This window comes from Cygnus olor, chromosome 13, assembly GCF_009769625.2.
Source record: "Cygnus olor isolate bCygOlo1 chromosome 13, bCygOlo1.pri.v2, whole genome shotgun sequence".
NCBI lineage: Eukaryota > Metazoa > Chordata > Aves > Anseriformes > Anatidae > Cygnus > Cygnus olor.
In genome coordinates this window covers 8,867,472-9,011,650 of record NC_049181.1, presented here as the reverse complement: position 1 = coordinate 9,011,650, position 144,179 = coordinate 8,867,472, and the positions used below count along the sequence as shown (strand labels likewise).

At 39.9% G+C, this 144,179-nt stretch overlaps 1 protein-coding gene across 11 annotated transcripts; it reads right to left on the bottom strand.

Annotated features, from left to right (window-relative positions):
* Positions 1-38,405: 38,405 nt before the first annotated feature.
* On the bottom strand, positions 38,406-116,561 carry KLHL13 (kelch like family member 13). 11 transcript variants are annotated; one of them, XM_040572138.1, is made up of 11 exons: positions 116,440-116,510; positions 106,099-106,163; positions 101,498-101,536; positions 97,589-97,647; positions 89,518-89,589; positions 59,496-59,637; positions 56,552-56,684; positions 56,123-56,319; positions 48,854-49,649; positions 41,596-41,709; positions 38,406-39,951 (listed from the first exon to the last, which is right to left on the bottom strand). In XM_040572138.1, the coding sequence occupies exons 4-11, from the start codon at positions 97,606-97,608 to the stop codon at positions 39,464-39,466; spliced, it is 1,962 nt and encodes a 653-aa protein (XP_040428072.1). In that variant the 5' UTR covers positions 97,609-97,647; positions 101,498-101,536; positions 106,099-106,163; positions 116,440-116,510; the 3' UTR covers positions 38,406-39,463. The 11 variants fall into 11 exon arrangements, with proteins under 11 accessions (XP_040428072.1, XP_040428071.1, XP_040428080.1 ...); XM_040572137.1 differs by lacking the exon at positions 101,498-101,536 and having other exon boundaries at positions 116,440-116,549; XM_040572146.1 differs by lacking the exon at positions 89,518-89,589 and having other exon boundaries at positions 116,440-116,509.
* Between the last annotated feature and the right edge of the window lie 27,618 nt (positions 116,562-144,179).

Sequence of the window (144,179 nt, the reverse complement as noted above, 5' to 3'; positions counted from 1 at the left end):
GGAGGGGGAGTGAGAGAGTGGTTGCGATGGAGTTTAGCTGCCCATCAGGGTGAAACCACCACAATAATAAACAGCATTCTAATGACTGATAGCACAAGGAGATGAGAGCCAGCGTTCTCCTTGCCACACGCCAGCCTCTCCCAGTTAAGCAGCTGCAGCTGACCTTTCAGTGAACAACAGGCGACTGAACCCATCAACTTGTCCACGACAAATGATAGAGTGCATTAAATTAAGAGTTTTACAGCAGTGAAATGTCAATATGGCAATGGTTCCTGATGGCTTTCCATATGACTAAGCAACACGTTCATATCCAGAAAATGTCAGCATCTTGTGGCAAGAGCTGACAGACGTTCAAAGCATGTTTGGCTTAGGGACCTATGCAGCCACACATCACCATTGTCAGCATTGTTTGCTGCCATGCATGGTTCAGCCTAGAAAGACCCCAGTAAAGGACAGGGATAATACACAGAAATGCAATGTGGACTTACTGCAGTATTGAGCTAACTTCAAAGCATTTTAGAAAATGCTCAAGTGTACATACCAATACAAGGTTGTGCCATGGTGTATCAGCTGAGAACAGAGAAGACTAAACTGACAGTCTGTATTTTGATTTATAACATAAAAATGGCAGGGTTTTTATTCATTTGGTTTGATAAACAGCTCTTCTACTTGACTTTTTAATTAAATTGTGAAGACTATTTATTATATGACCATAAATTGTTTGTGTAACTAGTTTTGTTATTGGGGGATCTGAGAGCAAAGGCCAAATAAAATAAAAACTAATAAAAATGTATGTTTTTCTCCAAAAAATCAATAGTAATTTAAGCATGCTACAATTCTATTTGAGAAAGATTGATTATCTCACACGAAGAATTTTTAAACATTTGGCTGGTTCCTTCCATTTTCCTAGAATTGCTTTCTTTTAGAAAACTGACAGAAAAATGTTAAGACATGTTGACTTTTAAATACCGGGCTTTGAAAATCACCTGTGTTTGTGCATATCAGGTAAGTGACGGGGAATATATATTTTAATAAAACTGCCCGTAATCTTGATAAAAAAGTGAAACACAGCCTGACATAATGCTTATTCACATGCAGCAACAAAAGTAATCTGCAATAACTATTTCCCCACATATGAATTCAATGCCACATAATAACAATCAACACACAATAGAAGAAAAACTATAGGTACAATTACAGATCTGATTTTTTTACCACTTGTACAAAAAGTCTGTTAACATACAGTGATGTTGGACGAGCTTTATGCCAGTTGGATGACAGAAAACTGCAAGGAAAACTACATCTGAAGGAAACTAATTATGGAAAATCCTGCAGAACATAACACTAAATACAGAACTGAGTACAACAATTTCCACACTTTCCTCTTCTACATTACAGATGTACAGATTTGTTTAGGTAGATTTCTATACCTACACTTGCATTATATTTTATCTTTCTCCTCCTTACAAACATAATAGTACCAATTAAGCTTAAAAAGCTGTGCAAGCTGGATCGGTGAGGCTTAAAAATGCTTTAGCTGATTAGTCTTGGAAAGATGCCTTGCATTTAACATATTTTCCTGGTCTATGTCCATAGAGCTGAAGGTGACTTCTACTTCACAGGATTTCCAGCGGATCTCCAGCTAAGTGGGCTGCCTCCATCTCTAGGAACTCCTCAAGAAGATCACATTCAGACAGAGCATAGCTTCCTCTCCTCCTAGTATCCATTTTACCTTCCTTGCATATGCTAAGTCATTTTGGGGCATGAACAAAGCCCCACCGAGGGATTTTCCATCACATGATTTGCAGAATTTGCCCTTTACCACCTGCTACAGATATTTAAAAGGACATGTGTCAAGCCAGGACTCTTGAAGGAAAGTAGGTGTAGAAACCCAGGACTCCCAGCAGGCCCTCTGGAAAAGCAGCAAGGAAGGCTCACGTGCCTGTTGCGAAAGTCCTGTGAAACATTTCATTTTCGGTGAATTAGCACTTTCAAAGGAAGAAGTGCTGCATCAGAATATTGCCCTTTAGCTCCAACATGAAGGTACACAACAATAGTTTGATTTGCAACAAATCCTTCAATAGGAAGTGCTGAGCTAGCAGGGCTGCTTGCCTGGAAGGTTGTATAAAAAATTTGTACAAACACCATCAAAGATGAAATGAAGCGTTAACTTCTGGATTATAACTAATCCCTCTGGAAATAATCACTTATTCAATCAACAAAATAAGACCAGTTACATTAACCTTGAAAGATCTACTAATAGCTACTCTCCAAGCTTCACATACACAAATGATGAGGTTTAGCACCAACAGTTCCTTGAATCTGTTTCCTCACTCTATTTTCGCCATGAAACAGTAAAAAATATCCTCAGGCCTTTTTACTCTTTTGCTTACATAAAATGTAATAATTCAGGAGCTAATTTTCTTCTCACATGACCATATTTATTTCAGACCCTACTTCAGCAAAGTTGCACTAATGCATGTAAACACAGAGGGAAAGCACACAGGGAGATGCTTTCTCCATACAGCACTACAGAATTATTTAAAACCTAATTCAAAGTGCCTGCGGGAGTTGGGTCCTGACCTAAGACCATCCCAAACTCAGGACATCTCCAGTCAGACAACTGGCACAAGTTTTGAACTCTCTAAAAACCCCCATGAGCAAGGGGATCCAAGCATTTTCAGCCTGTGTTGCTGGGCTGCAGAACAAATGGAAAGAAGTCTGGGAAAGGAATTGCTTTTTCTTCCCCCCACCCCCACCCCCATCATCTATAACTTAATTGCAACTTCCAGTGCAGTGTATTTTTTTCTCAATAATAATTCTGACAGAAGATGGCTTCCTATGTAAAGCATCACGCTGCACTGTCCTTTTCATGTTGTGCTGCTGCTTTTTTGTGGGTGATGCTGTGCCTTTCCATGCTGCACAAATTGCCTGTGAAAAGAAAGGCTTTGCAGTAATCACAAATTCAGCGTGGCCATTTCTGGAGTGTGGCTGTTTCTAGTGATGGAGCACCCCATGAGCATCAAGTGGCCGAGGCTCTTGGATACAAACCCATCTCCATGCAAGCAGCGTACACAGCTCAGGGAGCTGGCCAGTGGGAAAGGAAAGAATGTTCCCTCAGCCATTTCCAGTTTCTGAATCCTTGAGGTTTTTTTCCAAAGGGAAATTCAGAACAAATCAAACAGGACAGGACATTCAGATCCCCTGGCAGGTAAAAGCTACAGGAACATGAGAGCTTCTTACATGTCTAGGTCCATACCCTACCAGAGCTTCACGACTGCTCCACAGGAACACACTGACAGCTGAAATCACTGAGAAAGGATGGTTCATGAAGAGCCAGGAGCCATCTGGAAGGCAACCTAAAGCTGCTGTGTGCTAGGAGCAACCATCCCATTCACAAAACTGCAAAAACTCAGCTTCTTTCAGTATTCCCATAAAGCAGTGGCATTTAACTGCTGGCTATGCAGAGACACCAGAATGGTAGTTTCCTAAAGAGCTGGAGTTACCTGGGATATGGTCAGTGAAATTCAGGTCCATGGAAGAGTATCTGTGCTGTACTCCATTTCAAGCATGGTACCAAGGGACATCGCGATGCCCCAGGGTGGTTTCCACAACTGCCACAAGATTACATAAGGGAGCTGCCAGCAAAGATGTGGAAGAAAAGGAGGTGTCTCCTCTTGGCCAAAACTTGCTCAGTTGCAACTGTAAATACTGAAAAATATTGTGTCTGCTGTCTGGCAGTGCCCCTGGGGGTGTGCAGCAGCTGAGCAGAGAGCTGAACTTCAGCACTGAAGTCTTACAAAACCCAAAAGCTCAGTTTTTGGGTGCTCAATCCAGCTCTGACTGCGGAAGGTTTATTCCAATGAACTAAGGAGCAAACTTTACTGGTACTTATATTTATAAAAAATATAGCTAAATTTTTGCAATATTCATTCTGGGAGCTCTTGGAGGACAGCAACTTCAGAAGAAAGCAAACTTGAAAAGAGAAAAGAGTTTGAGTCAATAACAAAGTGTCTTTATCATTCATATACTTAACAACTGCACCTTTCTGTGCAGTTTTTAAAAGAAATCACCTTCATTAGCTAGCTGTGCATTTGTGAAACACCTTTAGCCTTCAATTCTCTGGAAAAAATAATTAAATTTAATAGAATCCACCCACGTTCTAAAGCTGAGATGGAAAGTACTTATATTTAATAGAAACTACAGCTTCTAAATGATTATAGTATTTAATTTGCATTCTCTTTGCTATTTTAACTGGAGCTTTATTAGAACTGCATTGCTGGTTGCTGTGTTTATCTTTTACCGCCATTGTCAAGATAAAAAAAAAAAAAAGAAACATGGAAAGCAGATGAAAAACAGAGAAAATATAAAAAGGCAGAGCACAAGCAGAGTAGGCTGAATATTTGTGTTTGGGGAAAAAACATCTCAGATCTCTAAAAAGCTCAAATCCCCATTTGCTCTCCTTGTGAGCTTCCAGGAAGAGAAAAGAAAATATAGGATGTTGCTGGCTCATTTCCATACCAATTAAACAGAGAGAGGCAGACTGTCAATGGGTGAATGTGCAGCACTCCAGAAAACCGTGCCCATTGACACTGGTGCAAGAACCTTCTCACAGCCTACCTTTTTCTCTCTGCTCTCTCCCTCTGAGGTCCAGACAGGCTTTGTGAGTTGGACCAGATGCTCGAGTTTTGCCAGTTCAAATCCCCAGCTGAAGATTACACATCTGCACTCAGATGTGAATTTCTGTTAATAAAATCATCACAAACATCAAGAAACAAGGTTGTAACACTGGGCCTAGTGTGCCCAGAACATTTGGCAGAGGTGAATGAGGATTGGGTGGGAGCAGAGGTATCCAAAGGGGTGGGTGAGCTGGGACCAGGTGGGTACCCAGAGCCCCACTGCCCTCCTGAGCCCACAGCCCTCCAGCTCCAGCCCCAACAGTCCCAGCCACGGAGGAGGGACGGGGTAAAGAGTCAGAAGGTAAATGGCAGAGGGGGGAAGGTGAACACAAAAGCCAATTTGGTGAATGATCATACAGGATGATAATGATGCTATACAGTCTGAGCTGCAGTCTCAGTATCCGTGCTGTCCTCTGCTACTGGCTCAGTAGCATTGCCCAAATAGTTTTCAGAGAAGTCATAATGCCCATGTAGCATGTTTCCACAGGGTCACAGTCTCTCCACACCACCCTGAGTTTCTGGTGGTGACTGACTTGTGGAGAAGGGTCCAGGCTGAAGGACTCCTTGAGTTACCCATGTCCAAGAGGCAGGTGAGCAGATCTGCCAGCTCCCCTGCATGCTGCTCCTCCCTGTCTGAGTGCAGGAGCACATCCACCTGCTTCTAGCAGCATAGAACCAGACCTGTGCAATACCTGCAGAGATACTATGTGATGAATGTGGACCAGCCCACTTGCCTAGAAATCTGCATATTTCTCTGAAAGGGCCATCATCAGTCAGCATTCCCCAAGCCCTCCGACAGCAGAAAGTATGGAAAGAATTAAAAAGGGGGAAGTCAGGAGGACTGTCCAAGTGCAGGAGCACCTGCTGCAGCACATGAAACACTGGTGAAGCACAATATATTTAAGCAACCAGAGCACTCCAATAGCATTCCCAGCTCATTTATGCAGAATGACTCATGTGCCTGCAGCCAAAAATGGTTCCTGTCCTGAATCATGGTACAGGAGTCTGGCTAAAAAAAAAAAAAAAGGAGACAAGAGGAAGCACTGTAGAGTTACTCTACTATTTGAATATGAAGGAGATATGCTACAAACAAACAAATGTCATATAGAAGCCTTATCTGTGCTGACTCTGCTAAATTAGTCATTATATTCTCCTTCAACTTTGACCGTAGGTGGGGATTTGCTCAGATTCATTTAGTCATCTTTGTCGCTTGCTGGATAGAGCAAGGAGCATTAGCTCACCTTTTTATAGATGTCACTGATTTTGTGGCCCTATGAAACTGTGCTAAGTAGTCAAGGCAAATGCAGCAAACATAATGTCTCCACTTGCTAAGAAACCAGATTCACACAAAAAAAGTAAGAAAACTATCATGATTTCTTACTGGTTCTCTTTTTAACAGGAAAAAATAAAATAAAATATAGAGAGAGTGACTACAGTGAACTATATTTCTTGTGAACAACAGGCTTATTGGGAGACTAATGTGTCCGTTGATAACATTTTAAGAATAGGGACATGTTGTCCTTTTGTTAACTGCTGCTTTTGAGACTGTCAACCTTTTGCTCACTGCATTCATGAGTGTAGACAGATCACTACCAGAAAGCAAAGTTTGATCCAGTGTAACACTCACCTAACCTGGAGCAGAGCCAAAGATGCCTGCAATTACAGGACAGCAACAAGTTTATATCCTGGGGTTCCTGCACTGCAATGCATACAAAATATTTCAGACAGCATGATTCAGATAACATTTCAGATAGCATAATTGATAACAATTGTTTTAATTAACCCTTGTCAAACAATACAGAACAAAGCACAGTAATACCAATACTCCAAGGTTAGTGCACATTTTTTAAGATTTACTTACATGTACTCAAGTGGATTGTCATCACGACTCTGTCTTGGCAGGAAACTCAAAGAGAAAAAGGTTACTGGATCATTTATGCAGAGACACATGAGCTTGCAACTATTAAACACAAACCTAGCAAAGACCTTACTAGATGGGAAAACAGAAGTTCAAAGAGGAATTAGCCTGTATTACCAACTGAAAATGATTTCTTCAGTGGTTTCTCTGTGCCCAAACTAGGTCGTCTTCAGCCTTTCTTGAAGCATATTCCATGCTATCTTGAGAGAAATATTCTAAAGAAAAAAGCCTATCAGTGCTTGCACTCTTTCTTGTGAAAGGCTGCTACCTCCTCCACCTCCCTTAGATCTACAACACAGAGTGGATCTGCTGAGGGGTTTTGCAGAGCAAAACCTTCTTAAGATAATGATGCCAGACCATGGAGCACAGCGGGCGCACCCCCAGATTTCACTTCATAGCAAGAGAAAGAAAAACTGCCTTCAGCATTTGAAATCTTCTTTTAAGCAGGTCAGATCACCTGATTAGAAGCAGTCTGGCTACTTGGAAGAAGATTTTGTAGGAGTTTATCATGGCAGAGAAATAAAATTTATATATCCCATTACAATTTAATTAATTGACTTGTAATTATCCAGCCTAATCTGTCAACAGTTGTGCCAGGATGAAACAGTTTATACATCAGCACACCAGGTTGTCACATGTGGCCTCACGGGTGCCCACACTGGTCCCAGTCAGCACCAGGGGCTGAGCTGGAACCCAAACCAGTCGGAACACAAATGCTGGGGAAAAGCAAGGGGGTTCAAATCCTCATTTAGGTTTCTTCCCAACATGCAAAATTTGAACATCACAAGCTGTTCCAAAGGGCTATGAATGGTCATGTCAGGTCCTCCAGCCCATCTCTGACCTCTGGCAATGAACCAAATTGCTCTGCAGGCCACCATCGCAGATGGACAAGGCAAGCCACAGGTCACCATATGTGAAGATGATGTCTGGAAATGGTGTTACAATGCAAAAAAAAAACCATGTCCTGTTGCACACTATTGCTTTAGAACCTCACCAAGTCCTCAGATTGTGGCTGAATCTACCAGGCTCCAGCTGCACTTTGCTCCTTTCTAGCAGTGCTCAATAGTTTGTGTTCACTTCAAGGTGAGCTCTTCCTTCAATTTTAATTCAACTGTGTCGGCATGTTTTTGTGCTCACATTCAAGTGAAGCTAATTTTACATGGCAATATGCCAGTTCAGGAAACCAATACGCAAATTCATAATTATTCATGCATAATTCAGGAATTATTTGCATACAGTAAACAGGCCATCATCCTGATGAAGTGTCAAATGATATAAAGTGCTAATGAAAGAAAGGAGAATAGACAAGAAGAGATCATGAGACCAAGAGAGAGAGAAAGTGGAAGTGTATATGTATCCTCTAATGAACTTTTGAAAGTCTCTCCAGGCTCTTGTGCCTGAAAAGAGACTCCCAAGACACCTTTAAGCCCCACTCCAGGAGCCATCCCCTCTCCCACATTTGTGTTCAGGACAGCACAAATAGTCCCAGGGAGCAAAGATACAATTTCAGTCTGGCCTAGGGGTTATCTGGGTATAAATCAGATCTTTCCAATCAAACCAGAAATTAGTTCTTCCAAGACCTAGTAATTCAAAAGACCCATCGTTGTCAGAGGTGAAGTGTTTCATTATTAAAGGGCTCTTTGGCTGTCTCAGGAGGGTGCCTACACTTTCCTGGAACCCTGTTATGTATTATGTATGGTGAAATTATTTTAATCATTTCACTGCAAGAGCAAACATTTCCCAGACTGATTCAAGTCTCTCTTTTGTTCTTATCCTGGGGTTTGTGAGACAGAGTCCCCAGCTCTGGCAACTGTGAAAATACTCTATATTGCTAAGAGTGCTCATTAACAACATGGTATTCACTGAGTTAGAAAGGGAGAAGTGGATTCACACTCTGAGATTCTGGCATTGGATTAATTCATATTGTTTTACAGTGAGTGCTATATTCAGCGGAGCGACCTGACTCTTACAGAAAACATGCTATTCACAAGGAAAAAAACAATCAAGTTTTCAGCCAACAGTAAATTCTTCCTTTTTTAAATTTGCAGATTTGATTATTACTATCTAAAGTTTTAAAGCTTTAATATTTCAGAAAATGTCTTTTAACTTCCAAGATTTAGAATAAACTTCTTATTTTTAATGTGATTTTATGTAGATATGTAGATAAATATTTCTACCAAACTGTAGACCCAAGTTATTTCAATATTAATCTTTATAAAAGCCTCAGAGTAAAATGTTGATTTTTTTTTTTGTGAGAAGAATGCTTTTCAAAGTCATTTAAAAATGTTTTATTTTGAAAATTTCTTCTTTTTAATCATAGTTATTAATGAACAATTTGTCAGAGCAAGGAACAGTGCAAAAACACATTAGAAAGCACAGTTTCTGTGCTGACTTACCATGTATGACCCTGTTGCTTTATGTATATTATACTTTGCATAAAATTAAATAGACGTGGTAATGGATTACACCTGGTACTAACTCCTACTAGACTGGATGAAGCCCAACCAGGCTATTTTAGGTGTGCAGGGCTCACAGGGCCTGTTGGGGTTTCTAGTGCTTTTTGTGTGCATGCATTATTGGTTGGTTTATCATTGATTAAGGTTCATAAAAGACCTGACTTTGATGGCTGCTTCTATTGAAGTGGAAATCAGTGATATCTACCCAGCCTTGCAATAGATTTATTATACCTCCACTGCACTGAAAACATACCTATTATTAACGGAGGGGCAGTTGACATTATCACTAAATACAGGTACCAAAACATTCATTATCTCTAAGCGTTTTGATTATATTACAGTTTGCTCATTTATACTCTCATATCAAGAGCAGCAAGGCTGCATTCAGAGGACAAAAGGAGAGACAGGCTTTCATTGTGTGCTTTTTTGTTTGTTTGCTCACTTCCTTTTTAAGAACATAGGGTTTGTGGAAAGGCAATATTATTTACAATCAGTGCTTCACTTTTGCTTGCTGTTGATTTGCTGTTTGTTTTTTTTTCTTTTCATTTTTCTTTTTTTTTTTTTTCCCCCATGAATTGACTGCCAGGGGGAGCTGAGATTGGGAGATAAATACATGGGCTGCAGTAACTCTTGAGAAGAGCTGGTGATCTGTGTATCCTTCTGTTTCATGCTGTTGTATGCATGATAAAAAGGATCTTTTATGGGGAAGATGGGTTAGGAGAAAGTGTTCTAAGCACAGTGCATGGCACAGAGAGAAAGAAGGAAACAAAGTCTGGAAAAGGCAGGAGCGCTTTGTGCCATAAGAAAATATTTCAGCTTGTCAGAATGAAAGACAGGCGTTTGCAAAGTGGATAATTTCCACAGAATTGCATGGGCTGTGGGTGGCTTCAAGGTTACAGCTTCTGCTCTGCCACAGATAGGTTTCAAGGCCAGAACATAATTTTATCCTGTGATATAACCGTCTGTATTATTAAGTTGCTGTGGCATGTCTGAACGCCTGTTGCCCAAAGCCATTAGCGCCTCTGTTTCCTTGTTTCTCTGACTGAAGCTGTGGACAGCATGAGAACAGGGCAATTTGGTATCACTCCGTGACTTTTCTCACCTTGGCCTTGTGAAGTGTGTGGGTGACACACAGTCACAAACATTGCTTTGAGCAGCAGCACAGCAATCAGCAGTGGCTTTTAAGACATGGTGAAGGTGATGAAGGAGAAAGAAGGAAAGCAGAAACTCCTGCAGCGGACATGAGCTAGGGAAGATGATGTTTTTTCGGTCATCCCAAAGGAAATTCAGCTTAAAATTTAACCACTTCAGGGCAGGAAGCAGAAGTTCAAGGAAGGGAGATAACATGGGCAATATTTTGTACTTGTGAATTCACAAAGGTTGACTTCACCTACTCTCTAATGAGTTTGGAATCACCCTTGGAGAGGCCTTGGGCTGAAATTTGATTTCAAGCAAATTCCCCAAAAATAAAGCAAAGAAAACACAAATTACATGCCAACAAGACAGACCTCGAGGAGGTTGACAAGGATGAATGCTTTTTGATGTCTTTTCCTGATAGATGATTGTAGGGTTGGGAGAGGACTGCATGGTTGTGACTTCTGGAAATTGCTCCGTCAGGGCGCACAGGATGCTCTCTCTCAGACCAGGGCAGGCAAACATCTGCACATCCATGGTTCCTGCCTTAGGGCAAGAACTAGGCAAAATGACCTCCTGCAGTCCTTGCCAGTCCTGCTAATAAAAGATGTCTTATTATCTATGAGCTCCCCCTAATTTCTCTGTTGGCATCTGCAATGGATTCAAAAGAGACACAAGGAACCCTTGTGAAAGAAATTTTGGGAATATTTTTTGGTGCTCAGGAGGCTTTGCCTCATCCTCTGGAGTGTCTCATGAGATACATCATGTTGTAGTTAACATGGTTTCTAACAGTGCATTAATAAATACTAACAATACCTTGAGAGATGCTGATCCTTCCAGCCCTCAGAATTTAAAAAAAAAAAAAAAAAAAAAAAAAAAAAAAAAAGCTTGATTGTGGGAGACTTGCTAGACACCAGTGGAGAATCAACAAGGTGTTTGTCTTCACACAGGTTATGAATAGACCAACTGAAAATAATCAATATTCACCTTTACTCACATCAAAATGTCTGCTATCAGCTAGGAGAGCTGTGTGGAGCAATCAGAAAAGAAAAAAGAAAAAGAAAGAAAGTACTCCTCCCTTTGTTACTTTACCCATAAATAACAGACATAGAAATGTGCCAAAATGCTCATAAATATGTTTTTTCAACACAAAACCAAACCTACTTATCACAAGAGCCGTGCAGGGTTGTGCAGTAAACGCTGACGGGTTGAGTACACAGTTGCTGCCTGGGGCCACTGCAGAAAATTTCAGTTTTTGCTGTCACCGCTGTGTTCCAAGGACAGCTCAAAACAAGGTTAAACAGCAAGGTAAATACTGGGAAGGGGGGTGGGGTTGCCTTCCTGGTGAAACACACGGCAGGATTTTCGTACCTTGCAAGCCCTTTCTCTCCTGTTTGCTAGCTTACCCATAGTAGTATTAAAGCAGCTTTCTAATGACAAGCTCAGAGTCAGCTTTTCCCTGCCTACATAAGATCACTGCCAATTCCACCCACCAAAAATATTGACCACTGCTTGGATGGGGTCATGCCTAGAGCAGCCAGGAAACAGAGAGCTGCACGTTGTAAAACACAAATTAAGTCTCCACTGACAGTGGTGAGTGCTAGCACAAAGACAACTTTTCCTCCCAGCATAAGGCTTTGTAAGAGGTCGCAAGACTGAAAAGAAAAACAACACGTAGTGAACATGACCTTTGGGCAAAGGAAGAGCCTAGGATTAAGCAGTTGCACCTGTTATAGCCTGAGGAGGTGCAGGAGGGTGCTGTGGCAGTGGCAATGCTGCTGAGGGCCACCTCTCACTTCTGCAGCATGGACAAGACAGATGAACTCATTTTTTTGCCCTAACTGAGCTGACACCAACCATCAGCCCTCTCAAGTTAGATACCCAGGGCCAGCACAAGCACTAAAACAGGTGGCAACCATAAACCATAAATTCCCTTCTGAAACTCTGCATTAAAGCAAAGATTACACCATCTTAACAACACAGCCCGTATTTATTTTGCCTTGTACCTTACCTTGTATTTAGCTTCATTAAAATCAGCTTATTCTACACCAGTGCAGAGCTGCGTATAAATTATGCTGCTGATGATTATAAATTCATGTTGTTATTTTCAAAGTAGGAAACCTTCTCAAGGTGGGAGAATCTCTCCTATAATCCTTTTACTTTAATCAACCAAGCTTGTAAACTTATTATAAAGTAAACAATCAGAAAACTGGTATCAAATTTGTCTGACAAGGTTATCTTGCCCTCCTTTAATATTTTACTGGTTATGAAGTAGGATTTAAAATAAATGCCTTCAAGGTACCTTCAACCCTGGCAGATGGCATAAGTAGCAAAGCAAGAGCTGTAACTGAAAAATCAATCGCAAACTCATAATTTACTGCCTCCCACATCAGTGTTGAAAAGAAAGAAAGGGGTGCCTGTCTATGGATGCTGAGTGTCCTTTTTCCAGGCTGATAAAGCTGATGAACTCCAAATCCTGCCTGAGAGGTCTCTGGCTAGGACGGCCACATCCCGCTGCAGTGGTTTTGGAAATCTCCAGACTGCTCAGTTGTTTCCAGGACTGAAGCCAGGGGAAGATACACCACTTTGCCTGCTAACAAATCCCCAGTCAATTTTCTTTAATGCCTGTGGAGCAGATTCATGGGAATTGGCAGGGGAAGGGCAATTAGGCTGGGACTGTGCCTTTCACATCCCCATGACAAGTGACCAGGCACAACCCTGAATTTCACCAACACCTGGTGAGAACATGCAGAAGACCTGTGCTCCAAGAAGAGCTCCATGTAGGTATGGGTTAGGGCAGCTCTACTTACATGTTTGCATGGTATTTTTCCTGATTCCCAGTTTCACAGAGGACTGGCAGCAGGGCTGACTCATGATCCATGCATTTAGAAGGAGCTGTATTCATAAACCATAAAGATCAGCCCTGCATTCTCCAGGCCTGCTTCCTGAAATATCAATATGGACAGCTAAGGAATGAGTAGTACATTGCCAAGGTTTTCAGCAAGGGCTGAGACTGACTGGCATGGCCTGAAAAAAATAATGCAAAAGTACCTGAAATATTGGCTGTACTTTGGCTGCAATGCATTCAAATGTTCGTGCATCTCTGCATTTGTAACCAAGTCCTATCTGCTGGCAGGCCTCCAGCACATCACACAGCAGGAGTGGTAGGGAAGCAATCCCAGAAAAGAGGTTTTGGCAAGTTAGAGAGTGTCATGTGGAAGGTAACTGGGCAAGTGGTGCAGGGGAACAGGCAGCATTCAGGTGCGAGTAATTCTGGAAACATCCACAGAGCAGGTAAATTCCAGGAAAGATCATTTTCCTTTATTGGCCCCTTCATTTTGCTTTTTATTGCACACTTCAGATGCAATAAAGGAAAAAAAAATTGGGGCAATAAAACAGCCACAAAGAAACAGCCAGGCATCTTCTGAAATACTGTGCAGGGCAGGACCCATTCAGTTTCAGGAAGGAACAGGATGCTGTTAATGAAGGAACAGAATTGATGAGCCAGTGCTGGACCAGCCCTAAGATATCCATCTGAATGAAAATCACACACTGTTTACCCTTTGTCACTTTCCCTGTTTCAGGACACTTGTCCACAGGTCCTCACAGTGGGGATCACAATGATGCCTGGGGAAGTGGAGCTGGATGACAGATCCTTTGAGTGCCTGCGGTACGACAGCCCCAGAGCAGTCCCATGTGATTCAGGTGCCAGATGTGATGAGAGGAGATGGTCAGGGACAGGGTCTGTGGCACCACGATGCAGCATCAGGAACCAAACCAAGAAAATGCCACCCTCATATCCCAGTCATGTCAGAGTAGCCCTAATTGTACTGCACCTCACCGGAGAAAATTTGGCCTCACATATTAAATACCCAGGAAAACCTTTTTACCTTTTTTTTTTTTTTTTTCTCTCTTTCTTTTCAGAAACTATTAAAGTATCAACAACTCAAATTGTGCAGGAATGCTACAGAGCCCAGCTAGGGAGTTAAGATCCTTGCTCCAAGCAGTACCTGGAGCAGAGCTGCAGGATGGGGGCACGCTGTGGCTTAGTGGGACAAAAAAATCTCAAAAAGGTTTCAGATGAGACTCTCAGTTTCAGAAAGAACTCCACTGTGCACTCAGTAACTACTTGCAGCAACCTCATTTATGTGAAAAACCTGATAATTTCTCTGCCCATGCACATGGGACTTTGCTGCATGTAAGGCATACCTGTGAACGGATACACCTTCTGCACAGATCATACACACTGCAGAGCTACAAAAAGCTTTTGATTTTGGAAAATTAAAGTTCGGCTCCACTGTGCTAATGAGCAGTCATTACTTGAAGATGCCAGCATCAAAGTCAAGTGAGAGAGTTTCTGCAGCAGAGTAAAAGCATGAAGAGGTATCGGAGAGAAGCACAATCACCTTTCGTGCAGAAGGATGGGGCTCTCACCCAAAGACTGCTGTGTTGTGTCCTGGAATGCATCTAAAATGAAAGAAGGTATCAGACAAGATAAAAACAAAGTGGCTGAGCTGGAGATGGAGCAGCCATGACCCAGCATTTCTGGTTTGGAGGCTGAACTCTGCCTTGAGCACAGAAGATGCTCACCAGCTCCAGGATGCTGGCTGCAGCCAGCTTGACCGAGCATGGGGATTTGATCAGGGTGACCCTGCTGTCTGGCAAGTTTGATCCTCTCCCTCCTTTTAGCTGTACTTTCCCCTCATCTAGTCCACGTAGGCTCCTGCTGCCAGATTTTTCCTTTCCAGCAGCACTTTTAACAGGCAAATATCTGTTGCCCAGACCTTTTCCATCCTATCATTTATGCCAGGGGCTAGGGAAATAATGAGAAAATCTACTCACAACAAGCCAAAATGGAGCTAAAATCCCTGTTGAGAAGCATGGGCTCTGTACCACATGCTCGGGTGGGATAGCCTCCGGCTCTTGCAGAGCAAAGCAGGCAAGGAAGGGAAGGCAGGAGCAGGAGAGCCCTGGGGGCAGCAGGAGGGGTGGCAGAGTATGGAAGGGGCTGCACAGGGGCTGGGTACCTGCACTGGCAATGGCCATGCAGAGGGCAGGTCACTCACTGGGGTTTTCTGGGAGAGCTCATCCACCTGGGTTATTCAATTCTACCTATTTTTGCTGTTAAAAGAGCTTAATAAATCCAATACAGGAGCAAGCAACATAATTAGTAAGCAAATTACACATCACAACGTGATGAAGAGTGAATAGGGGAGAGGTAACTCATTGAAATGATCTATCTGCAAGTCTCCTGTTGGAGCAGGCTACATAAACAATTTCTCAGAAACTTATTACATCTGCATGAGTCAGAACTGTTTTGAAAGCAGCAAAAAGGTAAAAGTTCAAAAAATTATAATTGGCAACAAACATTTGATCAACCCCAGAACTAGTATCTTAACACAGTGACATAAACAATGCTGACTTTCCTATGAATTGTGTAGAAAGACATTAAATAACATCTACTGCCATTTCTAATTTAGCCAGATAGTATAAAATAATGCCAGGAAAAAAGAAAAAGGAAAAAAAAAAAAAAAGACCATCCCAAAATACTGATTTCCAATAACCAAGTGTCAGTAACTAAGGACATGAAAGAATTTAATAACAATATTTAGTGCAGGCACACATTGTGCTACTGTTTGTCCAGCCAGCAACACCTAATTGAACTAAAATTATTCACTCTGCATATGCAATTAGAAGGCACAATCTCAGGGCCATGATATTGTCAGTCACTTAATGTCAAGCTTTTATATGAGACACAGTTGATGACACTCACTTGTGCATGACATGGAGGAAATGCCAAGTGCTGGAATTGCAGTTTTCATTTCCAGCAGATATTACTGTTTATAATAGCCCTGATCTTTTTGTCATAAATTTACAGATCCCACTGCTGTGCACAGATATCACACACTAAATCCATCAGAAAACATTACCCAGTATAGCTCTTGGCAACACCGATTCCACTACATCAACCAGCCAAAACAGGGCTCCAAATGAGGAGAACAACTTGGATCATATGTTTTACTAATTATGCACAAGAAGAAGATGTAAACAAGCTCCATTAAGATTATTATGCATGAGTTCGTGTTTCCACACAATTCACAAATTACCTATAACTGTGTTTCTAAGATAAATAATGTTGGAACAATAAAGCTGACATTTTATCCCAAAGACTATGACTTCATTGTGGCTTTCAGGAAAATTACCCTTAGATTTACAGTCTTATTAACCTGTGGCCCTGAAAAATGTCTGATGAGACTTGTTTATCATCCTAGTCTGGTGGCTGAAAACAGTCCTTATCCTTAATCCAGATGACTCAATGCAGAAGCACAATGGATCTGGACTGAATCCTTAACAAGGTGGTCTGAAAAAAACAGCCTCAACTTACACCCCTGTGGATGCCCCTTTTTGCCTAGGAGAAAAGCTGTGTCAGGAGGGAGAACAAATAGGATATATTTCTTTTTCTGATTGAAGTCAATCCTACACAAAAATATTTAGGTGTGCTCAAAAAGACAAACCTTTTAGAAAGCACTTGTCCAGCAGTGTCCCCGGATCACATCAAGCCTGTGATCATCCTGCAGAGTGATGAATATCGAGCTTCTGGAGTTGGGACAAAGACACAGGGCTCCTGCCAGTAGCATCTCTATGTCTTGGACAAAAAGCTCCAAATGCATTACGCCATGGCCTCTTCTTGGGTCTCAGATCGCTCTGAGCATCTTGCTTTGCAATATCACTCCCTTTTTAGAATCCTCCAGCTCCAGCATTTCTGGCCTCACTCCTAACTTTTGCTTCTTTGAGGCTTTCTGTTGAAAATGTTGGGAAGTGACTGCACTCATTTTATTTTAACAGTGCATAATCACATCAGGGCAGACTTGTGACTTTTTATTAAACATATTATCATTTTGATACTATTTTCTTCTGGTCTGTTAGGTAACAGCAACAACTAACCATTGTACTCTGCAAATTGCTCTGATTTGTTCCTACTGAGCACTGGCCCACTGTCTAACACTAGGAAGGACAAATCTGACTTGAAGAGATTACATATTTTCCTATAGTATTTCCTGCCAGTGCTAGAAGAGAGAACCAACTTCCCTGAAATGAGAATAACAACACAGGACTAGTATGTCATCTCAGGCACCACTGCAAACTGAGCTATGCTTGCTTTGTGGGAAGACAGCAGTGCTCACCAGGCTTCTTCCCTCAACTGTACTTGTACACGTGGAGCAAGCATTAACTAACATTTCTTAGATTTGTAAGTCCCTAAATGACCTTCTGGTATCTCTTTATAATAGTTTTGAAGCACTGCAAAGTTCACCAACCTTGTGTCATTTCTAAAATGATACTGAGAGCCTTTGCTTAAATTGGCAGTGGAGTAAAGAGTGGCTTGTCCCAGCTGCTCTCTTCACACCTGAAGGGCTTTAAAAAGATGACCTGAGGAGTTCTGAAGAAACCTCATCCATGTTCCTAAGATGGCCATCATAAGACACACAGCTGCTGTAATACTGAGTGCCCAGTGGACAGGAGGGTGGATGGACAAGTCCATCAGGCAAGTGTTCAGGTGTTTATCTTTCAAATTTAGGCTGCCTGGGGGCTCCTGCTCTACGTAAAACTGTGCCCAGACCCTGAACATAACATTTGCAAGTGGCATCCATGTTCTCCTTGATCATGACATAGCCTTTAACTACAGGTATTTTAGAATTATATTAATGTCTCTAATACCATGTAAGGTGGATTAGAGTTCTGTTCCATTTAGTCTTTCTCATCCATCATTTATTTAACTTTGCACATTGTCATTCAAAGAAAGTGTTTTAAAATCAAGGCTCCATTAAATCTATTCAATTATCTGTTGTTATGGGTAACTGTTATCACTGGCTGCAATAGCTTTTAATAACTGAAATAGAACTCTATGAAAATAAAAATACAATTGTTAACCTTGGAGTATCCCTAGGCCCTCATTTTAAAGCAGCTCAGGCATTAATTCTGCAGCTTATAAATAAATGATTATTAAAAAAAGACTAGGAAAAGTTGAAGAAACAGACAACTAAGCAATGTCTTCTATCATTGATTTTGCTTTTTTAAGCAGGTAGGTCTTTCTTCCATGCAGCACACAGAATGGCTTTGATGTTTTATGTAATGCTGTCACTCACTGAAAGGCAACTTGGAGTTCAGCGTAAAATTCAGACTGCAGTCTAACCTCACAGCTTCTGCATTCCTATTTATGAAATATTTTACACTTAAGAGTATTAATATTGCTTGAAAACTGTGTTCAGAAGAGGCACAATTGTGGTGACTCAGTCTTAATCACTTTGTAATTAGATGTGGTTTTAGTAACTTCAAAGTGAGGGGAAATATTCGTCTATTTCCTTATTATTCTTACTCTAAGTCACGCTTGTAAAAACTTCAAAGTGTTTTAAAAACAGTCTGATTTCATACATAATTAGCTGTGGAACTGATACTTCCAAACAGAAGCCTAAAACAATAGCAACCTACTTGCAACCATGTGGCAAGGAACAAAATGAGGCAGAGATGACAGCAAGAATTAGTTGATACCAGAAATCACCTCCCAGTTTCCTGACCGGGAAAGCTTGGGATCAGACAAACTGCATGGCCATGCTTCTTTAGGCTTCTCATTTGTGCCAGGAGGTTAGAGAAGAAATCTTATGGATTTAAGCATGGGAAAAGGTCACGAGATAAGTGGCTAGACACAGGAACATTTTAAACAGGGAGGTGCAGAAGAGAAACAAGCTCTAAAGGAAAATACACACAGCCCAGCTCCCTAGGGGCCAAGGGGACCTGGTACAGCATCATACAAAGTAGCTAATTACAAAACAAACTTGCAAGACTGACTGCAATTTCATGGTGCTTAGACACAATGGTTAGTTTTGCATGGGGAGACGTGTTAAAGTAGGACTCCTAGTTAGCTTTCTTTTTCCTAATCCTGGTCCATACTACCTCACCCAAATAGCCCAGACTGCTCTTCCATGGCTGGCAGTGGTTGCACAGCACAGCCAACACCACCTCAGCAGTTCTCTGGTGCAAGAATCAATGCAAACTTCTGTTAAAGCATATTTTTCTGCTGTTTCTCCATCACAATGCAGAGAAAAAAAAAAAAAAAGAAAAAAAAAGAAAAATAAAAACTTTGAGAGATGTACATACGAGATTAGATGAATTACAGGCAATATGAGCAAGGGATGCTTTCAGGTATTGACTAACCTTCTTGCTCAAAGTAATTATTGCAGGCTGCAGCAAAGAAGCTGCAGTCCCCTAAATACCTTCAATCATATCTCATTGGCCTCCAGCCAGATCAGCCTGCAAGAATCTTTTCAATCACACAATCCTATAAAACACAATTTGGTTTCACAATGGTGATGAATCTGTCCTCTGACTAACCTTAATATTTGCTTGGTCACCATGAGAACACCCGATTAGACAGCTTCAGATTTATCCATATGTTTTCAGTATTTGTTAATCACTCTATTGCTTTATTGATGTACCCATATTGGACAATTATCCTCATCCAGAGAACACTTTTTAATTGTCAATACCTGGGAGGCTGGACATTTGTGATAAATCTAATTAGGGGAACAGCATCTCTGTTGATCTATCTGAACATAATAAGCATCTGCAATACAACAGGTTAAAAACAAGTGGAAAATGGAATAAAATGTGTTTTCACCTGTAAGAAAACTACCTTGTTGGACCCAGGAAATACACTTGTCCTCATCTGTCCAGAGTGTAGCAGTCAGTGAAATCTCCCCGTGGGATTCAGTGCTCTGAGGTGAAGCTGTTGGGAATTAACAGCAGAAACCAGCTCTGTGGGGCTTGCTAGCTGGCTGTGCCGGCAGGGGAATTCTCAGAGCACAGACATTACCAGTGGGGACAATCCTGTTCATGATGTCTGTTAAGGTCCACCAGTCCAAGAAGCATTTCTGATGTTCAAGGAACATGTCAGACTCATGTTCAAGGCCGTAGTTGTCTTACAGAGCAAGACGTAAGATTAAACCTGTGTAGAACTGCACTGTACAATTAGGAGTTGCTTTTTTATTTTTTATTTTTAAGTGTCAAAATGGTCAGCCTGAGAGCCAGAGAAAAGGTGGTGATATCAGAGGGACTAATAGCACTAAAGAGCAGAGCATACTGCAAAGAGACATGGCTCACCTCTGCCCTGCATTAGGCTGGTAATTACTGTCCCATACCCCTGGGAAGGGAAGCAATAAAAAAAAACATTTCATCTCCTAAAGAATGGAGATCTGAAAAAACTGTAATCAACGATGCAATTTGCTTCTAATTCAGAAACTTTTGAGGTCTGCTGCTGTGAAATAGTTTATAATGAAGCAATTTCTACCACCATGCTGAAGAGGATAGACATTTGGGCCAGGAACAAATCAAAAGCCACTCCGCCAATATCATCCCTCTTGAAGAGCCATCAGTATTGCTTCTGAAGTGCCTTCAAAGCACGTGACTTAGCATTTATTATCCACACTGATGCCATGCTAACCTGCCCAGCGCAGTTGGTGTATCACTGGCTTATCTCTGCTGCCTGTGCTGTGCTAAGCCTGGGGGCCCAGATGGTATTTGAACTCCTCTGTGCAAGTAGATGTGCAGGACACGGAGCATGAGCTGCTCCCATTTGCCTCTGAGAAAAATTTCACGTCTAAATAATGAAGCAGTGGAGGAAAAAAGGCATTTTATAACTCCAGCTGCTGAAGCTTGTGTCTGCAAGGGCTCTACTCCACAGCAAGTACCAGCAAAGACTCAGCTGGTGCAGAGCCAGCTGCAATGGTTGTAGGATTTCCTCAGCTCAGCCAGGACTAGTGAGGTGCAGGGGAGCATGAGTGGCAGGAGGGCTGGGTGCCAGGACAGGCACCCCAGGGCTGAGTCTGCCAGCCCTGGGAACCAGCACCGGGAAGTCTTGGCCAGGGCAGCTTCCAGACCATGGCACTGCAGTGAGGCAAGCTGAGCACTCACCCTAACGAGATACCAATTACATCAACAAACTGCATTAATTTTAATGTTCTCCCATTTATGCCAGAGTCATTATGCCTTCACACTCCATTTACCTGATAGTGTCTGCTGAGACAAACAGTGGCTTATTAAGAGCTGAGACATCTCTGCACCCCAATAAGCTGTGGGTCAAGGACCAAATCTCAGGTGCAAGCTTGCTGGGGCAACTGGTACCGCCAGCTCCTTCAGGGGCAGGCAGAGCCACCCAGCCCCTCTCACTGATGCACACATCTGATAGAGGGGTCCTGCTCATCAGAAACTGCAGTTTACACAGGAAAAAAAAAAAAAAGTGACATTTTTCACTCTCTCACATTGAATTTTTAAACTGAAAACACCATGATCTTCAAAGAAGGCCAAAAGAAAAAAATATTAGAAGGCAGCACATAAACAGAAACTAATGGAAGTATTTCCAAAGGATTCTTAATCACAAAGAAGGTTTTATAAATATCTACGGAAAAAATTACTGTTATTTTGGACCAGCTGTAGAGTCAGCATTGAGCAACAGATTTTGCTGAGCATCCACTCTTCTAGAAACACTTCCCAGTATAGAAAGCAAAACTCCCTGATTTCTCAGTGCACTGAATTTGTTAACTTTGTCTGAGGAAATCTACCTGCCCAGCTAATTACTTCGAACTTCAGAGCAGTCCCAAGGGAGAGGCTTGGGGCAGCAGCAGGGACACAGGTCTGCCCCCATTGCACGGAGCAGCACTGAGCTAGGGATGTCTTGAAAGAAAACCCAGCAGAAAGCACAGGGAAGAGAACCCTGGGAGAGGCTGGAACAAACTGTATGGCTGCAGCTGTTGACTAACGAACAGCAATTTACTATCCAACTTAGCATCAATTAGTGTTAATGCACGAGGACCTGGCCACTCCTCAAGCCAGCAGCAGCAGCATCTCCCTTCAGAGCTTACAGCACCCAGGTTCATGCAAATGGGGCTTGCTTTCTGGTAATTACCAGCAAAAACAGCAACCTCTCCACACACAGATATAATAATAATAATTTTAAATGGTGGAACTAATGCGGTTTGACCACACATTTAGGTTTTTCCCTTCCCCTGGATAAAGCCCTTATATTATAATTTATTTATTAGCATAAGTCCTTATTGTAATCAGGATTAACCTCCTGCCTTGCACATCTGGGAACTGCACAGATACAGGGGATACATGTGCAGCACAGGGGACCCACGACCAAAAGGTCCCTATGGTTGTGTACGAGCAGGGGGGACTGGAAGAGTTACCAAAATGGCACCGCTGGTTGCTGGGAAGAAAACAGCACCAGCGATGTCTGTGGCTGGCATCAGAGAGGTGCTGGCAGCTGTGCCTTTGCCCAGGTTGATGCAGCATCCTCCGGCTGAAGACAAGTGATGTTCCCCCAGGCAGGGCATGATGCACATCCATCAGACAGTGCTGTCCCCCAGCATCTCCTCTGGACTTGTCACCACCCATGCATTCTCCCCCGTTTTCTGCCTGTACCACGATGACTAAGAAACACTGCACTGCTGAGATGCATCACTGTGTCATCCAAATGCAAGTGTGAGTACAGGGATAAATGTGACTTCCAAAACCACTGCAGGTTTTGGGTGTAAAAACAATTTTTGATGATAGAGTAAATCATTATACAGAGACAAATCTCCATACATACTGATAAAGTTTTTTCATGACAATCTGCAGTATAACACGGCAGCAATCAATCTTAGTAATTCCAGTTAAATCAATGGAAATACCCAGGAAATAATTTAGTCCTAAGTGTTTCTTTATTGACATTAAGGTGAATGACAGCATGACTCCTCACTTCTTTTGTTTGATTTTAACAAGTCTACTGTCTGGACATGAATAATAATCCACCACGTGGACTATTACCAGAGTATTGAAGCAATTTTTGTTCAATTCCTAATCTTCCCGAGACAGGGAAGGACCTGTCTTCCAAGGACCGCTTTCACTGACTCTGAAAGGTGTCAGGGCTCACCTCCTACTTCCCGAAGGCTGCATTGCCCCAGGCACGAGATACAGAGAACGAATATTGGTGGTCATCTACAGGCCTGACTGGACCAAAGCCGGCATCTGTTGGACTGATCTATCATTGCTCTGTAGAGTTGGGGCTGCATTAAATAAATATTATAGAAGATTTTTATTTTTATTTTTTTTTAAAGAAAGGTCCCTTCACAGACCTCTCCTGGCCATACAGGTGGGATCCTGCTTCCATTGACCAGAAGAAAAGGCTGTGAAATCAATGAGGTTGGATGGCATCTGAGTTTCACATGTACCAAAATTAACTCAGTAAGCTGTCAATGCCACAGCAGTTTTGCAAGGCAGGCTATTTGTAAAGTTATTAAAAAAATAAACAAATTTGAATTGGGAAAGTGAGTAGATATTATGAACTCCAACTGAAAACTTTAAAGACAGTTCACTAACTAAAGAACACAAGGAAAACAAAACAAACAAACAAAAAAGAATAAAGCTCAGAGGCTTTTAATACTATATTTATCAGATAATCTAAATATAATAGCTAAATCCATCCGACTAAAATATTGTCTTTAACAGGCTTAAGTTTCAACAATTCAGTCGCTATTTTTAGTGACTACATGCTAGTCAGCAGCTTGATTTTTTTTTAAAACAAAGAAAAATGTTAAATTATTATCTGTTTAAAGAAGCCCAAATCACAGTGGGTGAACATAGAAAAGGAAAGCAATAGCAGAGAAAGATGTAAAACCTAATTAAAGACCTTTGGCTGCTGCAGAATAGAAAACCAATTAAAGACCTCCTTTTGCCTAGAAAAGTCCCAGAAGAAATTCCTAAATCTTAATTTGCTTCTGTCCTTATCTCCTTTGTGACAGGTCTCTGAAGTCTCCCTGCCAAGGCAGGAAGGTAAGAGAGGAGTGAGTAGAGGCGCACGGGGCTGTCTTCCCCCTTTGCAGGCAGAGACGGCTGGACTGCGATCTTTAATTATGGAGCATGAGCGGATGCTCCTTTAGAGAAAGGCCTTTTAAAACCAGAGCTCTATTTAAAATTTGATAGGCAAGCCTCAATACCTTGCTGTTGAGTATAGCCTTTGTGGCTGAAGAAGGATGACATTCAGCCCAGGCCATGCCTGGAACCCACCTCCTTGTGCCAGCAGTTTCAGCTGTTCCTGGCTTGAGCCACGCTCGGTAAAACAACTGCAGCACAAGCAAGAAGTCAAACTGAAATTTTCAACTTTATTCAGAAAACAAAAACATTATAAAAATCAGCACAATTCTATCCTGCTGCGAGGGGATACTGCTTTAGCACTTTGCCAGACACCTGATAGCATTTTGTTTTATTACTGCAGAGAATTGTCAAGGAGAAAGTGTAAGGACATTCAGAAGGAGCCTTGTTACAGGTTTGTATTTAATTTAAGAATCTAGTCTAATTCCTTAGTAGTTTTTGTTGTTGTTGTTGTCAAATTAACACTTAATTCTTTGCTTGCTATTTGAATGAATTCATATCTGTGGCCAGCCAGAGAAGACAAAATTGGAAATTACAGTTCTGGGGGTGCTATGCTGCATGTAAGTAATGACTAATCTTTATCTCTTACATGGATTTTGACATTTATTAGTTTTATTTAATACCACTTTTTGTTCTGTATGAGAACCTCATTATGACATGAATTTTGACAGTCACAACCACAGCAAATGCACAGACCCAAAGGAACCAGAGAGCTCCGCTCCCAGTCGTATACTGGGACCGCAGCCTGTCCTCTGTGCCCCTGTGACTGAGCACAGCTGCCACCCTCCCAAGCACTGCTGACATGACTATCAGCAATCCCACATCATCAGCACCCTCTGAAATATGACCTGGGAGCTGGTGCTGTGCCAGACAGGGAGCATCCCGGGACACACGCAGTGCACACCAGTGAACATGATGCCTAATTGGAGCAATACAAAAGTCCCTTCTCTCCCTGAACAACTTCACCTTTCACTGAATACCCCCTTGCTCCTGTTGCTGTATTCCCTTTTCCTTCACATTTTTAGACCTCTAGTATGTCTTGTAATTTCCTTCCCAGTCAAAACAGACTCAGTCTTTCCAAGCTGTGCTGAGCCCTGTGGCCAGGTCAGCTCCCCTCGAGGTTGCTGGTGACCCTGCTCACCCACCCCCTCTCATATGCTCTGGGCTCCTCGCCTGGAGGAGGAGAATTAGTATTTTCTTAGCAAAATGCTATCAGGTGATGGATGAATGACAACAGCAGTTTCTGCAGGGAGATCCTATCAGTATTTCTTGACCTGGAGGATCGCTGGAATTTTCTTGTTGTAGCATGCATCGACGAGGCTTTGCAGAGAGCATCTTGGGCACTTCAGGTGCTTTCATTGTCTTTCCTGCTAAAGCTCCATGCTTTATTCAGGTAACCAGCCAGAGAGAACAGGCCTGCCTCTAGTCAGACACAAGGAACTAACACAGTGCTGCTACTTACCAGCAATTACATGAAGTAAACTTTGTCCTCCAAAAAACATTGAGTTTACCTGTTGGACCACATGAACTCTAGAGATCCTTTCCAACTTCAACCATTCTGTGATTCTGTGATATTTATAACTTGTGCTCTCAGTGACTTTGCTCCCTTTGCTTGTGCACATCATGACTGCAGCTGCAGGCTTGCTGCCTTGAGTGAGCCATGCTGGGGATGCACTCACACTGTTCTATTCTTGCTCCCAGCCCCAGGTGGACACTGGACTCTTGCTCCCCCCACGGACAGGGCACCCAGCCTGCCAGCCGCTGCCCAGAGGAAAAGGGAAAATTTCTGCATCAGAGGGGCATATTGGCTGTAACTCAGGTGAGATACAGGTGAAGACAAGCAGCAGGGCACAAGCACCCCAGAAACATGCATCCCATTTTGAGCAGCTCAATTCTCTGCAGAGAAACAGATACCAGACCAGGCTCTTCCGTAGCATACAAGGACAAGGGTTTTCCGCTCATGCAAATGCTCAGTCCCTGCCACTGTCAGGGAAGAGTGACAGGGACATACGTGGGATTCATTGTGTACATGGAGCACGCTGCACACACAAGGTCATTGACATGGAGCTGCTGTTGGAGCAGCAATGCTCCACATGCAAGCGTGTGCAGGCTGGGGCCCCCATGCACATAAGCTGGGCAGCTGCAGGCTGCAGATTGTTACTGGGTGGGTGCTGCTGTTACAGTGCTGGCCATCAGCAACTCCTGTACGCATTCACAGGTGTTACCCACACAGACGAGAGCTGGAAAACATCACAGTCTGGGGAACAGCTTTCATTGCAGCATCTCCCCCCAAGGACAGGGACTCAGAGGGCAAAGCTTTTTGCTCAGGGACCAGCTGTGACCCTGAGGTCTCACTCTTAGGCATGCCTCAGGGTTCTGGTGGTCATTTTGCTTCAGATGGGTGCGCTTGTCATTGCTTAGCATTTGTAAGCAGGCCTCAGGGATCATTTTCACGAACCAGGGTGATGAGTCATCTGATCAGCATGCTTTCCCACACAAGTGAGTCTTGCTACTTCACTTGTTACATGAAAATGACAGCTTTTATTTGGGGACAGCAGTTTTAATCCTGCTGGAGGAGAAAAGCCATCAGGAGTTCATTTAGTGCAGTCTGGGGGAAGCTCTGCAGATCAGCTCTCAAGAGGTCAGGCAACTGAGAGGCAACTCCAATTGGGAATTAACCCATTTTGCAGTTACTGCTAAACCTTGGGGTTTAATTATTTTAAAGGAAGCATTTTAATTCCCATCAGTACTCTTTCTGAAACCTCCTAGCCTCAGAGCAGGTCCATTTCCACAAAGGCAGCTTCACAGCTTTCTCGAAAGTAGGTCAGATGCAGAGCTCAAGGGGCCCCATGCCACCAGACCCATCCAGCCACTCCAAGACCATCAGCCTCAAGGGCTCTTTTACACATAGAAATAGGCTTCCACCCCCCCATACCCCCCGCTGGTACAGCTACAAGTAATTTTCTTTTATGCTAAGCCTTTATTCCTGCACAACAGACTGTCCTGAGAGAAGGATGGAGAGGGTCTTGTCTAGAGGTTTGTGTATTGTAAGGTCACAGCAGGCTTTTCCTTACATAAGTCACTAATAGCATGGCTAGACATACTAAAAGACATAAAAGTCTAGAGTGGACAATTACATATAATTTCAGTGATACTTATCCTACTTGGAAAGAGTACTGGTTTTACAATGTCTAATCTTTGCAAAATGTCTGTAAATTAATAGCAATATTTAATGTGACCATGTCTCCTGTTGGTGGTCTCGTTAGTTTGTCCTCTTGTTAAAAATACTCTTGGTTTGTCTCCAGGAATACAGTAATTCTCATTAGCAAATCATGGTTAGTCTTATCTAATGGAACAGCACAGACTAATATACGTGGAAAATACATAAAAGAAATTAAATGATGGTTTTATGCCTTTCTGAGTGGTAAAAATAGTCGAAGTGATATGTTATTTTCTTTTGAAAATACCTAAACCTAAAATCCCCAACCCACTACATGAAAAAGCTAGCAATAATCTCATGCATATATAAGTTATACCGTACACCTCATTGTGCTCAAAGCATATGTCACACCCACGGCTGCATCCTTTCATTACTTGTGGCACCTCTTAGAGGTCCTTGACACAAGCCATACTGACCTGGCAGGGGTACGTGCCAGCTGGAAACAACACAAAGTGCTCCAGTTATACACCAGGCTCATTTTGGCTTAAGCTGCAGTTTTCTAATGTTTCTCCATTACAAGAACTTGGCCTCTGATCTATGGGCAGTTACTGGTTGGATTTCCCCAAAGTGGGTCTTTCACATCATCCCTGCAGAAATACTGCAGTCTGTGGGAAGCAGCACAAGCACTGCAAAGTCCTTTCACATTAGTCCTAATTTGCAAAAGGATACATTTTACAGAAATTTTAAAGCATTAAGTGGAAATTCTTAAGACTATATCGAGTACCTCCTATGAAGTATGCTGGTCAGGGCACCCCACTGTTACATAATGGCTGGGGCTTGACTATTGCATAAATCAATACCTGCCTTTCCCCTGTACCTCAAGGTCTGTTCCCTCATATTTACCAGCAACAAAACCTATTTGTTTGTTCAGACGATGTATGGGCAAGCGAGAAAACAGCTAGTTACCATGTAAAATAACATCAGGAAGACAAAACCAATCACAGCCACAGGTTTATTTTTATTGTCATAACAGACTACCCATCAGTGAAGAGATGTAATAATGCTTCTTGAAATGCATGGCAATGCTTTGGGGGTAAAAACAAACAAAAACAAAAAACCACCACCAACAAAAACAAGACAACAACAGCAACAACAACAAAAAAAAACACAAAAACAAAAAAAAATGAAGGCCAGACTTTCAGATTTTATCTGGCACTAGGCCTATCTGGGGATCTGGTTAGACAGCAAAAACCACTTTGCATGCAAGAGCTTGTTTGCCTTCTCTGCTTCATTTAGTTTCTGTATTGAGGAAATGAAGTGACCACAGTAATTTTCACAGTTCCCAAAGGGCGGCTAGTTTGGAGATCACCCATTCAAATAGCATGGCTGAGCAAGGAGCAGCAAGCAACAACTGAAGCAGGCCAATGCCACCAGGTGGATCGGTGCTGAATCTGACCCCTCTAACAGACAGACATGGAGGCTGTGAGAGACAATGCTGAGCACACCAGCAGCAAGCCATACTGCAAATAGGATGCTCGCTTTGCTTCAGGAGAGCTGAGCTACAGGAGAGAGTTGAAGCTACAGGGTACCAAGGCAACCTTGCAACATGGCATGCAGTGAGTGCTTCCACAGGCTTCACCACTTTCTTTAAGCAGTAAAATTCTAGGAATCCATCAAACAGGCTAAAAGGTAAGCAATACTTTTACTGAAGTTGCTTTAAAATCATGGTAGTTTTCATAAAAAGTCTCATTTTACCAGTAATTTTATCACATTGTTTTGGTTTAGAAAAAGAAAATTTCCTTCACCGCTTAGCCACAAACAAAACTCACACCACCCTATGCCTGTAGTAATGCAAGGAATACACTCCAGATTATTTTTTTTTGAGCCTTATATTGCTTGAAATAGCTTTTCAAGACATGTAGATCTGATTTATTATCCCCACAAAAACATCTCAAATTGTACCATACCATTCACTAGGGATGGAAGGAAAATGACCCTTAAATGAACATACAACATTGCATCTGAGTATTAACACCTTTTTCAACTGAGGGAAAGGAGTTTCCTTGTTACATCCTTGATGTTTATCAAGTTACTCAGATATGAGCACCTGATTACTGCTGACATATTCTAACAAGTAACCAAAGTTACTTTTATTGAGCAAGTAAACTGTAAAGCTTCTTCGTGTGGTTAAAGAATACATTTGGCCTTACATTATATGTGATTGCATTACTAGAGCCCTCCTATTACGCAGACCTAGTAAATGAAGCACAAAGGTGTCAGGCAGTTTGAAAGGTCTGAACAGTACAAACAATGCTGGTGAAATGGCTCATGCACATGTACATTTTCTAAGAACAAGTTGTCACTGTAAACTACTGCACCTCTGCAGTGTCTTAATGATGGAAAGCAGAGACGGAAGATTGCTTGGAAGTGGTAAAGCATTTTCTACAGGCAATGAGGAGGACCAGGGCTGGCATTGCCATATATTTGCCCAGTGTGGTGAATATTTTTACAACCACATGTTGAAGTAAAAGCCATCATCTATGATGGAACAAGCACTAAAAGTAGAAGAAAAAGAACATTTAGTTGCTATTCAGTCACTCAATTTTTCTATTTAGCCATTCAAGGTGGTCTGATTTTTTGTCGTTCCCCGTCCCCCCCCTTTTTTTAAACAATTATCCTACTCTACCTTGACAGCTTGTTTACAGTTTGTTTCTACCCACAGACAGCTGACAGATGTGATGTGATTAGCAAGACAAGCCAGCCTGAATACAGAGCAGACAGCACAGCAGAAGACACGCAACAGGACTGCAAGCTACTTTGCACGCTTCAACATACTTACGAGTGTCAAAGTATTCTTCTGAAACTAGAGACGTACGTTAACTCCTACAACTCCATACAAGGTGAGGTTTCAAAATTGACTGCATTTAGGAGGAAACCCAGTTGCTCATGAATAGTAGAGAAGAAGTAGACAGCTTTTTGTAGCTTGACTCTTTCAGTCAGAAACACTTTCAGTTCAATTCCACTACTGCTAGCAGAGTTACTAAAATAATTACTGCAGTTCAGCTTGTGCACTGGTGACCTTTTCCTTGATGCCACACCTGCAATGCCATGGTAACAGGAACCTGTGCCATGGGTACCGCAGGCTGCCACAACTGCTCTGATCTGCAGAAGCGGAGGTGCCTGTGGTGAAACACTCCCCTCCAATATTCTGAGCTGTCGTACGTAAGGTCATCTGCGTATTTTTACAAGCGAAAGGGTAGCGACAAGGAATAGGAAAAACAAAGAAATCACCTACTAAACCCAAATGAGTATCTCAAGCGTTAGGAAATCCTGAAACACAGGGTCTCACTTACTATGGTCTTCACATTGCATGCTTTATTTTCTCAAAGCAAAACAAAAAATAAAGGGATGAACAACTCCTGGCTCAGAGTATAGCTAGCTGAGATGCCACCATGCTTTTTGAGTGGGATTTTTTGTTACTCATCTGGAAGGCATGGAAGTCCTCATACCCCTCGCACGGCAGTGCTGTTTCAACACAGCTGAAGCCTAGCTGGGTTGCAACTGCCTCCCATGCTCAAGAGTGATGTCTCAGAGACAGGAAGGGCATCTTGTACTGCGTTAGGCATTTAGTCTGTACTACACCAGACCTTCACTCAGTTACTCCTGCAATGAACCCAGTTACTTGGTTACTTGCACCAATTCAAGAACTGCTCTCATAAAACCACCTAATAAGGTTCTCCCATCCTTTCTGTGTGTGGTCAGTACAGCTACTTGACAGTGTAGGGCTGTTGAGAATAAACAGACAAAGAAAACAAGTTCTTCAAACCCTAACATGCATCAAGAGCACGGTAAATTTTTTTATACATAAGGGAACCACAAACTTTCCAGGTGGCTTAGAAAAGGTGCAAGAAAGGGAAAGGTCTTCCTTTAGCAAATAAGAGAGTTAAGGAAATGCAAATGCATTACATCCTCCTACTGTGACAGTCCTTGAACGCAGCTTGTGGACATCCAGGGCCAACAGTGCCCCTCCAAGACTCAGACCTGCTCTCACTAGATCTCAAACAGATAACAGTGCTTTTTAGTGTAAAGTTGAAGAGCCACCCTGTTGGGAGGTCACAGATCACTCACTGGAGGTGCATGATGCTCCTGCTCTCCATGCACTGGTTTTGCCCTCCGATTACAACATTTGTGGCTTCTTCCAACAATTTTTCTCCCCTCACTCTCAGTACACATTGTGCTAGTTAGTTTTAGTACTATAGAGATTTATCTTCACTATTAGCTTTCATTCTTGTATCACATCAAGCATTCCTCTACTTAATATTAACTCATTTCTGTGGCCAGGTATAAGATGAACAGAGGGTTTAATGGTTAGATATTGCAAAGCCAGTTCTATGTGGAGCATGAGGTGGAGAAGACTCAAGACCAGGGGCCCCTATAAGAGGTAAGTCCTGCAATTTTTTTTTTTTTTTTTTTAAAGTTGCTTGCCTATTGACAGACTGATTTTATATACTGTTCAAAATTGTAACTATTTCATTTCCTTTCAGCCAGTGCACTGTTAAAGAACCTGGAATTTGTCCCAGAGACCATATGACACACGTCATCTCTATCAAATTATTCACATTCCGGAAAGTCCATATTTATACAAGTATAAATATGGAATAGGAAAGTGAAACGTGATTCCTTAAGAACTGCATTTTCTGGAGTAACCCTAAGCTGCAGGATGCAGCTCTTTATCAAACACCATAGCTTCTTATGCCACATGGTGTTAACAGAAGACTAAAAAGTTCATCTTGATTTGGAATAGGCAGCAAAAATGAGGAGCTCTAGTTAGAGCTCCCAGCTTTAATGCCCCATCCAATGAAAATGTATGTTTACAAATAGGATAGGCTTTCTTTGCAGAATTTTTTTTTCTCCTCATCAGCAACACTAAGAACAGGACATATGCTTGGCGATACGAGGAGGTCACAGTCACATTCCTAATTGCTTAGCCTCTGCATGCCCCAGCATGCCTGGAATAATACAAAATGCATGTGAAATATTTAAAGACTGGGCAGAATTAACCCCCTCCAAAAGCAGTGACTGTAAAGTGCAAAAACAGAGTGGGTTTGTCTATAAATCCTCTAACAATGACCTCTACTTGCAATCACTGCACCTGAAGTTCACCCTACATTTTGGAGAGCCAAGATTCAAATAATTCCTATGAACTATCAAAGACTAATAAATAAAATTTTTCTTTATTCCTGTTGGATGAAGAGATTTCCAGGGCTTCCCCCCCTCTTCATAGGAGACACAGTATGAGCCCTGCTCATCCCTGCTCAGAAAGCGCCAGAGGCACAGCTGGCACTGTGGCATCCTATACTCCCAATCCCTCCAGTGACCTCCAGTTTTCCAGGGCTGAGGCTGGAGTCTCACCCAAGGAAGAGGCGGGTGCACAATGGTCGCTGGCATTATGCAGCTGTTCCCACTGAGGAGAGCAGATCTGTCCTCAAGGCAGGTGCACAGGGCTTGGATTTAAGCCTTGCTGCCTCAGTGCAGACAAGTGTGCATTGTTATTCCACCGCATATAACAAAAGCCACTGCTCTGGGAATAATGCAAAAATGTTTGATTTTTTTTTCACTTTCCCAGCACTGTGTCACTGCAGGCCAAATGGAAACCTTGTGGGTTATTAAACAAGATAAATTTGACAGGATTGTAAATCATAAAATTGTCTCAAATTGCAGAGCTGCTGACAGCATATACTATAATCCAGTTGGCATCTGATGTTTCCTTCATTTCTTCTTGCCACAGGATGAAATATCCCTTCCTTAAAACTCTCCACAGCAAAAACAAAAAGCAGCAATGCAAAAAAACAAAACCCTGAATGATGAACCAAGATCTGACCTTTCATCTTGCCTTTGAAAGGTTCAACTAAATGCAATGTTATAGTAGTAGCAGAAACCAGCTTTAAAAAAATGGTTACAAAAAATGTATATCCCCTTATTTTCTATATAACTTTAAAACGTTATTCAAAATTGACTATAAAGAAAACTGGCTCATGGGGACTAGAGCTTCATCCATGTGATCACTGCAGAAAAGTGAGGCATTTGTTATACTTGAGAACTTGAGACATCACAAATACAGTCAAGTGTTAATAGTGTAGCATATCAACAGAATCTATCTGTCTCTTACAGGGACAGACATAGGGATTTACTTGTCTTTAGCTACAACAACAATCTTTTCATCGCTAATATCCTGAACATGTCTAAAGGAGAGCAACTCTCCCTTTTCTTTCTAGAAAGATGGGCTTCCAAATTCAGATGTTGACTTTTCTTTCTTAACTGCAATTAAGAAGCTGCTTTGATTTTCCTTCCAAGTTCAGTTTTCCTGTCCCTAATGCAGGTTCTTGTTCCTTTGAAGCTGGGAGAGCATCACTCTCAGCAAGTCTTTGTGGGCAAAAAGGGAGCCTTACAGGCAGACTGAGTAAACCTCACAAGCTATTGCTCTACACACCTATTAGCAAGGCATATACATTATTTTTTTTTAAAAGAGCTACATAGGCATTATTTGAAGAATTATCTGAAAGACTAAAATGCTCAGAACTGAAAAAAGTTAGAAAGCACAGGCTATAATAATTTGCATTTGAATGTCTGATCCAGGGTAGATCTGTTCCCCACAGCAACAAAGTACTTTTTTTTCAGATGTATTCTGTTGCTAAGAAAAGGGAGGACCCATCTTTACCACATGTAATGATGCAGCATGGGAACCTGCACCCATTAGCAGGAGTTGCATGACTTTGTAATGATATGGAAAGCTGTAAAAAGCCAGTGGTGAAAATTGTAGTGGTTATGAGAAATCTGGAATGGTAGACTGACAGGCACTACGTAAGAAACATGGGAAGTGGAGTCAAGTGATCAGTGGTGTTTATTTTTGTGGATAAAATCCGTAAGGAAAGTTATTTCCACACTTCTAAGAAGTTACAAGCAATGAAATGAAAACAGAAAGCTTTTTATTATTATTATTTTTTTTTTAGAGATGTTTAACAAGGGAAGTAAAGACAAAGCTGTTAATATAACAAAGGCCAAGTATTTTGGAACAATAACTGGGAACACATTAACATGGACTGATTTTAAGTTTTTCCTTAACTCATTGATACTGTTCTGAGAGTTAGCATTTATGAGAGTTAGCATTTAAAATCTGAAATGTTCCTACAGTTTTTTGCTACCATGTTGTGCAGACAGCTGAGTGTAAATAGGCTTGCTCTCCACTGAGGTCTGGAAAGAATGACGAAGTTCTGAACCTCCTGCCTAAAATTTTCATATGGGCACAGAAGAGAGAAAGGGCAGAAGCAATGGCCAAGCAAGAAGTTCTTTGTTTTTACCTGAAATCAACCAACAGCCAGTATGGAAGATGGGATAGGTTCTTTTACACTTGCCCAGAAATAACAGATCCCAGCTAGTGTAGAATGTTGCAGTCAAGGGAGAACACCCACTGGCCACATAGCGATACAGCCCTGTCAAGAGTGCAAGCAGGTATGAACAAGTGAGGTCTGGTTCACCTAAGCCAACTTAAAATTATTTAAAATAATTCCAGACAGCCTGAGAGAGTTCATTGTCCAAAATAAACCTCTGAACCATGCCAACTCTAAAAAAAATGCTTTTTTCTGCCTACAATTAGTTTTACTCCTCAAACTAGCTTTGTGTGTTTCCAGTCCCAAACATTTTAATTTGAGATTTTTTCACATTACAAACGGAATACTTCAAAATGGATAAGAAACAGAGCCCTGAATAGAAAACTTTTTAACAATTATGTGGATAGTCTGATGGCATGTAGTTTGTAAGGAGTGGAACCTCTCACTCCTGCTCCAAGTTCACAGAACCGTTACTCATTTAACGAATAAAGTGAAAAACCCAAACAGCAGCAATAAATACTCCCAAAGATGAAGAAAAAACATTTAGGATCATAAATAATACACAAGAAGAAATCCCCATTCCATATCATCCCTTCTGGAATGTCAACCATGCATGGGTCCTGCTTAGCACTACTCCCAGGTTATCTGGGCTTTCATCTACAAACTGCTTGGTCACTAAGCAACTCTGGAAAACTCTTGCCTATCCTACCATTATTGGAATTCCTGACAAAAGCTTGCCATGTTGTTTTAATGGGTAAGATATGTTGTGGAACAAATCCCATTGTGTTTTACCCTGAACAGGTAAATAGCAAGCCCACCAGAGTTGGACAGCAAAAAGATAGAGCCTACAGGCTGAGAAAAGTTCAGAGTGTGAGACCGGAACCTATGAACCAACACCAGTCAGTGAAGTCATCCCAGTTCCCTCATTTGTTTTCAAAACCGTGATCACCTTTTCTCAGTTATCAAAGATCCTGCAACAGTAATGAGACCAAAGAACTTCATTATTAAGCAAAGCATACATAACTCTGCATTTCAAGACTTCTCTGCCCTTATCTACATGCAAAGGAATAATCATTCACATTTTGGCTTAACTAAAACGCGCGCACACAAAAATCTGAGAAGTTACATATACCATGCAAGTAACACCTACACAGAGCATGGAAATCATAAAGTGCTACGTAAGAAAGTCTTACTCTTTAGATCTCTGGATAATCTATTACTACACACAGACTAAAATGCCACATAAGGTGCAAGCAATTAAAAAATGGGAGAGGCATTACTCCTTCAACCAGTATGCACCTTTTCACTAGGTTAAACCTGTTTATATAACTGATTTCCAAGTACACATAAGCTAAATTATGATTACATTTATCAAAAAATATTACATGTCAGCAGACTATTTCTTGTGATGTGGTCCTCACACCAAGGGAGAAAAGCTTCAGCTTTATCAATTCTGGTTAGGAGCAAGAGATGCCAGCTACAAAACAAAAGAATTAAAAAAAACTAGCAGTCAGCAGTCAAACACCAATGCAAAGATGCAGTAATTATCAGCTGGAAGTTAAGTAGTAATAACAGAATAGAATGAACTTTGCAAAGAAACTGCTCTGTAAGCTTTCCTTGGGTTTTCCGTTTTCTCTTCCCATCACTTGTCTTATTTCAATACATTACACATGGGAAATGTCATCTTGAATGTCTTGAGTTGTTCAAAGTACTGTGTTTCTTTGCAAGAATATCAACCAGATCTTTTGATGAGCTCTGGATGGAAGAGAGCACTTCTGGCATTTGCTGCTAATTGGGAACCAAAAAAAAAGTCCAAATGAATTCCAAGATTGTAATGAGATTGTAATGTGGATCTGACATAATAAAGACAGGGTAGACAGCTCCAGTGGTTCTCCCAGCCAGCACATTGAGGTAGTCTTATTCACATTCACATCAAATAGCTACTAATTGCTTTTTATCCAGATGCTTTTCTAATTTAGGTACTATAACTACAAAATAGAATTATTCAAGATCTATGAGAAAAGAAGGGGCTGCTTATTATCTGGGCACTGCTGGCACTAGATGCTACAGTGGGCTTACTCTTCATAAAAACAGCTCTGCTGAATTTGGAGACAACATATGCTACAGCTATGTGCACACCTGCAGCTCTGGATTCAGAGACAAAGGGTTTGTTATGGTGTGGTTAAGAAAGATGCTTTCAATAGGCAAAGTCATTTCATACTGCATTACAGAAGAAAACAGTTTGCAGTCTCCGGCAAATCTTTGATGTTTGCTTTTCACACCTGGTGAGTATGTTAACTAATGTCATTATGAACACTTTAATCCAGAGGGAGATATAAAAATATTCAAAGATTAAAGATTTTATTGAAGCACTACATTTAATCTATGCTGTGTCCAACACTGATGACAAAATGATGTGCAAAAAAAATCCTCCGCTTTAAGTAGAGTAGATAATGCATCACTAAAAAATAAAAATAAATCTCTACATTGCGGCAATGTACCAGCTCCTGGGTTATTCTCAAGGCTCAGACAAAACTTTGACATCCCGACCTCTAGCCACGTCTTAATGGAGAGAAACCACCCAAAGCTTCTTCATAATGGAGAATACCAGTGAAGATACCCAATTCTAAAGAGTGCATCTCCTCATCCCCAGCATACAGACAGCACACTGTACATTACCCAAGAGGAGTTGCAACTACTTCAACTACTTTACTGTTTAATAAAATAGAGTAAGTTGGAATCTGGATTTCAGAGGATTTGAAGTCAAGCAGTCTCTAAAATCCTGTATCTGACTTGGAAAAAATTCAGTAGCATATAACGCATACTTATGTGACTTGCATACTTAAGTGACAGAGCAACATTTTCCTATCTAGCACTTTGCACAGCATCTGAAGTATTCTTAAGGTGACAAGTCTGTTCATCTTGACTGGCTATTCTCCAAGAACATCCATCCACTGGTGTAACACTTCCACCTGCAACGGTCTTGCACAGCTACACAGAATTAAGATTTTTTTTCTGAAGAGAAGGAATTGCTTTCAATTTTAACCAAAGTAATTATTAAACCTAGAGCTTATGCATATGTTTTGGTAGTGATCATAACTGGTAAACTAGATAAAGAATAAATATCAGTATTTCCAAAACTGACACCGTAATAATACTGCTGCTTGATTCATCAAGCAGGGACAAAATACAAACAGCATGCTCCCAATACATCTATTAAGCTTTATGTGGTTATTGGTAATAGGTAGCACAATAAAATAAGCTGATTTAAACAATTTTCCTCTATAACCATGTTTGTTAGGAAAAACACTTGTAACACGATGGGAAGTTTAGGACAATCATGATGGTATTAGCCTTATATAAGCACACAGAGCTACAGTTTGTCAGCAGTGCACTGTATTTTGGAGCAGATAAAAGATTTCCATAAAATTTGCACTGCTGCATACATAGGCAGTAGTTCTCCATGAAAAGAATTAAGACAAATTTTTGTGTTTTGTTTTTCTCTAGTCCTTAGCAATAAAATGGACAGATCAGGCCAAAATAGTTTCTTAAAAGTAGGTCAACAATACCCATTCACGATCGTTTCTGCATTGGTTTCCTAGCAAATTAATCTACCCACACAGATATACGTAATGCGTATCCTGGATACAGTGAGGCAGAGAAAGAAAACCAAATACATTAATGAGGTAGCTTAGACTGAATAACTGCAGTTAAAAGTTTTATTGAACAAAAGAAGGTAAAATGTGGTAGTCCAAGTTCACTGAGCAAAAGCAGCTCTCCTGCTGAAGCTGCACTTTGTGCTAAATAACCTTATTAACTGAGACTATACAGAGGACACATTATGCAAGTTATCTCAACAGCAAAGGAGAAAAAGATTAAATTTAAACTGATGGAAAATTTCGGTCAAATTCAGTGGCTTAAGTTAATGTTTCTAGCCCTTATCTAACTATATTCAGTACAGGTGCACAACAGAATATACAACTGCACTGAATTCCCATTTGATATAGTGTGTGCCCCCATGTAGGCGGAAGCCAATTCCTGAAAAGACGTGAATTAAAAATACCCAAATATTTTAAATCTTGTGTTTGAAGCATCACTCAACTGACTCAGGAAAAACACTCATCATGTTATAAAAAACCCTCAGCCTCTACAAGGTCCAATTCCTGTATAGTACTAATATTTTTAAATTAATTATTTCTCCCCTCTGCCTAAGAAACTTTGTACGCTCTGAACAAACCCACAACGTCAGGTTGGTAAACAGATATGTCAAAAATACTCTGTGAAAAGAGGGAGGTAGCTCAGGCCCCTTGGCAACCTTCTGTCATAGCTAACATTGATGTAGTCTACCTCCCTTTGTAATCTGCAGTTAAAAATGAAAGGAAAATGGATTTTAATTATGAAATTTAGTGAAAGAATGAGTTCAATACAAAGTCTTCAAATGCGACTCACTGGGCTTCCAAATTAAGTTGTAAGGTACCTCACACCCAATACACAACATTAATAACGTACCTAATTCATACATTTTACAGACAATATCTTCCCATTTGTTAAACATTTGGCTCATGTGAGTACATTTTTTTTGTTAACCACTTGACAAACATTCTAGGCCAGACAAACAGCACAAATAATGTCAAAGTCTTTTTTTTCCAGTAATTGTACCAAATGCTGTAGGCTAAGCCTAACAGAAACTACTGAAGAAAAATAATAGACTCCATGATGCAGTGCAAAGGTGTTACTACAACATCGTAAGTCAAGGGATGTTTCTAAGGTGCTGAAAGAGGAGATTCTCTAGATGGTGACCCTGTATTGTCCTCTGGTGGGAAAACAGTAAGAGTGCAGGCTCGAATGCCACCAAGTGATTCTGGAAGGTCAAATACTTTATGCCACTCATCTTTTTCTGGATCATATTTCTGAACTATTTCCACCATACACCGGTTATTCCAAGAATATCCTCCAACAACATAGATTTTATTTTCAAAGACAGCCACCCCAACATCACTTTGCCCACGTAACATGGCAGCAATTGGAGTCCATTGGTCTAGAGTTGGTGAATAATATTCACAGCTTAGAACATCATCATAATCACTTGTTCCTCTAAAGTGATTTCCACCAATAACATAAAGCTTGTCTCCTACAGTACACATGCAATGCAGACCTCTGACGGTTGTCATCGGAGCTTTCTGAGTCCATTTGTCTGTGTCAGGGTCAAAACACATAAGTTCCTTTTGAAAAGTATCATGTGTAATTCCACCTAAAGAAATAAGACACGTTAGAATAGTGCTTACACTAATAGCCAATAAGCAGCAAAAGCATACACTTTAGTGAATGAATTCTCTCTTCCTTAGAAATTCTTCAGCATCAGATACATACTCCATTTCAAATTACATTTTTAATGTACCTTGTTCCTTTAAATTTGAATAAAGAAAGGAGACATGTCTTATACAGTGCTTCATTATTTAAAATGCTACTGGCAGATTAAAAGAACAAAAAATTGTTACCCGTGCTTCATTTTGGCAAAACTTTTTTTTTTTAACATTTGTTTGGTTTGCTGGTTGTTTCATCATGAAAACAGGAATCCATTTCTTTCAATTTTTGATTCAGTGTTACTACATTTTAAGTGGTCCTTACCACAGAGCTTTCTGAAGAAAAACTTAATGATAAAAAAACTAGTGACAAAGAAACAACAAAGGACTGATCTTTACATTTTCATCCCCTAAGTGTCTTGACTCATGGGGATAACTGAGGGGAGAGGTAGAGGAAAAGAAAAATCTGTGGCAAGTATACAGCATCTATATGAACAGCCACAGTAGGGAGCATATCCATGTGCTTCCTGCAATAGAACAAGCAGAGCAGGGGAAGAAAAAGAGTACAAATAGCAAAACAGTGATTACAAGCTAGCTCGATGGATTTAGGCTTAGAAATACAAGCAAGCAGCTGTACTTTAAGGTAAATTTTGAAACAAATTCTTCCTTTTCTACTGGCACAAGGCCACCCCACTCCCCGACTCAAAATATCCTGAGAATCAGCCAGTTCCAGTGGATCTCCCCACCAGCTGTCTACAGCTGAACAGTCTTGCCCACCTCCTGCACAGAATTTCAGCTTAGATATTAGTGGACATTCCTTAAAACTGCAGTAGAACATACACAGGGTTATGTCTTCCTTTCACCTTCTCTACAATCCCAGAAAGGACAATACTTGTGGATGACAGCAGATGCTAACCTAAAAGTAAGTATTTAGAACAATGAGCCGAAATCATAGGTGCGGGGTCTGATCTTTTCCATCACTGGTAGAAAAATAAAGTTTGAATAGAGCTAGTAGAGATCACTGACAGACAATCTTTAGAAGATGAGCAGATACCAGTCTTTCAGAAAACCTACTTCCCCAGTTTAGGTAAAAAACAGAATGAATCTATAACCTAGGTGACACTTAAGACTAAGAATACTACAGTGAAAGGCTAATGAAAATACAGTCATTTGTAAACTGTGATTAACATTACAACTTATCCCTTTGTGTTATCTGCCTTAGCAAAGGTAGATGTCTTCTTCAAAGGATTAAAATATCCAATGTTTTCCAAAATGCATCAACAAGGATGTGTTTAATGGCTACTGCCACATTAGTGTATGTGCTGTTGCTACAAAAAAAAGTATTCTGACAGCTGAAGTGAATAACTGCTTTGCAATTAAAAGCTGTTATTTATTATATAATGCATAACCTAATATACATATTTTTTTTCAAACTCCTCAGTATATATGTCATTTGACTGGCTCCATATGAAGTTGTGTCACTACTCACATCACAGCAAACATACTGTGACCAGAGACTAATTCTATTGTCTCCCACAAAACAGAAAAAGTTAAATAAGTAATTGTTTGATAGAAATGACATAATTATTTACCTGAAATATACATTAAACCTCCATACACGGTTCCAGCATGACCATAGTGCGGTTCATTCATTTTTGCAACATAGCTCCATTCGTTCATTCTGGGATTATAGCATTCCACAGTGGCTGTTTAAAACAAATGAGAATATAGAAATGTTGAATCTAGCACAGGAATTTGGCTTTCAATATAGTAGTAGTGGCATTAATATTTTCATAAACAGAGGAAGTATCAATGGGAAACATTGTTTAGCTGAGAAAGTGTCAAAGGAATTACTGAATATTATGTATAGAGGCAATACAGAAAAAGCCTCAAGCTTTGTCCCAGAGGAACAAAAAGGAATAAAAATCTTGCTTTCTTGCCTTCCACTCATTTCACTCCCGTTCTCACTTGACACATAACCTGGCCAACTCATGAACCCTGCCAGAGGTACAGCCATGGGACACCAGAGAAAATGGTGATTAAAATGGATGCATTCAGCTTTTCTACCCCTTCTTTTTGTACAACTGCCTCTGATGTCTGCTGTAGAGACAGAGAATAAACTTTAAACCTGTCTCAAAGAACTCAATAGATCTGGCAGACGGAACTTTCTTCTCAGACCCATTTCTTCAGCAACGTTCCACTCACGCAGAAAATCAGGCTAGATGTTCTTAACATTTCCACACTGAAATGGTATTATGCCCTCAAAAGGGGGAAGCAACTGTTGACTAAAAATCTATTCTCTTAGCAATGTTTTGTTAAGTATGTGTACAGCAACATACAGCACAACATATGCAGACCACTAATTCAAAGTTTACAAAAGCCAGTCTTTAAAAAAATACAAGACGAAACACCTGAAACACTACTGAAGCTGTGACAGGGGAGGGTCAGGCTGTATATTTTCCTGGTCAGGAAAAGGTTCTTCACCAAGAGGGTGGTTGAATACTGAAATAGGCTCCCCAGGGCAGTGGTCATGGCACCAAGCCTGCTGGAGTTCAAGACGCATTTGGAAAATGCTCTGCTCTCAGACACAAGGTTTGTTTTTTTGGGTGATCCTATGTGGAGCCAGGAGTTGTATTCCATGATCTTTGTGGGTCCTCACAAACTCGGGATTCTTTCACGATTCTATGAATTCAGAAAGAAGAGGCACCTGTGTTGACACACAACTCTATTTGTGCAATATTCTTTTGTGAATTGGAACATTAGAATGATCAAAAGATTTATCAAATCAGAAATTGTGAAGGGTAAAAATAATCGTGAAGTTAAAAAAACAGAACCCAGGCATCCTTGCAGAAGACAGTTTCAAAGAAGGAATCCTCTCCTGGAAGTGGGATGGAAGAGATGCAGGGTTCCAGGAAAATGTCTACGCAACAAGCACAGAAAAATATTAAATAATGGATCTGAGCAAGCTACAGAGACTGACAGCGTGAATAGTATAATACGACCAGAGAGATAAGAGTTCCTGAAAAAATACAGCGACCTTATGATGCACAAAGCAATTACCAATAATTGTGTTATCTTAGACATATTAAATCTCATTTTAAATAATTCAGAATCAGATTCTAATGCATGTTATATAATGCTTAATTTCTGCAGAGGGATATTTATGGACTACGCATACAAAATGTAATCTGTCTTTGAAACTAGCATTTTACTTGCTCTAGAACAAGCTTTTATTCAATCAAGTGTAGAAAATTTGAGCCAGCTTTATGGAATGGTGACTTACAGCGTAGGATTTCACATCAACAGAGAGAAAAACAAACAGGATTTTGACATTTTAAGGCAGAAATGAGTTACAATGGGTTCAGCACAATGTAAGGTTTAAAAAAAGATACTGCACCAGAAAACTGCTAAACTGTTACAGCACACTGGATTTTTTTCACTTCTCCCTCCGCCCCCCCGCCCCAAACAGAAGCTGAAATATAAATTTATACGATGGGCAAAAAAAAAAAAATTGATTTAAAGCAACTGTAGTAAAAAATGTCTCTATACACTACTGCTGACATGACAAAATTGATTTAAAAGACCTGCCCAGAATGGGGAAGTTTCCATGTTTCCTTTAAGAGATCGCTCCTTCACTGAGCACTTTTCCTACAATCTAGCCCTTTTATTATTGCAATGTCCTAACTCAGTCATTTGAAATGAGTCTCAGGCTGCCTTTTGCATTACACATACAGATAAACAAAAGTCTGCATAAGGAAAGGTAAGAAAAGGCATTCAAGCTTTCTTCTGCAAAGAAAAGTTAAAACGTACAAAAATCAAGCCTGACTTTAAAATCCAAAATCTCTCCTCAAAAAGCTTGGAATTTTTCCCATTTGATGTCCTTGGAATTTTTATATCCGTCCAGGATATATACTGTCATAATGCCAGTGAATGCAGGAGGCAGAACCTTAACCAATTAAGACATGTATACACTGAGATATGATTCCACAAATTACACCTACATTTTGATCTGAGTTGTATTTCTGAGTTCTGGGATCCTGGCACCACATGCACTATTTGGGCAATCCTCAAATGTATCCATGTTCTTTCTTGTGTAAATGTATTCACCCATTCCAATATTATTTTCTAAAATTGAAAGGTCCTTTCTACTCTGCTCTATTTAGCAATCAAAAAACAAAGATGTGCAGAAATTTCAAGAACAGAGAAAAACAGATCTGACATGCAAGTAATTATAGCTGTCCCAGTTCTACCCTGACAGCAGACCCTTCCAACCTGCTGTTAGCTGCCATAGTGCACCAAAATCATCGTTCAGTTTCCTTTCGCAAAAACAAAAGCACCCTCTTTCCCATGCCACTTACATTCTGTGCTAAGGTGGGGAACTTTGATTTCAAATACAGTATAAAGACAGGAAGAGCAGAGTATGTACAACAATCACAAAGCCATCAGTAACCAGAAAATGGCAGTGTAACATGACATTCAACACTAGGCAACTGCTGATCTTGCTCTGCACTATGGACTCCATTTGAGAGAATCCTTAGCCAAAAGATCACTTTAGCAAGAGAAGACAATACATGCAGAATTCAGTATATACTACTTTACTGAGATCACTCTATCACCGTGTTGTAAAGACATCAGCTGTTTGAGAAAAGATGCTACTGTGTCCAAGATCCCTTACTTCTGCTGAGGCTTCCAAATTCTCTTGAACATCACCAGTACAGATAAAGAACTGCTTGACAGTATTTCAGACAAACCATCCAAACTCAGATCTTGTACTTAGTGTGCTCTAAAATAAAGCTGATCACTTCTGAGCTGAAAAAACCCTACCGTTCTTTTTGGGTTATGTACATAGTTGTTTCCCTGCTAGGTCATTCCATTTCTCTCCTTTAACAAGATCTCCCACTACACTGAAAGAAGAAAATATTTAAAATTCCAGTTATTACTTAAAGGTGCCCATCATTTTAACAGACATCAGAATGTTCTGTATATCATCCTTAGACTGAGTACAGTTCACAAAACACTCAAAAGAACTATTTTATTGAACCTAAGTATATATTTTATATAGGATGAGACCGATTAATTCATTTCTCAAAAGCATGAATTATTCAAATCAGTTTTTACCTATGTTTTAACAGGGGAACTTCTGTTTGTTACCAATAATAAAGGAAAGACAGGCAGGCCACATTTTAATAGAATTAAGCAATCTCAAAAGGACACAAAGCTTTGGCAGTCCCATGAGGTGCTCAGTCTGCACTCATTTTATAGTGCCATCTGTGATGCTATTTGAGGAGTATATACATATTTCCCATTTCTCTGTCAGTAGCTTCTAATGTGTCTTGAGGTTTATTACAGCAGCACTTAGCAACTGTGTGTGATGTCCAGAAACTTAGGATTTTCATTTTATTTTATTTTCTACAACACAACATGCTTCTAAAGAACTCAAATCTTACTTGGTTAAATTAAACAAAGCCCTGAGTAATTTTGCCCCTAGCACAGTGAGGAGTCACTTCAGCTTATATACAAGGGTCCTTTAGCTCACACTTTGACATTTACAGTACTACACAGGCAATAGAGAGCCTAACAGGGTAATAACATTTTTCTTCTTACCCAACATTTAGAATATGAACAAGAAGTGGGTTGTTTTTGTTTTGTGTTTTGTTTTCTTTTAAACATAGTCAAAGAATTGCTTGATTTGAGAGTTATACATCATCATCATGGGGGCCTTGGGCACTGATCTACTGGGTGACATCCCTGCCCATAGCAAGGGATTTGGAACCAGATGATCTTTAAAGTTTTCTAACTCGAGCTATTTTTATGATTCTATGACAGAGGCCACCTGGAAACTAAGTGCCTTTCCAGTTGTTGGACCAGAAGTCAAGAGAGCACACAGCTGTTCTTCCCTAAGCTACGAATCATCTTCTGCTTTTACTGCAGCTGTGAAGGCAGTACCAATGACAGCCCAACATACTCAAAAGGGCTTAGGGAAATCCCACATAGAAAATCTCAAGTAAAGAGTAAAGTGAAGTATAACAAGTAAAACAACAGCAGAGCCTGAAACATCAGTAAAGTACCTAACTGCGTAAGTTTCCTAATAATGAAAGGCACAGCTTCTGCCAGCATCAGGCACCATAACTAAGCTCCTTGAGAAAGGATAAAAATTTACTTTTTTAAGATGGGAAAACAGTATCCTGTGCTCTGCACAACTGGAAATTGTCTATGACACTGCTTCTTGAATATCTCTGTGAACCACATGTGTTTTTTCCTTTGTCTCCTTTTCCAATAAGTCTTTTATTTTTATGCAAACCTGGTTTCTCCAAGCTGGTCTTGGAGTGCTGTTCTCTTTGCCTTCTAGTAATACCTTTGGCAGGTGCCTGCTGTGACATTTAAAAAAAAAAAAGAACAAACCAGAATTACGCAAAATCATCCTAGAACTGGTGCATACTTGGAAGTCTGAATTATAATTCCAGAATTCGGTATATTTCAGATACATTTCCCATACTTCATTGCAGGCACCACATACTGTCAGTTTACTTGTCCTTACCAACGAACCAAATTTTTCTTGAAGTGTCATGCATTGTTAAACAGTAGCAGTTTATTACTGCTAAAGCACATACTGAGTTTAGAAAGCAATATTTATAAAGTTCTCAGAAGATTAAACATTTGAAAACTGTTTTGGGAATACTTGATAAAGAACCTCAAAAAAATAATTTTTATTCCAGTACTTCACCAGGAGGAAAAAAATAAAAATCATTTTAGTAACTTGAATCCTTTGACACTTTTCCATAAGAGCTGATCTTCTGTAAAGCTGAATTCAGGTTTTTGTAATTTTTCCCTCTCTTACAACAGACTGAAATTAGTTTGAACTCAAGGGCAAGTTCTTTAATACCTGTCCAACACACCTGACCTTCTCTGGTATGAAAAGCTTGGAGTTTTCCTCATCTGAAGAAAGTGGGAAGTTAAAGCTGGATTTCATCTTTCAGCTGTCAAGGTTTATGAAAGAAACATGAAAATGAAAAGTGACTTGCCTCACAATTAAAAAGAAAAGAAACAAGACCCAAATCAAAGCATGAGACAGCTACAACAGTTAACATTCATAGAGTGCTGCTCTTCCCACAGAGTGATCCAATGAGATTTTCCAGGCCTATGTGGAAATCGCTGCAGCATTTTAATGATATCTTTACAGAAGAATCTTAGGTGATAAATTTCGTATTTTAATTAAAGTTGCAGGAGAGTTGAGGTCAGCAGAATGATATTGCTTGATCTAAGAAAAACACTGCACTTAAAGCCTGCTTTATATGCAGGTTGCACTGGCTTGGTAACAACCAAGCAACTTTTTCACTGGCATTCTTATAACCCTATTCTACTTAATTGGTACAATTTTGGTACAATACAGAAGGTTAATCTGATCATCTGCTATTAATTCACATCAGTAGAAAACAGCTCAACAAAGGTCAGGTTTTCTGACACTCAAGATAACAAATACATATTAGTTTCACCTTTTAGAATTATTTTCAGGTATGCAAAGTGACATGCAAGAAAACCTATGAAAACCTCTGTATTTACATCAGAAAACGGCTAAAGAAATTTGCAAAACAGTTTCCAATGTTTTCTGAAACCAGAAACATTTTTTAAGGTCTAATTTCATCAAACAGATTTTAAACTGCGAACAACACTAGCCCACCTCTGTGTAGTACTAGCAGAATACAGCATATTTCTTAAGAAATTTTGCAATATGATCATGAAAGTGTTTATCTGAAAAGCTGAGATGCATTAATTAAAAAATTAAGCTGCTGCCGCACAAATTAGATTAAGTATTGTTTCAAGTAAACATTTCTCAGTTGCACTTAAGGATATCACTGTATTTGTAAAAAGCAAATCTTTGCAGCACGAGAAACCACCACAAAGAAATGACAAGACACAGCTGAGTATTGGGATGAAAGCAGCAAACAAAATAATGAAAAGTTACTTCTGTACTAGATATTTTAGCATGCTAAAATGCCACACACAATCACATTTCAATTTCAAAGCACTTAGACAAATTAACAGTTGATTTGGCTGCAAATACTATCAACTTTGGAAAACACATGGACCAACATGGACCATCCTCTAGAGAGTTTTCTCAAATTAAAAGATACCACATTTCTTTTCTTTGTTTTCAACCATCTTTATTTCCCTGATTATTGTGTGCGGTAGCAATGGAGGCAGAGGTGAATAAAACGAATAATCATTTGGCAAAGGGGGGGGGGGAAGGAGGTATCAAGTCATTTATATTAAGGGTACATTACCTCATAAGGCCATAGGCAAAATACAGTATTTTTAGTAGCTAAAAATCACAGAATGTCAGGACATCTAAATCTCATTAGCTCACCTTTTAAAAAAGGTAACTAAAATTTAAAAATGACTGTTCCAGAAAGTTTGCATCTTACAAAATGCAAACTTCCTGTAATAGTCTTTCATTTAAAAGGCTATCACTCCCGTAAGAGAGGAAAGAGTGGTTTTGGTTTCCCAGCTTAATTATATATATATTTGTTACAACATGGCTGTGTATATACACACACATATATATACACACAGTTACACATGTAGACACACTGATGACAAAGTTGAAGAGACTGGATATTTTTGCATTGGTACATAAGATATGTATTTTGATTTTTTTTTTTGTGGAAGCCCTTCTAAAATGAATTGCTAATGCTATCCAGACAAATTTCTCTAAGCATTTTCGGGATTTCCAGAAAGAAGCTGAATGGCAACAAATTCAATTTGTTTTCTCTCCACCCATTCAAAGGGCAGTACAGCATTTCAAGGCCTAAGAAGAAAGGCAAGAAGTCATACTTCAAGACAAATGCTTACCTAGCTCGCCCGCTGCATTTCGACCACCAACTGCATACAAATGTCCTTTGAGGGCACTTAGGTGGAAGAAGGTACGCTTCTCATTTAATGATGCGACTTGCATCCACTTGTTATAGCGAGGATCAAATCTGAAGACCGTATCAACTGCTGTCTTTCCTTTTGTGTCGTAATTGCTCTGGCCACCAACTACATAAAGAAAGTTTCCAATCACAGCAATGCCATGCTGGTACCTTGGTGCATCCATGGGAGCTAGCGATTTCCATTCATGGGCCTTTTCATCATACATCCGTAATTCTTTGCTCACAACCAGTTGCTGCCTCAGCACTCCCCCCAACGTTACCAAGTGAGTACTGTCTGATCGAATGGCAGTTCTCTCTGACTGCATAACCGGTTGCATGTATGGCATCATTTGGTAATTGCTGGCTTCCAAAAGCAAGTTTACACAGGTATTGTCAGTTCTCATGAAGTCCACTGTTTGAACATAATTAATAAGATCCTGGGGCGTCATCAAGGGAAATCTGATGTTCTTCATTAGCTTTGCAGCATACTCCATCCGAGGCTCCTCATACCGCAGCCAGCGACAAGCCGCCTTGAAGAGTTCAAGTTCAGTGCAGTGCTTAAGGCTATTACTTGAAAGCACAAAGGCAAGACGTTCAAAGGGGAGTTTCACAAATTCACCAGTACTTAATAATGCAGGGAAGTTCTTCAGGATGAAATTATTAACATATTTATCCACTTCTGTGAGATTGTATGTGTTGGCAATTCGCCCAACCTCAACACAGTTTTCCAATGAAACCTATTAAGTAAACGGAAAGAGGGATCAAAACACTTAATTTGGTTTCTAAATGATAATGTAGAATTTAATGAATACTATAGAAGCAGCAACATTTTCAACACTTGACATGCTCAAGGTGGTTTACATATGAGCAAATAAATATTCAATGTGATGTATATATTCATGACTGCAAGGGGAGAGCCAAGTTATTCCTTATTTTGAACAAAGAAATGAGACAAGTAACAAGCAGATGGCATATACTATGTCAGATACATTACACAATGATGATACATAGCAAATATAAAGCACTCTGACTTTGAAATATTCCACAAATGTCTTTGTAAGAAAGAAACATGGAAAATACAGTTAAAGGAAAGGTGATTAGCTCAAGGTTACATAGAATGATGAAAAAGTAGGGCTTTTCATTAGACATTTCCAACATTATTAAAACTTTTATTATCATAACCTCTTTTCCAAAGGAAGGTTGGACCTGGTTATCTTTGCAGGTCCCTTCCAACCTGTGCTGTTCTACGATTCTATAAGGCAGCCAACGCAAATGACACAGCTACCTCTCCAATGCTACATATTTTGGACAACTTATTCCTTAGAAATGAATAAAATTGCATTTGTGCATCTTTGGTAAACTAAGATAGTACTCTTACAGAATATGTTCAAAATTACATACATGGCATAGTCAAAAATAACAAAGCTAGCAATTTAAGATAACGAACATATTAGGATTTCCCTTAAAAATACACCGCACATGAGATTCTTTATCAGTATGGATCATACCAATTCAATACTTGAGTGACCATATGTTGGTAACCATACCTTCTACAGTGCTGCTGCATCTACCCTTATTACATCTTAGACTCCTTACATTTCTAGGGCCACTCAGCATCCAAGGCCAGGGGAGAAAGACAAATGGGAGGGACGGGACATAACTTAAGTGGGACTTCAGTGAACCCAGTCATTTCACTTCTGCAGGCTCTATGGTATGTATGCACAGCAAGTCAATTTTCAGACTCTTCACGTTGAGAATTGCAGCTTTTTTGCATTCAATATACTAGCCCAAGCTTTGTTTACACATGCTTTAAAGTCTCCTTACAGATCAAGCCAACAGCATGTCAGTCCTACCCAATGCTGACAATCTCCACAACTTTTTTTGTGATTCTCCTATTTTTAATGCCAAAAGAATTTAAGCTCCCACATCTTTGAATTATTTTCATGTGTGCATGTATATGTATATATATACACACACATGTAAGATTGAGAACTATGACCTGACCACAGCCTAAGAATACAGAAACATTCAAACAGTGTTCTGGCCATGACAAAGTACTGTATAACTTCACAGTCTGATCACATTGCCCTTCAATAATGGGCAATTCCAAAAGCTAGTGAGTATGGGAATAGCAGATTTTTTTATTCACTAGGAACTGATCTCATTTTTCCTAGAATTAAGATCTGCAGTCAACAAAATCCTTCATTCACAAGTCTTTAATCACCTTCCTAAAAATCAAAGGCTCCATATCTGATTCTTCATTTTTATGAACACTGATCACATAATCAAGTCCTGTCTATAAGAGTGGCAGATTGACAGGATCTTTATTATGAAATATCTATACCATACTTACACAGAAATTATTTTTATATTAGAAAACAGACCACATTATTTACACTAAAATATAATCATATCAGCTAGCAATGCTTGTAAAACATTCTCTGATGCTCAAGAAACATTTTGGTCCCTCTTCCAACTGTTTTTAAGAGACAGTATCAAACTCATTTCTGTGTATTTCCTTTTAGGCGTTGTAACTTATATTAAGTGAATACTAGAAGTAACAGTACTGTAAATTAAGGAAGTGAAACTGTAAATTCTTCTAAAATTTCTCTCAAGCTGAATAATAAAGATAAAGGAATGAAAAAATCACCCCATAGCAAACAGATGACATACTATAATGGAACTTGTAACTCTCGCTATAAAGTTATGCCATTTAAAAACTTACTTTTGAATACATCTACCGGTATCCAATTATAGAGATGCAGCATTTTCTCCATGTCAAGATAAGGAGAAATGTATTATTGCATATAGAAAAGGCATGCTTGAAATCAAAAGATCAAGCAAAAAAGGTACAGATTACATACCATTGGTACTTGGATTCAAGTTGCAACGAACTATTTACATATATTGTGGAACGCATGCCAATTATCAGGTGCCCAGCACAAAAGGCTATTCTGGGCTTCTCCCAGTGCTTGCATCCAGTTGATGTATTAGCATAATTAAGTTATATTGTAAAACTATCCAATTGAATATATTTCTGGAATGTCTGCACTTCAGGAATGTGTCAAATTTCTCATCGTTAGTGACAGATGAACATCACATCAGCAGTTTCTAGTGCCCTCCGACTTCTCATAGAATTTCCCTATAACGTTTTAATTAACCTAATGGGATTGCACTGTACTCAGATTATTTTATTATTATTACTATCATTACAATCACATGTACTACCCATCAGGCTCATGAAATCATGCCCCTTTCGACTTACTAACAAATAATTCTACCACTCACCTCAAAACAGGGTACCATACTAAATATTTTCTTAAAGTTTACTTCCCTCACCAAAAGTGCTATTATCAATATCACTGTGGTCTAAGACAATGCATCATGCTAAATTATGTTGCCAAAAAAAGTTGTCAAAAAATATACACTAGAGATTCTGAAATCCTGAGCCAAAAAAAACCCACCCTTCAACAGAATGAAATACTATAGTCCCTTCCACTTAAATATTCAAAATTAGACAGGGTTAAGTTACTATAATGGTATTTAAACTATTTTTGTTTAAACAAGTTAACAAATTATTCTCCAAAACGTTTGACTTATGTTATGGTACTTGTGAGAGGTGTGGAAACTGTTCTGTATGGAAGTCAGTCAATCAGGAGCTCATCAACAAACAGAAGGAACTGCTACTTCTGGAAATCCTACTGAAGTGAATGGGAGGAATGGAAATATCAGACAAATACATAACTTTGTACAACGAATCCAGTAACTAGTGAAGATATTCATGCAAAACAGCTAAAAGCCATATGGGACAAATGCCTAAGCAACAACCTAAGAAGTTAAAAATTTTAGATAAGTCTTATTTAACTTGAGCATTGACTACTGTGCAGAGCTGCTGCTCATTCACATTACTCATTGCAATTACTTATTACAAAGCAGAAGTAAAAATTCCAGAAAATAAAAAGCTTTTCAAAGTGCTGAACACAACTATATTACTACAGCCAGAAAAAAAAAATGCAAAAGTAATTCCCTTAGAAAGCAGTTGAATTAATTCTTTGAAATTTTGAAACAATCACTTCAAGCTCTGTTAAAAACTTAGTTGACTATAAAATACTACAAAACTGGATACAGAGCAAAACCATAGCGAGTACAAACACCCTGGAGAATAACTCGGGTGATCTTGCACAGAACATCAAAATCCCAAGCCCATTATCACAAAATATTCAGGCATCTAACTTTCTTTCGTTTCAATGACTGTCAGACTATGAAGCATTTAATGTGGCATTTCAAAGAGTTTAATCTTAAACAAACTTACACTCCCCTGAAATACCCATTTGTTTTGTGGGCTCCCATATACAGAAGTCCAGAAGTAAGTGTAGACATTTGACCAGCTCAGAAAACAGTGTTGATCAAACTCCTACTTTAGAAAATGTGGATTTCTATAGCAGCTGAGAGCACCAGCCCCAGAGTTAGACCCCACTCTCCTGCAAAACTGAAACCATCTTGCTCCCATTCTCAATTAACCAAGACAGACTTCCAAATACCGAGACCTCAATATCTGAGGATTCTCTAGTTTCTGCAAAAACGTAAAGGACAGAATTAGAGAAGAAATAAAATTTACTTATGCAGCTATATAGAAAGGAACAGATAAGAAATTTATTTTCAATCTTTTTGAAACTCCTGTGTTCAAATTCAAAGTAAATTAGTTCAAAAAAAATTTTAGGGTAGTTAACATTCTCGACTTCCTCGCGTAACAGTACAGACTTTGTTTTGTACTTTCTTTACAGTTATACAGTGAATCAGATTTCTGCATTTAATTTCTGTGCACCGTTTTTCTCCCTTATCTGATCAAATAGGTATTCCTGTACACAGGCTGATTTACACCAGTTTCAAGAAAGGCCAAATATTTTTGACATGTTTAATCTCTAAACACACACATTACAATGTACATAGACCACAGTTATCAGAAACAAATGTTTATGCAAACAAATCAGGAAACATGTGAGGAGCCCTACGGTACATCATCTCAAACTTTAACTCATTTAAGATAGTACTTGAGGCATAGATATAGAAAAATTTACACTGGTTTGAAAGAACTTAAGTCCCCTTAGACATCAGTATAAATAAAAGTATTTAAGAAAAGAGAATCAATAAAATGAATACAATCTTCCTGATTCCAAGACTTACTCCATTCAAAATACAAACAGGATGTTTATTTCCTGAACCAAACCCGTGACTGAGTCAACATCGTAACTGAAGGAACTTTCAAAAAAGAAAAAGCATCTCAAATGATCAAAAAAAATTCTTCTGAATAATGTAACTTAAGATGAAAGAAGCTCTTTCCCTAAGAAAGTAAACTCAACAAACAGTGGCCTTACCCAGAAAGGGGAAAGGGCCACGGAACAAGGCAAAACCAAGATAAATCAGACCAGGGAACAAGCCCTGAAAGTCAAAAATTCTTTTGGCACAGCTCCCAAAGGGTGGTTGCTCCAAATCAGTGATTCAGAAGAACACCAAGCCCTTACTTCAACTCGGTGTTTATTGAAGCATAAACCCTAGAGAGTCAGACTGCCTCACTTTGGAAAGGGCAGAAACTAAGAAAGGAAGCATCCTACATTGGCAATGCTTCTATCCTGTGTTTAAGATAGGATACAGAAAACTGGACCCATATTTTGAGTTTGTGCTGTTTTAACTATGGAAATAAAGTGAATATAATTGAGTGAGCACAATGCACACACTAGGTCCACTGACTGTAATGGCAGAATGAGTGCAGTCATGTTATGAGACCCCAAAAACTTTGATATCTGAGATTTAAGTTGTAAAACAAATGTGGAAATAAAACCTACAAAAATATACTAAGCTGATCAAATGCATATGTGAGCTATGGGTAGCATACAAGATTAAATAAATCATAAATCCACTGCTTTTAACAAGAGGTTAAATCTAGATAAACGAAGGGAATATTTTCACATCACATCTTTTCCTTGCATTTCCTTTCCTGCCCATGGAGACAGAACCCTAGAAAAAGCTTGCATGAGAAGCCAGGTTACCACTTCAGAAGCTGAATCTTTAACAGCTATCTTGCTTTTGCAGAAACAAAAATAAGTTTGTTTTTTAATATTTTAATACAGAGAAAACTGCAGAAGTGTTCTAACATTCAACTTGAATGGAGCTTCTCTAAAGCACAGACTCACAACAAAAGAGGACATGAGTACTCAAAGAGAAAGGGAAGGAAGAGCAAAAAAAAAAAAGGTTGTTACCATTGTTACCAAAGCATTTCCCACAGACTGGGCTCATGACCTGAGATTTTAATCTTTATAATAAAAATTAGCAGTGCAACACTAAACTGTAAATAGACTATTGCAACTACAACTGTATTGCAACTGAACTGTAAATAGACTGCATTGGAACTACAGTATATTAGTTTGCAGGGCGAACTTTTTATTTGTTCTAACTGTATAAAAGCATACATGCAACAAGCTCCATAAGTATTCTTCTTTTAAACAAAGATTAATAGTGAATGAGGAAAGAGATGCTACTCTGGAGGCTGTTCTCCGCATACAAAAGTGCTTCATTTAGTCACTGTGAAAAGACATTTTCCAGTAAGCATTCAAAGCCATTTTTTGTTCTAGCGAAATATGGAAATAACATTCTCGTAGCTACCAGTCTCTCATAACCAACGTTTCTGTATCATCTTTACAGTATACTATGTCCTCTAAAGCAATTACTAAAAGGGCTGACACCAAGTTCACTGGTTTATAATGATGATGATGTGAAGATCTCTGTGATAGTCACAATTATGAGCACTCTAAAAAAACATAGAGGTTGATTGTTAATACATTTTCTGGAAACAGCGGACAGCTCTACCATTTTTTTTCCACTTTAACTCAGCAAGTCTCTTTCTTATGACAGGATATAGAATGTGAGGGCATGAGCTAAGATATTGAGTAATGAATCAGATCTATAATCACTATGCCATTACTGCAACACACTTGAGGATTAGAAGAATTTTAATGTGGTATAACATTGATATCAAACTTACACTAAACATAATAGTCAGAAGAAAAAATTTCAAAATTAAAATTCTGTGAATCCAAAGTACAAACAATGGCAAGACAGACTTAATTTTGACTTATGTATAGTCATTGTTCTGATCACAAAAACATAAACAAGTCTTTATCATTGTAAATGTGAAACAAGAATTAAGTCTTACCCCAGAGATAAGAAACACTTTACAGAAGTCCAAAACAGGTAAAATCTGCAAAAAGCTAGCAGCTTCCAGAGTGTCCTGAAGATTGTCCATGTTAAGGGAAAGTTTTGCGGTATAAATGAAATCAATGATCTTCTTTAGGCCTATTTTGTTCACACCATGAAGCTTAATGCACATTAAGTCCTGTTCCTTCATTCCTCCTGAGAAAGACGCATAGGTAAGTTTATATGATCATTTTGATTGGATTGAAATAATTTCATAAATTTGTACAAAACTAAAATACAATTTTAAAGTTTAATTCAAATGTAACAGCAGATAGACTCTTACAGCTCACAATCCTGGACTTATTCTCCCACAACTCTGAACACGTGTTTGGGTGGCCAAATGACAATTTAGAGATAGCTACATGCATTACTTTAACAAAAACACCACCTGTGAACATAGCCTTGAAGTAATCACTTGCAGAAGCCATCATTGCTCTGTGAACAGGAAACACTTCATCACCATCTCCTGGAACAAGCGTCACATCACAAAGCAAACCTTCCACTCGCAGCTGGTCAAAACCCTGCAGGGAGAGCATAAAGCGAAGCATCCATTTGACTTGAGAGCAGTGTAGAAATCTGTTTCATATTCCTCGTCTACATACTTATTTACTGTTACTTACATATGTACTGTAGCTCCAAAAAAGTCAAAGGCATAAGTTGTCTCTTACAATCATAACTAATATATTCAATGATAATTATCCATTGGAAAACTTAAGCAGAACAATTATTTTCTATAAATGGCTGAAGAATACGAAGTATCCTGTGCTTTAAAAAGTAGCTTTACTCAACAAATAAATTTATTATCAGGAAGGGATTTGTTTTGAAAGCATGAACTCCAGCAATTGCTTAAAGATAGGCACTGCTGTTTTTTTTTTTGTCCTACCCATTCTGGACACAAATGCATTCTAGATACATTTCTGTTCCATGCTAGTCAATGATACACAAATTAAGAGGCCGCAAAATACTGGGGCTTGAAAGGAAAGTTGCCACCTGGTTCCATGGTTATGAAATGTATTACCCAAGCCTATGTGGCAATATTATGAAATAAGCTGATCTTTTCTGAATTACTCATAATGTCTAACCTTAATTATAAAAAAAAGGAAACAATCTGAAGCCACACCTCAAATAAGATTTTCCTCAAAATTTATTGACTGGGTACACTGGAAGATACGTGGAATACCTGCTTCCTTTGTGCACTACAGAACAGAAGCTCCAACAAAATTTCCTTCAACCAGGCATGTCATCTGACATTTTTTCAGTACTAACACAAATGTAAATATTGCCTTTATAGATTTAACATGTGGAGAAGTCATGGCATCAGCTCCCATAATTTAAAATTTAACATATATAGCCTTTAAGGTGTTTTAAAATTACAAAGGTATGTAAAAAAGAACATTAATATTTGTATGACAAAAAAGAACAGTGCAAATGAGGAAATGAGTTATTAGCTCCAATAGATACCAGAAGCTAAACACAGCATGTGATATTTATTGCCAACCTTTCATACCAGTGAAAGAGCATAACTCGTGACAGAATTCCACTCAACTGCCACAGATCTTAAGTAAATGGGCTGTAATTATTATATCAAACTTGCATGACAAAGAACGTCTACAAAACCTAAAGGGACATGGAGAACATTTACAATTTAACTTGTTCCAAAATTTACAGGCATAGGGGACCTATGCACAGATGTCCAAGCTTCAGAAACTAAACCAAAATAATCACTAGCTTCTCGGAATAAAACAAAACCAAAACAAACAAAAACTCGCAACTCATTACTGTCCCAAAAGTTAGGCAATCTGTTTAAATTGGCAGCAAATTGAAAATTAAAAGAGTGTTCTCCAAGGAATTATGCCATACAGAAAAGTCCGCACTCCTGAGAAAGACTGCACTGGAAAGTAGCAAGAATTATGCAAGCTGTAGGCTCAACTCTGTATGCTGTGTAAAAGTACCAGCAAAACTGAATAGATAAAGAGACTTTACATTTAAACTCCTAAAGCTTCAGAGTGGACAACATTTTTATTCGTTAGAAAGGTGTTCTACCATATGATGGTCTACCCAGTTCCTGGACAGATTGTGACTACACAGACACAAAAGTAGACTATGTCTAGGGAACCAGTTTTTTTTTTTTTTAAACTGCAGCTTAAGATAATCATACACACACAATCTTCCAAGCAGAATGTTCCTTCATATAGAAGTTAGCCTGGCTTCAATAACCTGCATGCGTTTCAGACAAGCAGAACCATTAATCAACAGAACGTCCAATGTTAGGAAAAAGGTTTCGTAGAATTTGGTTAATACCATTTTCTATATATGAATATATTCTTAGCTCGATTTCAGAGCAAAACCAATTGCATGAAGCTCGTTTTCTTCCCTTTTGTAAGATCAATAGCACCTTCACCACGTGTTTTTTTTTTTTTAACTTTTTTTTTTTTGTTAATATAGAACTTTTGAAGATTTAACTTGACTGAAGAAATAGATCAGTAAAACTGTTAGATTTATTGGCAGAAAGTATTATGGCCCTTGAGAGAAAAGGATATTCATTTGTGACTAACAAAAATTAATAAATTCACAGGCTATCTCCAATATATACTAACTGCAAGAACATGAATTGCATTGATTTAATAGCAGATAATATCTATCTTGTTTGTCTAGCTAAATGTCAGTCTGCAGTCTGCTTAACAAGCCTGTTTGTAGCATATACCTATAAAGACTAAGAAAATAGAGTAGAATGCAATTCAGCAGAGAAAAGAAGTTTCCCAGCAGTAACTTGTGTGCATGCTCCTTTTCTGCTATGCCAAAGTTGCAGGTGCCAGCCTTTCCAAGAGCATTCCCAGGACACTGTTAGACACAGCACAAGGCATCACACCAAACTTGGCAGGGCTTTGTCATCTTAAGGTCATGAAAAACGAAGAACTCTCCTCATTACATCTTTAAGGCTGCTTTCACACAGAAGATAGCACAAGTGTTTGTCTTACCATTATATGATTATATTCACAAAATGATTATATTCAAACGAGTTTTTGATACCACTGTTACCTGATAGTTTAAGCCATATTACCTCTTAGAAATCGACAGTGGGCAGGGATACTGTCCAAGGAAAAAGGCCTCCCCCTCTTACTCCCCACAAGCTGTTGCTAAAATATGAACCTTTAACTGGTAGGAAAAGAAGTTACAAGCTGTGCTTGCTCATGGGCATTGCCAGCACAGCACACTAACATTTTTGAGACTCAGGAATTACAAGTATGGTAAATTTTTTTGAGTACAGGTATTCTTTTCAGTATCCAAAATTCTCAGTACATATCAATATTGACACAAAAGTATTCAATTACCTGTAATACCACAGAACTGTGAGTATTGCTGGTGAAAAATCTTGTGGTCCCTGTCTTCGAAGACTGTAGATGGGCAGAGACGCCCATATCGCTGCTACCAAGAGATACTTTCATATGAGGATCCTCCTCTTCCACCAGAGATCTAAGAAGATGAGAACAAAGAAACCTTACGACCAAGCCCATTTCTATTAAGTGCTCTTGTATATTAAAACCACAGTCTTCTGGGATGAGAAGTGATAGCATAGAGGCTATAGGTCAAGAAAACTAGTAGGCAACAGAATCAACCCTTTTTGGTCCCGTTCAACTAATCTAAGAAGGTGAAGTGTTATACTGCCTAAATCATGTAAATTCAAAAACTTAACTTGCAGCTAATAAATCCTGGCCCCTCTCCCCCAGATTAAGATACTTGCACATTATCTCTATGTATGCTTCTAGTGTTTCAGGATACTTGGAGGGGTCTCCTCAAGTTCTCAAAATCAGCTGTTGCATTAGATCACCAAGGAAAGCTAAAAGATTGAAACACTAAATGCAATTTTAAAGTCCAGTGATTTCATTGTTATGGCTTGCATTATCTTGCTCACACAGGATATAATAGCAAATATAACTAGTTGAGTCTCAAACAGTAACTTTAAGATACTTTTAGAAATATAACTAGAATAATTCCTTTAGGACATGATATCCAGAGTTTTGCTACTGCCAGCAACCACTTCATAATTTTAAGATTTGTTAGTGTGAAGTCAGTGCATGTGTTTTTGCAATTACAAGCAATTACTGTCCAAATCCAGGTAGAACGGGCTAATTTTAGGTAGAACTGTTAAAGAATTACAGCACTATTATTATCCTACCACTTTAATCTTGAGATGTAAATTAGATTTACGTAAAGAGATATATGCATATGAGATTCTAACTACCCTAACCTGCAATTATTATAAAATGTAAATAAATTTCATCTCCAGAAATATTACTAGTTCCCATAATTTCTGTGATCTGATGTACTACCTATTAGCATGAATACTGGTATAATGCATATATACACAAAATTAATTTGCAAACATAAGCCACTAATCCATAGACAATGGTATTAGTTATTAATCTCAAAATATAACCATGGCAATTTGAAATAAATGCTGCAAATCTCAGATACAGAGTTTTCCAAATTTTAAACACGCAGGTAAAAACATTAGCCTCCAAGCCAGTTTCAGAAATTACTCTGAGCAACAAGAACGCATTTAAATTATTTTGTTTTATTTTTCACTATTTTAACTGAGATCACTGTAAGGATAACATAGGAATACGCAGTTGAAAAACTGTTTTTTTCTTCAAAAAGTGCTTGGTTTCTTTTTCAAAAATGATTTTTTCCCCCTCCTTCTTTCAGTACATTACCTATATAGAGCAGTTTCTGAAACTTATGAATTATTCTGATCGCACCGACGTGCTTTGTTCAAACCCATGGTTACATTAGGTCAGCTATGAAAACATTCAAAACAATTTCACCATTCAACAGTGCACATGGGTTTGAAACAGATTTTATGCACACAGACATAACAAATTGTAGGAACAAGGGTACATCTAAATAGCTTTGACTTCTAAGGTAGCAATCCAACACTCAGACATCTGAGAAAATTAACCGATGTGGATATACTGCAGCATGCAAGAATTTAGTTATTTTTGAAACTGAATTCTCTCATAAAACAAATTGTGGTTCTTTTTAAAATACAAGGTAGATTTCAACCATGAGTGCTTTCCAAATTCTTTGCTTACAGTAAATGCATACAACAATGCAACACAGCAGCAAAGCAGTTGCTAGCTGATGACCTACAATATTTTTGTTCACTTTGTTTTGTTTTTTTTAGTTTGAATACAATCACATCAAGGAAAGAGTCTAACAATTTCCAAGGACATCTTGTCTTTAAATTTTACATATCTTTCAAAGAGAAGAAATATAAGATAATGTTGGGAGACTTATGAGTGTGGGTGGAAAGGAACTGCAGATTCAACTAGCATGAATGACTGTATTTGCTCTTGAAAGACCTTTCAGAAGTGTCAGATTAGATAGCTATTACATGAAGGGGCTTTTTAAAGATTTCTTCTAAACTCAGAAGAAAACAGAAGATGTACACATCAGTTAAGATCATTAAGGAAAAAACACACGTAAAACCATTTGCTTGCCTGTTTGGAACAGGCTTTTTCTTCTGACACAGGCTTCTTCCAACAACTAGCATACTTGATAAGGTTTGCAAACAAGGCATAGACCTTGGCCATGATTCATTTATTCCAACAAGGCAGTAACAATGGAAGCATTTTGCTGGATAGGCCACTACAGAGCATCAACATTTCTGTTGATGTTACATGACTCCTTTCCAGCAGGTTCAACAACCTAGAAGTAACGCAGCACCGCTATCCGTGCATGTGCCTCACCCAGAACGTGACAACACTAGGCTGCTAACACAAGTTGCGGTGAAGTACTGCAAAAATGAGAAAAACAACCTGCCCCAAATACATTCCATTAGGGCATTCACTAACTTGCACCTGAAGTTCTAGAAGGAAGACACTAGTAAATCCTAGAAAGAGCATGTAGCACGCAGCTTCTACACACTGCCGAATAAAATGTGGCCTATTTGACAGTTCTCTAGTAGTGGATCTGGCACTAACATCTTGAAGTGTTTGCTAATTTTGAGCACAAGGTTTATTTTACATGTGTCTGTGAAGGTAAATTACATTCAATTTTCCCACCTTTGTCCTAAGAGGACCTCTGTAGCATGTGATGCCTTGTTACTAGTGCACATCCAATAGAGAGGATATGATATATTTTACAATAATTGCAATACTTAGAACTATGTATTCCACATGCCAAAGGTGTGGCTGTAAACAGTTATTTCCCCCACCTGATTTTCAGTACATAATGGGTCTAATATCTATATCATTCAATAAGCACAGCAGCTCACAACTCAATGCTATTCTGCATAAGAGATTTTCACAATTTCCCTTCTATAATTGCTATTCTATAGGTACAAGAATTTGCGCATGCTAATTAGAAATTAAAAAAACAAACTCCCACACTATAAAAATCAACCAGAATATAAACATTAGTTCTATTCTCAAATATTAATGTGGCTGCAATTGACTCCATGTGAATAAATATAAGTATAAAGACAATCAGAGTATATTATTCCCAGATTATATTATTCTTACATTGGTTTTTGCTCTTTACTAAATAATGACAAGGCCTACATCATGTTTGATGGCTTAATGCTTGCATCAGCTGACGAAGCGTCCAACTGAACAGAAAAACGTGTTGCCATAAAGATATACAGTTTTACTCAAATTAACTATCTACTCTAGCTGTATGCTGCTCAACATTCTTTTGATTTCGTCTGTTTTCTTCTGTGGAAGGTTACTAAAACTACAGAACAGATCCATGAATAATTTTTTTTTCCAACTTCCTCTCATTCCTATCCAAATAAAAACAAGGAGTTTTGTGTTGCGTTTTGTTGTTTTGTTTTTGCTGTTTTTTTGTTGTAGTTGTTGTTTGGTTGTTCCCTCTCTCCCTTCCTCCCCCCCCCCCCTTTTTAACATTTAAGCACACACCATTTTAACTACAGTTTCTCTAACAGTTTAGGAATGCCCAGCACTCCCCCATTATGCAGCAAGTGACATTTGGGATCTTGCTTTAGTAAAAGTTACAATTTAAATCAGCAATTAATCTGGCAACAGTGCACTGATCCCCTGAATCCCAGTCTTGTGACATTCACAGAGAGAAAGAGCGCTCCCAGAGTGACCAGAAATTATGTGTTTGTTATTGGCATTGTACCAGTTTTAACATTTATCTTGACATAAGAACAGAAATCCATCTTTGTAAGACCAAGTAAAAACGCAACAGCTCTTGCATACTATGTTGATACCAATGCACAAAGAAACAACAAAAACAAGTGCTATATCATAAGAGATTTATTTAAAGCTGCCTTGCAAAGAGATTTCAAACTATTCAGAACACAACTTCTGTTTTGTGGCCTGTAAAGTGCATCTTCAGAAATAACTCCACCATTCGTACCCAGAACACATGGATAACATGGTTTATGTCTATCTGAATTCCCAATAAAAGCCTGGTAAGTACATCTGCCACATTTGGATGCTGTAACCAAAGGCATTATTTATATTCATTAACATAGGTCTGCTATGCACTATAATTAATTAGATAATAATGAATGTAAATATATTGATTGGTACCTTATTGTAAGTACAGTATACCATGATAAAGCATACTACCAAATGATAAAGCTAATTCGCTGTCTGATTAATTCTATTGTTCTGATCAATAGAAGTCATTAAAGAAGAAGTGCAGCGCTAGTGTTTTTAATCAGGGTTTAAAAAAAAAGTTGGAGGAGACAGCTACAACTACAACATATATTGATAATTCACAAGTGGCTCTAAACGTGGATATTAACACCACTTTCAAAGTATACAATTGCTCTGGATGGGCTTTTCCATTTTAAGTAACAAGAACAAGGGAACATTGGAATTTAAAATAGAATGAATATTACCATTGCAGTAGAAAAGCAGAGGAGCTTCCTGACTTTCTGCAACCTCTCAAAAGTAGTCTGCAGTTCAGGGAAAGCCACAGGAGGTTAATTAGCTGCTATCACAGAATAAGCTGTCATTCAGAAGTTTCTTTCTAACCTCATGCTTATTCTTTGAAGTACAGAATATTTTTTTCCTAGCTAGTGTAACCAAGTGTGCTTTCTCATGACTCAAAGTTAATCCCCCAAGTAATTCCAAGTGATATTTTTGTAGCAACGAAATACGCGTAGTGTGCATTATATGGATATTGATTATATATCCTAATTTCATAGCTTCCTGTCAATATGAAGGAAGATACTATTTTATATGGTAAAAAGTAAAGCTAACAAGCTTTGTTTCTCTAGATAATTGCCCACTAGATTCTGTTTCATTTATTCTCTCTGTAGGTGTTATTTTTAATCTTGTTCATCTACTAAAACACATCTCAACACCCTCTTTGACAGTTTGTGCAATTAGCAATTATTTCAGAACTAGAAAGAAGACTAAACCAAATGCTGAGCTATGAAAAGAGTACAGCAACAGTTCAAGAGTCTTACCAAACATGAATCTGCACTGCCTTTTTTTATAGTGCAGAGGAAAAGCATACTGCAGTATCACGGCTAATCACTGTAACAGTGGGGGAAAAGTTCAAAATGGAAAAACCCAGTAGTGCTCTTTCATGTTTATCTCATTTGAAAGATACACATTCAGTGGTTTTTAAATACTAGTGAGACAGGTATATAATTCATAAAATCTTGTCACAGCACAGGACAAAACAGTGGGGCAACAACAAAAATAGTTAATTTCTATTAACAAAAATAAGTCTGCAAGGTGAAAATCATCTCAATGGATCTTTGAGTTTTTTTTTGTTTCAATGATAGCACCTGCACATTGAGAAGTGGCCTGAGGCTGGTGTATACATCGAAGAGGTTAGTATCTCTGAAGAATACTAAATATGCAATTCAAAAATAGAGACTAATCAAAATATTTACATGAGATCTGTTACAGCTCCCAATTCTCTATATAATCTCTCAAGATTATTTGCAGTGAACCACTTAAAACTGTGTGAACTGACCTCTAAAGAAACACAAGTACGTATACAGCAGAAGAGCCAACAACCTAGCGACCAGGACAGGACATGAGAGCCTGTAGCCAGACCCAGAATTTGAACTTCACTCACTCAACCCTTAACTGAAGGTTTGCTGACAGAGGCAGCTTTCTGCATCTCTAGCGTAATCACAATTTGTACCTTCCTTCAAAATATGCTTCAAGTACTGGAAATTTCCAGCGAATTCTGACAAATGTTTCTGAACAGGCTTGAGTTACAGCATGATTCAGAGGCAACAGGCAAATTGCTTTCTAAAGCACTTCACAAATATTAACCTGTTAAAACAGTTCAGAGTCATCCAAGTGACTTACAATAAGCAAAAATATGTGGAAACTATGACAAGTTTTACTTTTGACTAAAATATTCCCATAGAGTTGCCACTTGTTACAGTGCACAGAAACAGGAATAAAATAAAACTATTCTTGTGAAGTTTTCTTAAGAAGAAATTGAACTCATTCTGATGTGACAGAAACAAGGCAACTATGAACATTATTGGGATTTTTCACCAATCACCAATTTGCTTGAAACAGGCAAAGTACAGTGCAGTCTTTGAAAACAAAGTATGAAGATAAGCCTACAGCTACAGGTATCTTAGAGTGCATGTTCTCCAATTTAAAATTCACAATCTTTACTTAATTTAGCAAAAGTTTACCAGAGCAGTATTGGCTAGAGTGCTTTCTTAATATGGTGAAACTCAGTAGCTTGTTTTTGAAAGGATTATAACCTCATTTTCTCTGTCAAATTACCATCCAATGAACCATGACTGCAAGCATTGTGGTCACTGGTAAATGGCATCTTCAAAAATCACACTTGGCATGTGCCAGTACTCTGGTATTTATCAGAAAACAAAGAATTCCATTTCATATTAAGACATTCTTATCACAATACAGATCTTTACTATTCAATTATCTATCACAAATATGGTATATTACAGGGCTATCCTATCCTGCCTGCATCTGTGCATGTATTTTGCTAATGAACTTATGAGAATCTCAATGAAATACAATGAAACTTTCATTTATTATTAGACTTATAGTAATTATTTACTTTGTGTGCATAGTCTGCCAAAAAACAGTTTAACTATTGCCTATCTTACTATCTTTCCATCATGAACAGATGTTCCTAAGTAATGAATTTAGGAATACCCCAGCAAATTACTTGGCCACCTAGCAACTCAATAAGCATAACTGATCTGGCAGCATTAAAAAAAAAGTTCATCATGTTTCTATTAAGAAATTCAAATAATATAACATAGATGAACAAATTACACAATCATGGTATTTCACGTTTCTTCCGTTCTGTATCTTCTACCAACACAATTTCAGGAAATCCTTTATATCAGCAAATACATTACTTTTTTGCATTTGTCCCCTCCTAAAATAACATCATATTTTTACTATTTTTTTTTAACAGGAGTTTCTAACTTCATCCCTTTGTGGTATCAGTAACCAGTTTTATCATTTGTTAATGGTTTCTTATTACAAAAACAATCACAAAATCTTGTATTAGAAACACAAGTTTACATTTAGCAATACATGCACGACTTCAGCCAAAATAAAGACAAAAGGTATTTTTGGTTTGGTTATTCTTTTTCCTGACCAGTTGACAGACCAAAAAGCGTTCAAACCTCTGTTGCTGTTTTGGGGGCACATAAGGACTGGCATAGGGCAATTGGTGTCATATTCTGTACCTTTTGCTGCCGCTAAACATCTGAAACTAGGATGAACACAGGAACAGCATTGGAAGGCACTACCTAAATGACCTGTCATACATAAAAGCATTATGAGCAGGAATCATTTTATTATTATTTTCTCTTTAAATGACTGCAAGTCCCATGCTATCAGCTTCCAATGTCATTGTTTAAAAGCCGTATTTTTAATAGATAACTAGAGGCTGGTAATGCAACTAGAAACACTTTGGCCGTGCCAGGTTACTGCAATTTCTTAGAATTCCATTTTAATGCTGTTCATCTGAAAGGGGCCACCACAATCAGAAGTTTGCAAGCCTTTACCTCAAATGAATGAACACTGCATTGTCACTACTGTGGTTGCCATTTTCAAAAGTAGCTAAGTCAGCTAGTTCGGAGTACTACTCACCTGGGATGTTTATATTTGAATATCTCAGTTTTTACACTTGACCTTGTTTATAGATTACAAGGGCAGTAACAGCGGAAGATGGAAACATTTGTTTGGTAACATGACATTGAACTCTTCTAAATCTCCATTCAAGAAGAAAAGGTATTAAAATAAAGCTTACTGTTTAATTAAACAAAATGATGTTCCAGTTTGTCATTTGTCCACCTTTCCTTTAAACTAACGTTGTTCTTTTAGCATTGCAAAATGAGGACAGAAAGCCAGTCTTTATGTAGCAAAGCGAACAAGAAGTTGCACATGACTTTCACATTGCTCTAGCCACAGGCAGCAGCAGCAGAAAAGGGTATAAGGTTTTCCACAGGGCAGTAAGCAAAGTCAGGTGGGTTGCCAACTTGAACTTCTGTTTGGACACAGTTACAGCATGAGATACTCATTGCAGTGATCAGCCTCTGATCTTGACCCAGCTTCATATTAAGAGAAAATTGATTAAATCTGCCATGATCATTGCTCCTTGCTGCTGCAGCCCTCTTCTGCACATTAGCACTTCACAAAGAACAAAAGCTGTGGGGGTAACTGCCTGATAAAGTGAGCTGCAATTGCAAGGAAAGAACTGTAGGAAATGCATATGCAGAAGAAATCAAGCCTACAACAAGGAGAACAGTTAATCAGTCCTACAGAAAGAGAAAAACAAGTAAAGCATTACATTTTTAGAAAAAGGAAATTCTGACTGGGAGATGTGCACTACCTACTATTTATAGTACCAATTCAGCATTTTCACCACAGCTTTAAACTGTGTCTAAGGCAGAAATTAAGTACAGAAGCAAAGCAGTCTGCACAGCTTTGCAAGCACAATCACCATAGGTATCTAAGCCAATAGGGGAAATATAACACATGCAAACCGACTGGAATGGATCAGACAGAACCTCATTGTAGTCAGTCAGGCTCAAGGTAACCTATTTAAGCTATTCTAGAAACAAAGTTCTGGAGAGTAGTACATACAGTAAAGTCATTCCCAACCTTTTTTTCTTTCTTTCCTTTTTTTTTTTTTTTTTTTTTTAAGAAAAAAGGGTCAGTACCATTTGGACTTCAACACTTGATAATCACCTTGGCAAAAGAGTTTCTGCCCAAGCACACAAGCCCACGATGAAAACAGAAATAAATGAAATACTGGAAACACTCAGGTGATTAAAGCAAAAATTACTGTTCCCAAATGCCAATGAAACTAGGTGGAAAGGGGGACACAGAAGTAAGGATATTCCTAACATCACTTGAATGTTTTTATATTACTTGACATAAGCACACTTTGTGACCAAAGCCAGCAGAAAAGGACTGAGCAACATCAACGGTTTAGGTATGAGTTCCTAAGACACGTATACAGAAAATATTCTCCTTAAAATTCTTTCTTAAACAACTAAACTATCAGAGGTCTCAAGCTGTTTGCTGCATAATTACAGCCCACTAGTTAAATCAAATATGCTTTCCACAGAAACAAAGCAATATTTGGCTCAGTCATTGCTATAAAGCTTTTGTTCCTAACTGTATTTAGTCTCTCTGGGAGCCTTAGTATCACATCCACATTTATCTATTTGACAAAGGGTTTACATTCATTTAGCCATTTATAGCTTAAATTTGCAGACTCAGATTGTTTAATGATGCTAAATTAGAAATGGTTCTCTAATGACATTTTGCCAAAGTGGGTGTTAGTGTATTGATTCCTACCATTAAAAACAAAAAGAAAAGCATATACACATGCTTTATAGCTTTTCAGAAGAAGCAGAACTAATTTATTTCCTTGAAGTCTGAAACTGTAGAATACAAGTCACTCAGAGGCTCCACATTTTAGGCTTGACTGACTCTGCACATCCTGTCCTCTGACCTTCATGTTGGTCTTAGTCGTTCAAAAAGCAGGTCCTAATTTTAGTTAGGCAATTTAACACTTCCTGTGCACTACAAAACACGTAAAAACATTTTGCATGCACTAGGAGCTTACAGTTCTACCTAATGTCTTTAAGTTTAGTTTTCATGTATACACATAAATCATTAAATTAGCAGAACGGTTCCTCAGAACGAAAGCAAAATTAATGGGCTAAAATCCATATATGCTTATGGTGGTACCCATACTCTCAAGACTTGGAGTATGTATTTCGTTGCATCCCTGCAACAACTCCTCTCCCTACTTGATCTTTCTGTCTCAGAACAGTAACATCCCCCACCCAGCCCCTTACCTCAATGCATTACAAAGGATAATTTTGAGTGCTTAAATGCCAGCAAAAGAGTAAGCAAGGTTCTGACATACATTTTGCATATTAACCCTTGCTCTTTCTGATGTCTAGGTCTGTTCTATCATTCTTCTTGCTTTGTCACTTCTCACAGTTGTTTTAGTGTTCCTTTGCTACGTTCTCCAGGGGAGATTGTAGCAATTTTAATCATTTTAAATTGTAAATTATTTTTCCCCCACATTATTAAAGAGTTTAAATGTATGCACATCAGATAACACATGGGGTACTTGTCAATCCCAGGAAAAAAACATTTCTGCAGCTGACATTGCAATAGTCTTATTATTACTGTAAAAAATTGTCTAGTAGTGATTATGAATATGCATTTCCATTTTAGTGTTATACTACATATTATCACACTACAATTCCTACTACTACCAAGTAAAATAGTGACTATTGCTTTAAAACCCACCAAGTAGTCTCTAGGAAAATATGCAAATATCCCCACCTAAACTTCAACAGACACTACCATACACTGTAAAAGCCAGCAAATATAAAGTGATTGCACAACAAGGTTTTTCTACAACTAAATTATGGCAAAAAATGGCAAATTGGCAGATGTGACATTCTGGCAGAATAGGCTGAGCAATACACTCAAGATATTTCAATAAAAGTGCTTTAATATGTCACAGCATAGTCAATATTGCAACACTATGCTGTGTCAGGACAAGGTGATTCTGGGAACCTATAAGCCATAGAATCACCTATGAAGGTCTGTCTAGAAAAATCAGCAACACTGGGAAAGTTCATGACAAGTTTCTTTTGTTTTGCCAGTTTATTACCACAATGAAATTTCACATTTCAAACTTAGAATAACCTATTGAAATATCTATTGTTTAAAAAGGAAAAAAAATAAGACAAACAGGCATAAATGAGATGTTTATGTACAAAATGTCTTCAATTTACAAAACAAACCCTTTCCATTTCCTATCTGCCCTATTCAACTCCTGGCACGCATTGACAAATTGTTTAAAAAAATATTTGTGGTGACTATACATTGATTTTCAACATGTTGAAATTTTAAATATCAAGGAAGTGACAACTGTTTAGAACAGAAAACTTGCCAAAGACAGGTATTTTGGTGTGAATGGTCTGTCTAATGCTCAAGAGCCCAACAAATGGGTTTACTAAAAATGACCAATGAAGACAGTAGACACATGGGGTGGTCGCATAAAAGAAAACTGCCCAATACAGATGGTCTCTGATGAATTATGTATACACACCTTTCCCTGCTTATCATCGTATAGCATAAATTCGAAGAGCTCATTGCAGAGCAAATTAAAGACTTGAAAAAACACAGAAGCATTAACCTACATAAGCAGCTAAAACCAACACTGATTACTCCAGAGTATTAAGATTTTATTCTACTTTTCTGCACAGTAGCTGATTTCCATTACTGCACAGCATCTACGATCAGACATATTACAAAAACAGATCACTCAGGATAGATATACTGTGTTGCAAACCCTTTGATAGCTATGTATTTGGAACAATGCATTTGTTTATTTGTCCTACAATTAGTCACTTATGAAAATAGATTCAAAAGATAATTTCCACTTTAAAATATCAAAACATTATTAAATGTAAAAGGATAGAAGTCATTAAGTTTACAGACATGATACTACATTCGGATTTTTTTTTATTTTACTTATTTTTAAACACTTAACTGAACTTTTTTTTTACTGAAAACATGTTCACATGAAATAGGATTAGAGGTCCTCCTCATCATTGTTTCTACTAATTTTTTTTTTACCGTTTTGTACTACTGAAATATTACTACTGATTTATTTGTAGATGTATGCCACAATACTTTCATCTCCAGACTTTCCACAAACATTTCTTCCATTCATGTCAATGCAAGATATGCACAGCTTTGAAAAACAATAATAAATGACATTGCTACCATGAATAAGAAAATTCTTCATTAAATTCCTTATGTATAAGGTGATATTAGTTGATGGCATTGTGAACAATCAATAATTATTGTGTGTATTCTATTACACCTCGAAACTGCTATACATAACCAAATTGAGCTGTTGCTCGCCCTTTGAAGTAGAGCTTCAATTCTGAACTTCTACTTACGTCAATCTATGCGAATTGTTTGTTTTAATTTGTTTGTTTTTAAAATGGGGTTATCAATGAATACTTGCAATTCCAAGAAATCACAATTCCAATTTGGAATTATTCACTTCATCCTTTCCTCCAATTCACTTGCTGAAACTGCTCACCTGCACCCACTAACATGAAGTCACCTAAGTCTGTCCCCATGTAGTCAACACAACCGCACATATGAATATAATGGCAACAGTGGAGCATACACTTGCTGTACGAGCTTTTGCACTGATTTCAACAAAAGGAATTTATGTTCTAAACCCCATGAAAGAGAACGTAAAATGGCTTGATGAAAGCACACATCTGCACATCGTAACTTGTGCACTGTCAGACTGCATTATACCTATACATATTGGTCACATGCCAGTACTCTAATTCTAACATTATCTCTTTATCTATGAAATGTCATCGGATCTCTTGATTGACTTGAGGGAAAGCTCAAGCTATTTTGGACCAGCACCACCAGAAGTCAGAAGAAGTCTGCATTTCTCTGCAGAGGGACACTTCACGCTCCATATAACGTGAGGGCTTTCTGGAAGTGTCCCTGAAACTGCAGCTGTACCTGTAACTGTGGGAAACAATATCACCAGCCTAGAGGCAGTGATTCATTGCTTCTCCTTTCCATTGCCAAGAAAGCGGTACCAGACCCAGCGAAAACGACAGACTTCCCAGTAACAGCCATGTACTTGCCTACAAATCCATTAGCTCAACTTCATCGTGTCCTTTATTTTATATACTACCTGGATACAAGTTTCCTGCAGCAGAGGACTCTCTCAGGTAAGCTGTTTGTACTCATTCTGCACCTTTGGAACGACCGCAAACTTTTAAAGCGGAAACAGCAGTTAAACTGATTCAACTGCACAGCTCACAGGCCAATTAACCATTTTACAGTGGTACTTTGTACACAGATGCCTGCTTCATCCCAGCAGCCAACCATGCTCATAACCATGAGTCTCGGCATTCCAGTAAAGGGAAACTAAGGCAGAGTTCAGGTATCAGATCAAATAAAACACTAATAAAATCTGTGCGACCTTACATTCAGTTTAAGATAAGTTACTTATAAATCATAAGTAGGATGAATCTTTTAACATTACAGTGAACTTAAAGAAAAATTGGAATTTCATTGCAAGTCCAAAAAAACATACCTTTAAGATCTTCCTGCTCTATGTTACAAATTGGACTACAAACCTATGAAATTAAGACATCAAGTATTACAGGGATTAAGACTTCAGTTATACATTTGTATACTCTAGATCCAAATTATCAAGTATAAAAGTGCTCATTTATAAATTCAGTAGTTCTGTTTATTTTACATCAATAGGTGTTCCGTTTTACATGTCACTCCTGAGTCTTTTGCCAGCATGCGGAATATTACTTGTGGAAGGAAACTTATGAATGCAAATGTGAAAAACATATCAGGTAAAGCATTTAGCAAATTTAGCATAATCTCCGCAATGACGATTATGAATTCTATCATGTATTTTACTGCTCCACCTAAACCACAAGGCTGTTTTTACCAGTTGATATATACTCATTATCAAATAGATGCCATTTTGTAATGTTTCTCATTTTTTATTAAAAAGTGTGAGAATAATTTTAACATTAGATTTAAGAGTCCTGCTAACATCAGGACTGTGTGCCAGTGAATACGTGTCTCCATAAACATTGGGATACACTGAATCATTATAAGATGATGATTAAGGCTGCTAATCACATATTTCTCATGCTCCAGATAAGCTCAGCATCATATAGTTAAGCATGATCACTAAACCTGCTCACATACTTTCAACACATTGAGATAATCAGCGACATGATCCCTATCATAAAAGCTGGAGCATACGGAGCTAGATTAACAATTTAAAGGTGACAAACAAAAGAAATTTGCAGCAGTACACTAGGCTATTTCTGATTTTGCTTGCATTTAGCAAATACTGTAGTTTAAAAAAACAAAAACATATCAGACAACACTGAAGATATTATTTCCATAAAATATGTTCAAAAACCTCACCACTCTTGTAATATGACTAAATGCAAAGTAATAAAAAAACTCATAGCAAGTAACAATTTATTGGAAATAGCTTATTTTCTGATAGCCTTAAGCATATTTGATGATGCATCCAGTGAGAGAAAAAGCTTAAGCTCTTCCATGAAAATTAATCTTCAAACAGGAGCATACACTGCATGGGTTCTATACAATCAGGTTAGCTCCTTAAACCCTAGACTTTCTGAGAACAATAGTGACCAGGCATAGATCGTGCCTCTTGTATTGCTTTGGCTCCACTGTTTATCAATGCAATTCTCAGCATCAACCAAAAAAGACATTTAAAGAACCTGAAAATACCTATTTTAATAGCATGTTTTATTTAGCATGTTCAACAGCAGATGAAGCAAAACCCTACCTGCAAAAAAATAAACATTAAAAGTACTAATACTGTAGCTATTAGGCTGGAATACTATTGAAAAGTGACAGCAATAATTTTTCAGGTACAGAAGTCATCTACACAGTCACTTGTGCATTTAAAAACAACTCTCTCTCATTTTGAAAGAGCTGCTTCTTTAAAGGCAGAAGCAATTTAGTACCCTATGTTTAGTTTTATTTCACAGAAGGAAAAAAAGCCACCTGTATATGCTAACACAGAACTCCAGCAACAAAAGGTGAACAAAAGCTCCACCAATATTTGGCAAGACAAAGGCATACTGTTTTCATGTGTATTAAAATACTTATTTATGTAAATCTACGTTACATGGACAAACTGAGTAACTACATAAGTATTCAGAGAGGAATGATTTATATGCATCTTTTAAGCTTTTATTTTAACTCTTAAAAATCATAAAGACATTCAATTTATATTAATGCTAAGACTTTCAAGGATAAATCAAGACCAAAGCAAGATGAATTCTTTTATATAAGAACTAACACAAAACAAAAGTGCACTACAATAGAGCAGGTGATTCCACATTCAATTTCCAAGTGTAATAATCAAGAGGAGGAAATGTTAGCATACATACTACAAATAAAGCCTGCCTCAAACTTCCCAATTCAAGATCAGCTCTACAAATTAACATCAACATGAACTTTTCAAATGAACATTTACAATATTAGGAATATGGCTTAATCTGCACAATTTCTCTACATTTCAACAAAGAGGGAAAGACTCGACACAACATCCATCATGAAACATCCAGGATAAAATCTGAGGGTCTACATATAAAACAAGGTAAGATTCTGGGTGCCAATGTCATTTAATATATAACAGGGTATTTTGCCACAGGGTAGTCTCATGAAAGAAATCCCACCTTATTATCCTCATTTCTCTCACTTACATGTATGCTGGAGAAAGTGGCGATGACCTGGATGTTTTAAGCACAGGAACTGGGAATTTCCAGATAGCAGGAGAGCTCGTTTTCCATTTCAATGGCATGTTGTCACCACGGTACTACAATAACAGTAAACAGCGTTTCCATAACAGACTACCAACTAGGACTTCCATTCCACACACTACTGACACAGCAGTGGCTGCTGCTAAGAACAAGGAAATGATTCTGCCAATGCCCTTAAACCGATGCTTCCAATCTGTAAAACAGGGCTGCAAGGCATCTCCTTTTAAATCCTGCTGTCCCCTAAAGCAATATGATGATTCTATCGTTCTAACTCAACAATAGTGCCACCTCGTTAGGGAAGCGCTGACTGCAGTATATGTTTAAAAAAAAGACTGCACTGTGCACACCAGCACAATGCAGCTTTATTTAATAAAAGCAGCTAATTTTTAAAGAACTATTTCTGATGCTATTGTTCTACCTTAACAGGGACACTGCAGCACTGTACTATATTCTCTTCCTATTAGCCTCGTTTCTGACCAATGAAAGCAGAAAAATGGGTTTCATATAAAAATGAAACAACATACCTACTCAGAATACACTTGTCATCCTCTGAACATTCTTCTTTTGAGCTGCAACAATACAAATGGGATATAAATCTCAGCATAGCCTTAGGCCACGGCTAATAGAGATCAGTGACTAAATTCAGCAGCCTGTTTTCCTCCTGTGCAAGCTCTGACCAAACAATACAAGAATGCCATTATGGAAAAAGCCCATTGCAAAAATCAGTCCTTCTAATCCATAGCTAGGAAGACAAAATAAAGCGTAAATCGCTGCAGGTTTCTGCATGCTCTTCTAATAGCTTCTTGTTCAGGATGCTCTCATTTTCCTATTCTCATTTCCAAGGAGGATGAGCAAAATCTCATGCATTTTACAACATGCTATGGGAACACAAACATCACACTGTCTTCTGCAGTAGAGAAGCAGAGAGTAGCATGCTGTTAATAGCAGTCCTTGTAGGGACGCTATCAACAATCTAATCCCCCCACCCCCCCACCCCAGCAGCTCACAAATTGCCTGAAGAACTGACGAAGCAGACGGTCACGCAGGTGTCCATCAGGGACCACTCTGCAACTCTGCGTTCAGTTTGGTGACCTCCCAGGGCTAATGACAGAGGGGAGTTTTAGAAGGCAAGCGATTAAAAATGGAAAGGAGGATTTAATAGCACATTGTGCATAAACAGATCAGGTTCCTAGGAAAAATATAAAAGCTTCAACTATATTAACTCCCTTGTATAAAAAAATGACATTGTTGCCACTGTAGACAGAATCAACACCATTCAAGATATTTATTCTACAGATTTCAGAATAAGTCTTTGTATATCACAACAATTTTTCTGTTCGTCAGGACAGCTTAATCCTATCACAAAAAAGCCAACACCCCGTTACACTACTTGGCAATAAAGAATGGAACAAAGAGCAGGATCTCTATATTTATTTAAAAGCATTCTAAGAATATTTAGTAACACAGTGATAGATTTTTCATACGTAAACCCTACATTAAGTTTATTTTGGGGATGAAATCACTGCACAATAATTGCTGCTTCTGATCATTATTATTGAAAATGTTTCCCCAACATAGTTTTGTGCATTTAAAGCTGTTACCATAACCACTGGCAATGAACTAAAATAATCCAGGAAGATCATAACCCAGGACTAATTCAAAGCTAGGTCTCCCAGGTCTTTACAGAAGTTCTTAATTACACATTAACAGCATTAACACTAGCAAAAATTTCAATGAAACTGTTACTCAAAGAATGATGAACAGACATTTGCTGTATAGGACAAGTATTTATATGCTACAAACATTAAGTAACGCTAGCCCTGCAAAGAGCAAGTATGCATTTTTATCATTCAGGAATCTACTTTTGGTAGAATTTATGCATTTACATGCCAACAGCCACGCTTGTCTGCATGCATTATAAATAACATGTGCAGTCTCGTACACATTTGTAACACCAGACTACTAGATCATGCTTTCTCTGCATTGAGGGTCTAAAAATTAATTGGAAAGACATTAGATAGCAAGTCTTATAACCACACAAAAAAAAAATCTCAATTTTGAATTCATATAATTTTGCTTTTGCATTTACCACCACACAGAAACTGTCTTATAACTAATAATTATAACAATTAAAATATAATAATTATAATTAAATTATAAATAGTTATAACTGTCTTATAACTAAGGAAATGCTGTTACTCCCCTTCTTCGTATTGAGTGGACAGCCAGTGCCACCAGCTACTAAACATTTTTAGAAGTCTGCATCTGCCTGCTCTACTAAGCCCAACGATTTGTTTGCGTATTTTAATTATATATTAATAATGCTGCTGTTATAAGAAAATGCCAAGGACAATCAATACATCACCTTTTCAAAAGTAACTCTTCAAATACCATCTGTACCTGTCATTTACCAAGTAAAATGCCAACTAAAGCGATATAGTCATTCCCACACATTGACTTGTATTTAAATCAACCAATGGACATCCAGAAAGCAGCTACTTCTCCATTCTGACACCAACAAGATTATTTGGTATACAAGGCAATGTTAGTGCTCAAATACCTACTCTCTTTTGTGCACTTCTGCTCCTGTTAAGTTTTCCATTTAGTTTACAAGCAATCTAATTAAAACCTCTAGAAGAAAACCAGTAACAGTAAACTGAACATTTCTAAAAGTGTATGAACCCAAGCACTGCCCAACTTAATCATCTCCTACCATTCAGCACGCTACTTATCAGACAGTCAATGTAAAAAATACAGAATTAAAGTACCTATCAGTGCCAGGTACTCTAAAAATAGACAAATGCTTTTCACTTACAAACGAACCACAGGAGAAATGAGTCACCTATCTGCAAATAAGTAGAAAATATAAATAAACCACCTTCTTCCTCATGGCCACAAATCAGTTAGGCATTCCCAGGGAAAAGATTACCTGAATATACGCTTTACATGAACTCTTCCTAACATAAGGGAAGATCTTGGTATATTGTTCTCTTACTTTAAATCTTCAAAAATAACACCATAGTACATATTTTAAAAAGTGGAGAAAAAAATGATCCCCCGGAGTGCATCATGCCCACTGAATATACTATTTTTTCCATTCTCATATTATATTGCTTTGCCACCCATCCCTAGATCAAATGGCACTGAAAGCCAAAAACAGAATTACAGTTCTGTGCAGAATCCTACTTGCTGAGGAAACAATTATTCCTAGAAAAGGGAAATGAAAACACACCAAACTGGAGATCTGCTTTTCTCCAGTATTTACAAGTTTTAAATTTAAAGACTATGATAACTGCTCAGATTAAACAGCTTCTTGGGACCACTCCACTATTTAAGGGGTTTGATTTCTGTATTTTTTCTCTCAAGCAAGTTTACTTTTGAGTTATAAATAGCAGAAACTTCTAAACTTGCTTAGTGATATATTCTACTTATTATCAGTCTCTTAATTAACTTTGTATAAAAGTATACAGTATACAAAAAAATGAGAAAAAAAGTCTTTGCTTTTTAATCAATTATTTCCATGCTAGCATTTTTTAAACCTGCACTGAGTAGACTGACAGCAAAGGAAGTAACTGACAAGTTATCAAGTACTTCTGCAGAAAACTCCTCCATGAAGTAACTGAACAGGTGGCGTAAAAAGAACAAAGACCAAAGGCAAGATCCCAAGCTGCCAGTTCACAGACCTGAGTTGTTAAGAAGGCCAGAAACTATTGACTGAGGCTGTACAGCAATGCAGCTCTGAACCCACAAAAAGAACGTACATACACAGTGCTCAACAGAGCAAGACATTTCTTATCCTTTATCCTACACCCTCTGCCCTAAATCCTTCATTATTGAACAAGAAGCACGATTTGTCCCCAGATGAGAGGAACAGACTTGGAGCACCGTACCCGTAACAGTATGAACAAGCCATACACAGAAGCACTTGCAAGTATGCTGATCACGGGTTAAAAGCATCTTCTGCAAAGCTTTCCCAGACCTTCAAGGCAGGAATGTAGTTAAAAATGTTTCCCTGGTGATTCTCTTCCTTTTTCTTGCAATATCCCCCTCTTTCCTTTGTGCAACTTTAACACTAGGCTACTATCATATTGTTTCACACATACACCTTTGCTGCCTTTTACAAAAATGCACTGCCTTACAAAATACAATTTCTCCTCTTACAGCACAGCAATGGTTACATTTCTGGGGCACGTGCATTTCCAATAAAACTTCGAACCACCTCTAAATTTCCCATAAGACTTCCCTTTGTGTTTTTCAGAGAAGAAAATGTCACAGACAGAAAGATGCATCTGAACACAGCAGCAACATAAGAATACACTAGTCTGAAAATATTTACTCTTAAGCCTTGGAACACCACATGAATATGAGAACTAAGCAGGGTTAGTTAGCTTCTAGACATGCCACTGGATTTTCATCACTTTCAAGACTAACTTATTTTTCAGTCTTTAAACTGTAAAAAGAAGAGCCAAAAATCAGTCAAGTGATTTGCTGTTCTGCTCTAACAAGCTGCTTACATCCCTACTTTTATTCATCTACTAAGCATCTGAGGAACTGAAAGTACTAGGTGAAAATAGGGTTATGCTATATGGAAACTTTTTCAGTCTTGGAAACCCTTTCTAGTGGGACCTGAAAAATCTTCAACCCTTTCAGAACCCTGGAATCGTTTTAGCCTTACATAAAGTAAGGTGTTAAAAATTACAGTGACTGGATGATTTAGAGCTCCCATTTTCATTTAGAAATGTAGACAACAAAGGTCTAAATATTGAATTTCACCAGAAATACGTTTTCTAACTTTAGACTTTCTACTAATAGTGTTTAAGAAAAGATGCCAGACTTAATGGCAGGCAAAAATAGTTTCAAATGCTGGTGTTAAGTCTTCCAAACATCTTCAGACTTCTGATATTTTGTCCCAATACCTGATGTTCTAAAAGTTCATTGATTCAAAGTCATTTTCCATTTTAAAATGGGTTAACACCACTATTACATGATTTTAACACTAACAAAATTTGCTTCAGACTGAAAGCAGAAACTCAGTTCCACACCAGAAGGAATTTCTCTAGTCTTTTGCATATCTTACAACTAACAAGATGTTGAACTGACGCATACTACTACACACGGCCATTTTAACATATAAGAAAACACAGAACCCCCGAAATCTGATAAAATATTCGCAAAGCCTTAGAACTTAAATGCACTAACCACTTCAAAAGTCAAACCAAATTTCAGCATCTTAAATGTGGCTTTCAAGATACAAGCCTAGAAAATGAATAGGAGCAAATAAGGATGCCTAACTCTTCTCTTCGGGATCTCTAAAAAAAATTTAGAATGTAACACTTGAATCAACTTCCCTATTCAGCTCTTCCCCCTTCACATCTATGCTTGTCATGCCTTTACCTCTGCCTTTATTTCAACCTATTAAGCTGCAGCTGTTCCAATTACTCGAAGAGAACAATTAAAAGATGGAGTTGACAGTACTGCCCAGTATATGAGAGTCAGTTAATACTCTCACCATACATCATAGAAAATATTGGTAATAAAATTTATATGAAGGTAATCTCTACTTAAAAAGGTATCTGAGTGAAACCAGCACAATTGTGCCTGCAGTCTCCTCACAGCAATACTATGTCATTCTCTAAATATTAAAGTACAAAAAAAAAAAGGCAGCGTGCATCTGAAAATACTTGAAACTACAGCTTTTCTAGAATCCTCAGAGACCTATCCTAATTAAAAACTATTTCACTGTAATTTTTTTAAGACAGTAAGAAATAACCTCTAAAATAGTTGAAGATAGCCCGGAGAGCTACACATGTACTTCAACTCACTATCCACTATGTTGTATCAAAGACATTTGGATTTGTTTTTGTGTTTCTTGTTGGTGGTGGTTTTGTGTGTTTTTATCCTATAGGTAAGGGGAAAAAAACCTCAGATACAGATATAAATTACAGTATCATTCAGAAGCAAATGCACTGTAGAAATCAAGATGCACACAGCTTCATAAACGGAACAGTTATTTTGATAGTATTTGTAAGCATTTAATTTTATTTTCTAATATTTTATTCTTGAGCTGACTGCTCAAGAATAATCATAAATTATAAAGCACTGAATAAAAGGAGTGTGAAACTATGTTCGTAGCCAACCCCTCCTTCTGTCAAAATGCTACAAGCAATACAGCCTCCTGTCTGTTATAGCAATGTATGATGAGCTATTTCTAACACAGAATAAAAACCCAGATCTTAAACATTAAGTTAAGCAGTTACAATTCTATTTAGGGCATATATCACATGTTTAACAAAAAATACTTCAGTTTGCCATCTATCCACTCAGCGTTTTTTCCTACATGAGGAAAATACTGCAGTAACATTTTAGGACACATTTCAGAGAAAATTATATGCATAAATACACATATACATACTATGCGTGGATATATGTGTGTGTGTGTATATATATATATATATATATGGCATGTATATAACATTCTTTCAGTTTCAAGTATACTCTACGTATGCAGAGTCACAGAAATACATAAATACATTACTTTCATGGCCAGAAATGCACACTTAGGAATTTGTATTTTACTCCACTTAAGGACATCCTGCATTTTCTCGTGTATATTCTCAAAGAGTGTTTTGCTCTAAAACTGAGGCAAAATTCCTATCAGGAAGTCACTTCCAAGAGTCAAGATGCAATATTAACTTGATGTCAAGCTACAGCTAATACTGCAAAAAACAAACAATCTCAGCTTTGTTTCGGCAAACTACCTTTTACATAAAACGCATTAGGAAAAATAAGTTCTTAAAACACTTAGTAGAAGGTAAAACCAAACTGAGTTAATGAAGGTTTGTAACTTTTGATTTAAGCCCATGTACTCTGCTGACAACATACTGCTAAGAAGAGTTCTGAATTAACACCAATTTATGCAGAGAATTGTGCTCATCTTCCCCAGGTGATTATATTTAATCACCACAGAAATGTGAAGGCACAGTCACAGCCAGACTGACCCTACTGAAAATAATTAGTCCAAAGTAACGGATATTTTTATTAGGTCAATCTGTTAACTACAAAGCATTTATTTCTAAACAAATTCTGCACAGCTGTTATGGTTTGTTGACTGCAAAAATTATTTTTAAGTATACCTAAACACTTTTACACATTGGACTGTACAATGCAAATATATTAAACAGTTGTGTAGTTAAAAGGAAGATAGGATAGAGGACCTGTCAGTAATAACTTAAGTACGTCCTGCACCACAGACAGCAAGCTGAAAATAACATTAGTAATGTGTCTACTAAAAGTATTCTAAAAATATTCTTAAGTGTGTATGCTTCATTCTTTCTTTACATAGAAAACAGTCTTTTAGCATTCCCTAAACCTTACTCTCTTTAACCAGAGCAGTGTGTTTTTCTGGTCCTGCACACATATGCAAAGCAGTCCCTGGTCAAAAGGGCAGGCATGGGGAGGCAAGAATAAAGCGCATTGAGTCATTATAGAAACACATAATAAGAACAGAGATCAATTTACTTAAAAGACAAAAAGATTAACTTTTTCTGAGCACAGGAAATCTCACTGTGTTGTCACCACTGGTGGATCCAGTCTGCTAACCCAAAATCTCCCCAGCTTCCAACGTGGGCATCTGAATTCTTTATCTGAAGGCCAAAGTCCCTCAGTGAAGACTGAGGCAGCAAAAGAATGAAAAGGTTTAGAGAAAGAAGTTGATGCTTCAAGTCCAGGTCATTAGAAATCACTACGTGCAACCTGGGGGCCAACAAACAGTGGGAACATTTGTTCTAGGACAAGACTTAAAGCTACTATACCATATCACAGTTATTTCACTGCTACTTGCTAGTTTACTTTAAATATTATTTCTTTTGTGACTCCCTGAAGAGATTCAGTCAATTTAATTATATGCTTAAGACTAGGTGATGGCAAAAGTTTGATAGAAATTTTAATGAAATAGCAACTTGAATTTAAAAGTTCAGCTTCTCTTTGTACAAAGGTGCATGAAAGGCTTACAGAGCAGAGTTCAGTTTCAAATTTCACATTAACATTAGTATTTACCCATTCAGTATAAAAGAAAATTGTACTGTTCCTCTATGCTAGAAAAGGAACTTCAAGAATATTCCATCTAAATGCATTGAGGAACAAGTGGAACTAGTACAGAAGCTGGAACAGCTGAATATGCCCGATGAGTCAAAGCAGTATTGCACTAAAACCCCATGACTGAAAGTCTCTCCAACTCCCCTGCCCCCATTTGTTTTTTTTTTTTTTTTTTTTTTTGGGCCTATAAAAGGTAGGTGATCAGGAATCAACTCCTCCCATTTGTCAAAGGTAGGTGTAGTCCAAAGACTCCTTCCCAAAAGACAAGGTGGGGGTTCCTCCCTAGTTTATTTGTTCAGGAACCTCCCTTCCTCAGTAAGTTATGTCACTGATAATCTCTACACTATCTTTTTCTGAAAAGGGAAACAAAACTGAGAAACCTGGTTTCTACTTGTTTTGATGCTCTTCCATTTAGGATCAGCACAATATCAGTGGTTATAAAAACACATGAGACTTAAAACTCACATACAATTAGATTTTTCCTGGACAAAAGAATGATCACAAAAATCACTGTGTCATGGTAAATCTGCATGTCTGAAATACTGATATTATAAATTTATCAAATATCAAAATTCCTGCTTCATAATTATAGAAAAAGTACAAATTGCTATTTTCCTTAGCATCTATGAGAATATAAATGTAAAGAGATACTTTTCCTAGGCAAAGTTTCAAAAGATTCACGTTATTTCATTCAAGTTTGTTATGGTAGGCAAATGTACAAACTATGATTTCATTTCCAGAAGCATATTTAAAATGACAGCTTTAGGATATTCACTTTGCAGACTGGAACAACTTTGCAGTTATAACATCCCTATTTAGTGACAACATAACTATCTAGATAATTTAGGATCAAGATAGGGGCATACTGCATAAAAAAAGTGTACACAGCAAAACTTATCTAAGCACCAGCTGTTTTTACAAAGATTCATGGAATGCTAACCTTATTTGCATTTTTAAAGACTATGAAGTAATCAAACCAGTAGTTTAAAGTCTCCTGATTATAAACCTTTATTTCATAACATTTTCAGGAGTATTTTATATCACAGAAGACTTCCACAATGAACTTCAGATGTGCAAAAACATCTAATCCCTAATGAAAATTAAAGCTCAGTGCTTCCAGAAACTGCATGGAGGAGAGTCTAAGGATGCAGCCCAGATGACAGCTAGTAACAGCAACCCTGTGCACCTCTTCCCTTCTGCCTGCTGTTATCGAAGTTGTCAGGGGAAAAAAAGCTAACAATTCTGCAAAGAACACGAGACTTCTATGCCCAAGTCACATCTCTTATCTGTGCTGCTCTGGAGAATCACAGCATGCTCAGGAGAGATCATGTTAGAGAAAAATTCAATACACGAGCACAGTATATAGAGGTCCTTGAGGTGAAATGGCATTCCACAACCATGATGCACAAAAAGATGGTACAAAAGTCAGCTGTTGCTAAATGACAAATATTTGCATTTCAGCACCTTCTGCAGCTGCAGTCATTTGCATTCTCACAGCTGAAATTCTCTTTTGATGTACACATACATAACACCAAACAACTGCAATAACTTTGAGCTAAGAGTAGCCTTTCACTAAAATATAAACTTGAAGCAGTTGTAATTCAGGTGTTTGTCTGCCAGAGGGAGCTGAAGCAAAGAAAAAATACCTTGTATGTCCATACTTCAAAAGTTTTGTGTTAGGTTGGTACTACACCAGTTCATTTAACTATTCAGATGAACCGGGTTCTGCTGTAAAAATACCACCACTTGTGTCTGGCACAGAGCAGTCACTGCCTCATCCCACACAGGGCACCCGTGTACCTGCACCACCGAATCCTTGCCAATTATATCCAATACGCTCATTCTGTCAATAGGTCCCCCTAGATCTTTGAATGGAAACAATACCTTACTTTAAGATACATTTAACTATTTTTGATCTACACCACAGCTGCTCCAGAGATGGGCTTCTCTTACTAATAGTGAGGACATAACCTAAGATGCTATCTAATGCCTTCATTTAGTAATGCACAGTAACACTGTGCAAAGATGAAGTTTCAAGTTTGACGGAACAAAATATGTACTAAGCTGAAAACAGACTTCCATTCAAATATTTACTGGTCTTTTTTTAAACACACACTTTCCACTCACTGCTTCTAAAACCTAACATTAGAATACACATATAAATCTGCACACAGAGTTGATATTGCATAAAGCTCTAAGTTACTTTATTGCTAATTTATTCTTGCATAATACTAGTTAACCTGAAAAGCTGAAAACAGGCAGGAATCGATCTCTTCTTGCAAATCGGTGAAGATGTCTAAGCAATTTGTTCATAGGAAAACAGGATTCTGCAGAACAGCTTAGGAAAGAATTTCACTATACATAACGGACAACTCCTTTCCATCCTGTACTTCAGTTTAACTATTTTACCTACTTTAAATAACTTCAAAAACGTTAACTATAAAAGCCAGCATGAATCCCACCAGAGTTTTCACATTTTGAGAAAGAACAAAATGTGTATAGTTTTAAAGTTCCCCTAAACTTTAAGAGCTAAACTGATCCAACCTTCCTTAGCTCAAAATTTGACCAACAGCTTTAAAATAAGCTTAGTAGCATCCTGTGTATTTCTCACACTTAAAACAGCTTTAGGAAAATCAGTTATGCCACCTTCTGGCATTCTTAAGAACTGCTCTACAAAACAAATACTCATTTTTATAAATTCTCATCTCTTGAATAGGAAAAAAAAAGAATACCCAGAAAATTCACTTCAGGTAAGATGCAGAACGTGACTTTTTTAAAGCTTTGATTTATTCATACATCACCATTAGCTTGGACCAGCTTGTGCCCAGCCTCAAAATCCCTCACCTGTACCACCTTCCTTTCCAGTCATTCACCCACAATACCTTGTTTGAGGTATGAGCGATTCTCCTCTTTGTCCCCATCTCAACAGATACAGCAGAGGTACTGGAAAAGACAGAATGGAAAGGACGAGCAAACCTGTGAAGTGGCTTCTGTGCAAGATATAACTTGTAGACTGGACTTAACAGCCTGGAAGACAGGTGAGAAGATACAGTAACAGCCTGAAGTGTCAAAAAAGCATGACAAAGGTGAACACAGTAATTATTCACCAGCTCTGTAGCACAAAATAGGAAGCTCACATGAAACTGGCAGATGTCTGGCGAAAAAAATAGAGGAAATGCTTCTTCACACAACACATGCTTCAGCTACCAAGCTATCAGCTTTTCAGTAACCATTTCTTCTCACTCTGCAAAGATTCAAAGAGAAGCAACCGTGAAAAGTAATAGAAAAAAAAAACAGAGCTATAGAACATTTACTTCTGATCTGGAAGGTCCCTGAGCATAAATTATGTAATTATCATTTTGACCACACAAGGCAAAATATACACAGCATGATAAGTAGGAAACATTACTTTCATCACAAACACCACTGGAAGTCCGGCTGCAACAACAGTTAGTTTACCTGAAGGATCTTGCAAGAACCACAGAAATAATACACGTAACACCAAGACTGCAGAATAAATCCTCAAAAGAATCAACATGGATAACTGTGGCCAGGCATAATGTGACTGCAGCCACCTGAACAAAGTATTGCTGCATATATCCTGAAGTATTATCTACAAAATGCAGTGCTATGATCCCACATGAAGTGCTAAAATATTTTTCAAAAAGCAAGCACGGATAGCAGTCATACCTGAATTATTCCTCCCTGCCCATGTATTTACAGACATTTATAACTAATACTAACTAGATGCATTTTTGTAGTTTAGCAAAGCTTTTTCACTCACTTGGAATTCTAAATTTCAAACCTCACACTGAAAGCAGCGTTGGTGTCTAATAATTCAAAGGCAATTTCAAATGAACTCAGTACTTTTACGACTTAAAATCCCTGAAAGATGAAGCTTTTAAGGCCTTTGAATAGCATATACTGGAAGCATGAAAAGAACGCAAGATTAATTTTGGAGACACCTGGGAAATCTCTGCTGAGCCAGCCATGCACTACTACAAATCCAAAAGCAGAGGATACAGCAGTCCAATTAGGAAGGGAGGAAGACAGGGCAATAAGTCAGATATTTATTCAACAGGGTCAGTACTGAGCTTGAAGTAAAATGCATCTAGTAGCTCAAGATAAGATGAATATTTGCTACAAAAGTCTTTGTAAACAGCAAATTACAAACTGTCCATTAAATAATAAGCCTATATGGGGAAACCAAGAGTTACAGCAATTACTGGACCACACATGTTTTACACAAACACTATTAGTGAACAGTATCCTTTCTTCAGTGATTCACATCAAATTTCTGCAAATTTGTATTCTGGCTCATATCCTGAATCAAGCAACAATGTGCATAAACATACCTTCTTCTGTTTGATTCCTTAACTGAAGCAGAAACATAAGCAAACTACCAACATCTTGCTACAGAAAAATCATCTGCTGGGAAAAAAGATACACAATCCAAAGGGCACGTATTCCATTCGGAAAAAGTAAAATTAGGTACAATTATTGAGCCTTGCCTTTCAGTTGTCAAACATATAAGTTCTTTCTAACAGCAAATTCCAGTAATACTATTCAGTTCGTTCACCCTCCTTCTCCCTCCCTTTGTCCCCAGGTTCTGCACTGTAAATTGTCTTATAACCCAATACTTTAACCGTCCAGAGAACAAGGCCATTCCTGTTCTCAAACAGCACTCCTCGTTAATCCCAAACCACGTATAGCAAAGAGATGGCTAGACTAACTTCAGATAAAACCAGTATGCATCATGTAATTACTCCATGTTGGCCAGTATCTTTGCCACACCCCACTAAAGAGCAGCAATGAAAAGGACATCCACTTTTACAATGTCAGACCGGTGATGTCCTGGGAAAGCCTGTGAGCAAAATCCAAGTGAGCCTTCTATATATTTTACTACACAGGCCCAGCTTTAATTATCTAAAATCGGAAGTGAACATAATTGTATTGTCTGTCTCATCACCGGGGAAACTAAGCAAGAAAGGAGAAAACCTCACTGAGAAAGCTAGGAGGAACACAGACAACAGCCAACAATGCTGTGGAGAAAACAGCTTTACAGGCTCCTCTGCTTTTAGTTCTTATGTTCTGCTTTACTCCCACATTGCTTTGACTCACTCAAATCATGTCAATCTACATTTAAGCAACTGCAAACACAACTTCACTATCCGTGTCCAGATGGGGTACTGAGGAACTTGCTGACTTGATACATGACCTCTGCACTCTTTGAGACAACAAGAGTAGACTGAGAACATCTGAAGATTTAACATATCTATTTCATACAAAGTTTCCTTACAGATCCTTGGCTGATACACCTGCACCTACCTGGTTGCCAGGTATGACTCAGTCTGAGCAGGTAAAGTGGAACAGAGAAATGAAAGTAAATCTGGAATTTGGAAAAGGGCAGCCACATGCTGAAAACATTTGAAATGCAAAACAATGGAAAACTTTGGAAGACAGAAAGAGACTTGCAAGATGCTAGAAGTATCATGAAGTGTCACTTCAGTAGTGTCATGTAAGTCAGGTATAAAAATATGTACAATATTGTAATGAGGCAGAACTGTAGTGGCTACAGCTGAAAGTTTTCTGTGACAGATGTACTTCTGCACTTCAACAGTGCAACAGTTTCAGCTGTTAAAACTTGTTACCTGCTGAAATTATACTGATATCTGGACTTCAGATTTCAGTGTGTCTATTTATGGAACGGGTAGTCACCAAGCTATAGAAGAATACTGTCTGGAAAACTGAGTTGTTTCCCTCAACAGCCTTCGTTGATCCTGCAGTACGCATTTCCAATGTAGTTGCTCCTTTATTATGAACTGTATTTCAAAATGGAAGACATTAAAATAAGCTTGCTGGAATTTCTTCCAGGAGAAGATAAGCATCTCAAATCCTTACCTTAAATCTTTTTTCTTTCTAAATAAGAGTAAGCGTGAAAAGAACAAATTGCAAGTGTAATGAAAAAAGACAGAATGGCTGAAGTCAGTACATTTTAATACAGAAATCTCTTTTCAGTCATATCAGAAATGTTTTTAGCATACTCTGACATTTTTCACAAGTAAGTTATTCCCTACTTGTTCTAAAACTGGTCTTTAAAAATCTAAAAGCTGATGCAATGGCAGCTGGATCAACTAAGTCTGAAAAATCCATGGCAGTCGTGAATTAGAGAACTGTAGAAAGTAAGACCTTTTTCCCTATGTTGTTTAAAAATCATGTAGCCCATTATTAGACAAACAAATTAGTTTACAAATCACTAAGTCGTTTTGCTTCAAAAGTCACTTGATAACTAGCTCTTGCAGACTTCCTCAATTTTTCAGGTAGGGAAAAAGTTCTCAGGCTGCCATTCTGAAAAAAACAATGCTGATGTCTCTCCAGGAGCTTAGCCACTTGCCACATACCTGTCATGAAGCACTGCTGACACCTCGCCTCTGAGCACAGAATGATCCATGCCGCTGAGGTTAGTAACTGCCCTGTTGACCAAAGGAGATAAAATGCAACATGTAATCTTAGATGAGAGCAGACATCCTAAAGTGTGCCTATTACGGTAGAAGAAATGAAGTTTGCAGCCAATACTGCCCAAGTTCTGTGGAGTCCATCTATTGTTTTGATGAGAAAATGACCCTTTTTCTTTGAAGAAAAATAAATTACAAAAAACCACAAAGCAGACGAGACGTTCTGAAATTTATTGAGGCACAACAGCATCTGTGTGCAGTCCCCCACAATACTCTTTTGAAAGAATATTTTTGAAGAAATGTGTAAAGACCATCAAGACCAACAACAGAAGAAAAAACCTTAATAGCTTCAGATTCTTCAGTTAAACCCTAAAGGACAAAAGCTGTGACAACATAAGGTCCACAGACCTAGCGCATACAGATTATTTCCGTATGAATATACTGCTCAACTGTGATGCTTGCATTTCTACTACTTCCTTAACTACCATAAACTTTGGTTAGTCCTCTTCTGCTTGCAAAGACAGGATATAACCCAGGATGCTAATTTCTGATCGAAGTGTCTTCTATTCATTGGTACCTTATGAACACAAGGAGAACATTTAGCAGGTAATACAGCATTCAGTTTTAATGCAAGGACCAAAGCTTCACTGCACCAAAACTTTGCTGCTCCTTAACTTTTAAAGTATGAACAGAAATGTTATCAGACTTGGACCTAATTTTGAGTCTCAAGAATGGAATGCCCTGGGGGATCTAATCCCAGACTTCCTTAAAGATATTTAAGGGAGAAGGAGGAACTTGCCAAGGATGCACAGTGACAGCACAACAGGCAACGTCCACAAGATAAAAAAATTCTTCACGCTAAGAGCAAGTAAACTTTGGAATAGGTTTACTAGAGAAACTGCAAACTCCCTCACTGAAAATATTTAAGACTTGGCTCCATGGGGCCCTGGAGAACAATCTGAGTCCCTGCTTTCTGGAGAAAGTTGGACCAGATGATCTCCTGAGGTTCTATCCAAGGTAGACCTTTCAATAATCCTATAATCTCTAATTTGAAGCAGAGTAAATGAAATAACAGAATGGAATTGTTCACTTATTTGCTGATCTTTGTTCAACTGGGGCTGGGGGGTGGGGATCCTCAGTGTGACCTAATCACAGGCTTCCAATACCTAAAATATAGTCATAAAAAAGATGGAGGTACTCCTTTCACAAGCATGCAATTATTTTTCCTCCTTTTTTATTTCAATAAAATATTTCTTGAAAAGATGTTAAGGACTGAATAAATTACTTCCCAATGAAGATTAACATTGCCACTTTTGCCACCACAAAGCATTCCAGAAAATGAAAATATTCTGTATAAAAATCACTGAATTTTATTAGTAGTTCTCTTTGCCAAAAAAGCATCAAGAATGAAAATGAAATTCAAAGTTGAACTCGATCCTCAGACATTTTAATGTTATAAATCCATGAGTGAATATGACAATACTTATTAAAATAATCTTTCTTCTCTACTTATATATTACTTTGAGTCTTTGGATAGTCTACATTAATCCTTTTCATCATGCCTGAAGTACTAGGCAACGAACTGAAGGTGTAAGTAACATGAAGGGTCCTGTTTCTCTAAAGAACTTATGCATACTACCAAAAGCCTCAAATGCAGTTACTGCTGTAAATGACATCAGTTTACACTACCAAATCAGAGTAAACTGAACAAGCCATCTTCTACTAGTGCATGCTGTCTGTAAAAAGAATTGCTGTCAAATATATACTATTTTTTTCAGAAGTATTTGTACAATATTTTCAAGATTCTCCCTCATTACTTACACAGGTAAAATTCATCTTTCACAAAAATATTTCTAGTTCCAGGCAAACTCCAGTTTTCTTAAGCCTTTGAAACTCTACTGAAATGTCTTCCTGCCTTGTCCCTTCAGCCATGTTATTTATTACAGTGCATCCATCCAATACACTACCGCTCTCACCACGTTAAGCATGAAAAGCTGCTTTTTAATGCCCTTAAGGGCTCAGCCTTGCTGTATTTGCAACATTTGTTCCCCTTAATTAGATCAACCTTTGGCAAACTGTCCATCGAGCACCTCTGTTTTCTTTCATGTGACCCCTTATATACAAAGGTGCCTTAAAATGAAGTAGCGATAATTCCTCCAAAATAGCCACAACAGTAATGCATAATAGCAGTTGACATTGGTCAGAGTGATGATGTATTACAACTATTTGACTCACTTGATTTTCTACAGATCTCCACCTGCATGTGATCTTACTTTGTACTCGAGTTATAAGAGCTTCCCATGAAAGATGTTCTGATTTACATTCGTATAGTAATGCTGGTCGGATGAATATGCAAACAATTATTACCTAAAGATTGTTTCTGCAAATTTGATATTGAACTGTACTTTCCACAGCATTTTCAAAAACTTTAAAAAATTAAATAAAAGCACAGAATCATTAAATTCAAATGAATAAAAGATCTGTACTTGTCACAGAGTAAGTCATTCACCTGGCTAAATTTAAAAAATGAGAAATATGCTTCAAAAAAAGTTTGTAAGTTTCTTCAGTCTTTTTAAATATGACAGTAGGTAAGCTGATTGCCAAGCACTCTGCTAGCACAGTAACAGCACTGACAGAGGCCTTTCTGAGGCTGTTCTGATACAGCTACATATTCCCAGCTGCAACATCTGTTGACTCAGGGATGCTGATGAGCAAGCACTAAGCAGGGCACAAGATATACCTTCAAAAAACATTCCCCATGGATTTCCCTTTAATTGCAATGATGCTACAACAGTGTTTGTCACTACATTTTTTAAAAGATTAACGTATTCTTTCCAAAGCTATTAAATTTTGTCTCCTTGAGACAAAAGCAAAAGCTCATTATTAAAAAAAATTGTGTGAAACTGTCTAAGGCCTACGATATAATGAAGCTTCTGTTATTGAAAAAATAACCCATTTCACATCACACATGGTAGTTCATTAGAATTCAGACATTATCACATTCTGGATCAACTGAGACTTCCTGAAATACCATTTACAAACAGTAATTTCAGGTAAGCTGCATATACTAAGAAGGAAGTGAGACCGTTTAATAGGACAGGATCCACTACACTGAACTCCATATTACAAAGTCATATTTAAAATCAGTGTGAGTAATTCTTGTTTTTATGTAAACCATTCTACTGTAAAACCTGCTTGTATAACAGACAAGCATTATTAAAGCCATGTAAACATTTAGCTTGTAAAAAAAATGCACTCCAACATGCAGGATGCAAGCAAAATGGAAATATTACCAGCATGCATACTATAAAGCTTGAAAATATCTACCTGCATTCCCCTCATCTTAAAATGTGTCCCAAAATTGTCCAGAAGGATGTCTGCACACAAGCTATTTCACTGAATAGCTACAGCAACTTTTAATATGACATTGTAAAGACAGCAAAATAAGCCTCTAGAGCTGTTACATGGGAAAAGAACAACCTTTATACAGTCTTAACGCTATCAAACCTATAATCACAAAACCATTCAGCAACTTCAATCTCTGCATAACATTTGCAGGAGCACAATCATGCTTCTGTGCTCCTGAGCTAAAACGGGATTATTTCATTGCCTAAGCAGACCGGCATCTGTGCCCTAACGGATCTTGGCTCTAAAATCAATTCACGTCTGGCAGTTACAGGCTTCATAATTTGAAGTCCAAGAGCAACAAGTCTGACAACAGCAAAGTCATCATTAAATTTCAAGACAAACATGGAGTAGCATTTTACAGAAAGATCTATGCAACTAATATTTAAAAATAGACCAGTCCGCTTATACATTCCAGTGACTTGTAGGACAATAGCTGGACTTCCAAAAAAAAAGCTCAGAGCACACACTTTCACTCAAACTCCAGTTCACTAGAATCATAGAACCAGTTGTGTCAGCCACATGCCATCATCAGATATCCCCCTTCTCTTCATACATTTATTTCAGGTAAACTCTAGAAATAATCAGCTACTCTTTCCACACTCATGATTTTGAAGACAACACTTCCTCAGACTTATACCCCCGCATTTAAACTAACACCTCAGGCCTGTCTGCTACAGCAGTGCAGCTGATGGCCTCATCAAGAGAAAAGACCAAGAGCTCTTCCCCAATACTTCACATCCAGTAGCCACCACAGGAATGTCTCTCCAGACTGTAGTGGAAGTCTTTCAACATTCTCCATTTCAGGCTGTATTTCAGGTTTTGGAAAGGAAGCTGTGAAGAACCAGGCTGGTGACTGCCTAGTCCATATTCACCTAACAAGCCTCAAAGCAGGCAGAAGGGCTTCCTCATGCCCTCTTCCCTCCCATTCTTCAATGCCCTTATTTTACTGCCAAAATCAGCTTTTACCTGAAGATTTCCAAGGGTGAAAAAGCCACCTAGTAACACAGCATCACACCTTTCATGTAAATGGGGCAGGGGCCTGAAACTCACCTGTTTCAAGAAGTGGCTGCATGTGACACCAGATCAGGGCACTGTGCAAGGACAGTCTCAACACACTGCACTGAAACTGAAGTAGCAGAAAGCAGTATTTTTGCAAGTGAGGTGTATGTCAAAGCATTGCTTTAAATAAAGTATTATTTTGAATTGTAAGTCAGCTGAACAACTGTTTCATACCTGAATGTGCGTAATAAACCAAATTTTATCTCACATTTATAGCAACATGACTCAAAATATTATCAAGCTGGCCCCAAAATACTATATTGATTTGAAAGCATTCTTAAAATGTTTAAGCCCCTACAGAGTTACCATATTTTGTGTGTTCTGTAGAGGACTTGCATCTCACCTTTCTCCAGCACAAGTCATCTATGATCATGACTTCAGCACATTAAAGCTCATTCATCAACATCGACACTTAAAAAATCCATGTTGGTGAAGATTCCCCCGACAAAAGTTTAATTAGATGAGCATTGCATTTAAAAAAAAAAACACAGAGAAGTAACCCAGCAAATATTATACAAGTAGAAGAAAAACCTGTATTATGACCAGTAAGACCACAGAACTAACAACTCTCTCTCATTAGCGGTGAAAAAAAAAAATCATGGTAACAAACCATCTGCTGACTGTCAGTTATTTTGAGAGCATAAAGGTTTGCGTGGTTACTAATATCAGGGAAGGCCAATGGAACATACTAGTCCATTCACCAGGAAACTGAATAGCTTAGATACAGCATGTCCCTTCAGCACCCAGCTTGTCACATACACCCATAATCTACTGATTACCAAGGGCACAGCTCAAGTACCTATTACTATTGTACAAATTAGACTTACTCTGACATGGACAGATGTCAAATAGAACAAGGCACCCTCATTCAGCCTGTCAGGCTCAAGAAGTAAAATCAACATAGGAAAGGAGAAGACATCTCTGTATTTTGCTCAAAGACACTTTCTTTCTACAATTTCAGTGTTATCCAATATACTTGTGAATTAGTATTTTTGAAGTTTATGAATGTAGAAGTCAATACTGCTAAATGAAAAATCTTATCATACATTCTCGATTGTCAAAGACATTTTAACTCAAGTTGCAGTATGCGTTTTAAGCCCTTTAAAGCTTGCTGCTTGAGCATTCAAAGGTAAAACATTTTTCCACTGTTAACCAAAAGTCTTGCACACTGAAAACTGCAGAGTAATATTCACAACAACAATAAAAAGTAAGTAACAATTTGCATTATACATCCCACAAACCTTATAAAACTAAGTATCAATCACAGAAAGAGATACTGCTGCACAGAGGTTAAAGCCAAGGTTATGATCACGCAGAACTGGGAAAAGAACCCAGTTCCTGCACCTCCACCCTGCAACAAGGATTAAACTCTATTCAATTCACAAGTTATCCCATTACATCTTAACAAATTCACCCTTACAATAATCCCACAAGAATTAATGAAACTAGCCAGTTATTTATTACCTGTTATTGCAGCTACTAATGCTGACACAGAGGAGTCTTAATGTAGGCAAATCCAGAAACACTATTCACGGTGGGTGTCACTGGCTGTAAGCCTTATCCGCTGTCTTAAATATCAGAGCACAACCTGACCCAACCATATGCTGAAGACAGTGAAAAGCTGACTGCTATGCAGCTAAAAGGTCCTTAACTGCAACCATCTGTACAAATTAAATGCTAGCCCCACAAGATAACTGCTGTGTATTTTTCCACAGAGCCTTTTCTGAAAAATACCACACTGAAATAGTCAATATCTGTTACAAAAAAAAAATTTGCTATTTCATCAGTAACTATGGCATCGCTAAAAAAACATTCATTTAAGGTATGAAGACTGATATTTGGCACATTTACACCGCAGCTATATTTCTTGTTGGAAGCGTGAGCAATTAAGTTCCAATTTTACTAGCATGATAATAATTAAAATAACTCATAATGAATTACTATTCATTATTAAATTACTATTATTAAAAATATAATGAATTTCTCAACTGCAGATTTTCAAAGCTCTATACAGTGATACCCAGTTGGAGAGCAAATAAAATTGTACCTGTCTAAAACACTTCAGATAAACTTATTCAGGCCTGTACAGACCTGACAGCCACACAACTTCTACCTCCCTCATTTACCTTTAAACCTGCTAGAAAGCTGCATCAAGTGTTCAAAGAACTTATTTTTTAAAAGGGTAAAGACTTATAGTTAGGGAAAATCTCTTTTGTCCTAAGGAAGAACCCTAGAAAGTTGAAAGTTGAAAGAAGAGAGTATGTACCAAATGGAGTCTTTAGTTGCATCCCTTCGTTCTCACTACCTACTAGCAGGAGTATCTGTTGTCAGGTTTGAAGAATTTAAACATAGACAATCTTAAGAACAGTATCATCCACTGAATGATCATGCAAGCCTAATGAAGCAACAGACCGCTGAGCAATTGCTACATGATTTACCAGGTCAGAAGTTGGACTGCCAAAACATCATCGAGGCAGAACAGAGCAGTTCAAAGAGCTGCAGTAAGAAGCTCTGCCCGTGATATCTGACCAAGGGGCTCTGCTTGAGCCCTGACCAGAATGTGAAAACAATGAGTACATGCAACATGGCTGATGAATCAGGTAATCCACTACACTGACTACCTGCAAAAGGCATCACAGTAACAGTTTTATTAAAGTATTTATTACTGTTAGAAGTAATTTTATCAAATAATATTCCATATTATCACTACTCTCAGCCAACAGTGGCAATGTCTTTGTAGACTTTGGCCAAAAGAGCGGTCTAAAGGTCACAAGGTAAAACAAATCAGCGCTGTCTCTCCTTGATAAGCCAGGTGGATCAGCACAAGGATTTCTCCTGCTGCTTCATGAAGAATCCAGCATCTTGCCAGGACACTGTTAAGCAAGAAATACTCCAGCATCCTTCCTGAACTGGCAAGTGCAGAAGTGCTGGAAGAAGCCAAGGTAAAGATGACTAGAAGCCATGGTTATCCTGAAGCAGAATTTCCTCTTGACTGAAAACATGACAGAATACTACCCACTATTTGCATAAGATGAATCTCGCATCCCAGAATGAGAAAATAAAGCATCAATTCCCCCCACACACTTTTTTTTTTGGTAGTTACTAAACTGCAAATCACAAAACTGTATCTATGAAATTCCAAATTAGACAAAGACGATAGTATTAATAGCCCCTCTGTAAGCATTATAGAACTTGACTAAGTACCTAGTTAACCCTACTTGAAGGTTACCCACAGACCAAACATCACAGGTTCTTACTGATGTCTAGAATGTATTCGGTGGTCAACAGTAAAAGTCTTTAGTAGACTTTCTGTAGAAAAGTTGGGCATTGTGGTTAATCGTTTGAAACTATACATATTCTACTGCTCAGTCCTCCAGCACTTTATTTCAACATTCAGCTTTGTCTGTGCTTTCCATCAAGGGATCTGTATACACAGCTTTTCAGAACCAAAAGAAAAAAATTAAGCAAATTACAGTTATTCTATATTAGGGGGAAAAAAATATTCCCACATTATCATTTTGGACTTCTTAGGAAACACACAGTTACTCACAAAGAGTCTCTCCACATCATCTCTGATAAGCAGAAATATCTTCTCTGTTCTTCATGCACCTGTAGTCAAACAGAAAAGAATTGACGCAGAGTCACAGACAGACATCCATAAATAGCATTGTGTCACTCAGATCCCACAGATTTTCACAAAACAAATCTATATTTGTTCTAAACATTTAAAATACGACTTTTTCCCCTTTTTACTAACTTTCTACAGTAGAATTCCAGAGAGAAAGAAACATAAAGGAAAGAAAACTGCTTCTTGTTTGCATGTATAACACTGCTTTTCGCGTTAGAAACAAGGATGAATTATGAAAACTAATCAAGTGAACTGAGCGAGCACATGACCTAGATTTTTCAAATAATCTCTTGGTTTAACCCAGTTGTTCCTGAGCCTGCCTATCCTATGAACAATTTAATAAAATGGAAGCTGTGACTCATTAAGCCACCTTTTATTTTAAGAGGGAGAGAAACAGCTCAAATTATTTATGTGCAAGACAATCACATTAATTTGCACAGAGCAGGCCAAAATTTTAATGAGTTCCATTTTTAAGATCTAATATAGTTGATCAAAAACTGACAGTCTTGTTAGATTATTTTTTTAATGTCTCAAGGGTATAATATCTTACAGCTATTAATCTCAATGAAAGACTACAGCCTATCTTCCAGTTTGAAACCACACTTCTACTTGAAGATAGAGTGGCAAAGCTGTAATATTTAAATTTTCTGACATTGTTTAGCAGCAAGTACTGAAAAATATAACTATGCAACACCCCTGAGAAGAGCCACATTTTTGGTCTTCTGAATATTTTGCATTGTTAAGCATAAGTGAACATTAAGAAAAGTAGTAGCAGAGGAAATTACGGATTTCTTTAGACTTACTATTCCTTCATGGCCCCAAGCAGAAACTCCTGTGCCGGAATTAATATTTTTAACACAAATACCAATGAGTATTGTTAGATACAGTCATAAAATTGTAAACCTATATCAAGATTTGAAACAACAGATCAGTTTATGTATAATGAAAAACAGAAACTTCTGCAAATCATCCTCTCCCACGCAAGTGTTCTGTACCATTATAAATAACATTTTGACTTCAGTGAGAAAAAAATCACATGCAATGCTAATTTCGGATTTAGTCAAAAATTTGATTTTGTTAAAGCAGACTAGATATTTAGTGGAAGAAATCCACACATAGTATTTGTAGGCATAAACTACAAATTCAATGTGCGCTCTGCAACACTTTAAATGTACTATAACAGCATCAAAGTGAATTATTTAATGGTATCTAACTCACTGCTCCCTCCCACTGATGCTATAGCAGCTGGTAGAATAATGTGGTTCTTAACCTCTGCTGTTACTGCACTTTAGGACATGCACTTGTTTCAAATAAACCCCAGGCTTTCCTCCATTAAAGAAGGCTGCTGAGTAAACAGGATATGTTTTATCTATCCTTCATCATAAAACACATTCAAAAAGTACCATGTACATCTGAATTGCTTTCCTACAAGTGTACACAGAAATAGTTATTTGTAAAGTCCAGTAGGATTTGGAGAATGGTTAACGCAATTTGAAGGGATAATGCAGTCTTGTTCATTGTTTTATGATCCTGTGCACAAAGCATAGGTTTCTCTGATGAGACAAATACATAACATAACTGTGTGAAGTTATCAAAAGAATGGCGTTCCTTGTCTTCAGAAAGCTCTACAGTTAGGACCAAATTAACTCCAAAAAATAAAGGAAGTTGACCTCATCTTGGGCAGGTAAACACTACAGATGGTTTAGTCATCTCTCCAAATACCTCCTTGGCAAGGCCAAAACAATGTTGTTTGGACGTGGTCTTTAATCGGATTGCTTATCTGTATATCAACTACAATGATCACTCCAGGTTGATCGAGAATTAGGAAAATCTGACCTTTCAAATATTAATTACAAATATATACTTTTTCATTCTTCCAACTTACCTATTTCCCTAAGCAGGTTACTCTAAGTCAACTAAGTTGCAAGTTTGCTGAAGTTGTTTTTGGATAAATAAATGTGCTATTAGTGCACAGTAAATTTGCACTGTGCCCAACAAAACTAGATCTGAATTCCGAAAATATCAGTTTCACCTTCTTCCAGAGGAATTTTAACAGTACAGATTGGCCAAACTATTCACATAGTCAGTAGTACTTCTGTTAACTTTAAGCTTGTCACCTAGTTAAATAAAAAGCCATTGGTGTGACTTCAAAAATGAAATTCCTTATATATGTACATTTTCTCCCCACACCTAGAAATTTCTTTGGAGCAAGATTTTAAATAGCTTGTATGTTATCCACTCAAAGAATGCTGAGCCAGTTACATTGTAAGGTGAAAGCTGATTTTTTATTTTTGAATTTGCAGCCTTTTTTAAAACCACTGCTGAGAGGAAAAATAACTACATCCCTTCACCTGTGTCTGTCTTGCAATAGAAAATGTTACATGTATTGTCTTCCTGTACACAGGAAGAAACTAAAGATTTTAAAAGAGAATAGTACAGGATGGGTAAGTTAACGCACACGAGTTCTCAAACTGAGAACTGAAATTTTACTCCATTCAAGTAAAAACTCAGAAAGTGCAGAAAGAATATTTGCCACATCTCATTACCACAGAAATTCAAATAGTTCAGAATACGTTAATTTTTTTAAAAGATTTTATTTAGCTTTCAACTTCAATGACAGAGCTATCACCTTTCACATCCTCACCATTGATTCTCCATGCCCAACACATGAAAGAAATTCACACCTCTGCTTACAACCCTACAGCTACTCACTACGTCCACAGAAAGGAAAAATGGGATCACCAGTTCCCCTCTTCCCCCTCCCAACAGAAGCTGAGCACTGAATTTCTCCCTGCCATGCAAGTTCCTCAGTTCTCTATGGTTTGTGTTGTTTGCCATTGCTGCTGCTCATTTTGCTGCTGCTATATAATTTTTAAATAAGCGTTCCTTCCAGAGCCAAGCAAGAACCGTGAATTTTGCCATAATTCTTTCAGATACGCAAAAGCAAGTACATGTATTTATGAATAATGATTCATTTCCTACATAACCCACTACATTTCTTTTAATGACCTTCAGTATGAATTTAGGAATACAATTTAAAAGTAGTATGGTTAAGACTCATGTAAAATTGATTAGTATTTCGCAGACAAGTTAAACTACTTCTAATACCGACTGCATAATATAAAGACTCCATATGCTGGTAATATGCCAGTGCACAGAACTCATATGGCACCATGTGAAGTTTATTTTTTATGTATATATTTCATTATCTGTTAGAAGGCTTTAAAATTTTCAAGGTTCGTAAATGATAGGGCTTCTGTAGGTTACTTATCTAAAGGACTGATTACTGATATAACAGCAAATTAGTGACACAAAGAGTGCACAACAAAGGGCACAGTCTAAGAAGCCATTGAAGAAACAAACCCATGCATTCCTAGTGGAGAAACGCATGAGCATATGCGGCATGGAGTGTCAATACACTCGTCAGGTCAGAGGACAGACTTTAGCAAACTTATTTTTATAGAAGGTAAGGTGTTTGCAAATGATGCTCAGAAATTATAAATCAAGAAGATGCTGTGATTTAGCCTGAGCTAGAGTAATTGCAGGCCATACAAGCTTCCTCTAGCACAGTAGAGAATGAAAATTAAACCCATAACAAAACAGAACTGCTGAAAAACACAAGACAATTAAACAAACGTGGAGCAAGTGGCTAAACTCTAGCCTGGGAGCATTAATTAAGGATGCAGTTCCACATCACGCTTAGTCTGACCTAGCTAGTAGTCACCTAACTTGTGCCCAATTTAACAAGCCAACTAGCTGCACAATTCAACAGAAAACCACTGTCCATTATAAATAACTTTTCTATGAGATGAGCAAGATAATCCCACTCACCTGGTGCCAGTTGCACCTTCCCAGGCATGCACTCAGCAGCTGTATCAGAAGCAGATGAAGAAAGCAGTATTGTCACTTTTGGCAGCAGCTGATTCAATTTGACATTGAACTATACCCTTACACATAGAATGGTTTTAATCTCTGTATAAGAGATAATATGTAAGAGACTTTCATTCTAAATATAGAGAGATCTATGTCTATAAAGGCATTTTTATCTTAAGATAAGATGTAGAATAGTTTCATGCAGGAAGTTTTCAAAACTTTTTTTTTTTAAACAACAGGTAACAGAGTTCCATCACCTGGAAGTGGCATTAACATTATAAAACATCCCCTGATAATCAGTAATTAACAAGTAGAATCATCACTATTTTCCATCTACAAACTGGAATTATACTCGTAAATATTTTCAAAGAAAAAATTAAGTCCATACACAAAAGAAACCGCTATTCTTACCCTACAGAACATACAACATAAGTTACCAATTTATTGCAGTCAATCAAGGTACTGCATTTTGAAAAAAAACAGCGTCAGAAAGGAAGCAATTATTTGTCAACTGCTGAAATACAACACTAGGTAACAGAACAGGTATTATACTAACAGAAATTTACTAATTGCACTCAGTGAAAAAGTTTTACCCACCAAAAGTGATGCTTCAATTACATAACGTCCTTTGTCAGCATACTTTAAAAATGTTTTTAATAATTATTATTCAACATATTTCAACACTATATAACAAAAATCAAGCTTCAGCAAGCTTACACAAGCTTAGAAGTCTTCAGTGCTATTTATATATAAAAAACAAGCTTCATTAGTATAGCTGTTCACTCATGTAACAAGAAAAAATAGTTCTCTGAAGAATACAGAATCATTAATACACTGCTTATAAATTGCATTCAGGTAAAACATCTGCAGTTTAAAATAGCACCAAAGAGGCAGCAGGAAAGTACTATGGCATATTGGAAGCTATATCAGGAGCATATCAGGAGCTTCAGCAATTAGAGTAATCCAACACCAGGGAATCAACTCCTCTCCTGTTAGGATGAGCTGTAACAAGACAGCTCTGCATGCAGCAATCCCCAACCAGGACCAAAGGAAAAGGGGACAAGGAAGAGGCTGCAGATGACGCACAGCGGTGACAAGGAGTTGTGCCAGCACACGGAGGGGGCAAGGAGACAGCTGGCACCAGTGTCCAAAAACACAGGAAAGCACTGGTGAGACATGCCAGCTCCATGCCAGAGCTGACAGGTTAATAACTCCCCTGGGCCCCCAGGGACTTTGTCAATTCAGCAGCAGCGCTGCTCTCTCCTGCCCTTGGCCCAAACACCTGCACCGTCTCTTCACCCACAGCAGCAGCTCCGAGCGTCATTTGGCATTACACACAGTGCCTGGACGCTCAGGCAATGACACCTGCCTAAAACGCTGTTCTCCTCCTACTGCTATCACTACAGCCACAACTGGGAGCAGGTCCCTACTGCTGACAATGTCCACATCCATGTTTGTGGATGTCCAGACTACACAAAAAGCATCTTCCATGCCACCCCTCTGGTAGAGGCAGTGTGGGCTACTGCCCTCATGATTATAATCACTGTTAAAAACCTGCCTCTAGTTCTCTCTCAAAAGGCCTGAAAGCATGGTGTTAGTGACTCTTAGCCTACCAGGACTGTTTCTGTTTGTCAGGAGCTCCATTCTGGAGAGCGTATGCCACGGCCTTACAGTTACCAATTAAATCCTGTTCTGGAAGGGTAAATCAAAGGCTAGTTTCACAACAGACTAAAACCAAGTGATTATAACAGGAGTTGAAATCCTGGGAAGCTTCCTAGTAAAATAACGCACACTTCAGTGGTCTGAAATCTAGTCCTGAAAAAAATTATTTTCAAGTAGCCAGTATAAATTAGCTGACAGTAAAAACAAAAAAGCTCAGAACATTAAAACTTGCTTTCCCCTTTTCTGCTGTAAAACATTTCGGTACTCCTCTGTTACATTATACACAAGAGTATCAGAGCCACCTGCTTCACTGAGAAATTAAGTCCTTGGTATTTCATTAAGCTAGCACTCAAGTACCCACGTGATGAGCCACCTTGGAATCACTCTCCACTAAACTGAGCCTTCCCACCTGTTGTTACTTTACTCAGCCACATCCTTTACCTGCAGGCTTCATCTAAACCACATCCTTGAAAAAATTATCTACATATGCAAATAAAGGCCTGGGAAAAACACTTTTGGCCATGTTAGTCAGCATGATTTCAAGCAGCAATCACCATCAGGAAGCTTATTAATTCTGGAGTGCTGTTAATGGGTAAAGCTGGAAGCTAAGAACACCAGGCTGCAGATCAACTTAAAGACATTACTTTTCCTTTGCTTTTAACAGCTGTTTTGAGCATACCTCAGAAAGACAACACAGCCATTGAACTGATACAATTCAGGAAACACTAGGTCATAAGGCTATCTAGAACACAATAGAGCACACCCACCACACGCTGGCTTATCATAAGCCAAACAAATGACATGAGAATTGAATAAGATGCGCTTCACATAACAGCGATTTAGCTTAGCAGAGATATTTTTCTAACACTACAGAATTAACGTCAGAGACGAGATTTGGATTTCTAATGGTACTTGTCTTAGAAACAGACTTTAAGAATCTCCCAAACACAAGGACCTTGAGCACCAGTACAACAGTCGAGATTTTGACGCCAATAAACACCTCAAAAGAAGAGCGAGAGGACAAACCACACCATTTCTAGGTAATTGATTGCAGGGGGGTGGAGGGAAGAACAACACAACCAAGACTATTTGAGATATCCTAGGTAAGAGAATCATATCCATCCTTAAAATTCCTCTTAACTACATGCAGGGTTATTCTGATATTACATAAATTTGTTCACAACTCCACAGGTAACGATGAGGTTCTGATCACAGAAAACATCAGTGAACGTTCTTGTGCATATGTTTACCTTTCAGACAGTGAGGCTTGCTAAATAGAACAGTTAAAAATAAGTGAACGTTTTATCTCAGAGCAACATAACTTTAACTCAGTCTATCTGTGACTACAAAAACTAAAGCTTTTGAAAGCTTACTAGAATGTGGCGAACCTATCTTCTATTTTATAAATCTAAAAATGCATACATTTGTCCTTTTCAACTAAGCTGGACAAACTTATGAAAAAGCTGACAGCCATCAGTTTTAACAATACCTCCTTGTTTTGCACACACAACTTCGTACATACAAGGAACTGAACAGCTTCCTCTGTCATTATCAATTGTTCTGATAAATGACCTAATGCTACGTAATTTGATCCATTATTATAATGTAACAATTACAGCATTCTTATTGAGGGAGATTTCCAAGATTTAAGGTATTAACATTGCCTAACACTGCAAATATATTCACCAGCTTTTGAAAGCCTTATGTAAAAATTGCTCTCGTGAAAGGATTAAACATAACATGGTCAGAGAGTTCTACAAATGAAAACGAAGTATTCTGCATTTGAACATTTGTATGTTAAGCATTTAAACTGCTGTGAAGAGTTTAAGACATCAAGAGTTTTGACATCAAGAGCTGTTCATTTCCGATTGATTGTATCTATCCAATTCATGATATTCAACAATACAAAAGCCTTCTAATTTCTGTCCCAGTAAAGGTTGACAAATAGTGTCAACAGCACCAAGCTCAGTTGAAATTTACACTTCACAAGCATGCTACTCACCCACACAGTCCCTCATAAATCATCTATTTTGTGCCGGGGAAAACTCAGCAGAATAATTTTTCAATGCATCAATTTAAGGATGCCTATTACAACATCTGGAAAAGACTACATAAAGAATACAGATACATAAATATTTACCTACATATCCTTCAAACTGGAAAGTTTCAGACTACCAACACTAGAAAAATATCTGAATATTTTCATCAACACTCAAGATTATCTCTAAAGGTGCTTACTTTCTCGGATACATAAGCCATTTAATCAACATCTAACAAATGCTTCATATAAGGAAAACGCCACACAGAAGTCAGATATGAAAGGTCAGACCAAAGACCTGTTTAAACAAGCTTCCTGTCCAACATCAGACAATTCATGAGCAGCAAAAGTAACAACTAACATGACTGCATTCTAACAGCTTTCATCAGCCAGCGGTTTAGGGCCTTTATCACACAAACCGCATCCAGAACATAGTTTTTAAGCACTCCACGATTCACTATTTTCCTCCACTAATTTGTCTAGTCACATTTCAAGCTGCTGTGTGTCCAAGATATCACGTGACAACGGAGTCTCAAGATAATTATATACTAGATTAAAATGGAGTCTCACAACACAGTTACATATTACAGGAAAGCATCCTTCGGCTACCAACTCTAACTTCATGGCACTCCTACTGGCTGCAGCGACTTGCTAGCACTGTTTCCCAAAGCCCTCCCCTAACAAGCCATACCTCTGATTTACTGTACTACCTCTTCACTACATGAAAAGCTGGGAGCACACCCACCCTAACATAACTAGACAACGCATTGTGCAGTTTAATTGAACAGGAACAGTTTCACTGGGGTTTAGCCATTTAAATAATATTAGTTGCACAGACAAAGCATCTCAATTTTCTTACTGTTCATGGCAGGATCCCAGGGCTACGTTTCGCCATTCCCAAGTAGTCCAGGTCAATTTTGACATCTAGAACAAGGTTCAGGAAGAGAAAAAAGAATGTCACACACCTTTGCACACTATTATTCATTGTAGATGTTATTTTAAAGAACTGCAGGGTACATCATCTCCCACAGAGTTAACTATTGGTTTATGCAGCTCGTTGAGCTCTGTCTCCACTGTGAGTGGAAAATCGGATAACCCCATTTCTTGCCTGTCGGGAAAGTTCATAAAACTCACTACTGTCATGTCCTGCTCTTCTTCCATGTATACAGAGTATTTCATACACAATTCTGCAAGACCACAGCTGCAAATAAAAATCATTTTCAATAGTAGCATTGAAGAAAAAGGTGGCAGAGACAGTTTTTGCTTTTAAGTTAGTCAGTCTTTCTGTGTATCTCAGAAGAAGAACCACCATTTTACGTAAATCACTAAATGCACAGAAGCCCCAGAAGACCTAACAGAAGTAATACCTTGCAACACGTCACTAAACCAAGCATGCTTTTTATAAATTCAACTCATGGTTGCTATTACAGCAGGAAACTATCTGGCTGGGCTTGCAAAAAAAGTACAGGTTACAACAGAGCTGTAACAGTACAAAGTTACAGCGAAAGGTTTCACAGCCAGTTGAAAGTCATTTTTCTGTATGGAATGACCAACTGGAGAACACAGGCTGACAGGAGATGCTGCTTTTCTTTGTAACACCGAAGAGATAGTGGACTCAATTGAAAAGGAAAAACAGCCAGTCACCCCAAAATGCAAAGGACAGTTAGCAGTATTGTCATTTGCAATGGCAGCAATTTTGTTTTGTTCATTCTAATGCAGAGTGAAGAAACACTGGTAACAATGCTGCCTGCTTTTGCTTTCTCTGATTCTTCTCTTTGAAGATCAAAATAATTAGAGCATTACATCTGGCATCTTGTATTCTCATATTCAGCTAGAATCAATAACTTGACTCACACCTACAATGCAATGAAAGCATAAAAACATTTTTTCAATTACAAGCCCTTCTCAACCTGAAGCAAAGCTACTCATCTAGTTAAAACAATACTAACAAAAAAATGACATAGGAAACTACTCATTAAACTGTAGTAACAGAAAAGAAACAAAACAGTTAAGACTGAATGTCCTGTACCAAAACAAAGGAGTTACCTGAAGATTAGATAAACTATTGCAGTCTTATTTCATGACGCTTTCTTCGTTTTGGTATCCCTCCTTAAAATGCATTGGTTTGGTTTTTACAGATGCACATTTACGCATGGCAGCCATCAGAAAGACCCATGTTCCAGAACTGAAGGAATATTAATGTGATGAATTGTGTGTGTCATCCCTGACACAAAGCACTATACATGGTTTGTTTTGGTGAAGAAAAGCAGAAAGATAAGAAATTAGAAAGTAGTTTCTGCTGGCAAGAAGCCCCCTAAGAACTGGGCACAAGAACCAGGCTTCCCACCATCCTGTCTGAGCATTTCACATAAACCTGCATCTATGCAAAGCGGTGTCAGGCTACTCCAGCGACACATACAAGCATTACAGTGGAGGTCTTTATGAAGGGCCCTCAGTAAAGAAAAGCTAGAACAACGTCAGACTTGTTAGACACATCTGGGATGGCACTGAAACAATAAAGTCAATACAAAGACAGCGTTTTTCCTCCAGCCCACTCATTTTTTCCTCCTCCTATTTCTTTTTTCCACCATTATTTATTCTTGACTCCATGTTCAGGAGCATAGTGTTGCCATGCAACCTCTTCTTTTGCAGTCTCATTTTCTGGGCCAACTCCCTCCTACCATTAATTGTACTAATGAATAAACAATCTAAACTACTAAAGGCAGCTGATTATAACCATAGTATGGACTCTTCTGTGTGCACATAGGGAAGACAGGACATGGCTGCACAGCAACCCTGCACCATGTCCCACAGCACCCACAAGCCTGACAGCACAGTAAGAAGCATGCTAGCACTATAGACTGTTTAAGTTTTTACCCCACACCAGCAAATCATTATAGCCTAACCAGATGCTCTCTACAAGGACTCTGAAGGGGTTTGTAGGATTATTTGCTGTGGAAGAGCCACATTTATGCCTGTGGAGCATCCTTTTAGCTTGTGAACCTCTGCCCTGGATTTGGATCTCCTCCTAGATACACTTGTGCCCTAGAAGAGCTCATCACCCTCAGCTGCTGGTCACTGCTGTCTGCCAGAAGGCTACCAGCTGAGCTTCTCTTAAGTACTTTCTAACCTATTTACTTAGGATCAACAGATAAAAGACTGATTATTTGGGCTGTTCAAACCATCCCAGCTTATTCTGGCTGTCATTCTGCAGAAGAGCTCACAATTGTCTCAACTGCCAGAGGTAAGGTTAACAGCCCCCTAAATGAAATATGTAACTTTTCTAAACCTGGGAATGATGTCTAAACCCAGAGAAAATATCTCTACCCACATCCCAAAAGAAACTAGGTCTCTTGGCTCAGTTAACATCATCCAATGAATTAATTAAAAAAAAAAAAAGGCAAGTCTTGCTTATATATTTGCTCAGCCCCTTCCAGGGAAGCAATTTCACCTAGCTCCCAGAGAAACTAACTTGCAGAGCTCCACATGCAGGGACAGCCATGTGAGCTACATGTTAACACTACATGCAAGCCTCTGTCCTTGAAAGAAGATGAGATGCTGGTAAGACCCATCAAGTCGAGTTAAGCCTACAAGTTTTGAAGCACAAAAATGACACCACTATATTCTAAAGTTAGACTGCATGCTTAGCAAGATACTGCCTACGATGCTAACTGCTTTGTTATTCCCCTGTGTCCACCCCACCCACAAACCTCACAAAAATAACAGGTGAAAGAAAGACTACAGTAAGCATAGTAAGATTTAGGAACAGAAACTGCCTTTTTGTTCTGCATATGTGAAGCGCAGAATTCAAGGTCCTGAACCATCACTGTGGCTCTTAATCAGTAACATCATTTTTACAAGAAAAAAAAAAATTAGAGGATAGTAACACCCTAAGTTAGATGTACTCATTAAAAAAACACAGTTTTTCATTACTGATCAAAACCTTTATAGAAAAAGACAAGTATTAAAGCCTTAAATTTAGCATCAACCAAAAATAGCAAGCTTCCTAGAAGTCCATGCTATTAGACACACAGGTCAGCAAGAGCATTTTATTAATAAAAAAGCAAGGAATTATGACAAAAAAAACTTCAGGGCCACTGTCTTCTTGTAAAAAGGAGACACTAGGGAAGTTTTACCACAGTCAGTTTAAAGATTCACTGCAAACTCCTCCATGTATTCAGCCTTACATTAAGAAAAGTTAAGCCATTCCTGAAAAAAAAAATTAGCCTACTTGCAAAGATTTAAGCCAGAGTTTCTCATAGAAAGTGACATCACTAAGATCACTGGTTGAGTTGATGACACTTTTCCACCACCTCCAAGATATCAGCTATCACAATTATTTCATTACTGCTCTCCTTTAAATAATAAAACTCCCGGTTTGGACATGAAGGACAAAATTTTCAGACACAAGGGAAAATACGGTACCAAGAGCCACCTGAATTACGTAACACCCCATACTAACCCTTCTGTCATTGGAGGTGCCAGTGCTTTATACTGCCCATATCTAATTAAAAAGAGTCAGTGAACACTTCACTTTTACCTTTACTCCTCCATGACAAGTGTGAGTAGCCACAAGAGACTGGTCTGATTTGCATAGCCACTGAGAAAGCAAATGTAAGGCAACTTGAGCAGTCTAGTAAATCGAATTCAATATTGCGCAGTTGTCTAGATTTAGCCTTCAGTTCTTTTGTAGCTCAAGTATTTAATCCAAAATTCATTGTCTGAAGGCATAAACTTGCAAGTCTTAGTTTATACAAAATCTCTCTCATGGGGCACATGCCCTGATGGAAATACTTCAGTTCCATTTAGTGCCATATAAAACCAAGTTTTACAAAGTGACACAGAAGTCCAGCTTGAATTTCTAGATTTAACATCATTTTAGATTTTTACATGACTGGTTAATTACAAATTCAACAGCAAAGAGAGCAAAACTGGTTACATGCTGTTCTTGTTAAAAGCTTTCAATATAAACGGGTAATAGCATTGGTAGTAAGCAACAGCAGTACAACTACATATCCATTTTGTAACTTCTAGTTGCTACCACATAAAAAGTTATTAACAAGTAATGAGCTGAAAGATGACTGGGGTGGAAACATGGGGGAAATAAACTATTAATATGTCTTCTACAACTCTGGCACCCACGGTAGATAATCAACTTCTAAAAAAAAACACACGCAGAATATGTAGCATAGGATTCTAAGCGCGTAGGATTCTAGCGCCACTCGTGGCTTTCTTTAAATAACGGACGTGCTACTCACTTCCTCTGTTCTATTCAAAATCTGTGGGCAGCCATAAACTTGCCCAGAACCATGCCTGTTTCGTAATAGCGAAGCTATTTGAAAGCCAGGTGCTGAGAAGCCAGAGTTGACAAGGCATACGAGCAACGCATCTCCTCCTCGCGAGCAGGATGCAGGCCAGCGCTCTGATTCCTCCCAGACAACAGCTTTCCCTCTCCCTTCTTTCAGTGCAGAATTCACGCTTTCATGTAAACTCAAGCTTCCAGTAAAATATTTACACGGATCATACAGCTCCCACGCAAGTAGAAAGCTAGCTTCAGAAGAGCAGCTCGAGGAACACCTCTTCAAAGGCACCTGCAGATGCGACCAGTTGGAGGTGCGAGCGCTGCCGCAGTCCCGCCAAGCTGTCTGCTGCTGCATCCCTCCAGCCCCAGCACGCGCTGGGAGCAGTCCGGCCTCCCCTCCGCTCACCTCCAGCCACATCATTCCTGCTCTACTTGTGGGAGCAATAGCAAGGTGTAGCCACAGGGTGAGTTAAACCGATAAAAAACTTACTGAGTTAGCTTCCCATGAGATAAGCAGCATGAAAGTAATCACCCCACAAACACGCAAGCGTTAGCTCTGCGAGGAGGTGCAGCAGCAGTTGGCAGCAGAGGCCAGGGGCAGGAGGCAGGATCACACAAAATAGCGTCTGGTAAAGTACCTGCAGCACCAAACTGTCTCCGAAGTGTCTAGCGCCAGATTTTAGCCCTAAGAGCATGTATCTTCGGGTAATTTTTCAATCCTTAACAGATTCATGAATAAGTCTTAAAATTTTAAATTAACAACAGAAGTGAAAATTTGGCATTTGCGTCTTATAGAATTATGTAAATATATAGAATACATTACTACATACGACAAACAGAGCTTCAACTTTAGAGAGCTGGGTTTTGTGCCAATACAGTAAAAACCTGCTGGATATTTCAGATCATTTTAACATACTGCTGGATATTTCACATTAGTATTACCAGATAAGGTCACTTCTTCAAAAGAATCAACGTTTCCATGCTGCTAATGAAATGCACATGGAACACACTCAACTTGGAAACAGAACAGAGCACTTACACGAAGATCCTAGAGAACAATCACGAAAATTGAACTGGATCAAAACGCATGTGTTTATCCTTGCTTTCCTGAACCTACAGGATTCACTTCTAAGAATTAACCACTATAAACCTCAAAAATTCTGTTTTTTATTCCCGTGACATGAAACCTAACCTTCCTTGTAACAACAGTTTGCACTGTCCAGATGGAGGTGTAATCAAGCTTGTTTACAATGTACCATGGTTTTCATTTGTCATCTTGCTAAGTCCTGGTCTGCAATTTCAGAGTGATACAGACTGATAATATTGGCCTTTTCAGTTCATTTTCCTCACCAAGAACAAAGTACCAAAATTCTTCCCTTGCTTCAAGACAGATGGAAATTTACATTCACAAAGAGGCTAACAGATTATGATGCTGAGCAATGTAGTAACTTAAAACATTTCCTTTTAAACCCTCAGAGACAGGTACTCAAATCTTCCCACCCCTGGTTTTAACCATGAGAGCTGTGCAACACATTCCCATACACTTTGTGCTGACAACTGTTCCATGAGCAAGGTGGAGCATAGAAAGAAGGCCTCTATCCTAAAGCAGCTTATAACTTCCACCTTCAAGCAAATTAAGAGATGTCCAAGAGACAGGACAAACAGGCACATACAGCAGTAGGAGCCAAACAAAGGTGTCTGACACCTTTAGTGCTGCTGCTTTGACTGCTGACAGCCAGTTCCGCTTCTGGTCCCATCCACACCTGCATGAAAAGACATGGGCAGTTTTGTCTTGTCTATAGCCTTCCATGTGCATCATCATGTCTGGGCACCTCTCCGGAACAAGGCCCTTTGGAGAGGAATGGCAGAATACATAACCTGTAAATCAAGCAAGCATAGAGTACCTGATGAGACTGATACCCTTTAATATGGAAGTGGAAAAAGATATTAACTATCCACAAACTTTAAGCGACTACGAGATGGGGCAAAATCTGAGAATTTCTTCGACATCAAAACTTCTGCTTACTATCTATTTTCATTTCTACTTTCACCTGTACATAAGCATTCTCACACTATAAATATTTCCTATTAAAACAACCAAGCAAAAAAGCTTTAAAAATGGGCAATGAACTAATTGGCACTGCCAACAAATCTCACATTTTTCACATCTATAGAATACACCACCAAACAGCTGCATTAATCACAAAGAAAAACTTACAACAAAAGCCCCAAGAAATCATATGACCAGCGTCATTTGTATTTACAACAAAGCACTGTTTCCACAAAATGAAACAAAAAGAATTATTTCCTGCAGCAAGTTTAAAGCAAAAACATTGACTAACACCAAAAATCCATAGCTACTGCATTCTCCAAGAAAAATTAATACATCAGATTCACTTAAAAAATAGCTTCTCAAAATAGGCATCAAATTCTTTATAGTACACTGACCATGGGAAATTTTTCAAGTTTTCTTTGGATTAATCTTTGGAAACACATAAGCCAATTAAAGGAGTTGTATGCAAATTTTGTCCCAGTTTGCAAGCTCTTCTTGGGTTCACACAGATCCCTTCCTACCGCACAATCCAAAAGGTATCTTCAAGAATCCACTTCTGAAACATTCCTGTCACCAATATCAAGTCACACATTGCAAATCCCTGTATCACACATCTCAAGGCACCCAAGCTTAGTTCACTTGTCATTCCCTTCTGACACAGGATACAGGCAATCTTCATTATGCAGCATAGGTGTGCTTTCACCCTAAAACAGCTACTACTGCGTAGAACCCTTGTAGACAAAACATAAATATGCTTTATGTAAATAATTCAGATGAAAACAGCAAGTCTACAAAGTAGCTCTTATCCTGAGTATCTATTGAAAGGACGCCTTTTTCCTCCAGAGACTGTTATCTAACCTTTCTTTATTACCCCCTAGTTTTTCAAAGACACTTTGCTTAAAGATAGCAAATATAATATGAAAAATTTCTTACACACTAACTTTCTGAAGATTTCCATAAAGCGCTGATCTCCCAATTTTAAGAATTCTATTACATCACAAACAGCTGAAAGAAAACCACACAAATGTTTTCATGCAGTATTCTGACAGTGTGATACAGCTGTGAGAATTTTAAAAAAGCTCAGAGCAGATAACCTTGAAAGAAAAGCAGAACATATGTTGCCCCATCTATTTAAGCTCTTACCTACCTCCCACTCACACTGACACCCATAAACACTGTGCCAGATTTGTGATAAAGACATCTACCCATGCGAACCTAGCCTGGGGCCATCTAAGTCAACTTTCATAAGCTATTAAGAGTCATTAGAAAGTTTTCTACTATTGATACAGTGCAACAGCCAAACACTGAAACCTTTCTCTCTGAGGCAGCTAGCATTTAACAAACGGTTCCATTTGTTGAATCTTGCCACGCTACAGTTTCTCAGGAAGTTTTGCCAGCATATCAAATAAAAGAGTAAAGAAAAAGAACGTACTAAGCATCACAGCTACTTCAGCACTATAACAGCAACAAAAAAGAGCATTTTTGACAACTTTATGGTGTTCGTGGAGGTGATATAGTACTGCTAGTAGAAACTTCTAGCAGAACACACTGCGAATTCACGTGGAGTCTCTACCAACATGTTTCTTTGTAGTGTAAACTAGTTACCCCTTTCTAATAGCTGGACCACACTAAGAACATACAGCCCCTGAGGTAACACTGTTGGAACTTTTCACTTCTGAAAACAGAGGTTATGCCTTTATATCCAGGCATCCTGGGCTTGCTATCCACTGTCAAAGAAATATATACAAATGTATTATATTGACATACACTGAATGTGAGATAGTTTGGTATAGGTTTTTTGTTTCTTTTTAAAAGAATGCCAGCATTTTTATCAGCTTGATGCAAAACAGAAGAAGAAAAAAAAACATATTTAAGGTTACCACAGCTCAGAGGAAAAAAGCAAGGTTTTACTGTGTGCCCAATCACACCACGCACCTAGCCAGCTCACATGCCAGTACAAGAGCCCTTTCTGCAGCAGCTACATTTCACTTCCCCTCTGAGTCCCCTTAGAGCTTAAAGAAGGATTCATCATCAGCCTCTTACACACTGCCTTCTATAGCAGTATCAGCTGAACATACTCCCTCCCTGCTTCGCCCCACTCAGCCCTGTGTTAAGTAAGCCTCACAGGCTGTTTGAGATAAGCCCAGTGCTCATCATCTCTCCAAGGCCACGCTGTCCCATCATTTGTGGGTCCGCACTGCAAACTGAATCAGCGAGTCTCTTCACAATCCTTGTTTTCTAGCCAGTTCGCTGATCTAAGTTTGCTGATCTGCTTCATGCCTGGGAATCACCAAAAGCTGTGCCAGTGTGACCACAAGCAGCAAAATTCCTCAAGACACCATTACTGCTACAGACTAGGTACAGCTGAACCATGGCCTCAGATGACTTGGAGTTTACCAAACCTTTTGCAGAACTGCAGAAGAAACACAAAAATAATAAAAAAAACGTTGGCTTGGGCAAAGCCACTCTAATTCATTTTTGACACCTGGTGTTGAGCCAGTGTTCACAAGAAACAGTCTTGCTTCTTTGAAGCAGAGCAGCATGCTAATTTGTGCTGGCAGCTCACTGCAATTTTTTGAACTTCAGAAGTGAAGGAAAATGTTTAGAAGCACAATTTTGAAAATCACAGAATCAAAGAGATCAGAAGTGCATTCAGGACATCATTTAGTCCTAGTTACTATCCAAACTTTTCACTATCACCACTCTGCAGTGCATTAAGTGGGACTGCAGAACAGGCTTTACCGTGAAATCAGAGAAGTGGGGAGAGCGCCCTGAAGGTTCTTCATTAGCATTATCTCTGTGTGTAGCTCACTGGCGAAAGAATAAGGAAGACTCTTCCATGGCATCCTATTCAAATTCATGAGCCATATTTAAATGGGTGAGGGAGATATTTTTGATGAGCACTTCACAGCAAGTCCAAGTCAGCATCAGTTTCATTAACGCTCAGAACAGCCAAGCTCGAGAGACCTTTGCCATCCAAAGCTGACGTGCACCTTGCGTCTCCTGAATTACACAAAGAAGTCAAGAGTCCACGGGCTCTGAAGTTAATATCCCTCTTTTCTCATGAAGACAAAAAGTCCTGAACAGGACCTAATAAAAGCAGCGCTCGGCCTAAATTTTACGTGAGTAGGGCGAAGAGAAGACCAGCAACTTAATTACAACCTACAGTTAGTTACGTCCCCATCCCCAATGGCTGCACCCTGGAAACAACCCCTAAGACTCCTTCCTGCACCCAGAGCTCAGCCGCCCTATTTAGCGCCCACAACACCCCCCCACCCCCGACGAGCAGAAGAGCCGGGGAGGGGGGAGGAAGCCAACGACCACCGGGTCCGCAGAAGAGCGCCGGGAAAGGCGAGCCCAAGGCGCTTTGAGCCCTCGGAGGCGCACGGAGCGCCCGAGCCCCGTCCCGGAGCCGAGGACCGGCGGCGCTGAGGGCAGTGCCAGCGGGGGCAGCCCCGCTCTGCCCCCTCCGCGCCCCCCCCAACCCCAGGCCCCGGGCGCACCGAGCCCCCCCCCCCCCGACCCCTCGCAGGGGCTCCCGATCGCCGACGGGGCGCCCCCCATTCCCTCCTGAGCACACCGGCAGCCCCCCACCTAGGGCACACGAGCGACCCCCGCAAAAGGGTCGCCGCCGGCTTGCGCGCAGCAAGCCACCCCCCCCCCTCCCCCCGCCGCAAACCGGGCGCCCTCCCCGCAGCCCGCGGCTGCGAGCGGCGCTCCCCTCCCCGCGTCCTCGGGGCGCAGCGGGCAAAGCCCTCCCCGCCGCCGCCGCCGCCGCCGCCCCGGCCCCGCGGGACAAGCGGGGAGCGCCCCCCCCACCCCCCGCGCTCCCCCCCCCCCCTCACCTGCGAGCCGCGGCCGCCCACCCGGCCCCGGCCGCGGGCCCCGCACCGGAGCGCTCCCAAAGTCCCGAGCGCGGCCCGGGAGCGCGGCCCCGCTCCCCGCGCCCGCCCGCCGCCGCCTGGCCCCGCCTCCCGGCACCGCACGTCACCGCCCGCGCCAACATGGCGGGACACCGCGCAGGCGCCTGAGGCAGCGGCGCGAGGGGGGAAGGAGCGGCAGGCGGGGCGAGGGGAGGGAAGGAGGGGAGGGGAGGGGAGGGGAGGGGAAGGGCGATAAAGAGGGGGTGGTTTGGGAGGAGGCGTGGCTGTGGGTGCCGTAGGGTGCCATAGGGTGCCATAGGGTGCCATAGGGTGCCAGGAGCTGGCAGCGGGTGAAGCGGGCTCGGTGCTGGTCCCACACAGCTGTGTGTTGTCCTGGAGCAGGCCCGTGTAAAAGTTCCCCCGAATCAATTAAAAATCCTTCTTAATAAGAGTTATTGTGCCTACAAGTTACACTGCGAAGCTCAGCGAATACAAGCAGTGGGTGTACAAAAATAGCTTCCAGTTGGGATTAATTTGGGATCAGCTTTCCTAGCAAGTGAAAGGACAGTCCCAAGCTGCTCTCCGGACTGTAGCATTCAGTGCTGGAAAGCTCGGAATTGCTTCACCTGCTCTTGTAGCACTGCAGTATGGTGAAGTTTCCTCACATCACAATTCTCTCTTTCATGTGGCCCTCATTTGAGGACTGCCGTTCTGCTGCTGTTCTGCCTGTATTGTTTCCTGTAAACACAGCTTCAATTACTAAACCCCCAACACTCAGCAAATTTTTGACTCTAGGTAATCCTACGGTAATAACACCCTAGTTAAACCCAGTCAACCCTAATGAAGATACAGGAATTTCAGCAATGCAATTGAGGGCAGAACTTGATGCAAAATTAATTATGAAGCCGTAGCATGGCTTCTCATGGCAGCTCTGTAACTTCAGCTTGGTAAATATTTTTGTCTTGAAAGATGTCAGCTTTAACCTTAAAGAAAAGGTTATGCAAAAATTGAGAACATGCCATACCATGTGAGAGTTGCCCATCCCCAATGTTGCTTGCTTCTAAAGCTGTCTTTTATATAGAAATTTTCAAAACTGGTCTGTTAAAGGCAGTCCATCATCTCTGTCAGAGGGAAAGAGTTTCTAGTTAAGTAACTAATGGATTTTGCTATGGATAGTTTCAGGTTCACTTCTGTTCTCCTCACATCGTTAACATCAACTGAGGCAAACCAGCACAGAAAACCAACTTATCAGTATACTCAAGCTGACAAGAAATTCAGTGTCTCGCCTGCAGAAGAAAACATTTTTTGTGTATATATATTCTGACTTCTGTCCGCGAAAATGACCCCTTGATAAGCCAATACCTCTCTCTACTTCTCTTCACAAAACTTGGGAAGAGAAGCATCTCTGCTGAGAAAAGACACTGAGATTGTGACATGCAGGAGACCTCACAAATGTTCCCAAATAGAAGAAAAACTCTTGGGACTGCTTACTCACAGTGTTTTACAAATGGCTTGTAATTGTGAGTTCTTCATCTTTTTCCTTACTTATCTCTTATTATCTCTTATCTCTTACTTATTAGAAAGAAAGTGAAATCTACCTTTTAAATAGACTGTAGTTATAAAGCACATACCCTTTAAACACAAAGCTCTTGCAGCTCTTTGTACTCACAAGGCAAGGTAATGTCTCCAGTGCACATTTAACACAGGCTCTTGTCCAAGTTTCAAGCCGATCCCACATTCCTAGCCACACAGAAACTTTCTGACCCTCATTGCTTGCTGACATGGCAGAAGGTGAGATTTTTTTACAGCCCAGGTTCGATCTCATTTCATATTTGAATATACCTTTTTTTCTTTTTTCTTTTTTTTTTTTTTTGCTAAGGACTTGGTAAACAAATCAGGTGTTCCAGTATTCTTCTAGCTGTTCCACCCTGAACACCAGGCAAGTTTTCTGAGGCTTATGCAGGGCCTCACAGCACCAAGGCCCATGAAAATTCCTCTGGAAACCCCCAGGAGATCACAGCACAGCAAGGAAAGCAAAGGGCTGGAAATCTCGGTTCATCTAATCTATGTTTTGTCACTAAGGATTCACACTTTTTGTGAAATGCAGTCTTACTGAAATTACATGTAGTAGAGCTGCTCAAATGTTATTTTGTTGTTAATAAAATTATTCTAAAACATTTTTCTACAAAGTTTTGATATCTGTTATGTATTTCTTTGTGAGAAATTCAACTTAAATTTGCTGCAGAATCTCTCTGCCATCTCGAACTATAAACATGACACAAGACAAATATACAAAATTACTAATATAAAACTACTTGCAAGGTAAGTCCTTCATACATGATTTTACCACCACACTGTAATCACAAATGCTTCCTATTAAAGTCTACATATAGTGTAATTCCTCTCAAAACACCATTCTAAGTACTTATGCCCACAAATCGGACATTTGATAACTGCATTGAGCACAATTTATTGTCACACTATATATTTTCAACATCTAACAGCAGTACAAAGAATGAACAAAACTACCAGTTCAGACAACCACATTTATACTCACTTTACAGCCATTTTGCATTAATATTACAAATTAGACAAAGAGAACAATACCCATTAAGCAAGACTATTTCTCTTTCCAAAATTTTACTTGATTTATCTGAAAAGAAAAAATAATTCATAACCAGCACCTGAGCTATAAGCATCTCATTCTGAACATATGCCATAAATCGTAACAAAGTCTATTATAAAGCTGAATGCAGAACTTGGGTGGAAGAGGAACTAAGCTCTATTAAGCTTCAATTGCTTGTGACAAGGTATATTCATTATTTGCAGTTCTGCAGATATTTGCTGGTGAACTTAGCTTGAGCATGTGAGTAGTTCCAGTGGAAGTACCCACACACACGTACTTACAGCAGCCCTTCCCCAGCTGTTCTGACTTGCTTTGACTGCCAAAGAGAACTGTACAATCCAGGCCCCCTTCTACAAGTGGTCCAAGGGCAATGCTTTAGACAGAGGGGCATCCCTCTGCCACTAGATCTTGAAGTGAGCTCGTGCTCCATGAGCCCTGCTTTTGCTTCCCGTTCCCCTCTTGGCATTTTTGTGTGCTGCAGTTTGGAAAACGGTTACTTTCAGGATCAGGTCCGTTATGCCTTCTCTGCAGTGAAAATGTTCTGTTCCAATAGATCTGCATATTCATGCCACAGTAACAGCCTGAAAAAGATAAGAGATGAGGTGCATATATGTCAACCGCTAAACACAGGAAACATTTTCCGTTAAGAAATCATCCCTTTCAAGTATTGGTAAAGCTCTCAACTTTCCCCCTCACCCACAGCTATAACCATCTTGATTCCATCCATATGCACATCTTTCACCATATTTGCAAAATTCATGGACTGGTCTGGTCCCTACTAATGCACAGCAAATCCTGCATAGCCATTTTTTCCAAGTCATTTTATTAACCTGGAATAAAAAGTCACATTTATACCTGTTCAGGGGAGCTCTCACAGGCAGACACCACAGTGTCCTGCTCCATCTCCATTTCCAGCAGCAGTCACGAGGCAGCAGACATTTTTCAGGAAGCCCAGCATGAAAGTGCCTCTCCCATTTCCCAGGTATTTCCTGCAAGGAGAGGCTGTGCCCCAATCCAGAAGTGCAAACTGCAGACAAGCTTGGTGCCCAAAGTGGAAAAAGGGAAGTGCCAGCCTTCCAGGCTGGTGCTTTAGGGCAGAGAAAGAACTATAAGCTGGGTGGGTGGATGACTTGTATGCAATCTTGTAGACGCCCTCAAAATAAATTACAGTAAAAATATATTAAAGCTTGGTGTAAAAGGTATTTGAAATGTCTTTGAAATTTGTTTGAAATTTCATCTGTGACCACACAAAACTACCAGATGTATCACAGTTTTTCTCTGTCCTTAGAATAGGAAATATCTGCCTGCTCTGTGCTGTCCAATACTAGCATTTTAAATGACAGTTACAATACAGAAAAACTATTCATGTGCAAGCCTTGATTTTCAACTTTTTTCACCATTCACACTCATTACTGCATGTGCAACAAAGGTAAAACACCAACCTAACAACTGTTTTTTTTGATACCACGTTTAACATCCTCCCTCTGCTAGCCGTTGGTAAAATCTCCCACCACAGAAATGACAAGTATTGGGGCAGCAGAGAATCACACACTGTTTTGACAGTCTGCCCTTCTCTTCCAGGCAAAAATGCAACAGAGCAAGGAACAAATCAGCATAAATATCACTGCTATTCTCAGAGAAACATTTTCAATGTAAATGGAGCATTTCACTAGAGAGAAACAGTCAAAATATTAAAATATGTAGGAAGGGGGAATTATTTTGGCCACCAAGCATTAAAATTCATCGTGTGTGAAAAAAAGCAAAAAACATTCAATATAGAATTGATCAAAAACCTTAGGAGTTTGGAAAGATAAATGAAATGTGAAAAGAGTGAAAGGAAGGATGGGAAAATCAGAGGAGACTTCTGCAGGGAGTACAGTCAGTAAATAACATTCTGGCAGAAAGAAGGAGAGCCAGTGCAATCCAAGGTTTAAATGCCTCAGGAATTTTGAGTAGTTGCAAAATTCAACATAGCGCCTATTAAGACAGTATCTGACCTAAATGCACCACTTACATCCTTACATTGTCTGGTGCTAAAGTAACGTCCATAATTTGGGAACATGAAGGACCAAAGTAAAAATAACACTGACGTTTTAATACCATTTTTTAAAGTCAGAAATGATAAGACCGCTGATTGAGCTAGTCTTTACAAGAAATACAGTGGATCTTATTTTTATGTCATATAGGCTTTGTATAAATGAGTAAAGTCAGGATCAGAGAGCCCATTGTTTCTTTTGATCACCATTGCACAGTCTACAAGTTATCATGGTGAACAAACAAAATGTTTTACACTCTTAGTCTTGCAAATTCTTGTAAGATTGCAACATTTACATTTATAATAAGGACTTCCTCATCTTTAGTGTTTTGAAAGACTTCCTTGGACACATAAGCACTGACAAATAACAAGCCTTTATCAACTGCAGTCTTCCAGTCCCTGGCCATAGTCTTCCTTTACTTCTAAGGATTTCTTTCAAAGAAAATATATAACAGTGAAACTTGCTCATTTCCTCCAAAGTCATTTTACAGTTCCTCTTGTTCTTCCTCCAGCTAATCTCAATGAAGCATAATTTTAGATTTGGAGGAGCAGATATTTTTAAAATAGACTTCTTTATGCTATCAAAATATAAGCATCTGTCAGACGACCAGTGATTGGTCAGCCGAGGTAGGGAGCTTTGCAAAGCTGTAGGCAGTGCCCGAGGACTCAGTCAAGCTGTTTGTTTGGCAATTCAGGTGTTTTTCTACAATAACATTTATTTGTAAGTCATAAAGGCATTTTCTTGTAAATTCTTTCATTGCTGTCTTTGAGATATATTTTTATAAAGAGTAGAGGGGCTACTTGATTTCTGAGTTGTATTGTTTCTCTGCATATCTCTGTTTCTTAATTTCTGAGACAGTAAGGAGAGGGGTGGGAGTTTGAAGTTTGAGACATAGATCATAGATTTTCAGTAAGTTGAAAGTTTCAGTTATCTGAGTTTTTAAGCCAGACTTGTATCTTCATGCTCCTTTTTCCAGGGTTTTGTTTTCTGTCTCACTTTTACTGTCTTGTGAAAAAATAGCCAAATGTAACTCTTTTTCATTATTGAGCAACAACTGAAGCAATGCAAGTAAGGAAATGCTCCAAAAAAAGTCAAAGGAAAAGAGCAAAAAAACAATATTCAGGTTCAGCTATACACACTTCCAAAATGTACTAAGATACAGCTTTTTTCTTTAAGTATCTATACAGTAAAACATGCAAACATTAAGCTTTGAGGTGCTATCATGGGGTTGCTTTATCATTCATTAAATAATTACTTTCTTTTTTAGCATATATAAGTTCCAAGAGCCAACAACAATCCGGGGCTAATCAATGTCTTCTACAATTTGTCACTGTTCTTCTGGTTTGGGCAGTAACTACAAAACGATTTGCACAGAATCACTAGTCACTGAAGATAACTATTTCCATCACCATAGATTAGTTCCAGGCTGAACAGTTTATAATAGCACATTTATATGCCTTTTTTCCCCACTGGCAAATGGTACTAATTCCTTGTGTATGACTGCAGGTAGACTTTAAGAACAAGAGGAATTTTTACATTTTTTTCTCAAACTTCAGTAAAATCATCTTGCTTTTGACTCATAAAACTTACTTAAAAAGAGGAAACAGGGAGCTCGACACTCCTTGTCTTGCCAAGAGTAAGGAAGGATAAAGAAGCACACTTTCACCTCCCTTCCTGTTCCCACAGGTGGGGATGGATAAGAAACAAGCACCAGCAGAGGAAGCTCTGCTCCAGCCAACACAGTTCAACAGGATGCAGGAAAAATGGCCTGTGCCAGATATGGGGCTTATGTATAGAATTTCCCCTGGAGCACTAGGGAAAACAGTGACTTTGGATGAAGTAATAGAATAGTGCAATCCTTTCTCAAGGTGTGTGGCGTAACCCATACGCTAGCTTGGTGCCTGGACATTTCTTCCCATAGAAGAAAGCAGTACATCTTTGCTTCCTTCTACATGAGCACTAAGGGTAAAAAAAAAAAATGAAAATAACAACCCCTTTGTGTCTTATTAAATTATCATTTCTCACATGATATCAAAGCAAGATACAGACTTCTGTCATATGTGCTTTTTAGTATCATGCACAAATGATTAAAAGCAAGATTTTTCTTGTCTTCTGGAAACACTCACGCTGATTTCTGGAGTGCTGCTGATGTGCACAAGATCTGATCAAAGGTGGTTAAGACACAATATAGCTATGTTCTAGCATAAGACCTACTGTTACTTCTCCTAATGTCACAAAAGCAGTACAAGCAAACAACTGTATGTTCTTGTTCCCTAGAATGTAAGCTAAGTCTTTACACAGCAATTAATAACTCTTACACTCAAGCAATCCGTCTTTATGTTTTTGTTTCCACTTAAAGATCACAATCAATGTAAAATAAATTACTGATTGCTGTCAGGAAATACATTAACAAATCTGTCTCCAAGCAAAAACAGCTCAATGGTTCCAAGTGGAGCAAATTTAGTAACTGTCAGTGATTTGGAAGTTCTCATTAATCAGCTGAGCTGACCCACTAGTAAAGAAGCTTAGTACGCACTGAACTGCTCCTGAGCCAGGTCATGGAAACAATACAGGACTATCCAGTGTGTATTTCCAAAAGTGGTACTTCAAAAAGAAGTTTCAGGTTGCCACAGGGCAAAATGTAGTGCCTCCTCAGATGTTCCTAAAAACAATAGAGCACTTGTTAAACTTAACTACTCTCCTACCCCGAGGCAAAAAATAGTGACAGATTTAGACAGCTACCAGTACAAAGCTGGACTGCAGGAGCAGCAGTGAATTATTTATTTGCTAAGTTAGTTCTTCAGAGATAAACAAATCACAAAAAGTGCTTGCTCCACTGAGATATCACAGTGTGCACACAGGATCAGAAGAACCTCAAGAAATGGGCATATTATTGTTACAGAATGCGGAATCTGTATAGATATAAATCCTCAATTATGAGTTGTGACTGCACTAAAAGTCCATGCCCTTATCTTTCTGACTAGCAAAAAGGTATTGATTGTGGAGGGAAAACAAATAAACTATCCAATCTTTTACATTAGCAATAGCAGAACATTTCAGCTGCTTGCACACAGAACTGGTTAAGACCAAGATTTGCAAGACCAGAGAGGACTGAATGGAATTTTAGGGGCCCCCTCCCTTGAACCCAACTAAATGAAACGAGGTAAAAGTCACAAAAAAAAAAAATACAACATAACACACATCAGAAGAGAAATGAGCAACTCGTAAGCATCACAGCCCAGACACTGAAGAGCTCTATTGCTCCGCAAGATCTGCCTGGGGATTTCTGTTCTGACCAGAGATTTACTCCCTTTATGAGCTGTCTAATATGGGCTTCATTTCATGAGGCACTTTTTGCAATAAACAACAGCAATCACTCCATAATATCACAGTTTCACTACTTCTGTTCAATTTCCCATAAAGTGTATTACCATGTAGGGAAAAGAAGAGCAAAAGCTCCTGAATATATGAGCTTAGTACCCATTGCTAGGTCATCCTTCCAGGTAGAAGATAAGAAATAATGGAAGATCCCTGAAAAGCTGCTTGGCAGGTACATCTACTACCTATTGACTTGAATGTTTTCTGTTGTTTACACATATTTTCAGCTCCTCCGCTCCTCAGATGTAAAAGCTACATTTTGTGTATGAGATTAAAAGAGGGCGCAGCAAAGACTGCCAATGCTTCTAGAAATCTTGATCACCATGGGCGCTCTTCACTGTGCCTCTGGGCCTGTAAACCCCCTGCTTGCTTTGCTGCCAGGGAGGAAATATTCTCCTAATTTTAAAAATTTGATTCTCTGTTTTTTTGGCAGAAATTCTCAGCAGTAGACAATTCTCCCTTCAATGAGACAAAATGAATTAGCATGAAATGGGGGTTGTAAATTACAGGTCATCAGTATTGGCAGAGAAATTATAGGTGTTCGGCATCACAATGTATAGTAGAGGTAAACCCAGCCAATTGCTTTAGAAACTCATTATTTAACACTGGTCACAGCTGCAGAGCTGTGATGGCTGTGAATATAGCTCCTGAACGATGGCATGTGCATCTCAAAAAAGTCTGTTTATAGTGTACAGGGGCAAGCCCCATGAAATACAACATCAGAAGTAAAACAAATATACAGGATGACTGGGTCAGTGAAGCTCTGCTTCATTTGGTTCAACACATTGTTGAAAATCATTTCCATTAAACTACTGATCAGGCATTTTTAAAATATCCCTGAAAAGATCCTGGAGACAGTTGCAAGTGCCTGATGAGAGAGCACAGCTAGTGCTCATCTTCGTGCCATTAAAATCAGTCACAGAAGCAAGACTTGATTGTCTTTTCTCTAGCGTTTTGTTGTCTGGGCTCTGTGACAGCATTTTTTATTATATGATTGGAGCCTGCACAGCTGGGGATTCAGGGGGCTTTATGATACAGATCCTCCTTTTCCTTTCAGGCATCCTGGACGTCTGCTCTCCAGCAATCCCTTCGGTGCCAGGGAAGCTCTAATCCAGGTGGTCAGGCAAAGAGGGGAAAAGGAAATTGTTCTTACATTTCCCCTCAGAGGCACAGGTTGCAATGTGCAACCCCTTCACAAAAGAGGGTCCTTCTGGAGAGTGATGTCCACCCATCCTTCCTGGGTATATTTTTTCACCTCCATTAAGCCCTATTGCAGAAGTCGTTTCTCTCCACCCAAGCATGTGGGATGATGTTCACTCGGGGGGGACATCAGCCTCCTCTGTTTCCAGCCTGCTAGAATGCTTAGAACCACGCTGTGCCATGCAGGGCTCCCTGAAAATATTGAAAAGCTTATCTCTTTTTTTACTGAGGGAGAAATTTAGAGCACCATTTTTTATAATTGTTATCGCCCAGCTCCATTTCCTGGCCAGCCCATGCACCCCAGTGGGACAATGTGTCTCTGGCCAGGAGGAATCAGTTTATTGGAAAACGAAATGAGGATTCTCATTGAATGAGAATAACCATGTCCATCCTCAGAGCTGCTATCTCAATGCATCATTGCCGAGTTGCTTAACCCCCTTCTTAATCTCCTTGTGCAGTTTGTATGCAGTGACCCAGAGGAAGATCCCAAAAGCCCTGGGCTGAATGCAGTGCTGTGCTGTGAGTCTCTTTTGAGGAGGAAAAAAAAAAAAAAAAGAGAGAGAGAGAGATGTTGAGGTACTCCAAGTTTTTGCTTTCATTAACAGACTTAGCTTTAAAAAGACACATTTCTGACAGCGGAAACTTTTCACTGGTCCTGCCTAATATTGGCAAGGAAGCCTGAAAAGAGAAATTACTGCTGCTGCCTCATTGCATCCTTCACACTTGTTCATGTTACTCAGAAATGCACATGGATGCCCTGGATGCTGCCTGCTTTTTATTATGCATCTCCTAAGGGGCAGTGAGGAATCACACTTTAATACAGTGCATCTGAATTTTTATTGAATTTTAGCCTGCGGCTAAGTAGAAAGACATTAAAGTCAAACTGCAGTGTTTCACTGTATAGTTGATGTTCCACCGTACCTCTGAAATAATTGATTTTCTCTATACCAGATGGACTGCTCTGCCTCTTTGCTTCCTTTCTCCTTTCATATTGATAGGAGCACGTGTATTTGGTCCATTAGTTACTTTATCAATTCAATTACAATCTTACTTTATTTTAAAGTCACCTGTGAATATACGCAGGGAGAGGATTACATGTCTGGACACTGTGCTGATGCCAATGCATTGCCATTCTTCACCTGTGGCTCTGCAAGCCCCTACCAGCAGCCTGCTATGTCTTCCCAGACAGGCTGCAGAAATATGGACCATGTCCCCGTGACATTTGTTCAACTCTCTGCCTGATGCTGACAGGGCTGAACTGCACGTATTTCCTACGTAAACTATATTTCAATGAGGACTGCCGTAAGGACAAGGTATTATAGATAATCCTTAAACGTAAAGAGGGATTGTGGCTGCATAACCTGAGTCTATATGAAACACACCTCTCTAAGGAGGTTATATAATGAACAGCAAAACCCTGGGAGAGCAGGAGGTTTTAGGCACTTAGCTCACTGCTTTTGCTTCAGAAGAGAAGGGCAGCTGTGCCAAAAACTTGTCTGGTTTTTTCAGCTGAAGAAGTCTAAGAAACCTTCTCTCCCCACTACTCCTCAGCTAGGAGCTTCCACTAGTGCGGAGCCCTTGTTTAGCCAAAGCAGGACAGAAATGAGCATTGTTGAGGGACCTTGCAGGCCTAGGGGAACAGGTCTGGCTAGAATCATGGGGTGTATGTTGATAGTCCCACTGTGAAGTGTAGGCAGAGAAGCTTTTTCAGGGAGCCACAACACCCTTGCTGGTGCTGTAGATGGGAGGCAGCCACACACAGAGGTTGTAGAAAGCTCCTAAGGAAACCAGACATATATATATATATTACATATGCTAAATAGCATAATAAATAAAAGTGGCACAGACCACTTCAAAAACTATATGAGTCACTGTGCACTTTGTAGCTATCCCAAATCAATTGCTCTTTGAATATGTTTCAGTGGCAGCTACAAATTTATTTGATTTGGATATGCGTTAGCCCACTTAATTTGTTGTGCTTGGGTTTTGCAGCATGACTCCATCCTGGTGCTGAAAAACACAAAGTCAGTGTCAGAAACAAACAAACAAAAAGGTATTAGGAACATTCATCCCCATGTTTCTGTGCATCCCAGAGAGGAGAGCAGCCAGGCTGCCTCATGCCCTGAGCATCACTGGCAGCTTGCTGATTTGCAAGAAGTGCAGATACTGCTGGAGCATCCATGCACTGCAGGGCAATTCGGTGGTGGTAGATGCAGTGGTCAGCACAGGCTATGGCCCCTCCTGAGCTGCATTTTAATATAACTTCCTTCTGCTACAGCCACTGCACCTGCTGTGCTCCTTTTACATGCATTATTTAGCAATGTCACTCAAGTTTGTCTGTTTGTTTGTTTCACCATGAGTGCTATTGTCCTCAGTTACTCTACATGTAGCATGAACATGGAAAATGTGTGAAGGAGGGTTGTAAAAGTTGCTGTTTCAGCTGGAACTCAATGAAAGAATGAGAAAAACCATGATCAGACCGGAGAAACATGGAGTAGCTATAAATGAATAGGTGCACCCTTACAAGAGTGGATTTCCAATAAATGTTTGAATACAAAGACTTCTGAAATCAAACTGCTAAGAATAGTCTATAGCTTTTCTTTTCAATGAGGAGAGTGTCTTGTTGCCAGAGGAGACTTCTCTAAAGTTTGAAAGAAAAGGGGAACAAGAGATAGGTGGAAATGTTTTCTGGGCTGGTAGAAGGGGAGGTTGAGGTTAGAGGGAATAGTCTCCCACACCATGGAATATAATGACACTTTTCCCTGCTGATATGAACCTGCTGCTTGCCAGCAGTGACAGCAAGCCATGCAGGTATCATTGTCATAGAAAATGCTGTGTCCTCACCAACTTATCTCATTTTGGTTCTCAAACCACCACAGCTCCAGGAGTGTCACTGCTAGGAATTTTCTTCTTGGTTTTATGTTGTCTTGCAATTTCCTGCTTTGTTTGTTTGTTTTAAGGGTGTTTCTTGATTTAAAGAAAGCTGTAACAATATAAAAAGCAACCTACATTCAAGAGCAAAACTTCCTTGCTATGTCCCACTTCACCTTTGGAAGAGCAACATTTCTCCCTGCCCAGCTCTGGGAATCCTATCCAGTGACTTCCACAAATATATTGCATAATTCATTTTGTATATTTTATGACTCATTTAATGTGCTTGGAATAAATGAACAGTCAAGGGTCCACACACCAATTCCTTGAAATGCTTGTGATTTAGAATATAACTATTTTTGTGTCAGAGGAAAAAATAGTATTCATAAGAAAATAAATGTCACCAAGGAGATGGACATTGAGGGGGTGAAGAGGGATCTAAGCCATTCTGCCACTTCCAACACGAGGATAGAAATTACTCCCACTCCTGGGGCAGCACTGGGGGACTGGCCCCAGTTCACTCTGATACCACTGAGGGTATTCAGGGGGTCTCTGTGAGTACAGGACTCGTGCAGAGGAGCTGAGACAGTGGGATACTGCATCTATGAAGTTGGGTGGGGGGAAACAGGGAAAGGCACAGGTCCTCCCCAGGAGCCCCACGGGAGCTCAGTCCAGATTTGCAGCCTGGGACCTACACAAGCTGCTGCTAGGGCAGGTCTGTGGTCAGCAATCTGCAGCCCAGTGGGGAAAACAACATCTGTTTCCATAGTTTGTGGAGATAATTCAAAGCATCCAGAATGAAAAAGATGAAACAGGCAGAATTTTATAAATCTTTAATAACGGTAGGACAGTGTGGCGATTAATGTTGAATGTAACTAATGTATGAAGCCAAAATGTATGTCATTTGGGAGATGTGAGCTCTCTGTGACAAGCCCTGCCTCTCACTGACTGCTCCCTGAAGTGACAGCGGTAGGAAACTCTAACTGCTAAATGCAAAAAATAATTAACCCAAACATGAGGGCATGAGCAGAGGGAAGCTGTGGATGGGGCAGGAGGCAGCATGTGGGTCGGTGGCAGCAGGAGCCATTTGCTCTCCTTTCTGCTCTGCTTTCGTCCCAGTAAAGAACTGTGTATGCTGCTCAAGCAGAGAGGGTCTGCCAGTGCATGTCTTGTGTGCATCGCTCTCCTCCCTTGAATGTGTGCTGGTCCCTGCCACAGAGCTGTGCTGGCCTGGGGACACAAGGCAGTGTCCTGCATGTTGCCTTTGGCCCATGCAAGTATTTGCAAGCCACAGGAGAAACAGCTGACACTAAAATTCAGCCAAGAAAAGCATCCACAGAACAGAGGGGTTATTACTTGCATGTGAGTGAGTGAGAAGTGCAAAAAGCTGCTCCCTTGCAATACTGTGTCTTTCTGAAAAAGTAGGAAATGAAAAGAGACCAAGTGTCCTGACAGAGGAGAAAACATGACTGGCTGGGAAAAAGAAAGCTGTAGGAAGAGGTGCAAAAAATGCAGAAGACCAAGGATAACTGCTGTCCTGTGACTGTTTCTGGAGGCTATTGAGCAACGTGATCCACAAGAAATAAATAGCACAGAAGGTCCAGAAAGAGATATTGAAATGCAAGGCAAGGAAGCAGGCAGAGAGGAAATGAAGGTTGAATGCACACACACGGAGATAATGCCTGGCATAGCACAGACCAACAGAAAAAGGTTTACCACAGGATAAATGCACACAGAAACATGAATCCAGTGTGAAAGCCTCCAGCTTCTGCTCTGAAATGCACCTTGGCCTCGCTGAGGCTGCTGCATCTGCCCCACTCGTCTCAGGCATGGTCACACCAGTGGCCATGGGCATTAAAGTGCTCCGTCGCCACAGTGGGAGCAGTGATCTAATCCAGCAGCACTGAGCTGCATCCATATCATTTTGTTACATCAGCTTGAAGTGCTTCGTGTGACTCCCATGTCCTCGTGATTCTCTGCTCACAGCGGCTTCCCTGCTGGGAGGAGGACAGGACAGGGCTGGGGCTGTGCTCTGCTGGCTCCAGGCTTCTGCCTGGAGCCCCCAGGGAGCACAGGGAGGAGCCATCCCTTTGCCTTCTTCCATCAGCCTCATATTGAGATTCATCTGAACATACACATACTGCCACAAAATATAATTGTATTTACAAGCGTGAATGAATCCCATCAGCTTGGCTTATTATTTCAAGGGGTATTTGCTTGCTTAATGCTCCGTAGTTATTGTCTCTGCTGTAGAAGAGACAAAGCTATTGCTCTGTTCTCAGTCACAGCTATTTATATCTTGTAATAACGCTCCTCAGGATACAAGGAAAGGTATGAAACCAATAGTGTAAAATTAAGACAAAGACAAAACCTCCAGGGCCGTACTGCTCAAAAGCTGTCACTAATGTTATCACCTTGCTTTTGTTTTCTCTACTGGGTTGCTCCCCTGCAGTCTCTCAGGTAGAAGCTCTTCATTTCTGTGTCTTTAAGCTTAATTCAAATCAAAAGGGGCCTGTATGTTTGGAGAGATAAGTCCCACGTTCAGCACTAGACATGCTGACACTTCCAAGGGGCCAGCGACAATAAACCTTTTAAGAGCCTCTAAACGCTGGGGAAATCAGTGGTGGCTTTTGCCAGTGTGAGCCAGCGAACATCCCAGCTCTGCCTCTGGTCACAGCTCCCTCTGTGTGCGGCAACTCTCAGCTGGACACGGCTAAGCCTCCTGGCCAGTGTGAAGCCGCTCACTGGAGGAGATTCCCAAGGGACCAAAGGGGAAATGGACACATGACAATCGCCACATCTGAGCACTTGGCAAGTACATTTTGTGCCTCTTTAAATACTTCCTCTAACTTTAAAATCACAGGATTTTTTTTGTTTGTTTTGTTTGTTTGTTTGTTTGTTTGTTTCAGGAGTTTGTTGAGATACTGCATTGCTGCCCCGAGGATGTTTTGCTCTTAATGATTCCCTAAAGATTAACTGGCTTACAAAACTAAATACTTAGTGATTTTCTTGGAATTCATATGTGGATGCTATTCCCTTTCAGATGCCTTTAAATATATTCTGTCCATTCCATTGCACATATGCAATTCCTTGTGTGTGTATTTAGATGATTTTGTGTGTGTGTGTGCTATTAAGCCCATCTGCTAAAGTTGCACAAAGATAACATCAGAGGCCCCACTCCTTCAAAGAAATGTTGTGCTTGAAAATGACTCATGTAACCAGATGTGACATAGTGTGTTACATATACTCAGGGATATTTTTATTCTTCACTGTTTTCGTCATTGATTTAAGCTTTTATCACATAACCTGGCACTTTGAAACTGCTGCTGGAACTCAACACCACCATACAGTGCTCCATCCCACTATATATCTCAGTCTGGGTATATCAAGGTAACCGCAGGGAGATGTTGCCCTGTATGCTCTGGGCAGATTGAGCAGCTTTGAGCACAGCTGTGATGCCACCTCCTCTGGTTTTGTTTTGAGAGGTGTCTCCTCTCAAAAGGGAGGAGATGCCTGGGCTGTACTTCAAGGTCTGCCTGGGATCTACTTCAAGGTCTTCCTGGGCCTGAAGGAAGCCGGTTCAGGCCAGGGGAGATATGGAGATATTCCCAGCTCACCCTCACTCCATGCCTGCCACTGGCTACAGCCCCAGCGGTACTGACCGATGGCATGTGCCAGCCCCTGGGGACAGCACCAAGAGCTGGGCATCCATCAGCTGCAAAGCTGCTCGCCACAGGGCAAGCCCCAGTTCTTTCCCTTCCACTTTTCCCTACACCTTTTTCTTTTAGAACATAGGCAAAGGGTGACTGAAATTTACATGGCTCCCAAAAAAAAATCAGTCACTTGATAAGGTTATCAGAAAAATGTCATTTTACAAAACCCAGCCATCATGTAAAGTTTTTAGAAAAGCACATCCAAAAACCAAACCAAACAAAAACGAAAAACCTGTCAATATTTCAAACCCCAGCACTTGTGACCAAGAAGCAATTAGTGCAGATGTGCCGTGCATTGCCCTGTGTCTGCAAGGAGCGTGTCTGGAGCTTTTGCACCCAGGCAGATGCTCTGCTCCTGAACCCACACAAAGCTATTTTGTTTCTCCCATCAGCTCAGAGCTGCTGCGTCAGTGCCGGCTGCAGGAAAAGTGTGCATTGTATCTAGACAACAAACACGACTTCTTCAGCAAACATTTGACTAGAAATGTAGACAGCATAATCAAGATAGCCATCTACTGCAGAAAAGGCTTCTGAGGAATTAAGTTACAACCTTTATACGTCACATACCAGATTATAATTCAGTTCCCCCTCAGGGAATTAACATAGAAGCTAATTATTATGTAAACTGCAGGATGTGTGGGAAACTGTCTCTTATCAGCAGCAGTGTTATCCCTGGGAATGAGAAGGCTCCACAGCACCAGTATGCTAGGTCCTCCCTGAAGCCCTGCCGCCCACTGCTCCAGGCTGCTGGATGTTTTGGGGACTGGGGAAGGCAGTGGCCGTGAATGGCTTGGCCTGGGGTTTTCCCTGTTCTAGGCCCCCTGGGGTGGATGCAGCAATTTGGGATCGCAGGTCCCCTGCAAAAACACAGACTCTGACACAGCTGTGGTCTAAGGCTAGGTATGCTCCTTGCTGGGGGAGGAAAAAAAATTGCAAGGGCTGGTGATGAGTGCCTGAGAGCCTTCCTAGAATCTTGCAGCTGGTTCTGGAGGATGGCAACCCCCAAAGGGAGAGTAATTCACCCCAAGCACCACTGGACCACTGGCACATCTGTAATCACTGAGGCGAGAGCTGGAGCAAGCTGCTGCTCTGTAGATAAAGATGAGTCTTTCTCTGCCTGAGCAGCAGCTTCCAAGTTACCAAGCATGTTTTTTTTTTTTTTTTTTTCCCAATAATGTTGATTTTTTTGTTTTGTTTTGTTTGATCTGGAAAGGTGTGATTGAGAGATCACAATGAGAAGATGGTGCAGCTTTGCTCTGAGGAAGCCCTGGGAAGGCACTGTGTCTGCACATTGCCAGAAGGATTCAGTTTATGATTTTCTATTTTAACTTTTTCATGAGATAATGTGGTGCCTACCAACTCAGTGTTTTCTACTGGAATATTGTGTGAAACACTTACTTCCTACCAAGAAGCAAGACATTTCATTTTGTGCTAGCTCTTAGAGATTCGACATCTGTCATTCTGCAGAATTATGTCAAAAACTTTTCCAACACCCCCTGGCTGAGCCATCATGTCAAGAGCAGGGTGTCCCCACACCTGCCAGGGGCTGTGTCCTATGAGGGGGATGCAGGCAGGAGGCCCCAAGCTGCGTCTCCATGGACATGAGCAAGTACATGATGCACTGAGCAGACACCTGGCCATATTTACAGAGCAGGGATATACTTTTAGACTGACTGATGGTTAAGAAGGTGCCTGGCACCCTGGGACAGGTGTGGACTTGAGTCTTTATGCGACATCTCCCTGGGCATCGTGGCAATGCAGGTGGCCTCAGCAGTGCTGCACTGACCCGAAGTAAAATGTTTTGGCATTTCCAGTTTATTCTTTTTTATTATTATTATTATAACTTTCCATTTAACAAAGACTTGGTACATACACCCTGTGTCCAGATCTGGGGCACAATAATACATCAAGCTGTTGACCTCTCCACAGGCCTCTCCCATCACTGCTGACCTTTGCTAAACAAAGCTTTGCCCAAACATCGAGTCCTGAAACAAGTTCCTGGCTGGCATGAGGCTGCTCAGGCTGAAGGTGCAAACAGGTTGCAGCTCTGCCAGTGGACAGTGCAGCCCAGGATGTGGTGGCAGCAAGGACTGATTGGTATCAGCTCTCCAGGACATCTAGAAAAGGGTACATTTCTACACCACAAGTTTACAGAAAGTCCCTGGGTCATGCTGCTTCTGCTTCCTTACTTCTGGATTTCTGAAGTCGCTCTGCAGAGTTGCCTTTGTCTTATCTACAGGCAGGTACAATTTGTGGTTCTTTATTGCTAGTGTTGGCCCACAGCGAATAAACAGCAAAAGTCACATTAGCATTTTCCCACAATAGTCTGCTTGCTAGCCAGGGCTGCGGTGTTATCTGCATCAGTGCAGCGGTAAGTCCCTGAAACCAGAGCCCTGACATTTTCTTAGATTAGGACTGTGATGTCCAGCCCCCATGAAATTCTCACACAGCCATCATCTATGCAGAGGCCTGGCAGGCTATTAATTGAACACTTATTTGAACAGCTTAATTCAAGTTGGACCTAAATTCAGTGCCAAGGGCACCTACAAGGAAGGTGAGCGGCTCCTTTCTGCTCCTGGTTCATCCCATCTGAGGTGTCACAGGCGGGGTCCACACCCAGCACCCACCAAACACTGAACGCTGATGAATTCCACCAGGAGAGCTGTCAGTGCTTTCCATCCTGTATAAATAATAAATGCAATAATAACCCTGGCCTGAATTTCCCCCTTAAAGTCCAGAGGAAGCTGAAATGAAGTTCAAATAAATTAAATCTGCTTGCTCCCTTTTGGTGGTGAACTTGACGTTGATGAAAATGAACTATTTTTAGTGCTAGCTAGAGGCACAAGCAAATGGCTGGCAAAGCACAGAGCAAGTTTCCCTGCCCTGCCAGTGCATCCAGCTGGGATCTGCACTGCCTCAGTGCAAATGATGGCACAAGCCTCAACACTGTTATGCAGCTGTGCTCAGCCATGCCCCTTTTCCTTTACAGAGCACTGGCAAGCAGGGACCACGGCTGGGGAAGGGGCAGCCCCCTTCCAGCTGCACGCTTAAATAGTGGAGATCAGCGTCCCAGTGTCCCCTGCCAGCATCAACACTGAGTGCTCCCCTGAAGCCCCTGTGACTACTCGGGAATGCTCTGCTGTGCCTCTTTCACATGGAGAAGCTCTTTTCAGCCCAGATCCCCCAGGGGTGACAGGAAGCCTGTCCTGCTTCACCAGTGCTGGGGGTGACATCGCTGCATTCAACATCGGGGTGCTGGCATGTGGGCCATCAGAAACAACCTGGACACACTGCTTTTCTGCCTTGAGACAGCTAATGGAAATGCCCTTGGTGCCACAAAACAACTGCACTGCTGACACTGCAATGTGCTGGAGAAAGAGGAGAAGTCGTCTCCCTTAGGTTCAGGGTCATCCTCAGTACCATGAGCTGGAAATTGGTTCTTGCTGTATGTCCTGTGCCTCACACCATGATGGTGGGGGGACGGGGATGCTTGTATGGGGGCTCTGTAGAAACAGCCTCTATTTCTTCCAAGTGTTCCAAGGGCTGCTGATGATTTCAGCTTTACTTATTGTAATGTGTCCTTTACTGTGGTCATTTGTCTTGTTCTTTAAAGGCTATGGTCTGACATTTGGGTTTTGCTGGATTTAGCATTGCTTGTGATCATAAAGGTTCTATCTGCTTAAATAAAGTTTTATCCCAGATGCTATTTACAAGTTGCTGTTCTCTCCTCACCAAATGTCAATATTTGCTTTTAATGCAAGCTGGCAGGGCACCTCATGCTTGCTGCTGAATAGCGTTGCAGACTGTGCCCACTCAGCCTGTGTTTCTGAGCCCCCAGCAGCAGCTTGCTGGGGCCGCATGCCCTGGGAAGAGGCAGTGGGATGGCCGGGCTGCCCACAACATGCAGCTGCAGCTTCTCTGGGAAGGGTCTGGCTCCTTTATTTCAAGATTCATATAGATAGCTACTCATTGGGCCTTTTATACACAGATATCATCTCTTAAAATGTTTTTTTTCTGTTCTTTGATATATTTCTTTGTGTCTTTGTGCTACATGCACAGAGTATATCTGCCTGGGAATGTATACGCTGTCCCAGAAAAGGCAAGTCTGTATCTACGGGCTTGGTAGAATTAGATGCTCACTCTGCTGTTGGAATAACAAATGAGGGGTTGAAAACAGCAAAGCAGCAGGATCCTATCTTGTGTTTCCAAGCACAATCCAAGGCATGCACAGACTGCAGGGAAGGAGTAGGGCTGCATTGGAGGCGATGGCCCTGATGGGCAGAGGGAGCAGCAAGGGTGAAGCAGGGTCTCTGCGCACAGCAGCTGCTGGATCCAGGCCAGCACATGAAGGGACAGGTGCATGGCTTTCCCTGCTGAATGGCATAGCTGGGGCATTGCTCCAAGGGCTTTCTTCCATCCCGCTCCTGCTGCAAGGTTTTATATCTAAAAGCAGTGATGGCTGTGACACCTGAGAAGCAATAGAAAAACAACAGCTTGCAGAGATAAACCATACTGAAAGTGATCTTCCACGTAATGGAGGTTACTTGGTCTCTGTGCACCCCGGTCTCAATTACAACCATGTACAGAGGTCCTTCAGTTACAATGAACTGCTCTGAACTCACAGGAGTTAGTCTATTTAAATTATTCTGCCCTGCTGTGGGACACTGGACAGGCTCTGAATGTCAGTGCTAAGGCCTTCTCACATAAACCCTGTGCTGAGGGCAAACAGTGGATTTACTACTGACAATTGCCTGCACACATATCATGGATGGGCATCTGTTCTGCAATGTTATCTGGGAGATCTGGAGGCTGTGATCATTGCAAGACTGTTTGCTAGGATTTTAGTCATGCATTTGCTGTCATTAATGACAGCAGTTGATAAAAATGCAATTATAAAAATAAGGCATAAGAAGTACCTCACAGAGCATTCCCGTGGCTCAGCCCACTTGCCCTTATCCCTGGAAATCCTTGCAGGATTTACTGCGCAATAGCAGTTCCCATTCTTCTGACCCATCATCGCCCTCCAAGCACTGTGCCAGGTAGGAGCAACCCTCCATGGCTTTGCAAACTGCCTTCCAAATCATACAAAAATCCAGCAGTCTGCATGCCAAAAGGAGCAGGCTCGCGGGGCTGATGCTGCTTTGGCTCTCAAAGCAGAATGACTCTGCGGGGAATCTGGCAGCAGAAATCCCCCCTGCCTGCGGCACGACTCTTGCGTTCATGCACACACGGTCCCCCACAGCAGTGCCATCTGCATGTTGCAGTGCCGTGGCAACACCCAAACCCGGGTGGCAGGGGTGGAGAGAAGCCCATGGGTGCCATCCTTGGTGCTGCACCCAGTTCTGGGCCCTCCTGCCCAGGGGCTGCTCTGCTCCAGTGCCGAGGAAGAGGGGAGCTGCATCTCCACTGCACCAAATTGCATTTCTTCCCCCACAGCAGTAGGTTTTTCCAAGTCATTACTGCAGAAGCAGCGGTGCTTTTCTGTTATACCAGAATTACATTTCAGTCCTGCCTGAGGAAGTGTGTAGTGAAATGTTGTTTGCTCTGCTTTAGGAAATTCTGAGGGGAGATAAGCACCAGCCAGCAAGCTAAGCAATACAGCAAGCTCTTTCCACTAGACACAGGCCTGCGCTGAGACCTGTGCTTTGTTCAATGAATCGGTGTTCTTCCCAGAGACCTTATGAAACCAGATTTCCTTAATTCTGTGGCATTCAGGATGCAGAGCTAAACTCGCAGGAGCTGATCTATTTAAATTACTCTGTGATTTATATTCAAGAAAACTGAGCTAAACTCGTAAGAGTTAATGCATTTAAATTGATTTTGTCTTTCAGCCTTTCTAAAATACCTGTGCAGGAGAGCCCACGGGCTTTCTGCATTTCTGAGTTAGGAAAGAGAACAGTCAAGCCAAATCATGTATGGAAAAGGGAGGACCAAAGTCTGCCTTATTGCAAACACACTGAATCTGGTATTTCAGTTGGTACCCCAAAACCAAACTGCTGGAAATGAGCTGGAAAAATTCACCAGGGTTCTGCATCTTGCAATAAAAGGAGAGAGGATCAAAATAACCTCTGAGAGCTGCCACAGAGATGAACAAGCAGATGAGTCCCAAAGGAGTGAACACATCCAAACTCATATCTCATGTGGAGGCTTCAAGTTAGTTGCTTTTTCCATCCCCTGGAGGGAGACATGATCCATTTTCCCTTAAGGATGGTTCTAGCTATTGGATACCACAACAGAACATGTTCCCATTCCCCTTGCAGTATCAAACCCAGGGGAACCAGCATCCCTAAAGCCACCAGCAGAGTTTGAAACGGGGGCCCCACCAGTATGGCTGCAGGGGCCTTGCACTCCTGCCCCATGCCCACGTGCTTGGGCATCGCACCCACTCGCTGGGGCTGCCTCTGAGCCCCACCACAGCCAGCTGCTCTCTGCACCTTCAGTGCGCTGTGCTGCTTTGAAGCAAAACCAAGGTAATTTCTGCCAGACAAAACACTTTCTCTCTCTCTTTTTTTTTTTTTTTTTCCTAGAACCCGATTTATTTTTTGCCTCTTTGAGAGGTCCTTGCTCTGGGGAATCCCTCGCAGACCTGTGCACACCAGGAGTTCACCGACTGCTGGGAAAGAAAAAAAAAAAATATATATATATATATATATATATATATATATATGGCAGGACACACTCATTTGTTGCAATTTGGCTGATTTTCCTCAAACAACCTCAAACCCGGGCGGCGGGAGCCCTGCCCGCTGCGGGCTGCGCGCACGGCGGGGACCCAGCGCCACCGTCTGGGGACGCGTCCGGAGCCGCCCCGGCCCCGGCAGCCCCCCCCGGCCCCCGCCGGCTGGTCCTTCGCTTCCCTTCTCCAACATCCCTCATCTCCCCGTTCTGGGGCACTTTTGGCAGGGCGCAAGGCACCCCGTTGCATTGCCTGCGCCCCACCGCTGGGAGAGCAGTGACCTGGTCGCTCCGCATTCGCTGCGCTGAGCTGCCACGTGCGCTGCGGTGGCCCAGGGACAGACGCAGGGGTGTTGAGGACAATCGTGCATTTTAGTCGCAGCCACGCTGTCCCTGCCGGGTCTGACGCTGCAGCCTGGTCCTGTCAGCACCAGTGTACCTCCGCGGTCAGTGAACCTGGATGCTGGCCATCGCTCTTGGCATGGATGTCGCTGCCACACGGGCAATGCTGGCAGTGTCCAGGTGCACCCCAGCCTTGGCAGCAGGACACTGGCAACCAGTAAACAGCATTTAGTTGCAAGTGTATTTGCTGACTGCTTTGTAATCCTGTGTGGTCGGTGAAACACAGGTTATATTGTTCTTCTTAGGGAGTGAGACTGAGCTCACAAACAAGTGCAAGGTTGGTTTTCTGGCGTGTTGTCTTCACAGGGCTCTGTGATAGCAGTAAGGGACTTTGCACCCTGATTTTCCAACTTAGATGAAAAGGGCTCTGTAAGAGCAGGACGTGAATGCTTTTTCAGGAAAGGACGTTGTGGGCAGCCGACATAACTCAGAGCAGCCCTGTGATGCACATCCTGGCCCAGAACCAGAGCTATGACACTCAGGCAGGGACTTTAACTTTAGGCCACAAGGTGCCTCCGTGCTTCATTTTCATCTGTAGAAGAAGGATATTTGCCAGTCATTGCAGACAGCTGCACCATGCTGCTGTGATAGTACCCCACAAAACACACCGCAGGAGCAATATCTGCAACCTTCACACACCTGGTATTACACCCCCAGCCTCACCGCCCCCTCACATACACATATCACAGCACCCTTCGCTGTGCTGCCTCCAGTCCTTACTCCATCCCCTCTTTGCTGGGACCATGCCCAGCACTTTCCCTAAGTGAGCTGCCCCCTGGGCAGCCCTTGATCAGACCTCTCCAACCTCCATTTCTCTCATATCCACTGCCCTGAGACTGCTCAAGCCCCCCGCTCAGGCTCTCGCTAACGTTCAGCACTGGACACTTTCCTGCAGCACTTTTTTCCACCTGTTTCATCCCAGTGACACTCCTGACATCTCCAGGCCTTCTGCAGGAAAGGTGCTCTCCAGGACCAGGTGCTCTGCAGGTGGTGGTCCTTTGTTTCTTTTGCTGAAAATGCAGCACGCACAAAACATGCAGAGGATGGGAGAGCCTCAGATCATGCCAGATGGTTGCCATTTATCCAAAATACTTGCTTGAATGAAGCTATTTCAAAAAGTGTATTAACAAAGATTCTTCTGTCCTTTCTGTGTCTTCTGTCTTCTATGTCTTCTGTCCTTTCAGGTGAAAAATACTGTTTTTGAGACTTGTCCTGAAAAACTCTACAATTTTATTTGGCTTGATTTCTTTTCACATTAAATATTTTTGGTTTTTTGTTTGTTTCCTGATCATCTCCAGCTAAAGGGAATCATCATGGCAGGAAGGACACTGCTGCAAAGGAAACTTCACAGGAGCAGTGAGACTTTCTGCAGAAGAGACCTGCCAAAGACTGCAAAACTACCAGAATGTTGCTTGTACAAACAGATATTCTGAGAGCAAATTATTGTATAACTTTAGTAACATGCCACGGATGTGAGTACTTGATATCTGCTTATAAAAGACTCCTCTTGTTATTTATTGCCCCTTCCAGGTTTAGCTGAGGAAATGGGAAATTTTACTCTCTGGCATGTCATGAATGTGTCTGAGATGCTGAGGAGGAAATGGAGCTGGGACCAGCGGAGAACAGTGCTTTCCAGCTAAGCTCCATGGGGTCTTTTGCTTTGCTTTACAATGTCAGAAAGGCCCAAGCCACACATCTCCATCCAACCTTCCCTACAACAGGGGCAGCACCTTCCCTCTGACCGCTGGTGGGGAAGGTGATTGCTGATGGTCTGTGTTAGGAGAGAGGAGGCTATAAAAAACTTCATCACTACTTAGATGAGAGTTTAAAACCAAACCAGAGCAGCAGGGAGCATTTCTGCTGCTTCCTACTGTAACTGCCAACCACTGCCCAGCCACTAGCTCAGATGTGCCACATTGTCCCCAAAAGCCAGCAGTGGTGCATCCCTCACCCTCTTGGTGAAGGTCACTGCTGTCCTGCGCGCTGGGACACGACAAGAGGAGGGCCAAGCACGTCCTTCCTGCTGAAGAAGGCATTTCCCTCCTGTGCTAAATATGGGAGCAGACATAAGTTCTTCCCAGGGTCAGTGGTGGCATGGGAAAACTCGGAGGAGGCTTTTCCTTAGCCTCTTCCTACAGCCACTTCCCTCACACTGCCAACAGGGCCAGAGCCAACACAATACGGGGGCTGGAATTTAGCACCCCACTGTCTGAGGGGGGTTAATTTTCCCCCAAAGGCTTACCTGAGAGCATGCGTTGCCTCCAGGCTGCCTCTGGGCAGGGGACACAGTGTGCAGTCACAACCACAGGGTTCTGGGCATCCTCCCTGGGGTGCACCCCCAGCTCCAAGCCACAGGAGCATAGGGCCACAGCAGGAGCTGCTTCTTTCCAGAAGAAAGCTGACTCTAAAATAAGTTACATTGCCTTTATTGTTCCTTGGCTCCAGCCTTTAAAAGTTCAAACTGTTTTTGTTTTTCCTGGTGTTAGTCATGCACACAGATTGGGAGTTCAACCTGTAATTCTGGCTTTGCTGCTGCTATAAAACATTCACACTGTGCTGCTCTAAACCAGGAGCAGAAACCTTTAATTTAATTCCACTAGAGAAGTTTAATCTAGGACTATGACATTTCAACTACTTAGTAATGCATTTTTAACATTTGCTGTACACATCTAAAATTAAACCAAGGAAAAATGTTGTATATAAGCAACTGTAAGGATTTTATTTAAAGCCAGTAAAAGTTGTAAATTTAGAACAAAGATCTAAACAAAGATGTTTAAAGTAAACTCTTTTGCTTGTTAGGCTGCATGATTTATAGAGCTCTATTCAAAACAAAATGGCTGAGATTTCCATTTCTCCCCGTTTTTTGAATTTTTGGCTGATGGGGACAGAAAAGTTCAAAATATTGTAAGTTTCCCCTGAATGGGAAAACCATTTCTGTACCGTGTGGGTCCCAGCATGGAGAACGCAGATGTTCCTCATCTCCAGGGCTTGGTGCAGTGACACAGGAAACCGCTCAGGTTTGTTCTGATTGATGCTGAGGGCCGGGTGTGCTGGTTTGCAGTCTAGCAGTCCATAAAATAATTGGATAAGCAATGTGCTGGTACTTTTGACTCTCACACAGAGAATACAGGCTTATTGCTCCCCAGTTTGGCTTTGTCTCCTGGTATCTATAGGTCTCCTCTTGCTTTTCAGCTGGGTTTTGAGTTCTCAAGGGTGTTTCTCCATGCCCCGTGTTAGTGGGGATGCTGGTCCAGCGTGGCAGCTCATCCAGAGCTTGGCACTGACATACTGCATATATATATAAGAAGTATATGAAGTGCTTGACAGTTTGGCTTTCTCAAACTTGAGAAAGTTTGGCTTTCTCAAATGGTGTCATTAAGAAATATCTTCAATTTTATGTTCTTTAACATCACTGCTTTCTGCATCCCCATAGATGGTTGTTTATTGCCCACTGCCAGAGAAGTTTCTATTCCTCCATAACATAAGCACAATAAATTAAGTCCTTTTTAGCACAGCCTCCAGAGTTCCCTGAGCAGTTTCAGTTCCACAGGCCCATAGCTTGACTCAAATCAGCGAATAGATAGATAGACTTCCCAGTCAATCTCTGTTTCTACCCAAAAGTTCTTGGTGGATATTGGTTGGTTTCAATTCTACCAGGGATCTCCAGCCTCTGGTGTAGCCCCTCTGAGCAGAGTGTTGCAGGGCAAGCAGAGGCAGTCTTGGAGGTCTGGGGTGGTGCCAGAATTGAAGAACAGCAAAGGAAACCCAGGGAGAAAGGAAGAAATCCTGCTGGGCTGCAGCAGTTTGGAAACAGCCCTGTGGAGGCGTTTCCTTGGGGTGGGAAACAGAGCTTCCCCACCTGGGCTTGTGCACGCACACTGACCCATCATGGGCAGGATACAGCTGGGTTTCTGCACTTCCTAAATGTTTTGGGAATTATGATTATTTTTTAGTTTAAATGAAGTTGCAGGAAATTAAGGGAGGTGAGAATGAAAGTGCAGGTGTCAGCAAAGGAGCTGTTTTGTTGTTTCTCAACCAGGGCACAGCAGGGACCTGGAGCTGCTGGATAAGCCACAGCAATGCCAACACTAGGTTCTTGGAACTGCTTTTGCAAGCGACCACTGATGACTCTATTAGCTTCCACAGCAGGTTTCAACACCTGTAGAAGGAAGATTTGTTTCCACTAATAACGCATTCCCTGCTAGCAACGTAGAACAGGTTAAATACTGTGAGCTTTGTCTTAGAATAAAAGCTATAGGCCACACAGTGCCCTTTTAAAGCTCAGATGTGATGTTTGTACTAAACTCACCAGTGGTGAAATAGGCAGGTTGCCCTCCTGGCTGCCAGAGCATGCAATGAGGCTAAACATGGTTCTCAGCAGTCTCTAGAGGAAAAGTAAATACTGACTCTCATTAAATATAATAGCATATAATAACCTGATATTCATTTACTTAATGCTCATGCTATTAATAGGTGATATTGACCTAAATGTCTGAATAGCCTTATCCAACGTTCTATCATCTACCATTAATCCTTATCAGCTTTGTGGTCATGTTCAGAGATCTCCCTTGGGTATGTTTCCTGGACACTAGTAAACAAATAAATTGCTTCTGCTGGCTGTAATTAAAAAACAGTATTTCCAGCAGCAAAGGGGGACCTTGCACTATCCTTCAAACAAAGTGCAATGGCAGAATAAGGCTCTCTTCCTGCTGGCAAGGAAAAAGCAGAAAAGAGAATGTGAGACCAAGTACCGACCAGATGCAGTGCAGTCCCTGGGGTGCCCTGCCATTTCCACAGCAAATACTTTTCTGGGCTGGGAGG

Excerpts from the sequence above, each read along its gene's own strand:
- KLHL13 (XM_040572136.1), bottom strand. The coding sequence starts at position 75,063 with ATGCCATTGAAATGGAAAACGAGCTCTCCTGCTATCTGGAAATTCCCA. Across the intron at positions 56,320-56,551 it reads CTTCAAGGCTATGTTCACAG|GAGGAATGAAGGAACAGGAC; the intron begins GTGGTGTTTTTG and ends CGTCTTTCTCAG. Across the intron at positions 39,952-41,595 it reads AGGTTTAATGTATATTTCAG|GTGGAATTACACATGATACT; the intron begins GTAAATAATTAT and ends TTATTTCTTTAG.